At 42.0% G+C, this 144,179-nt stretch overlaps 3 long non-coding RNA genes across 3 annotated transcripts; 1 reads left to right on the top strand and 2 right to left on the bottom strand.

Moving 5' to 3' along the window:
- Positions 1 to 53,475: 53,475 nt before the first annotated feature.
- Positions 53,476 to 79,128, top strand: LOC116271320. Its single transcript, XR_004179841.1, has 2 exons — positions 53,476 to 54,533; positions 78,687 to 79,128. It is a non-coding gene; the product is annotated as an uncharacterized LOC116271320 (long non-coding RNA).
- Positions 72,135 to 110,695, bottom strand: LOC103880332. The gene is made up of 5 exons (XR_004179840.1): positions 110,609 to 110,695; positions 106,855 to 106,917; positions 101,334 to 101,373; positions 84,454 to 84,537; positions 72,135 to 72,268 (listed from the first exon to the last, which is right to left on the bottom strand). It is a non-coding gene; the product is annotated as an uncharacterized LOC103880332 (long non-coding RNA).
- On the bottom strand, positions 110,688 to 118,311 carry LOC110742002. Its single transcript, XR_002519149.2, has 3 exons — positions 118,229 to 118,311; positions 111,820 to 111,902; positions 110,688 to 110,765 (listed from the first exon to the last, which is right to left on the bottom strand). It is a non-coding gene; the product is annotated as an uncharacterized LOC110742002 (long non-coding RNA).
- Positions 118,312 to 144,179: the final 25,868 nt, after the last annotated feature.

Below are 144,179 nucleotides of genomic sequence, written 5' to 3'. Positions count from 1 at the left end.
TTGAAGTCTTAACTCCCTGTGCCTTAGAATGTGAGATTTTTTTGGAAGTAGACTCATTGGAACTGTAATTAGTTAAGATAAGGTCATACTGGAGTATGATGGCTTGACAGCTCATTTCTTTTTAGTTCTAGATAGTAGTCTATTTTTCATGGTAAAAGTGGAAAGCATTCCACTATGTACGTGTATATCAAAACATTATATTGTATACCTTAGATATATACATTTAAAAAAGAAAACGCATTTCATTGTCTGGATGTACCACAATTTATTGATTCACCTACTGAAGGATATAGATCTTTTGTTGAATTAAATTAGGGCCCCAGGGACCACAGCATGGAATCAGCAGGTGGCAGCATTCCAGATCACTTGGAACTCAAACAGTCCCTCTGATTAACCTAGGCTCACAATGATGTACTCCAAAGCATAGGTCTTAGGTCTCCAAAGTCCCAACACCCACTGCATTAAGAGGTTAAAGATTTGCTATGGAGGCTGCGATATGACTGGTGTTGTATAAAAAGGGGAAATTTGTACACAGAAATATGCACAGAGGGAGAACACTGTGTGAAGAAAAAGGCAGAGACCATCTGCTTCTGTTAATATAAACCAAGGAGCACCCAAGACTGCCTGCAAACCACGAGAAGCTAAGATGGAGACATGGAAGAGATTCTCTTACTCACAGCCTTAGAAGAAACCACGTCTGTTGATACCTTGATTTTGGCCCTCCATAACGGGGAGATGATAAATGTCTTGTTTTTAAGCCAACCAGGTCATGGTGCCTTGTTACAGCAGCCCTTGGAAACCGATACAAGGCCCCAGGCTGGGAGAACCAATTCTGCCCACTGATGGGAACCACATGGTGGGTTTCAGGCCTGGGGGAAGGTGGGCCCTGAACCAATCAGCCGTCCCCATTCCAAACCTGCTCCAAACTGATCACACAGATGGTTGCTCCTGACACCCTCCTGCTCACTGTATCCGCTGTCAGGGGGATCAAAATACCCCAAGCGGGGCCAAGTCCATGGGTGTGTGACCTGTGCAGTCACACAGGGCTCACTCCTATTTTAATTCTCCTGCATTGTCATCTTGAAGTTCTTAATTTTTGAACAAGAGCCCAGCTTTTTCACTTCGCATCGGGCCCCAAAAATTGTGTAGCCAGTCCTTTCCCAAAACCTCTCACCAACTTTCCGTCTTTCCATCAGATCCTGTCTACTTTGTCTGAATTTCTTATTGTGTCTGATCCACTGATGTCACCCCCCTTCTTGCTTTCAGTGATGTCTTTATAGATGTTTCCTTTTTAATACTATTGTTTTTGTTATTCGTAGGGATTTGGGGAGGAAGGGCACTGTGTCAGCCACCTGAATTGAATAACCCAAAGCGAACAGGACTCTTGTGCTTATTAGGTTGTTAGTCCTATCAGGGACATTGGCTAGAGGATGGAGGAGAAGTTTATAAAAGACGGCGTGAGCCTTGGCTTAGGTAATATGGCTTTGGGACTCCAGTGACCATGAGTAACTGAGAGTCAGGAGGGAGTGATACACTGCTTAGGACTCTTGAAGGCTTGAAGGTGGCTGGCTGTGTCTGTATCACACTAGCATAGTGTTTTGCTAATCTAATCATTTTATTCACCGCTCCCCTTGAAATCCTGGCATAGGTTTCTATTATCCCTGGGATGCTGTGACAAGTTGGGTCATTGTTCCCATTCTTTACTCTTTCCCTGAATTAGACATATGCACTCAAGCTCTTTGCCACGGTCCTCTACGGCATGTCCCACTGTGGGCAACGTGACCTTCCACCCCATTGACACTGGGTTAGCCATGTGACTTGCCTTGGCGGATGGAACTTGAATGGGATTGTCAATGTGCCAGTTCCCAGCTGAGGCTGCAAGAAGCATTACGTATTTCCACTCACCTTCTTGCATTTCTGCCATCTGCCATGAGAAAAACACATCCCAGATAGAAGCTAGTCCGGAGAGAATGAGGAGACAGTCCCAATGCCCAGCCTGGATTCAAACCTAGCAGATTCCAGCTAAGAGATACAGCCTCTCTACAAACCCACAAGCAGCAGTAATGTGCTTGTTTACAGAGGTCGGTGAGTTTGAGAGGTCTTTGCTATGCAGAATTATGGCCACCAAAGCTGACTGATGCAGAAATAATGGGATTTCCTTAGGTGGGCTTGCATGACCTTTTCTGGCCTGGACCTTTCTATTCGCTCAGTCTTATCTCCTACCCCCCACCCTCTTCTCTCTCCATTCCACACTCAGTTCAAACGTTCTATGTTCTCTCTCAGCTTTGAGCCAATAACACATTCTCTTCCTCCATCTCTGCCCTACTCGGGGGTGACATTCACTGAAACCACAGAGCAGTGTGTCCTGCTGAATACAGTAAGTGAGATCAACCTGCATCCTTGGAAAAAAGATGCTAGAGCCCACATTATTGCTCCTTATATTAAATTGTACTAAATATAAGTCTATTATCTGCTTAAGTCTATTATCTGCTTAACTTAATCTTGATATAATTCACTGTGCTGAATTATATGGAGATTAATTATAATCAATTATAACTTATAATTAATCATAAATATATTAATTATAATGGAGATTCAGCAGCCAAACTGTTAAAAAAATCAAGAGATGCCACGTGCACACCCTGCAATTGCCTGAGATATCTCAGATTGCCTCCTGTGAAAGATACGAGAAGAAACATACAGCCAAGAGAACTCACCTAAGTATTTCTTTTCATCAGCCCATGAAGTCTTCTTTCTCCCAAAGCCTTTACCCTACTCAGGATCCTCTGACTTGGCTTTCTCTTTCTCTCTCTCTAGCTCTCGGTCTAAGTGCCACTTCCACCAGTAAATCTTCCTTAAGGCACAGTAGGAAACGCTAATGGCCCTGCAATGTACTCTCTTTGCACCGTGTTCTTCCATACCATAGCACTTAGGACAGTACTGTGTCACCGCTAATATGGTGGGGGAAATACACTGAGATATTTATTCGTATTTCATTGCTGTGGAAGAATCAGGACAAGTGAGAGACAGCAATGCTTTGCTTTTTATACACTGCCCCTCACTTGCACACAAATGACTCCCAAGGAGTCCATAGGACCTTTCCCTTCCTCTGCCACCGTCATTTTAAAGCAAAAGCAGAATCTGGTGTGTGTGTGTGTGTGTGTGTGTAGGGCATTGGTTTATCTTATGAAATCCTAAGAAATTCTAGTGAAATCCCAGAAGGGGAATGATGAGGAGGAGTGTGGCTTTGCAGTCTGGCTGTGAGATGTGCCTCCAGAAGGATAGTGGACAGAGGTTGGCACGTTCCATGAACATGCAGACCTGTGCTCGCCATAAGAATTTGGAGGGCTGGTGCACCTATGAGGAGCTGAGCCCCAATTTCTGGGCTCTCAGGCATCAAGAATGCCTGTTGCTAGGTGTCACGGAAACAACAGCTTGAGTGAACTTCAGGAACCATGCAGGCTTGGACAATACAGTGCTCAGCAGAAACTGGGGTGGACCAAAGAAAGTTTGCCGATCTAATGGCTTAAAACAACACCAATTTATTATCTCGTGACAGCCCCATAGGGCAGGACTCTGTGCACAGCATAAGTCCTCTGCTCAAGGACTCATAAGGCTGAAACTGAGGTTTTCTTTCTGCAAAGTCCGACATTAAGGGACTGAGCCCTAATGGTGTCTGAGACTGAATGGCTTGACACGCAGAGATGCCAGGCTGGCAATCGAACTTAACTTGGTTTACAAGAGTAAATACCTTTGCTATTTCTTGCATCATCTCATTTAGCTTTTAAATGCGTATCTATTATGCTTTAATGTTCCGTCTTTCCTGGTAGACCATAAGCTCTTGGAAGGTGGGCTGTTTCTGTCTTTCTTATTGTTGTGCCTCCATAACCTAAGACAGTTCTTGGGACGTTGTAGCAAGGGAGTCAATAAATATTTGTCAAATGAGTGCTTGACTTTTAGGTGCTTGATACACACTTATTGAACTAAATGGAACCAATTCTCATAAACGCCATATGGTCTGGGCAGAGTGGGTATCGCTACAGCTGTTTCAAAGAGGAAGAATCAGGTTTGGAGAGTTTAGGTAACATGTTCAGGGTCACCTCAATGGTAGGAGCGGAGCTAGAACTTTTTCATTATATTCAGAAAAAAAAATTAATCTCTTTTTATTTGAAACACGGCCCTGAAATGTAACACTATGACACATTCTAAGTCGCATGACTCATGCTTTTCATCTTCTGTGATCAAGAGAGGGGGAAGATATAATGAATTAGAAGCCTTTATAAGATGTGATTTTATGTGGAGGCCTCAGATACTAACATCACATAGAAGCTCAAACTCTGCAGTACCTGAATCTTCCAAATGGATGAGTCTTCTCTTTTTGTTTGTTTGTTTGTTTGCTTGTTAGTTTGTTTGTTTGGAGACGGAATCTTTACTCTGTCGCCCAGGCTGGAGTGCAGTGGCACCATTTCTGCTCACTGCAAGCTCCGCCTCCTGGGTTTGCGCCATTATCCTGCCTCAGCCTCCCGAGTAGCTGGGACCACAGGCGTCCGCCACCATGCCCGGCTAAATATTTTTTTTTTTTTTTTTTTGTATTTTTAGTGGAGACTGGGTTTCACCATGTTAGCCAGGATGGTCTCGATCTCCTGATCTCGTGATCCACCCACCTTGGCCTCCCAAAGTGCTAGGATTACAGGTGTGAGCCACTGCGCCCAGCAGAGTCTCCTCTTAATAGAAGCACAAACTAAATCAATCTTGGCCGGGTACAATGGCTCATGCCTATAATCCCAGCACTTTGGGAGGCCAAGGCAGGTGGATCACTTGAGGTCAGGAGTTTGAGACCAGCCTGGGCAACATGGTGAAACCCCATCTCTACTAAAAATACAAAAATTAACTGGGCGTGGTGGTGTGCACTTGTAATTCCAGCTACTGAGGAGGCCGAGGCACAAGAATCACTTGAGCTCAGGAGGTGGAGGTTGCAGTGAACTGTGATTACACCACAGTAAGTGAGACACTGTCCTCCACTAGCCAACTCCTCCCCTAACCAAAATTCAATCTTAAGGGCTCATGGCATAACCTGGTTTCTCTCAGACAGACTAGACTCAAATCTTCTTTCAGGTTTATGTTGCCTAAATAGAGTGGTTGTTCAGTGAGCAGAAATCTGGCATGTGGATTGTATTTCTTATTCATCATGTAACCACTCCATTAATTCTTGCTTCAGGGCTTTTGCACATGCTGGGGTGTTTGTTTGAAAAGCTCTTCCCCTTTCTCATGGCTCCCTCCTTCTCATTCTTCAGTTCTTGACTTAAACACCAGTCCTCCTTATGATTTTCCTAATAACATTTTAGTAGAGATGGCATTTTGCCATGTTGGCAAGGCTGGTCTCGAACTCCTGACCTCAAATGATCCACCCACCTTGGCCTCCCGAAGTGCTGGGATTACAGGTGTGAGCCACTGCGACTGGCTGGTGGTCTTCTTAGTCCACTGATTCAAATGCTTATCCCTTCCAGAAATATCCTGTGTTAGTTTGTTCTTGCACTGCTATAAAGAAATACCTGAGACTGGGTAATTGGTAAAGAAATGAGGTTCAACTGGCTCAAAGTTCTGCAGGTTGTACAAGAAGCATGGCAGCATCTGCTTCTGGGGAGGCCTCAGGGAAGCTTCCAATCATGGTGGAAAGCAAAGTGGCAATAGGTTTCTTACCTGGCAGGAGAAAGAGAGTGGGGAGGTGCTAAACACTTTCAAATAACTAGATCTCCTGAGAACTCACTCATCATCGCAACAACAGTACCAAGGGCGATGGTGCTAAACTGTTCAGGAGAAACTGCCTCCATGATGCAATCACCTCCCACCAGGCCCCACCCTCAACATTAGGGATTACAATTCGACGTGAGATTTGGTGGGGACAGAGAGCCAAACCATATCACACCTCCCTAGACGAAAACCCAGGAATAAAGTTTTACCAGTTATCTGGGTTTTTCTTAGCATAGTCAAGTTGATGTATCAAATTAACCACCACATTCCAGAACTGTTAGAAAATAAATTTCGGGGCTGGGTGTGGTGGCTCACGCTCATAATTCCAGCACTTTGGGAGGCTGAGGTGGGTGGATCACGAAATCAGGAGATCGAGACCATCCTGGCTAACACAGTGAAACCCCGTCTCTCGTAAAAATACAAAAAAATTAGCCGTATATAGTGGTGCGCTCCTGTAGTCCCAGCTACTCAGGAGGCTGAAGTAGGAGAATCGCTAGAGGTTGCAGTGAGCTGAGATCGTGCCACTGCACTCCAGCCTGGGCAACAGAGTGAGACTCCATCTAAAAATAAAAAAAAGAAACCAAATAAATTCTTGTTGTAAGCTACCCAGTCTGTTGCATTTTACCATAAATGACTGAGACGACTAATACGGACCCACAGTGCTCCATGAGAATTTCTTGATTCCATTATCAACACTTGCCTGCCCTATGTCTATTTCCTCAGACCCCTGCTGCATGATCAGAAATAAACTAGAAATAAATTTGAACGGCCTTTTAGGACCTAATTTTTCAATAGCTCTTTTATTCCTGATTGTAATCATAAATTGAGTTCAGAGCAGCACTGTACACATGCAGTATATCTTTGTGGAATGAATGAATGGATGGATGAATGGATGAATGGGTGACTCTGGAGGATCAGGACTGAAGAGCATCCCCTGCAGAATGCACTTCAAGTGGCAACCATGCTAATCCCATGTGGAATATTATCCCTGATCTCTATTGGGTTTGACACCTTCAAAACACAGTATTGGAAATGGAGATAGTAATTCAAAAGCAGCACTTAATCATAGCATTAGAGGGTGCGGCAAAGAGTCATCACACTTATGCCTCCACAAGGAAGGAAGCACATTATTAACATGAAATCATCTTCTGAGTAGGTTGTGTAAGGATCTGAGGACAGAGTGATGCCTTTCTAATTCAGGGTCTGAGATGGCACTTTTGAAAAGATGGATGGAGAAATGACAAATGCAATTTTGTAGATGAGCGTTTTGGTACCAGCTGGCTATGGATTCTTGGGCAAGTCACTTTACCTGCATTGGCCTCGGTTTCCTCCCCTAGAAAGGAAGGGGCATAAATGTGGTGGGTCTTCTGATGTTTGGATGGGTCCTCTGATGTTTCTGTGACCGTATAAAGCCAGAGTTTCATGTTTCTTCTCTAAAAACACAAGATATGGCAAGAGCAAATAACTCAACCAAAAGGCACATCTTGTAAATGGTAGAGTCGTGATTCGAACTCAGGCTCTGCTTACCCTAAGCTCATGTCAGGAACTTTCCTCTATTATTTTGTTATTTCTCTATTATTATAATTATGTGATCCCCCACCACCTAAAATTCCCTTCTTCACTCAACAATAACAACAATGGTGTATCTAGGGTATCTGTATGTAGCCAGGCACTTTGCTGAGCACAGGAATAAAATAGACAGCTTCTATGCTCTCACAGAGATTACAGTCTAGTTGAGGAGTTACATGTTAATCTAATAAGCATGCAAAGAAATACAAAAATGAAACAGTGAGAATTTTGAAAGTTTTCAATGTTTTGAAGTCATATATTAGAGAAATTTGGCCTCATCAGGGAAGTAAGTCTCTGAGGAAGGGAAGCCTGAGTTAAGAGATAAAAGATAAGTAGATGTTAACTAGGCCAAGAGAGAAGGGAAGGTAATTCCAGGCAGAGATACAGTGCATGCAAAGGTCCTGTGGTAGGAAGTGAGATTATGGGACAAAGGCTCTGGGTGGCCAGAGCGCAGAGAATGGGAGGGAGGACGTGTTATGAGATGAAGCTGGAGAGATGGGTGGGGATATAGGGACTGCATTCTTGTGAGCTATGCTAGATATTTTTTCTATAGCCTAACACAAATGGAAAAATCACTAAAAGAGATTCTGTAATTGTCTTGAGGGATGACTCTCAAACATCCATTCTATCTCAAGTGGCCAGCCTGAGCCAATAATGTTAAAACTTTTTTCTGTTATAAGTAACTAGTTAGAAATGGACATATGATCTAGCAATGGACATTAAGACAAGAGAGCATCTTCTAGGGTGCTTTTAAGGTAGGTTTCCATGTTCTTAAGAGGGACATCCTGAAAGAGATAGTCTACTTGTCCCTCTGGACACAGTCATAGATGTGATGCCTGGGACTGCTGAATCCATTCAAATATTATCTCCTAGTTATCCTAAGGCAGGAGGAAGACACTGTATCCCTTCAGCTTCCATGGTGGATGGTGGTTACCCGGAATTAACCTCTCATGGAAAAGAGACACATTGGGCAAAGGGTCTTGCCCCTCAAAGAAAATATGGGGATGGCTATAGTGTAGCAAAAGTAGACAAATCTTTATTATCCTATAATTGGTTGGTTTGTCAACAATTGCAATGAAATCTGGATTTAATCATCTAGTCAATTCCATATATGTTATTTTCATGGTGCAAAAGAAGCCCAGTCCTAGTGAAAGGAAGCAGACCCCTTCGTGCCCTTAATTACATGGGACCACAGGGTAGGAGGCTGCCTTGGGAAATCAGATGTGGAAGCGTTTCAGAAGCATTCTGTGCAATGTGCACTCACCCAGAAAATAGAAATATGCTCCCTGGAAAGCAGCTGCTCTGCGAGAGATTTTCTGACAGAAGGAACCCCAGAACCGGAATGACATTTGTTTGTTTGTTTTTTTAACTTTTATTTTAGGTTCAGGGATATATGCGCAGATTTATTACCTAGGTATATCACATGATGCTGAGGTTTTGGATACGGTTGATCCTATCACCCAGGCACTAAGCATGTTAGTTTTTCAACACTTGTCCCCTTCCTCCTCACTCTAGTAGTCCCTAGTGTCTGTTGTTGTCATCTTTATGTCCATGAGTACCTAATGTTTTGCTCCTACTTATAAGCAAGAACATGTAATACTTGGTTTTCTGTTCCTGTATTAATGCACTCAAGATAATGGCCTCCAGCTTCATCCATGTTGCTGCAAAGGACATGAGTTCATCCTTTTTATGGCTGTGTAGTATTCCATGGTGTACACATACCACATTTTCTTTATCTGGTATACCATTGATAGGCATCTAGACTGATTCTATGTCTTTGCTACTGAATATTGACCTTGGCAAAGAAATTATGACAAAGTCTCCAAAAGCAGTTGCAACAAAACAAAAAATAGACAAGTAGGACCTAATTCAAGTAATGAAAAGGGAATTTTCTGCACACCAAAAGAAATTATCAACAGAGTAAATGACAACCTACAGAATGGGAGAAAGTATTTGCAAACTCTGCATCTGACAACACCTTTTTAACAGCTGCCCAGATATGCCACTCTTTGACTTTTTGTGAAAATTCACCAAAAGTTGTGCATTTTCCAAGCATCTTTGGGCAATCAGAAGAGGCAGAGGGTAGGAAACCATGACATTGTGGAGGCTTGTGAGCATAATCTTGTTAATACTTTGTACAAAATCTAATAGCTCATACTCTGTCTCTAAAATCCATTTAATTAACCAAGAATCAGTGCCAATCTTACTCTTAAATTTCCTGTCTTCTCAACCCCATTTTTGGTTCTGAACTCAGGTTCGTGTTATTTGCCTGGCTACCTGGAATAGATTCCCATTTTCAGTTTGACTTTGGGGTCCCCTCTAGGATGTTAATCCCTAAGAAATGTGCTTTCTAGACTCAGATCCAGGGCATCCTATTTTTACCTGCTGCTGTAGGACATTCTACTTTGTACTGTCTTGTAGTCCTTCCTCAGCACTTGACCATGCCCCTCAGACTTCTACAACTTATGAGTATGCATCAGAAACATGTCCCTGCAGGTTGAGAAGGCTGTCACATAGTGTAAGGCATTAATTGGGTTTGGGAGTCCAACACATTAGGATTTTCTGACCTCATCACTTTCTAGGTGTGTGACTTTGGGTATATCATTTTAGATCATTAAGCCTTCACATGTTCATGTACAAAAAGGAGACCACAGACCGGGTCCACTGGCTCATGCCTGTAATCCCAGCACTTTGGGAGGCTGAGGCGGGCGGATCACCTGAGTTCAGGAGTTCGAGACAAGCCTGACCAACATGGAGAAACACCGCCTCTACTAAAAATAAAATTAGCTGGGTGTGGTGGCACACACCTGTAATCCCAGTTACTTGGGAGGCTGAGGCAGGGAAATCACTTGAATCCAGGAGGCAGAGTTTGTGGTGAGCCAAGATCGTGCCATTGCACTCTAGCCTGGGCAACAAGAGTGAAACTCTATCTCAATAAAAAATAAATAAAATAAATAAAAAACTCATGACTTGGGCTACTGTAGTCCATTCATGCTACTACAACAAACTACCATAGACTGGGTGGCTCATAAACAACGGAAATTTATTTCTTAACATTCCTGAAGCCAAGAAGTCCTAGAACAAGGTCCAGGCAGATTCGAGGTCTGTTGTGGATCTGCTTCCTGATTTGTAGACGGCTGCCCTCTGGCTGTATCTGCGTGTGGCAGAGAGAGACAGCTCTGGTCTCTCTCCCGCTTCTTATAAGGAGGCGTAGTGCATTCACATGGTGGAAGAGGCAGGGATCTCTTTAGGGCCTCTTTTTAAGGGCAGGAATCTCATTCATGAGGGCTCTATTCTCATGACCTAATACACGCCAAAATGCCTCACCCCCAAATATCATCACATTGACTGTTAGGATTTAACATGTCTATTTTGAGGGGCACACAACTGTTCAGTTTATAGCTGTGATGCTATTGAGCAGTGAACACTGTTGGTTTCCTAACCAATGATCATTCCTTCTTTTTTGACAGTCGAGCATTTCATTCAGATATTCAGGGTAATGTGTCCTGTCTAAGGGGATGAATTTGTACTGTTACACTGATCATAATAATCCTCCACCCATTTATCAATGACTGCTTTAGGTTAGGCCATGTGACCATTTCTAAACTAGAGATTTAAAAGGACTGTGGAGGGATGTTTTCCTCCCTGATGAAAAAGAGAGACTTGAGAAGAGGAAGCACATCTTACTTTCTTCATAATTGTAGACATTATTGTTTAATTTGATGATATTTGGTGCTACAGCAACCTTCTTGCAACCATGAGGAGAAAGCAAAGAAAATCACAGAGAAGTCATGTAGAGATCTAGATGTCTTATAGATCTAGAGATAGATGTCTTAGTATATGAGAGAGTTAACTCAACGTGTGTACATGGTCAGGGTTCTGGATGGCTTCTCTTTGATTTCTCCCGTTCTGTACGTTGTCTCTTTACTCTGTTGATAATTTCTTTTGTTGTGCAGAAGCTGTTTAGGGTTTCTTGGATGTCTACCTAAGACATCTCTAGATAGAAGTCTTATTATATGAGGAAGAAAAATCTCTATTGTTTAAGTCATTTTTACACATTTGTGGCATATGAAGGTTATATTATGTTATAGACACTTTTTAAGTAAAAGAATACAAAATTAAAATATAAAAGTTGATATAAAAATGAATATTTACTTAGAATAAAAAGGAAAGAAAGCCACGGCAGATTACAAATACTAAAAGCTGATAAATGCCAAACATCACAAAACATTTTTAAATAGCAGTTTTTATTAATAATTGACTAATAAAATAAATACTTTGTCTTTTTTATTCAGGCTGCATGGTCTGTCTTCATATGACAATAATTTTGTAGTATTATTTCGATGGAGAGAATAAAGAATTATTTTTTCTAGTGTGGTTGATAAAATTTTAATATTATCAATGACTCAGAAATTTTTCTCTCAGTTCCACAATTCTTCGTTGTTAATGTTGTATAAATTTTTATGATTGCCATCAAACTTGGGAAAACTCTAACAGGCTTGTGTCATATATGAGTTGTATACTTTAGAAGAATTTCCCACAGCCTAACTTTTGCCTTCATACATTTCAAACCTGTTTTCTCCTCTGTACCTACATTTCTACAGTTCCCATTGCAATACCAGCCCCAGCCCTGCTGTTGGTATCAAGATACCAAGTGAGTAAACAGAGTGGTGGCAGAAGTATTCCTAGAAGCCATCCCTATGATACGGATAGGAGACAGGGAAATACCAGGTAGAAGAGGGAGGTTTCCTGACAAAGGCCCCACCATATGATACCCACGGCCCTAAGTGAGAACAAGCATTCTTGTTTCATGTCCAAAAAGTTGCCTTTTGGCCTGCCACACCCCACTATCCTGTACCCATATAAACCCTGAACCCCAGGCTCCAGAAGCAGGAGATGACCAGATGAGGAGACAAGCAGACAAGTGGTAGAATGGCACGACAGGAAAAGACAGAAGAGAAGGGACATCTGAACACTGAGAGGAGTTTGGCTAGGGGTAGTCAGAGAGGAGTTCAGCCACTGGGCGGCTAAACTCCAGGGGAAGATCATCTTCCTACTCCATCCCCCTTCCAGCTCCCCATCCAACTCACTGAGAGCCACCTCCACCACGCAGTAAAACCCCTGCATTCATCCTTCAAGTCTTTGTGTGCCCCAATTTTTTCAGAATGCTGGACAAGAGCTTGGGATGCAGAAACTTTCTGTTATCTGCCCTTGCAGAAAGGTGGAGGGTCCACTAAGCTGGTGAACACTTAAGCCATCTGTGAACAGCAAGGCTAAAAGAGCCCAGTGTAACACACGCCCACCTGGGCTCCTGAACCTGTCCGTCTGCATGCTTCACCTCCTGTAACGGATTTGATCAGTGGTGGTGACCAAACAGAGGGTCCACACCCCTGTCACACATCCCGTGAGGGGAGTCAGGGAACTCTCCAGTCTCAGCTACACAAGGGCAGCTTATAGTGACTTAACTATACACGGAAATAATTGAGAACCCACATAAACATATCTCACCAACCCTATTCCTAATGTATTGTCTTAGCTGGATCTCAAAATGCTCCCAGCCTCTGCAGCACCAACTACCAGGAGGGAATGTGTAATAAGAGAGAAGTTCAGGTGGAAAGAATTAGCAGCCATACACCATTGCAGTTAAGACATTTTACTTTTGCAAATTTTCAAAAAAATACGTGAGCATGTGAACACCTTGCTAGGGCTTCAGAAAGGGTTGCTGTACCTGAAGGGGCCCCAAAACTTAAACTTTGCAGTAAATACATCTTCTCTGATCATAGGCATATTATGAGAATGGAACGAGCACGTAATATAAGTAAAGTGCTTAGCACAGTGTCCAGCATATAACAAGCCTTGAAAGATGGTAGCAATAATTATATTTTTAGTAGTATTAGTAGCATGGAAGATGGGCTCTCCCATAGAACTTTCCTTTTTTTCTTCTGAATGTGTTTTCATTGCTCCCAGCAAAGGACTGAAACAAGTCTTTGACCCATAGTTTTCTATTCTGGGTGAACAGAGCTTCAAAGTTGATTTTTAATAGGAAATGTGTTCAGGATAGGTCTTTAGTCTTCAGGAGTTAAACATTCTCATGCCTGAAAATGTTTCATATCTCTATAATTGCAGTGAGGAGGACATCAAAGTGACATCTTTCCAATCAATAGTTTTATTAGTATGCTTTAAATTTACAGGCATCTTTGCCCTAAAATCGGCATGCTATATTTAGTCACCATCACCAAGAGACATCTGCCCAATGAAGCAACAGTGCTTTTCATAAATGATACGTCATATATTTATTTCAGCAGCTAAGCACCTTCTGGCACAACAAACAGCCACCTTTGGAAACAAAGATGTCATTTTGGGTGCCTTAACAGATATGGGTTGTCTAAAATTAAAGATGGTGCTAATTAACTGGAACACAGAATTAGAACCTACAGTTTGGAAAATATGCCAAAAAAAAAAAAAAGTGTTTACCAGAAACTTTAGCACTGGAGAGTTAAGTTGGCTCTTTCAAGGACACTAAATTGATTATAAGAATTATATAATGTTGTGAGATCTCAATAAACAAAGCCTGTCAGGTTGTGCCTGAATTAGATCACTTGTTTGCTCAAAGAGCTGGTGTTTAAAGTAAATTCCCTTTCGCTGTTAAAAACTATGAATAAACCTAGTGAAAAAGATACTATCTGTGGGAGGGAGATGGAAATTGACCATAGCCTGATTTAAGTGTAACTAACAATTTTTTCCTCTGTCAAATACACCTTAATTCAAAAGAAGCAATTGGCATTAATATCATTGAATCTAAAACCAGAATGAGTTGCTTGGAGTGTTAAAAAATATTAGGAGAAGCTGGTAGAGTACTGGGTATATGTACCAGTGTTCTTCTAGGAGATTCATACTAATGGAATTGACTAAAAAGGGCAAGGTTTCAAAGTCTAAATACATGGGTTTTCATCCCATATCCATCCCTGATTCAATGGATTATTTTAGCCAATCTCCCAACTTGATGTGGCTGGTAGGGACAATGATGATTCCTGCCTCCTTAAGTGAGATAATGAATTGTGGAACACTTTGAAAGCTAGAAGGCACTACATAAAAGAAAAAATGGGAATGGAAGTTGAGCATGGTGATTAGGAGCCCAAATTTTGTGTGAATCAAAACTAGACTCTGCAAGAAGCTTTGCCACTATCCGGGTGTATGGTCCTGGGCAGAGTAATTAACTTCTCTTCTTTAGCTTCTCTTCAACAGTTGTAGCAATGGCCATATGCAATAATACATGTTAATTTATTCACCTGTGTGTATCAGAAGCACAGGATAATTATGACTTAAACACAAAGAAGATGAACTAGCAGTTCATCTAAAGACTAGCAGTCCGGGCTGGGAGGGCCTGTTTGTTCCATGGGGTCATTCAGTGATCCAGGATCCTTCTTCCTGTTGCTCTGCCATCCTGAGGTTGTTGTTTTCATTTTCATTGGCAAAGATGCCTTGACAATGCTTCTGAATTCCAAGCAACAGAATAAATGAAGGTGAGGTAAGGAGAATCAGGGTATAGCACTTTTCTTTAAGGATACACTTTGTAAGTCACATGAGACCCTTCTGTTTATATTTTATTGGTTAGAACATAGAGAGATGACTGCCCATGTCTCCAAGACAGACTGGAACACAAAGACTTTATTCTAGGTGGCCAGAGCCCAGATAAAACTCAGGGGTTATTTGCTACCAGGAAGAGGAAAAAAATTTACAGGAAGGACACTGAGGTAGGTCCGTCACAGCATCCAAACCTCTTAGCGCTTATGAGAGATCGATAAATTTTAACTATTATTATCTACAATAAAGTCATCAGGTGTGAAAAAAAAAAAACAACTTTGAGACGGGGACGATCCCAGTTCATCTCTGCTATGTCTGGCCTGGCACACCATATTCTTTACCTTTCTGAGTAGTCTCACCCTGAGCATACACAGGGCCTATTCGCGAATGTAAGTGCAGAGAGGGATAAGTTTCTGAGATCCACATGTACATCAAATCATTTTCTGGGTTCTCAACTGCAAAGTCTCTCATTCTCTGCTCAATGAGAAGTGATATCCAACCTGGGGAATGTTTCCAGACTGTCCACAGATGCTAAACTATTTGACCCCTGTGAGGGGTCAGCACCACACGAGTTAAATGGGCTGCAAATTGGGAGGGCTGATTTCGCCGATGAAAATAGGGATGTTAGAGACAGGGGAAGGAATGCTAGTGCTTAGTGTGAACAAACAACAGATGTCCATACCATCTCTTCCATTCTCTTCCTTTCTTCTCTATTCCTTCCCTTTCCCTACATTCTTTCTCCCTTCCTTCCCTCCCCTCCTTCTCTCACTTTCTCTCTCTTGCTAATAACCACTGTGCAAGACACAAAGATGAACCTCTTGTGGTTCCTGACTTCAGGCAGCTCCCTCAGATTCAAAAAGGAGGCCAGGCATGATGGTTCACACCTGTAATCCTGGCACTTCGGGAGGCTTAGGTGGACTGATTGCTTGAGCCCAGGAATTGGAGGCCAGCCTGGCTAACATGGCAAAATCCCATCTCTACTACTAATCCAAAAATTAGCTGGGTGTGGTGGCACACACTGGTAGTCCCAGCTACTTGGGATGCTCGGGTAGGAGGATCGCTGTAGCCCAGGAGCAGAGGTTGCAGTGAGCCTCAGTCACACCACTGTACTCGGTCTGGGTGACAGAGAAAGACCCTGTCCCCCCACCAAAAAAAAAAAAATAACAAAATAAAAACAAACAAACAAAACAAAAAGGAGAAAGTTAAATAACAAACTCCAGTAAAATGTGATATGCTTTGGAAATGCATGCACAAATAAATAAATAAAGGAATGAATGAATAAATAAATAAAATGGTATAACAGAGAATTACACAAAGTGCTCTAAGTGAACAGAAAAAGAAGGAATTAACTCACCCAGATCAGATGAAAACTTGGGGAACTTTTCACAAAGGAAACATTTAATCTGCTCTGAAGGATGAGGAGGCGTTTATAACATTTTCCAACAAAAAGAGACTCTCATAAAACCACCATTAGGGTCTTCGAATTTTCACATGGAACTTGGAGAAAAATTCTATGATCAAATATCAGTGAATTTGAGTAGACACAGCCTGTCACTAAATTTAACCTTCTGTAAGTCATTCGTCTACTCTTTTTATCATTTGTAAGACAAGCAGATGGAGCTACTTCTGAAGCTCCTTCCTGCTCTTAAAAACAAGGAATTTCCATTTGAAAGGATGAAGACCCATGGGCTGTACAGCGAATGGAAGGGTCTTTGATGCTGAGATTCTAGGTAAATGTGCACTGTTGGCCAGGCGCGGTCGCTCACTCCTGTAATCCCAGCACATTGGGAGGCTGAGGCGGGCGGATCACATGAGGTCAAGAGTTCGAGACCAGCATGGCCAACATAGTGAAATCCTGTCTCTACTAAAAATACAAAAATTAGGCGGGCGTGGTGGTGGACGCCTGTAATTCCAGCTACTCAGGGAGGCTGAGGCAGGAAAATTGCTTGAACCCGGAAGGCAAAGGTTGCAGTGAGCCGAGATTGTGCCATTGTACTATAGCCTAGGTGACAGAGCAAGACTTCGTCTCAAAAAAAAAAAAAAAAAAAAAAGATGTGTTGATGTGTTGTTGCTGCATTGGAGAGTTGTGAGTACACATACTGGGAGAAACTGGTTTACCAGATGTCTGAATCGGCTAGTTGCTGCTATGGACACTGAGGAAAAGAAGTAATGAGACTTCTAGGCTAAACCTGGGTCACTTTATTCCACTGACTGAACTCATCCTGCAACCGTAGCAATGGGTGGAACCAATGTCAGTTGCAGAGCCAACAGGCAGTTCCTGTAACCAGATTAATCTTTTTCCTGAGTCTCACCATTTGAGGTTCATCTCGTTAAGTTCTTCCGATGGTCTTACCCCCAGGAGTTGAATTTTGCTTTCTCATAGTTAGGAAATCACACTTGGCCAACAAATGAGATGGAGATAGGTGTACCAAAATACGTGTACAGTTTAAACTTATCACCAGGTTCTTTTTTACTTCTTAATTTAGTAAATGGGAGGAAAGCAAACCCTAGGCCACCGCTCTGTGTTGTAATCTTGCATTGAAAAGTCCTGTTGTGAAAGCAGCATAACCCAGTAAACCCTGACGTTCAAACCACAAAAATTACTACCTCGACCTAATGATTACAATTTGTTATTGGTGCTCAGCTCCAGCAGATGCGTAAGTTCTAGCATACAGGGAGAAAATGGACTTGAAAACAGGATGCAGTAGGAGTTCACAAATGCCCACACAGCATTCCTGGAAGCAAGGGCTTTGAATTCCCTGGGGATATTATTGGCCTCATTTTAAAAGACAAGGAAACAGGCTCACAGAAGTAAAAAGACTGGCAATGCTCAAGTGCTAGCTGGAAGGGATATGTAGGGGCTCAAAGAAAATCTCTTTGTTAATTGCTGTTCTCTTTTTGAGACAGAGTCTTGCTCTTGTTGCCCAGGCTGGAGTGCAGTGGCACAATCTTGAGTCATTGCAACCTCTGCCTCCTGTCTAAACGATTCTCCCTAGTAGCTAGGATTACAGGTTCATGCCACCATATCCAGATAATTTTTTGTATTTTTAGTAGAGACAGGGTTTCACCATGTTAGCCAGGCTGATCTCAAACTCTTGACCTTAGGTGATCCACCTGCCTCAGCCTCCCAAAGTGCTGGGATTATAGGCGTGGAGCCACTGTGCCTGGCCAGGACCAAGATAGGTAGACAGCAAAAGGACAGTGACGTACAGCAAATAGAAGTGAAGCACGGAAACAACTGGATTGGCTATAACTCACTGTCTGCCTTATTTGAACACAATTCGAACAGTTGGCTACATCTGATTGGCCATAACTCAGTGATTGCCACAGCTGTGGGCTATAATTGATTTACACCTTCACTTGTTATAGTTCATGACATACAGAAAAACCTTTAGGCTGAACTTAAATATGTAAGGAGGCAGCTTTAGGCTAAACTTGATTTGACACTGGATAAAGAAAATGTGGTACATATACATCATGGAATACTATGCAGCTATGAAAAAGAAAGAGATCATATCCTTTGCAGAAACACGGATGGAGCTGGAGGCCATTATCCTTAGGAAACTAACACAGAAACAAAAAACCAAATACCACATGTTCTCACTTATAAGTGGGAGCTAAATGATGAGAACACATGGACACATGGAGAGGAACAGCACGCACTGGGCCTTACTGGAGGGTAGAGGGTGGGAGGAGGGAGAGGATCAGGAAAAATAGGTAATGGGGGTATTAGTCTTAATACCTGGGTGAGGAAATAATCTGTGCAACAAACTCCCATCACATAAGTTTACCTATATAACCAACCTGCACACATACTCCTGAACTTAAAAGTTAAATACAAATAAAACAAAACCTAAATCGCATGACAAAAAGGAACAAAAACAACAATGTGGAAGTCTGTTTATGAGCCTAAGATTATGCTAATATCTAGAAAACAGAATGGATTTTCCAGAAAGATTTGAATAGCTATGGATATGATCCTTTTACCTAATCATTTCACTAATATACAAATCTAAAGACTTGATTTCATTGCAAATCTAGTAACCTAACCTTCTTTTGTTAAAAAAAAAAAAGAAGGAAGTCACTTTAATTTGCTTACAAGAGTAAATATTGTATGAAATGAGAAAAAGAGTACATACTGTAAGATTATATTGATATGAAATTCAAAAACAGGTAAAAACCTAATCTTTGGTGTTAGAAGTCAAAATAGCAGTTACCCTTGGGAAGTAGCGACTAGAATGGGACATAAGTGAGGTGCTTTCGTGGCATCGGTGATGTTCTTTTTCTTGATCTGGGCCTGGATATATGACTGTTATTGTTTGTGAAAATTCATCAAACTATACTCGTATAACCTGTGCACCCTTCTGTAGGTATATTCTACATGAAAAGGAAACCCTCAAAACATAAAATATAAAATTCACACAAAGTTAAGAAACAAGCTAACTGAAGGTTTACAGAGAGAATTATAAATGATAACAATAGTAGCTAGCATTTATCATTGGCTTACTGAGAACCTGGCATGTTTATGCATTAATTTATTCAATTCTTTCCACATCACAAAGTAGACACAATTGTTACCCCATTCTTAGAAAGGAAACGAGGCTCAAAATCTTAATTATCTCACTCCTGACCATACAACACATAAGCACTACAGTAGGGATTAATACAGGAGTATCCCACCTCCAGGATCCACATTTTAACCATCATATGACACCAATTCTCCAACACTGGGAGGATGTGGGACACCCAAAGTTGCCTAGATTCACAAGTTTATTCCTGTGGAAACCACTTAGAAACCCAAGAAATTGGTTAGCCAGGCACAATGAGGCCCACCTGTAGTCCTAGCTACTCTAGAAGCTGAGGCAGGAGGATTGCTGGAACCCAGGAGTTCGAGGCTGCACTGAAGTATGGTAACACCACTGCAGTCCAGCCTGGGCAACTGTGTCTCTGAAAAAGAAAAGAAAAGAAAGGAAAGGAAAGGAAAAGAAAAGAAAACTAAAGAAAAGAAAAGAAGGAAGGAAAAGGAAAGGAAAGAAGGGAGGGAGGGAGGGAAAGAAAGAGAAAGAAAGAGGAAGGAAGAAGGGAAGGAAGGAAGGAAGGAATGAAGGAAGGAAGGAAGGAAAGGAGGGAGGGGAGAAGGGGGAGGGAGGGAAAAGAAGGAAGGATGAACAAGCAAGAAAGAAAGGCAGAGAAAGAAAGAAAGAAAAAGGAAGAAAGAATAAAACCTAAGAAATTGGAATAAATTCCTTAAAGTTATCTCTGGAAGAAAAGAAAATGTTTAAATAAAAACTCAGTGTTCACTGAGATGGAGAAAGTCTGTTTATAACAATTTAAGGGGCCACACAGAAAATCACAAGGGCTATAACTTCCTGCTTGCCGAGGGCACCTTTTGGAGGAATTGCTGCTTATATCACTGCATGGCAACAGGAGAAGACGTGGATTGATGCAGTCATTCTGAGGAACTCAGAGGACTATTAACATCAGCACAGGATTCGTGATGATGTGTTGAAAGGTGGTTGGCACTCACAAAAGGAAAGGAGATATGTTTCATATTTTAGGATATGTTTTGTCACTCGAGGGAATTTAGAGGTGGAGGCACTTGATAGTGAGAATGGAAGCCAACTTTCTCTTCTTGTCACTTGCATTATTTGGGATGTTTCGAGTTGGAAAAAAAAAAAAAGCAGAGACTGAATCTGTCCACTAAAGGAGAAGGGAGAACTGGGTTGGAGCCAAGAAACGGGCAGACTGAGAAGCAAGACTGGGAACCAGATACTTGCTCAGTTTATTTGCTTCCTCTCTCTTGTTAGCTTTTGGGTTTTCATTATCGTGTATTCACTTCTTTCTTCAAGTCTTCACTGTCAGTGTCTTGCAACCTGCTGAACACCACTAGATCCCTCATTCCTAAAGCAGAAGTTGCTTGACTGAATGTCATCGTAGTGGGAATCACACACATTGGGCAGACTCCACCATTGCAGGCTATCTCAGTAGATATCGCCTGCAAAGACAGCCTGTGCCTGGATGGGGAGATCTATCCCGGCTCAAGGAACAGCTCCGTAAGTGGAGCTTCCGCAAGTGGAGTGTAGCTTCCCTAAGTGGAGACAATGGGCAGGTTAATGCCAGTGGGCAGAGAAGGAGGGCATGGTGGGTGGTCCTATCGACATGCTTGAATGCTGGCATCAAACAAAGGGTGCTTGAAGCTTTGGTGTGGTGAAGCTGGTGGAACTTTTTGAAATCACTTGGGAAGGTTTATGCCAATGATACCCTACTTAAACCCCATTCCACATTTTCTTCGTTGAAACCATGAGCCTCTTTTCTTCCTCCCTCCTTTTCTTGTTTAAATCCTTCCTTGGCTCCTTCATTTGACAGATACCTGTCATGTTTTGAAGTGGAGGCCCTAGCCTAAAAGAAGCTAGATTATGTTTATTTCTGAGAATATGACTTGTGTAGGCATGTTGGGTTTGTCAATAGAGTGGTTGACCTACGTGTATTTATTATAGGCTCTTTCAAGAAAAAAAAATAGAAAGAAGTGCTCCAATTATTTATTGCTGCATATCAAAATAGCCCCAGACTTAATGGCATGAAAGAACAGCATTTTAATATGCCTATGATTCTGTGGATCAGGAATTTGAAAGCCCATGTCCATGTTCCACAATGTCTAGGGTAATGAAGGCTGGAGATGGTTGGAATGGCTCACCTGGGGCTGTATATCTGGAGCCTCCATTCTTCACCATGTGGCATCTGCTGAAACTGCATATGCAAGAGAACTACTTCGCTCATATGCATGGTGCATGGGCTGAAGTGGCTGGAACACATGGGGTCTGACTGGCACTGCTTGTCCTCCGTATGACCAAATGGACTTCCCCCCAGTATGGAGGTCTTATGTTACTCAACCCGGAGACTCCTGCACAGGCCCATGGAGAGAGCAGAAGCTGCTGGAGCTCTGATGATGTAGGTCAAACTGAGATGTTCTGTGGCCCAGATGGCAAAGCAGCAAAAAGGTGGCATGATTTTATTCACCTCCTGCATGAATTCACAGTTACACAATGTGGCTCTAGCACCATAAGGACTATAGGTAATAATCTGACCTGGAGAGCACAGAAGATAGCATGCCGGTGTGATTGCACTGATACCCTCAGCCAGCTCAAGAGGCAGAAGAAACAACGCGGGCTAGCAGTGCAGGACAAGAAGAGCACAGTGCACCTCCCTTAGTGACCAGAGCTAATAGCCTGATTAATGAGGCACAAATGAAACAACCTTGGGAGATTCCCAGAAATAAACTGGGAACATTCTAAAGGGCCTGGAGGCTCTATGTAAGTAGTTGAAGCAAAACTTGAGTGAAATGTGGATATTTAATCTTATATAAGCCCATGCGTATGAACTGGTTTGTGAAGATGCAAACTACACTTTACAAAACTTTTAGTTCAAACTTTGTATTTAACGACCTCACCCTCCAGGGTTTAGCATCTAATTGGAAAAATAAAATTAATATACATTAAATAATGGCATAAGACAACATAACAGCGGTCACCAGGGAGCCCTGAATAAATGGCTCAAACATTAAGTTTTATAGGGATAACCTCCAAGAAAGAAGACGTTCTAAGAGACAGAATGAACAGCAGGCCTCCCGGAAGATGGAAATTCGATCTGTCCTTTGGAAGTTGGTGCAATTGAATTAGGCAGACAATGAAAGAAATCTCAAAACTAGAAATATGTTTGAATGGCTTTTGGCTTTCTGGGACGAATCTTTCATTTAATAGCTAAATAAAACAACTCCTAAGAACAACTATTTTCTTCTAAGCATTTTTGGTTTTTAAGCCTTAGCCTTTTTTAGTGTGTGATGTCTAGAACTCTGGAGTTTGAAGACACGTGGGAAGACTAAATGTGGTTATAAGAGACGATTGAAAAATCAAAAGTAGAGGAGGTAATTTAGAGTGGCTGTTTACTTACGTCTCTTCCTGAACTTGAAGGGAAATAATCTAGACCAGGGTTGGCCAGATAGTAAGTACTTTTTGACACTGTGTGTAATACAATTTTTATTGCAACTACTCAACTCTGTTGTTGCAGCCAGGAGTAATCGTAAACAAGGCATAAACAAATAAGCATGATTGTAACTGTGTTCCAATAAAACTTTATTTACAAAGCCAGGTGGCAGGCTGGATTTGGCCCATGGATTGTAACTGTGTTCCAATAAAACTTTATTTACAAAGCCAGGTGGCAGGCTGGATTTGGCCCGTGAACCGTATAGCTTGCTGACCTCCACTCTGGATGTTCAATTTATTCCATCAATGTTTAGTGAAATCTACACTATGTTAACCATTTTGAATAACAACCTGGGATTAAAGCTGTTTGCTCAAGCTGGGCACAGTGGCTCATGGCTGTAATCCCAGCCCTTTGGGAGGCCAAGAGGGGCAGATCACCTGAAGTCAGGAGTTCGAGACCAGCCTGGCCAACAACGGCAAAGCCCCGTCTCTACTAAAAATACAGAAATTAGCCAGATGTGGTGGTGGGCGCCTGTAATCCCAGCTACTCTGGATGCTGAGGCAGAAGAATTGCTTGAACCTGGAAGGGGGAGGTTGCAGTGAGCGAAGATCGCACCACTGCACTCCAACCTGGGTAACAGAGGGAGATTCTGTCTCAAAAAAAAAAAAAAAAAAAAAAGTTTTTTGCTCAGAAGGCGTTTACTGTAGGCTGATTGTGTGCTTGGTGCTATGCTGGTCAAGTGAAATCTATATTGAACAGATAAATATGACCCGCCCCTCACAGAAAGCTTCCAACCTAGGAGTAAAATGCCTGGAAGTGGGGACGAAAGTTATTACAGGATCTAACCCAGTCTTGGGAGATGAAGAAACCATAAATGTCTTTCCTGAGGAAGGGATGTTCGGTCTGAGATCGGAAGACGCTTGTTCTTAGCACAGACAGGTTATAAAAGTGCAGAGTGGTGGGTAAGGAAAGGCAAGAGAAATGTTCCATATGGAAGAAACACCCATTTCAAAGCACGGAAGGAAGGGTGTCTTTCATTAAAGAAACAGAAAAGTTCAGGATGGCTGAGGGAGCCTGATTAATGAAGCCAGAATGAGACAACCCTGCAACCCAAGATGGAATTGGAGGGCTGACTGGGAGCCCACCAGCATCCTCAGAAACACACAAATGCCCCTGACCCTCAGCGTGTGCACATTTCTTCCACAGCGTCAGGGCATTTCCTAATCAGCCTTGTTTAGGAACAGCTGAGATTCTGCAGATGACAAACACTGTGAAATCCTCTCACGTAGACATTGATTCCACTCAAGAGATGATGGTTTTACAGCTGCTCCCAGTGAAACAGCTAGATTTTGCTTCAGAGGAAAGCAGTGATCCGACTTGGACGCTTCACACATACCATGCAAGGAGAAAGTCCATTTCCACATCATTTTCAACACTGATGAAACTGGCACCAATTAATGCAAACCTAGGGAGCACTTGAAGTGATCCTTGGCCCTTTCCCTTCAATAAAAATATGTAGTTGGCTAAAAATCTTCATCCCTTGCCCAGGCCAAGTAAGAGAGAATCTGCCACATTCAAATGTCCTAGAGACAGTGTCATTTCTTCTCTGTGTTATTACTGACAACAAGTACTTTCTGCATTCCATGTAATTCCAATATACCATCCTTGGGCTCTATATTAGTCTTTTTCACACTGCTGATAAAGACACATGCAAGACTGGGAAGAAAAAGAGGTTAAATTGGACTTACAGTTCCACATGGCTGAGAAGGCCTCAGAATCATGGCAGGAGGCGAGAGGCACTTCCTACATGGTGGCGGCAAGAGAAAATGAGGAAAATGCAAAAGCAGAAGCCCCTGACAAAACCATCAAATCTTGTGAGACTTATTCACTACCACGAGAACAGTATGGGGAAACTGCCCCCATGATTCAGTTATCTCCCACTGGGTCCCTCCCACAACATGTGGGAATTATGGGAGTACAATTCAAGATGAGATTTAGGTAGGGACACAGAGTCAAACCATACCAGGCTCTAATAAACTGAGATGCAAACTTCATCCAATAGAACAAAGTAAACACTCGGTAAATTTTTATCTATGTTATTTTGTTGTACATAAAAGAACCCAATACAATATTTGACACACAGTGAGTATCAACGAATATTAGTCCTCTTCCCTTCTTCCAGGCCATTCTAGTCTTCACCTCTCTCCTGAGATCTCATAAAACCTCTTCTGTGCCATATTTTCCCAAATGAATCCCATATTGGGGTAAATGCTTCCAGCCACACTAAAGGAAATGTCTGATCGGCAGAATGTGGAGGAGATGCTAACTCCCTGGTGACAAGCACAGGAAACGCTCTTGTGGTGATCTAAGCCCTATGTGGGACTCTTCTGCCTGCATCCTCTAATATAAGTGACTGGTTTTGCAGAACCAGCTTTGAATGCATATACCTAATCACTACACAAGTGGGGCTGGTCAGCTTTTCTTGCCTCTGTGGCCACAGGAGACAGCACTCTCAAAAACACAGGTCACCCGCAAGGACCAACCCACTAGTAAAATGCGCCTAATGTCTGACTGCAAATGCTCCCCCTACAGCCAGCACAGAGGTTCAGTGAGGCTCCAAGGATGTAACTTAGGCTTCCAGGCTAAAGCACAAAGTAGCAAATATGTTCCTGTCCTTGCTACAAGTGTCATGATTTTTTTTTAAGTTATTTCTGAATACATCAACATTCAAAAGTTACTTATTAATGCCATCAACATTCACATAGCCTGGAGAAAACTACATTGGCACTGACTGATATAAGACGATTGAATTAGGCTGGGCATGGTGGCTGACACCTGCAATCCCAGTGCTTTCAGAGGCTGAGGCAGGTGGATCACTTGAGCTCAGGAGTTCAAGACCAGCCTGGCCAAAATGGCAAAACCCCATCTCTACCAAAAATACAAAAATTAGCTGGGCATGGTGGTGCACGCCTGTGGTCCCAGCTACTTGGGAGGCTGAGGCAGGAGAATCGCTTGAACCTGAGAGGCGGAAGTTGTGGTGCACCCAGATCACTCCACTGGATTCCAGCCTGGGTGACAGGGTAAGACTCTGTCTCAAAACAAACAAACAAATACAAATAAACAAAAAACAAACAAAAACCACCACCACCAACAACAAAAAACAATTGGGTTAAAAAGTTAAATGTGAATGTTGATCCTGTAATTTTCATGACCTTGTGAGTGATCTTAGTGAGATTCTGCCCCCAACTTTGTGTCTCCATTTCTTCGTCTTTCTGATGAGAGTCTTATTCCAAGTAGAGCTAAGATTCCTCCTAACTATAAAATGAAAGGATCCTCTTGTATCTTTGGAGAAAGGAGGAAAGAGACCTGGACTCCAAGTTACAGAACTTGGATTCCTGTCCTAATTTTACCACTAATCAGATGTATGGCCTTACATAAATAATGTAGTGTCTCTAAGAATCCAGCTGCCTTACCTTAAAATGAGAGGAACGAGCTTGATCAGCTTGAAGTTTTATGAGTCAGTGACTTGAAGATGGTATTGGTCTGGGCATCTTCTCTGAACAGTAGCATCCAGGAGCTCCAGAGGTCAGATATCTGAATGTTTGCATGAGAAGAGTGAAGGCTTCAATCCTCCAGGCAGTACAGAAATTGTCTACTTACTTTGTAGAGAGACCACCAGCCTCTGGCCATCTGACATCTGCCTTGCATTTACCCTGGAGATTGTTTTCTTTATTTTTGTTTTATTACAAAAGGGAGATAAGTTCAAAGGAAGAGAAAAGCAAAAAGAAGAAATAACCCCTGTAAGCTACCTTATCCCCCAAAGTTACCCAGAGTTCAATTGCATTTTATATCCGCTCTACCTGTTTTCAGTATCTCCTGGAGAGATCCGTTGTTTATCCAAATCAGCCCTAAGTTCTTCAGCTTTCGGGGACTAATCTTTCTTTAATATCCAAATAAAACAACTCATTTCCCCTGTATTGGTTCTCTATTGCTGCATAACAAATTATCACACATTTTGGAGCTTATAACAACACCCGCTCACAGTTCTACATATCTGCGTGCATGGCATTCCTGGGTCCTCTGCTCAGGTCTTACAAGGCTGAAATAGAGGGGTCAGTAAGGCTGTGTTCCAACCTGTAGGCTCTGGAGATAAATCCACTTCCACACTCATTCAGACTGTTGAATTCAGTTCTTTGCAACTGCAGGTCTGAGGTCCTGTTTCCTTTCTAGCTGTCAACCAAAGGCTGCTTTCAGCTCCAAGAGGCCACCTGCATCCTTGCCACATTCTGCCCTCACCCCATTATCAAGCCAGCAAGGATGCATTGAGTTCTCTTCATGCTTCTATCTTTATGTCAGGAAGAGCTCTGTCCCTTTTAAGGACTCGTCTGATTAGGTCAGGTCCACCCAGATAATATCTCTTTTGATGAATTTGAAGTCCATTGATTTGTAAGCAAACCATAGGAGCCATATCCATTCCCATTCACTGGCCCCACACAGACTCAAGGGAGGGGATTCTATATAGGATGTACAGGAAGGGGGCAGGAATTGTGGAGGGTCTCACTCCCATTCTGCATTATTGCAGGAAATTCGGTCCTCTCCTGAATATCTCACTAGGAAGTAGTCTGTTAGTGCTCAGCACATAGCTGGTGTTCAATAAGCAACTGATGCATGAATCAAAGTGGTCCTGAATGTAATGGCCTTGTGGGCCAGCCCCTCTCATGTGCTACTCCGATGTTACTCACTTCTTGGCCTCTTCTGGCCTTATCATCGTATTCCAGGCTTCTCTGCCTGTCTTTTCTGCTCCAAACCCCTAGACCTCAGCCCTCCAAGGCAACACTAGGAGGAGGACAATGCCTGAATGCAATAAGATTGGGAGAGGAAAAGGCCAATGAGGGCAATCACAAAACAGGGAAAAAGGATATCATGTGAAACTGGGTACCAGGCATCACTACTCCTTAGTTCAAATCATGTCCTGTCAGAAATCCCTTACTGGTAATCTCTCACCTTAGACGAGAGTTCAGAAAACTTTTATAAATATGTTAGATTTTGCAGGCCCTAATGTCTCTGTTGCAGCTATTTAACTTTCATCTGTAATGCAAAAGCAGTTGTATATTATATGTAAACAAATCAGCATAGCTATGTTTCAATTAAAATTTATTTATAACATAAGGCATAGACCAGAATCAGCCTTTGATTGCTTCTGGCTTAGACTCTGGCTGCTTTGAGGCTACGACCTACTCTCAGAACAGAGTCTTCAGGAGTCTTTGTTTCTTTACCCTCCTGGATGAAGGAAACTCTTGTCCTGGGCCAGGAGAGGAAAGTGAAATCATCATAACATCCAAATAAACTCTTCATTCAAAGAGAACCACTCTATATATACACCATGGAATACTATGCAGCCATAAAAAGAATGATATCATGTCCTTTGCAGCAACATGGTTGCAGCTGGAGGCCATTATCCTAAGCAAATTAATGCAGGAAAAGAAAATCCAATACCACATGTTCTCACTTATAGGTGAGAGCTAAACAATAGGTATACATGGGCATAAAGTTGAAAACAATAGACATTGGGTATTTCAAAAGCAGGGAGGGGCTGGGTGCGGTGGCTCCCACCTGTAATCCCAACACTTTGGGAGGCCGAGGTGGGAGGATGGCTTGAGGTCAGGAGTTCAAGACCAGCCTTGCCACCATGGCAAAACCCCGTCTCTACTAAAACAAAAATTAGCCAGGCATGGTGGCATGCACCTGTAGTCCTGGCTACTCAGAAGGCTGAGGCAGGAGAATTGCTTGAACCCAGGAGGTGTAGATTGCAGTAAGCTGAGATTGCACAACTGCACTCCAGCCTGGGTGACAGAGCGAGATTCCATCTAAAAAAAAAAAACAAAAACAAACAAAAAAAAAAACTTACTGGGTACTATGTTCATTGCTTGGGTGAGGGGTTTTCCAGAAGCCTCAGCATTATGTAATAAACTCATGAAACAAACCTGCACATGTGCCCTTGATCTAAAATAAAATAAAAATAAATACTTTTTTAAAAAGAAAGAATCAGCCAGGCACGGTGGCTCACGCCTGTAATCCAGCACTTTGGGAGGCCGAGGCGGGCGGATCACAAGGTCAGGAGATCGAGACCATCCTGGCTAACACGATGAAACCCTGTCTGTACTAAAAATACAAAAAATTAGCCGGGCGCGGTGGTGAGCGCCTGTAGTCCCAGCTGCTCAGGAGGCTGAGGCAGGAGAATGGCGTGAACATAAAAAACAGTTAACTTCCCATTGTCCTGAGCTTTGTCATTATGGATTTTGCACTACCGCGGAAAAAACTTATTTGAGAGTTGTTGTTGTTTGCTTGTTTGTTTCTTCCTAGAGAAGGTCCCAAAACCACAGGAAGACCCCAGAAAAACTTTGAAATTGTAGCTGTTATTGTGGCTTTAACTGATCCTGCAGGTCTAGATGGAGTTCTTGGGGGCTGCCCAAGGTCAAGAACTTGTGCTTTGCTTCCTACCAGTCATTCTGTAGGGGAAGGTAATGAACAGGAAAGAGACAACACAGAAGAGTTATCTTCCCTTTCCCGAGCCAACTCTGAAGCTCCCTGCTTGCTTTCTTCTTTTTCCTTCCTGTTGTAATAGGAACTTCACGGTTGAATGGCTTCTGTGGAGCACTTGGCAGGAAATGTAGTTTAAGCTGCAACTTTCTGTAATAATAATAGTTACCATTTATTGGGAGCTTACTACACGTCAGGCACCTCGCCAAGTGTTTTATATGTGTTATCTCATTTGATTCTCACAACAATTTTATGAGATAGGCACTATTCCTTCTTACATTTTATGCACAGAAAACTGTAGTGTCAAGAGGTTAATCAGCTTCGCTAGGTACACGGAGCCAGAAAATGGTGGAGTCTATTCTGAATGCAGATCTCTCTGACTCCAAAACAAGTTCTCCCAAACATGACACCAAAGAGCATCTGCATCTGGGAGATACAGCCCCCCTGGGAGGCACTGTCTGTGCACCTTTCCTTTGCCATCAGGGTGATGGAAGGTTATGGCCCACCTGATAGAGGGCACCTCAGAGAATCTTGACATTCTTTTCAGACCAAGACCACTTAATAAAGTACTTCTATTGATTGTTCCAAGTAAATAAGTTCAAGACAGGCTACAGGGCTTAATTTCAGACAGAACAATACATTAAGAGGAAGCACAGGCCACATAGCTAACTTAATAACGCTTCTTCACTTAGGGCATCTTTCAGACCACATCAAAAAATAATACTGAAATTGAATGGCTGTACGTAAATAAGTCAGAATTGACATCATCCCCACCTCGTGGTCTGATTCATGAATGGTATTGACAGTAATTAAACACTTCTCAGCTGCAAGTATCACCAAGCATTCTATTTACATTATCATACTTAATTTTCACAATAACTCTCTGCATTAGTCAGGACAGTCTAGGCTATGCTGCAGTAACAGACAACCCCCAAGTCCCGGAGGCTTAAAATAGGAGAGGTTTATTTCTCGCTCATGCTGTTTGTCTACTACAGTCAGCTGGAGAGTTTGCTACTCTGGGACCAGGCTAGCAGAATATTCTGGAATGTTTTATCAGGAACGTTCCTAGTTGGTGTCTGAAACATTGTTGGCTGGCATTGTAAGAGGGGAAAGGGAGCTCTGGAGAGCATATGACTTCATCAATTAAATGCTAAGCTTAAAAATGTCACATGTTGCTTATGTACAAACTCATCAGCCAGAGTCACATGTGAAAGAGAAATAAAATATTTGCTCGAAGGCAAATGTCATCCTTATCCTGCCTTTTATAAAAGAGGAAAGAGAAACTAAGGCGTTTACCCAAGGTTATACAGCTAGATGAATGGTTGAGCCAAGATTTGACTTTCTGACTTGACTCTTCAACCTCTCTGTTAGAGATGGAAGTGTAAACAGGTTTCTACAGTACAAAAGAAGATTAAAATGCAACAGCATTTTAAACAAAAATTAAAGCTCAAAAGAACTGTAGGGAATGAGCAATTCTAACTGGGAGGTGAAAGATTTAAAAAAGAAAAAAACAAAGCCTTATGGAAGACATGTGGCTTGAGCTGAATGATAAAAGATGGGAAGGGCATTCCAGGAAAGAGTAGAGGGAAGTAGAGGCATAGAGAGGGAAGAGCAGAGGATAAGTTGGTACACGAATGACAATGTGGCTGGAGAGAGAGAGAGAACTTGAGAGAAAGAGATGAGTAGAGACACAGCAGGAAATAAGGCAAAAAGTGAACTGGCAACAGACAACAGTTTTTATTCTCCTAGCTGTAAGGAGAGGCAAACAGGGTATTATTCCAGAATAACTCATACCCACAGCTAGACAAATGCATTGAAACACAAACCCACTCAATAATGAGTCAAAAGCCTCATCTTTTATAGAATCACAGCAGTCCTAGAGTTCTATAGAGTGCTTGGTATATTGTAGATGTTTGATAAATATTTGGTGCCCATTGAATGATTTCCAGGAGAAGTGTCTACGAGGTTTACAGTTTGCCCCAAGGACAAAACAGAAAGAACTATGAAAAATCTAAGCATAAACGAAGCCCTGCAAAGAATTTCCTAGGTTGAATTTGTCACCGAAGACACAGAACACCAACATACTGGCAAACATCCAAGCCAGTAAGATAGATGCAAACTGTGTGGTCAAGGTTTAACTGGTCCTGTGATGAAAGGGACTGCCATATGGAATAGCTTTTTATTTGATGTGGGTAATTTTCTGTGGAAGAGCATCCTTCTAACCTAGCATAATGAAGCTGATTAATTGTGCTTAGCATAACCAGCAAGACAAAGAAAGAGAGAGAGAGAGAGAGAGAAATTCAGTCATAAAACATTGGAGTTAAGCTACATCCTTGGTAGAATTTCATCAGTGGAGCCCCCCTGGATGGATGACCAAAAAGCTGTCAAGGGCTGGCTTGTCAAATACATTGGCCAAGAGCTCAAAACAATTGGGTTTTATAGACACAAACTCTAAGTGGAGACAGAATTCTGCTCTGGGACCCTGGTGATCTCTAACCTTGAAGATAGTCATAAAACCTCCTGATTGATAGCTTCCTTGGAGTGGGTCATTCTTTTCATTTCATGCCCAAATGAATTCTGCACACTAAGAAGAAACTTAGAAGATCTAAACATTGGATAAATAATGTTCAGGGAAGAGAAGTTATTTTATTAATGAAGAGTCTTGTCTGTTGGGCTGACGATCTTGGAATATATCCTGAGACTAGTGGTGAACATTCCTACAAGGGGACACTCGAATTTTATTTTATTTATTTATTTATTTTTTTTTGAGACAAGAGTCTCACTCTGTTGCCCAGGTTGGAGTGCAGTGGTGTGATCACTCACTGCAACCTCCGCCTCCCAGGTTCAAGTGATTCTCCTGCCTCAGCCTCCCGAGTAGCTGGAATTACAGGTGCATGCCACCAGGCCTAATTTTTGTGTTTTTAGTAGAGGCAGGGTTTTGCTATGCTGATCAGGCTGGTCTCAAACTCCCAGCCTCAAGTTATCTGCCCGCCTCAGCCTCCCAAAGTGCTGGGATTACAGGCATGAGCTACCAAACCCAACCAAATTTTAGAAAGATCACTAGGCAGCTGGGCAGAGGATAGATGGCAGGGGAAGGTTTTGCAATGGCGATGGTGTCAAAGGTTGATAGCAATAGACCAGGTGAGAAATAACAAAGATCTCAATTTTAGTAGTAATGATAGGCATATAGAGAAGCAAACCTATATTAGTTTGATAGGGCTACCATAACAAAATACCACAAACTGGGTGGCTAACATAACAGAAATGTATTGTCAGGCTAGAAGTGCAAGCCAACAGAGTTGGATTTTTCTGAGGGCTGTAAGGGAAAATGTGTTGCATGCCTTCTCTCACAGCAATCTGTGATTTGCTGGCATCCCTTGTCTTCTGCTTCATCACCCTGATCTCTGCCTTCCTCTTCACATGGTGTTTTCCTGGGTGTCTTCACATTGTCTTCCTTCTTTGCGTGCCTATCCCTATGTCCAAATTTCCCCTTTCTATAAGGATACCAGTCATATTGGATTACAGGCCCTCTCTTCTCCAGCATCACTTCTTCTTAACTAATTATATCTGCAAAGGCTCTATTTCCAAATAAGGTCACACTGTGATGGCTGGAGGTTAGGAATTCCACATAGGAATTTGCGGGGGGACATAACTCAAACCATGACAGAACCTATTTCAAAAGTATGTTGGAGTTATAGTTAAAATGACTTGATAACTAATTGAATGTGCTCAGTTATTTATGAATTAAGATAGTTTGCAGGTGCTGTATCAGCATATAAAGATGATATTTGCAATTCACCAAAGAATAAACAATAGCGACAATGTCCTTGTTATGAGCTAAATTGTGTCTCCCCCAAATGTATATGTTGAAGTTCTCACCCCTAGTATCTCAGAATGTGACTATATTAGGAGATAGAGTCTTTAAAGAGATAATTAAGGTTAAATGGGATCATTAATGTAGGTCCCAATACAATGTGATTAACGTCCTTGTAAGGAGGAGAAATTAGAACACAGACACACCCAGAAGAAAGGCCATGTGAAATCAGAGGGAAAGACAGGCATCTGTAAGTCCAGGACAAAGAACTCAGAAAAAATTAACATTGCTGACAGCTTGACCTCAGACTTATAGCCTCTAGAACTGTGAGAAAACAAATTTGTGTTGTTTCAGCCTCCCAGTCTGTGATACTTCGTGAAGGCAGCCCCTAGCTGATGAATACAGTTCTTAATAATCTAATGATAGTCATTTGAGTATTGTGCCAGACCACTGTAGGAGACGAAACTTTGGAAGTGGAAACCATTGTATCTTTCCATATAACTTGATTCTTACCTGTTTAGGAACAAATTTCATGTTGCCTTTTGGAATCTGATGATTTGCAAACTCCAGTGGGCCTGAAGCTCAGAGGAAGAAATATTTATAGGACACTCCACTGTAACAAATCCTGGTATCCTAAACACCACCAAGCTGTTTGCCCCTGGCAACCTTACCCTGTGGGTTTTCAGATGTAACGTCTGCTCAGTGACGAATACTTTATCTTTCATCAAGAGGAAAAAGAAGATGGATAGAAAAGAGGATTAGACAGACCAGGCATGGTGGTTTATTCCTATAATCCCAGCACTTTGGGAGGCTGAGGTAGGAGGACCACTTGAGACCAGCAGTTTGAAAGCAGCCTGGGCAACATAGCCAGACCCCATCTCTAAAAAAAAATTTTTTTTTAATTAGCTGGCTGTGGTGGAACATGTTTGTAGCCCCAGCTACTTGGGAGGTCAAGGTGGGAGGATCTCCTGAGCATAGGAGTTTGAGGCTACGTGAGCTATGATTGTGTCACTGCACTCCATCCTGGGCAACAGAGCTAGACTCTATTTCTTTAAAAAAAAAAAAAAAAAAGAAAATGAAAGATGTTTATTTTGAAAATGGAGGTTGTTGACTGTTCTGACATTGCTAACTACTGCAGAAGCAGGGAAGGTCTCCTCAGGAGATATGGTTGAGCAGAGGCTGTTTGGGAAAGCTCTTCAGGTAGTTGAGGGAAATCTCCTACACATCCTCCAAGACCCATCTCAGAGGACCCTTACTGAGGAAACCTGCCCAGAGAAGCTTCATGGTCCACCCTAAATTCAGCTCCTTGAATTTGACTTCCCCTCATCCCGCACACAAAACCTTTACTGCTTAGGTGCCTTTTTCTACAACTAAATGGTGATGTCTTCTAAAACAGAAACTCGGTTGTTCACCTCCGTAGCCACAGTCCCCGTCATCATGTCTGGGAGTGAGCAAATACTCAGATGGGTCGAATGGGGGAAAAAAATAACTGATGGCCAAAAGCAATTTCTGCTTTGGAGAAGGGGATGAAGTTCATGACCTATAAATTTCTAGTTAAGGAAATGTCCATTGAACTCAAATATGTGATGCTTTCTTGCTTATATTTTTCAACATGCAACTTATTTTTATCAAGGCCTTATCAGGCTGAATGACCGGCATCAAAACAACAGCTTGAAGCAAGAAAGGGAAAAACAAACAAACATTTGGTCCACTGTTTTCTTGTTTTTTTATTTTTTTTCCCAACACAATACCCAGTGGTCCATTTTGTAGTACACACAATTTTTCTCATTGATGGATTAATCTGAGAATCCACTGACCTCAACAATAGCTTCTGGACTGACTCAGCTCCCTGTCTTCTCATAGCGAGTGCTTAGACAAACATCTGCTGGAGAATTAAGACCTGTAAGAAAATATGTATTTAATTTGAATAACAAAATAGGCTGGGCGAGTGGCTCGTGCCTGTAATCCCAGCACTTTGGGAGGCCGAAGTGGGCGGGTCACCTGAGGTCAGGAGTTCGAGACCAGCCTGGCCAACATAGTGAAACCTCATCTCGACTAAAAATACAAAAATTACCCAGATGTGGTGGCACACGCCTGCAATCCCAGCTACTCAGGAAGCTGAGGCAGGAGAATCTCTTAAGCCCGGGAGGCAGAGGTTGCAGTGAGCCGAGATCATGCCGCTGCACTCCAGCCTGGATGACAGAGTGAGCCTTCATTTCAAAACAAACAATAAAGCTTGAATAACAAAATGAAAATAACCTGTCTTCATGTCGTACCCAGACTTGTAAATTCTGTTATCAATTTCTAGGCTATAATCTCTGATAGGTAAAAAGTCATCCAACCAATTGAAAAGGTTGGTAAGTCCACCCTCATTCCTCTTATCTCTACACTTCCAAGTTCAGAAGACGTAGGATATCTGTATTCTTTGTCCTTTTTAGCATAGATGCCTGTTACCCAGGAACACCGGGCAGGTGACTATTTGCAAGCCTGTAAATAAATAAAAGTTGCAAATCTGGAATTGAGGGTGAGAATTATTTTCTAAAAATGACTTGCGGTGATGCATTGAGAGAGAAAGAAGAGAACTGGAGGCCAGTGAGCTGTGAAATGATTCAAATGGAGGGTGACAGTCTAAAGTATTCAAGAATTTGCATTCTAGATAAGGCTCCAGAGTCACAGAACAAAAATTATCCACAAAAATGGACACAACCCAAATTGAACAGTATATTTCTTAGATTTTTGTTAGTTCGTTTTTGCTTTTTTGTGATGGCAGTCATTTCAGTTCAAGTCCACAAACAAACATTGTGGACCTACTATATGCAAAGCACAGGAGTGAGAGGCATATAAGTGATTATGACATAATTTTTGTTTCAAGATGTTATTAACAGAGTAGTATGCAGCCATAAAAAAGAATAAGTTCATGTCCTTTGCAGGGACATGGATGAAGCTGGAGACCATTATCCTTAGCAAACTAACACAGGAACAAAAAACCAAATACTACACATTCTCACTTATAAATGGGAGCTAAATGATGAGAACACATGGACACACTGAAGGTAACGACATACCCTTGGGTCTGTCAGAGGGTGGAGGGTGGGAGGAGGGAGAGGATCAGGAAAAATAACTAATGAGTACTAGACTTAATGCTTAGGTGATGAAATAATCTGTACAACAAACCCCCATGACACAAGTTTACCTATGTAACAAGCCTGCACTTGTACCCTTGAATTTAAAATAAAAGTTTTAAAAAATGCTATATTAAAGCTTGAAAATGAAAAAAATAATTAAAATTGTGTTTATAACAGGAATAGTCATAGTTACAGCTTATTAATGCTTACCATGTTCTTCTAGAAAAATCAGTAGCACAGAGTGGTAAGATAATAAACACAGCATGCAGTAGGCCTCCAATCAAACTTCAGATCCACCATTTAACTCATGGTGTGACTTTGAGGGATTTCCTCAATCTGTCTGCATCTCAGTTGCTCATCTGTGAATCTGAAGTAACCAAAGTATTAAAAGAATTATTGTGAAAATCAAATGGGTTAATATACATAAAGTACTTAGAAAAATGTAGTTAGTGCTGCATGATAATTGCTATTATCTCTATGTGCATGAAATACATCACATACATTGTATTTCGGGGCAAACTGCTATTATCCTTATTTCATGGGTGAAGAAAGAGGTCAGAGAGGTTAATTAATGTGTTCAAGGATACAGAGCAAGTAAGGGTTAAAGCAAGGATGCGAATCTCAACCTGCCTCTAAGATTCATGCTCTTACCACTGCCTGTCACTGCATACAAGGTAACAATAATATAACACAAAAGGAAATATGTGAAAAAGGAGGTATTGGGTAAAAACTCTGGGAATGCAAGGGGAAATGGATAGATTCATAGAGGAGGTAGCATTGGAACTGAGTTTGGAGGAAGGATTTGTCCGCTGACTAACCCTTGTATCCCCAGGATAGACAGCCCTGGTGTGCTTTGGCTTTGACCATCTATTGTCTGATTTTTGTCAGCTTGGTGATATTGTCTGTGTGTGTTAGTCAGGGTTCCCTAGAGGGATAGAACTAATAGAATAGGTGTATATATAAAGGACAGTTTATTAAGGAGTATTGACTCACACAATCACAAGGTAAGGACCCTTCTGCAAGCTGAGTAACAAGGTACCCAGTTTGAGTCCCAAAACCTCAAAAGTAGGGAAGCCGACAGCGCAGCCTTCAGTCTGTGGTCGAAGGTCCAAGAGTCCCAAAGCTGAAGAATCTGGAGTCCAATGTTAAAAAGCAGGAAGCATCCAGCAGGGGAGAAAGATGGAGACCGGAAGACCCAGCCAGTCTAGTCTGTCCACATTCCTCTGCCCGCTTTTATTCTGGCCATGCTGGCAGCTGATTAGATTGTGTCTACCCAGATTGAAGGTAGGCCTTCCTTTCTCAGTCCACTGACTCAGATGTTCATCTCCTGTGGCAGCACCCTTGCAGATGCACCCAGCAACAATACTTTGCATCCTTCAATCCCATCAAGTTGACGCTCAATACTATCATAGGGTGTTAGACAAGCTATGTCTTACACATAAGTACTCAATAATTCTCTTTGGAATGAAGAATAAATGAATGAATAAGTGAATAGGAGAGGATTGGTATTTCAGGTTTTCAGTGGAACTTTAACTAAGCAACTCAGTAGCATTCAACCAGCCCATTAGCCAGTCTTCTGATTACAAAGTAGTTGGAGTCTCTTTTGTTTAGAAAGAGATTGGTGCTTTTCAGAATGCACTGTGAGCAGAGAAAGCCTTTGGGGCTTAATTAATAATCCCTGTTTAAAATGAAAAATACACGAAATCTACAAATGTGCTGTGTGACAAGATTTCAGCCCTGTAGGTAATCTGTTCCTTTCTCAAACATAGTTTCCTCCCTATTTACTGAATCCATTATGTTAATTAAGGAAAACACCAGCTTCCAGAAATATCCCAAGGTTTTATTTTTGATTTTTGTAGTAAAGCCTCTATCATTTTAACCATATTTATTCCCCGAAAGGATAGATGTACCCATTCTTAGAATCATTTTTTTTTTCAGTAAATGTAACTGAGATAACTATGTGTCAGGAGCACTTAGAACTGCAAAGACTTCAAAGACGTTCAGCAAGGACTCACCCCTCAAGGAATCTGAAATGTGGTTGAAAAGATGAGATACATGCACATAACAAAGTTAAGTAAAACATCAGGCAAATGACAGTAAACTATGTCACAAGAAAGGACAGAATGCTGTGTGTGATCGAGCCCACCTTGGTGGAAAATGACACCTGTTCCAATGGGGGTTTTTATTTTTACAACTTTACATTCTTTGGAATATGCCTGGAAAAGGCACTCTTCAATGAGTCAGCTAATACACAAACTATCCCAACCCTTTGAAAATTATTTCTGCCAGGCTCAGCCTTGGCAAAAACCTGAGGGGGAAAAAAAATAGTACATCCTACAGCCTCTGATGTTATCGAGCCAGGTTCATTCTGCCCACACGCCGCAAGCCAATCACTGAGGTGACAGGTTTTGCAAAAGAGTGAAGATTTTATTCACAAGGCTGCTGTGCTAGGAGGCAGAAGAACAAATCTCAAATCCTCCTCCCTGAATACAGGGCTTGGGGGTACTTGTGGGATAGGAAGCAAGGTGGTCTAAAGTGTGAGGAAACTTGATTGTGTGGTAGGAAAGGTGAGGGAATCAGGTTTCTGTGCAAGCATAAGTGAGCTACATGGTTCTTCATAGGACACGCGTGCAGAAAATGGTGGCTTAACCTGAGGGTGGAGTTTTTGGTCTTCTGATGTCAAAAGTCACTGTTGGGGCACCCTCACAGGCCCAGTTGGAGGGTTAGTGATCTGAACTGGCTTGAACCGAACAAGAGCTGCTCCTTAGCGTCAGAGGTGTTAGAACCAGAGTGACTCCATCTTGAATACGGACTGGGTAAAACAAGGCTGAAATGTACTGGGCTGCATTCCCAGGATGTTAGACGTTCTTGGTCAACAGGATGAGACAAGAGGTCAAAAGATACAAGTCAGAAAGACCCTGCTGGTAAAAAAAAAAAAGATGTAGTAAAGAAACCAGCCAAAATGTGCCAAATCCAAGGTGGCAACTAAAAGTGGCCTCTGGCCATTCTCACTGCTCATTATACACCAACCATAATGCATGAGCATGCTAAAAGACCCTTTCACCAGTGCCATGACAGTTTAAAACGCCATGACAGTGTCCATAAATTACCCTATATGGTCTAAAAAGAAGAGGAACCGTCAGTTCTAGGAATCCCCCACCCCTTTCCCAGAAAACTCATCAATAATCCACCCTTTGTGAAGCATATGATCAAGGAATAACCATAAAAATAACCAATCAACAGCTCTCGGGGGCTGCTCTGCCTATGAAGTAGCCATTCTTTTATTCCTTTACCTTCTTAATAAACTTGCTTTTACTTTGCTCTGTGGACTCACCCTGAATTCTGTCTTGCGTGAGATCCAAGAACCCTCTCCTGGGGTCTGGACTGGGATCCGTTTCTGGTAATACTAGTTCCTGAAAACCAGCTCTAAGCACCTGTTACTATAGTGACACACAGTCAGAGATGTTTTCCCCCCAGGAAGCTAGTGGGAGTTGAGTCACATATTGTTTGGCCACGTGATTTGCTAGTGGGAGTTTTTAAGATCAACCAGAAGTAAATGATTGAAAGCAAGCAAGGCAGTTAAGTTTGATGGGCTTAATCACAGTAACCTTTGGTTTCACCGACAGTTCAAAGCAAAGTCTTAAATGGGGGCAGGCAAGAGAACATGTGCAGGGGAACTGCCCTTTAAAAACCATCAGCTCTCATGAGACTTACTCACTTTCATGAGAACAGCACAGGAAAACCCCACCCCATGATTCAGTTACTGCCCACTGGGTCCTTCCCGTGGCACATGGGGATTACGGGAACTACAATTCAGGATGAGATTTGGGTGGGGACACGGACAAACCACATCGTTCCAGAAAAATTAGGGATCTTTGATTCCCAAAAAAGATTTTCAAGTTTTTACTCAAAAAAAATGTCATGGAAACACCTGGGGGGATTGGTTGCCATGGTTACTGTAAGATGATATGGCTTCAAAAAAGATGGACATTAAAAGGCTCCCCTCCCACTCTACCCTGGGGAGAAAAGAGATTTCTATGATGATGATGGTTACTAATTGCTCAGCACTTACCTATTCCAGCCTTAAAATCTAAGCACATTAAACATAATATGCCCAACCACTCAGTAAGGAAGACACTATCGATATTCCAATTTTATGGATGAAAAACTGGAAGTAGAGAGAGGTGAGGCCTTTTGCCCAAGGCTGAGTAAGCAGTCAGTAAGTAGAGAAGCCAGGATGAGAACCTGCCTGGCCCCAGGGCCCCTGTGTTTACCCTCTTCTGCGTTACCTCACAAGCCATAAACAACTCGGTTACTGTGATTCCACTGAGAAGATCCTGATAGCTTGCAATTCCTTCTCCTGTGAACTCCCCCACTGACTCCTGGGGGCTAACAGCATCTCTCAAGTCATTACTGATATCAGCTTTTCCACCAGATGATCCTTGACTCTTGGGGAAAGGGATCCAAGGTCCTATCAGTGAGGACAGCAAAAATAATCAAAGGCTTGGCAATTTCCAAGTGTTGGATCTAAGGGAAAGCAAGTCTAAGTTCCTAGAACTTTTTGTTTGTTTGTTTGTTTGTTTTTTGAGACAGAGTTTCGCTCTTGTTACCCAGGCCGGAGTGTAGTGACGCGATCTCGGCTCACTGCCACCTCCGCCTCCTGGGTTAAAGTGATTTTCCTGTCTCAGCCTCCCAAGTAGCTGGGATTACAGGCATCCGCCACCACGCCCAGCTAATTTTTGTATTTTTAGTAGAGATGGGGTTTCACCATGTTGGCCAGGCTGGTCTCGAACTCCTGACCTCAGGTAATCCACCCACCTTGGCCTCCCAAAGTGCTGGGATTACAGACATGAGCCACCGCACCTGGCCTCAGCACTTTTTCTACCATTTCAATAACTATGAGAATGTCTGCAAAGCGTTCACCTTCTGTGACCCTTAGTTTGCTCATCTGGAAAGTGGCAATGAAATCATTTTCTTAAGATTCTGGGAGGTTTAGAAGAGGTTAAGTATGCACTGGGCACACAGGAGGTGCTCAGATAGTATCAGTTCCCCAATACCCATCATTGTGGTGTTTGTATCACAGAGACCTAACAGCGTCTACCTATTTTCTATCTCTAACAGTAGCTAGCACACTCTTAGATATCTAGTAGTGCTTTGATAGCTATTTGAACAAATCTTAAGTAATCATTTTATTTTGTAGATAAGACATTAAGCTACAAAAATAAAGAAAAGAAGAGAGCATAGCTGACACTTTGGAGGGAAAACGTCCTTACAGAAATATAACTGAAAAATTAGGCATATCACTGTTGTCAGGTATTTCTCAAAAATGTACGGGAGTTTGCTATTGCAACTAGGGGGAAAATAATCATTTCATTATGACCATTGAAAAGTTTTGGCAAACTGTGAAGACTATGTAACCGCTGGAGAAGAACCAGAAGCAAGCAGTGAAAATTCATTAAAAGGTCAGAAAATAAAGGGCCTCTGTGAAAAGGTTAAAAATAATTGGGATTAGTTAGCTCAGAAAGGAAAAGACTAAACGGTAACTTAATTACTGTCTTTATTCCTTTCAAAATGAGGTCCGCTCCATCCCAGCTGTCTCTGCTAATGAGAAAACTAGAAAAAGTGACCCTAAAAGAAAGCAAAGGAAATGTAGGTCATTCTTGGGACATTTTACTGAAGAGAGCAAACATTTAAAATCCTGCCATTCGTGAAAATATGGATGCCCCTGGAGGACATTATGCTAAGCGAAATCAGCCAGACACAAGAAGACAAATAGTGCATGAGCTCACTTACATCTTTAAAAAGTCTTTTAAAAAGTCAAACTCATAGAAGCAGAGAGCTCACATAAGAGTAAGAGATGGACCCTACGTCTCCTCTTTTCCCCTAGACTGATATCAAAACAGTGGGTAGTTTCCAGGGGCCAGGGGAAGAAGGACGTGGGGAGATGTTAATCAAAGGGAACAAACTTTCAATTGTAAGATGATTACATTCCGAAGCTCTAATGCACAGCCTGGTGACTACAGTTAATAATACTCTATTGTATACTTAAAATTTGGTAGAAGAGTAGATCTTAACTGTTCTCACCAAACACACCACACACACACACACACACACACGTAACTATGGGAGGAGATGGATGTGTTAACTTGAATGTGGTAACCATTTCACAACGTATACACGTATCAAAGTGTTGGTTATTTACCTTAAAAATACACAATTTTTGTTTGTCTATTGTACCTTAATACATCTGGGAGGAGGGAAGAGGTTACCTGAAGTGATTCTAGAATTGGATATTCAGGAAAGCCTGTTTTTCAGATGTAATGGCTTGGAAGGGGAACCTGGCGGTTGGTAGAAGAAACCAAAAATGCCCCCCCAAAATGGCGGAAACTGAAGGCAAGAGACATGGCTTCTGGTGGCCTTTCGAGTTCTCAAATCTTCAATACCTTGAACGTGAACCTGAGCCTCCCCCTCATTAAATGCCTCAGCTGCTGCCGGTGTATGAAAACCAATTACAAGGGCCTTCTTGAGAAATGAGGACTTGGTTCTGCCACAGAGCCATAGAGGGAAATAAAAGGTCAGCTCTCAAAAGCCCAGCTGGGAGTCAACTCTGCTCCTTCTGACCTTCCAGACTTTCCATTAGAAGGGCAGTGATCTCAGTGATTTACCAGCCTGGGCAGCTGTGGCTGTGATTAGCTAAAATGCTGTTAAGGGACTGAGTTAACACTCAGGCAGGCGCACCTCAAGAGGACGTGCGTTCTGGGAGGGTCAGAGCCTTCCTATACTCGTTGGTAAGTTTATCTCCTTAATGGTGGAGGGGAGGTCTGGAAAATTATCAGTCTTACTATCACCCAGTCAAACGCCCCCACAGAATCCACGAATTTGAAGGTGGTTTCTTAATGGTATGGGGGTGGGGGTGGAAGGTTCATTCTGAATACTCAGGGGCTCCCTTTCTTTAGAAGGAAGCCTCTCCCCTTTGTATACCCTCTAATTCCCAGTCCTCACCCATGGAACTCTAATTCCTTTCATGCCTTCAGTTTCTGCAATAGAGCCTCATCTGCTTTTCTCTTTGGCTTTAGGGAAGAGTTGTCAGTCATTTGATTCCATCTATTTGGTTTCCTGCTGTGTTGGGAATCAGGGATAGAGTTTAAGCTCCTTTATTGAAGGGGGAGAAGGAAAAAGAAAGCCCCTTGCCATTGACCGGCTTTAAAACCGAGCAGAGACATCCAGATTTCAAAATGTCAAGACTGACGCTCTCTTTGCATATCTCCTAGTTATTCTGTTAACAGAGTCTCTTCTGCTCTGAGCTTTTTTTCTAAATGTCTTTTCTATTAGCCTACAACCTGTGTATGCTTTGATTAAAAAAGGGACATTGGTGGCCGGGTGCAGTGGCTCACGCCTATAATCCCAGCACTTTGGGAGGCCAAAGCAGGCAGATCACGAGGTCAGGAAATCGAGACCATCCTGCCCGACATGGTGAAACCTCTTCTCTACTAAAAATATAAACATTAGCCAGGCCTGGTGGCGTGTGCCTGTAGTCCCAGCTACTCGGGAGGCTGAGGCAGGAGAATCACTTGAACCCGGGAGGCAGCGATTGCAGTGAGCTGAGATCGTGCCACTGCACTCCAGCCTGGCGACAGAGCAAGACTCCGGGGGGTGGAAAAAAAAGTCATTGGTATATTCCAGATCCTGGGAGGGATAATCTGGGAGTGGAGAAAATTAATCCAACTCACATGGCAATAATGAGAGCAAGAGGTGGGGCCTGCGAAGGTAGTGGAGAGGACAGACATAGCAGAGAAGACATAAATTTTATTTCACAGGGACCTGAGGAAAAATAAAAGCATTAGATAAAAGCAAGATGAAAAATAGAGCAAACTGTGCTTAGAACTCCATTTCTGTCTGTTGGGAAGTAGGAAGCTGAATTGTAGAGAAGGAAACGTAAACAACAATGTGGCATCCTTCTAAAATGAAAATGCTTAAACCTGCCAGGTTCAGAGGGACACAAAACTTTCCTCACTGTCAGGAGGTTCCTGGAGTCACCAAATCCCAAGAATGGAAATTTGTGCACCTGCATGGTGGACATACCTGAGAGCAAGAGTTTAACTTAAGCATACCTGAGAATGACCCTATGATCTAAGAAGAATCTGTGTTTGGAGTTCTAACTGAAGAAATCCAAGAGTGGCCAACCTAGAGATCCATTCCCTATCTATGAGGAACACTTGAATCCCCCAGCCTATCCCATGGAACACGGGCCGTGCATGGAGATCAATGCCCTTTGCGTTAGATTAAATGAAGGTTGCTAGGTGTAGGTTGCTAAGGGGAGGGTGCTAAGTGAAAATGCTCTATAGACTGCATGCTTTCTATAAGTGATTGTGGTTCCCCTGTCCAGCCTGCCCCCACTGGACTGCCCTGTATGTAAGTCCTCAATGAACCCTATGTGTCATTCACTAGCTCTGGGTCTCGTTGGCCTCTCAAACCTGGTGCCGTCCCTGTTGAAGCCACCCCAGCTTAAGACTGGGATGACTTAAGCATGACAGCACCCCAACCTCAGAGCGCTGATTTCAGATGTGTTTTGACATGAAACTATGTGTGGGGCTGTAGTCATATAATTCCAAACCCAAAGGTATGTGCTGAAAAGGTAACTCAAGATGACTCAAAACTTTCCCTTCCAAAAAATGCAATTACCTCTACTCTGTATTTGCAAATGCAGACTCAGCAGCCTCCAGAGGCCTGACAGATAATGAAAGTGATGGAGCTTCATAGATCTGAAAAGTGCTTGCCTGCTGGCAAGAGGCAGCCAGTAGTCAGCCTCAATAGTTTCCATGCGGGAGCACATTGCCAGATCTTCCAAGTCTCCAAGAAAGGCCAGAATCTAACTCTTCTGTTAGGCCTCCTAGTTTTGTTGGTGATGTTTCTTTGCTTGTTTTGATTTGGTAAAAGAATGAAAAACAAAATAAATCTTTTTCCAGCTGTAGAAATCTTTCTGGAAGAGACACAGAGACACCTGAATCTTGATGTGTCTGCAAATGTTAACAAGGAAACATTTATTTATTTATTTATTTATTTATTTATTTATTTATTTATTTATTTTGAGATGGTGTCTCACTCTGTTGCCCAGACTGGAGTGTGGTGGCGCGATCTTGTCTCACTGCAACCTCCACCTCTCAGGTACAGTGATTCTCCTGCCTCAGCCTCCCAAGTAGCTGGGATTACAGGTACGCACCACGACACTCGGCTAATTTTTGTATTTTTATTAGAGACGGGGTTTCACCATGTTGGCCAGGCTAATCTCGAACTCCTAACTTCAGGTGATCTGCCCACCTTGCTGGTGGCAAGTGCTGGGATTACAGGCATAAGCCATCTCGCCCAGCCAACAAATTCATTTTTTAAAAAATTGTGCAATAATATTGTACTACAGATTTTCAAGATGTTACTGTTGGGGACTAGGTATGGTGACTCATGCCTATAATCCCAGTATTTCAAGAGGCTGAGGCAGCAGGATCACTTGAGCCCAGGAGTCTAAGACCAACCTGGCCAACATAGTGAGGCTTGGTCTCTACAAAAAAAAAAATAAAAATTTAAAAAAGGATGTTACTGTTGGATGGCTGGAGGAAGGGTACATGGGACTGTGCACTAAGTTTGCAACTTCCAGTGAGTCCATACCTATTTCAAAATTAGTAGTTAAAAGAAAACAAGCTGCTCAAAACAAAATACTTTGCAAACCAAATAAAAGTAGGTTGGCAGCTGACTGTTTCCTACTCTCCTTTAGTTTGAGAGACTTCTTTCCTTCACCAGAGTATAACTCACCGAGAGGCAAAAGCAGACGAGACTCACAGGACGGCCCATAAAAGGACTTTTCATTACACTTCTTTTCTTTTGAGACAACGTACTGTTTCTTCTGGGGAAATTCATTGGAGTAAGTGGAAAACAATGTTTCTGGAATCCAACTATACCAAATATAATGAAAGTCATCTGTGTCGAAGAGATTTTATCGAGGTTGATGGTTAAATGTGACTTGGGACCAGGGAAATGAAGAAATTCTAACTAATGTTCGGAGAACTTTTTCTAGAAGAGGGTGTTTGGGAGAGGATGTCATATAGACCAAATGAATTCATTTTAGAGTCAATGCACTTGAGTTTGATTCCAGTTTGGTTCCTTACTTACTGAAAGACTTTGGGAAATACTTGTCCATTTTATTGTCTGTTATCTATAAAATGGGAATGGTACAATTTCCACTTCCCAGGGCTGAGATAGGATCTCATGAAATAATGCACCGTGGAAGCACTGATAACCTTTAAAGTAGCAATCCAACATAAATGACGGTGATTGTTTTTGTTACTACATGCTGGGCTATACCCCTCTGATCAATTTTATGCCCTTGTAACCAACTCCCCATGTTCCCAAACCCCTATGTTTTTATTTAGTTCATAGGGGCTCATTTCAAACAAGAAAATAAAAGTTTCATTTATTGCCTTGTTCTGTGACTTCTATGACACACCTGGGAAAGATTAACATTAACAAAATGGCACGCATCATAAACCATCCACTAATGCCCCTTTATTATTATTCTTAGGCCTCTCTTCATTCATTTTTCTCCCCCTTGACATTATTTTCTGTCTCTTATGGAATCATCTGGGCATCCATCTTGTTTAAGCACAGTTTCCTTCTTGTACAAAGTAGAAGTCCAGCCTAGAAGTCCAGTAACTTACTTCCAAAGTACTTCTTGGCCTGGCAAGGCAATAATTGTCACGGAATAGCCATCTCCCAGGATCTGTGTTTTACACAACCGTCTTAGAAGGAAGCTCCTCACCCCTCCCCTTCACCAAGACTGCTTTGTTTCCTTTTCATAGCTGTTAAATATTAGGTAGAAAATGTGGCTCACGCCTGTCATCCAAGCACTTTGGGAGGCCAAGGCTGGAGGATCTCTTGAGCCCAAGAGTTCAAGACCAGCCTGGGCAATATGGACAGACCCTGTCTCTACAAAAAATATGAAAATTAGCCAGGCGTGGTGGCATGCACCTATAGTCCCAGCTACTCAGGATGCTGATGTGGGAGGATCGCTTGAGCCTAGAGGGTGGAAGTTGCAGTGAGCTGAGATCACACCACTGAACTCCAGCCTCAGTGACAGAGCAAGACTCTGTGAAAAGAAAGAGAAGAAGGAAATAAGGGAGGAAGGGAGGAAGGAGAAAGTCTTGCATGTTTTATGGAGATATTTTCATTTTTCCAGCACGTTCTATTGTCTGTGTCCTTCATGTTCTCCAACTTTATCTACAATCTTGATTGTCTCTTGCTATGTGTAAGCAACACCAAACTGTTTGTAGAGAGCTGCTCAGGAGGTTGTGGGTCCTCCTCTCTACACCTTTGCAACAGCTGCACCAGTGATCTCCACCTGGTTAGCACTTGTGCATTCTTCAAGATTCAGTGCCGTGTCTCCTCCAGAAAGACATCCAGATCTGAAAAAAGATTTCTCTTTCTTCCCTCCCTCTTCCCTTCCCTCTCTCTTCCCTTCCCTCTCTCTTCCCTTCCCTCTCTTTTCCCTTCCCTTCCCTTCCCTCCTCTTTTCTGCTCTTGATCTGTGACCCACGCTGGAATGCAGTGGTGCAACCTCAGCTCACTGCAACCTCTGCCCCCCTGGGTTCAAGTGATTCTTGTGCCTCAGCCTCCCAGAGAGCTGGGACCACAGGCGCCCACCACCATGCCTAGCTATTTTTTTTTTTTTTTTGTATTTTTGATGGAGACAGGGGGTATTGTCTTGTTGCCCAGGCTGGTCTCGAACTCGTGAACTCAAGCAGTCCACCCACCTCGGCCTCCCAAAGTGCTAGGATTACAGGCGTGAGCCACTGCACCCAGCCCGCAACAAGATTTGTTTTTCATCCTTTTACATTTTAATTCTTGTTATGTGCTTGTCTCTCTGCTATTTATAAGTTCATCAAGGCACCCACAGAGTCTGGTGGATCCATCTTTGCATCTCCAGCACTTAACACAATCTCAGCACAAAGGAGGTTCTCAAGAGATATTTGCTGAAAAACAGTTACCTTTGAATGAATTTAGATGCCAAGCTTTGTGGAGATAAATGTTGTGTCCTTTTCTGTTCATTACTGAAGCCCAATTCCTATAATAGTCCTTGGAACATAGTGGTCAAAAAATATTTGCAGAAAGAATGAAGGAAGGAACAAAGGAATGAGCATATATTGGCTTAAATATTAGTGATAGCAAAAAGAGGCTGTTATTTTTAGGTGAATTTGAAATTATTTTGTTCACTACCCTTTCCTTTGAAATATTTGGTCTTAATTCATAGTGCTATGAGATTATTAGGTAAATTTTAAATTATTTTGTTCACTACCCTTTCCTTTGATTGAAACTTTTGGTTTTAATTCACAGTGCTATGAGATTATTCTGGGGACAATATACTGAAGCAATAGGTTAAATTTATGGGTTCTACTTGAAGCCAGACAACCTAGACTCAAATTCTGACTTTACCACTTACCAACTATGTGACTTTGGGAGGTTATTAAGCCTCCCAAAACAGAGATGAGACTCTGTTTTCTCATCTGTAAAATGGGGGCTAATAACATTACCTCCAAGACTAATATGAAGTTTTGCCCTCACTTGAGTGTTGAAGAGGTATTTAGAATAGTGCCTAGTACTTTTTTTTTTTTGGGACGGAGTCTTACTCTGTCACTAGGCCTAAGTACAGTGACATGATCTCAGCTCACTGCAGCCTCCGACTGACTCCCTGGTTCAAGTGATTCGCCTGCCTCAGCCTCCCAAGTAGCTGGGACTATAGGTGCCCGCCGCCATGCCCAGTTAATTTTTTTCTGTGTTTTTAATAGAGACGGAGTTTCCCATGTTGGCCAGGATGGTCTCGATCTCCTGGCCTCGTGATCCACCCGCCTCAGCCTCCCAAAGTGCTGGGATTACAGGTGTGAGCTGCAGCGCCTGGCCGTACCTAGCGCATTTTAAGAGCTCATTGTATTATTATTATTTATATTAACTAGGAGGCAGGTTTACTGTAACATTCAATATAATGAGAAATATTTACTGAGTCCCTATTATGCATTTGACACTGGGCTATGTCCTAGGGAGGCAAAGATGTTGGCAAGAAAAATTCCTGCCCACAAGTCACTGGTAGTCTATAAGAGAAAAAGTTGAATTTGGTATTATGAGTTCAGTGAGGCCAATAAAGCAGAGTCAGCAGAGGGGAAAGTGATTTGCTTTCAATTGCTGGAGCAAGACAAATAGGGTCTTAGAGCATGAGATTTTGAGCTGAAGGTTAGAGGATTAATAAGAGTTAAGCAAGAGAGCACACGTATGGCAAGGCAACTTGTTGAGACTCTGTATGTATGTGTGTGTGTGTTTCTGGTTGTGGCAGAATCAGAAAGAATAAGATACAGGCCAGGCTTGGTGGCTCATGCCTATAATCTCAGCACTTTGGGAGGCCGAGGAGGATGGATCACTTGAGGTCAGGAGTTGGAGACCAGTCTGGCCAATATGGTGAAACCCTGTCTCTACTAAAATATACAAAAAAAATTAGCCAGGCATGCTGACACGCGCCTGTAGTCCCAGCTGCTTGAGAGGCTGAGGAACGAGAATTGCTTGAACCTGGGAGGTGAACATTGTGGTGAACCGAGATCGCACCACTGTACTGCAGACTGAGTAACAGAGCGAGACTCCATCTCAAAAAAAAAAAAAAAAAAAAAAAGAGAGAGAGAGAAAGAATAAGATCCATCTGTATTTTGTTTTCTGTGTTTTCTCTCCACCCCTGCTTAAAGATGGCATCTTGGCACATGTGAGTCTTTGGCTTGAGTATGTTCACCCAGAAACTGAAGACAGGCCGGACGCGGTGGCTCAAGCCTGTAATCCCAGCACTTTGGGAGGCCGAGACGGGTGGATCACGAGGTCAGGAGATCGAGACCACCCTGGCTAACACGGTGAAACCCCGTCTCTACTAAAAAATACAAAAAACTAGCCGGGCGAGGTGGCGGGCGCCTGTAGTCCCAGCTACTCGGGAGGCTGAGACAGGAGAATGGCGGGAACCCGGGAGGCGGAGCTTGCAGTGAGCTGAGATCCGGCCACAGCACTCCAGCCTGGGCCACAGAGCGAGACTCCGTCTCAAAAAAAAAAAAAAAAAAAAAAAAAAAACTGAAGACAGCGCCCTATCCCTTTCCCATTTTCATTCTGAAAACTCCGTTAAAGAGATTTTGTGAATTTTATCAGTGGGCTGTTTTGAGTCCCAGTAGTCGGAAGCTGCAGGAACAACAGGGGGAGGTTCCTAAGTCTAGCAAGTGGTGGTTTGGGGTTCCCTATGGATTGCGGATTTGCGTTCTACACATTCACAGTGTCCTAAGGAGGTGGCAGGAACTCTGAGAGGAATAAGCGAGAGAGATGGGTGGAAAGGCTGGTCACGTGTTGGCCCATCTCTGGCCGCACAGTGTGACTGAAAGGTGGGGCAGCTAACCCAGCAACGTGGGGCAGACAGGGAAAAGCAGAGCACCTGCCAGACCCACTACAGATGCTGCACATGTGGGCAGATCCAGGCTACCAGGAGCGTCCTGCATCCAGGCATTCGCCTTAGTCTCAGCCTAATCTCCATGGAAGTTGGAATCGTTTTTTTTGGGAGACAGACATGCATTATAATCAGCAAATCATGGAATAAACACAGAGGAACCAAGAATGGCAGGGCTAATGAGACTCGGAGAGCATCAGCTCGTCAGCTGCATGCTGCATATACACACAAAACTTTTTTCTATCCCACATGTTGAAAGATCGTCACAGAAATGTGATTACTATAGTGGATAAACATCACAACACCTAATAAGGTCTTCTGGAAAAAAACACATTCACAACAAAAATTACTGCATGCCCTTCATTTGAATGCATGATGGACTTGAGTAAAGACATACAAAAGTCATTAGGTGAGGGTGGCCATCATGTGCTCCAAAGTAAAGAGAAAACTGAAAAGGAAAACCATTCCAACAAACACAGGCCCAGGGTGTCTATCGTTCGTCACAGAAGCGTTACTTCCAGGGTGGGTTTAGAAATCACCTGTTCACATGAACCTCTTGCTGACAGACACATACACCATTGGACTTACTCCTTTGAGCCTTTTGAAAGTCTGCCAGAGGTGAGTTTTCCCACTTAGTTGGAGAACAATTTTCACTGGAGTGCTTTTCCTGGAAGTAGGTTTGGAGGTGTCCTGTGGAGAGCATGCACATGTACCCTGGTCTTTTATTCCAGTGCGAAAGGCCAGAATTCCGGGTGCTGGGTGGGTAATTTTAGACAGCGGAACACGCCTTCAAAGACCATTATCGAGTCCGACCTAAGCACCAGGTTGGCCCTGATCATTATGCCTCTTAGCTGTGCTCTATGCTGTAATAATCAGTTCTCATGCTGCCTCGATTGTCACAAAGACACCCTCTCAAGCTGCACAAATCAGACTGGGTCTGTCAATTTCTTCCTTCCTGATGCCCAGAATGAGATAAGAGGTGAACGGATCGTACTGCTCTGCAGAAGGTTATGTAACAAGAGGCCATCTGTGACCCTGCTCCAAGGCACAGCGTACATGTTCCTCACGTGCCCTCCCTACTCATTTCTCATTGATGGCTCCAGATGTTGAACTAAAGTGATTTCTGAGGTCACCTATTCAGAACATCCAAACATTACGGAATATCAGAGGAGAATAAGCCAGTATTGTTCTTCAGAGTGAATACCAAACAGAACTTTCAGTTCAAGAGCTTTTCTAAACTTTCCTGGATAGTCTCAAATGTCAAATAAAAATTAGCACTCAATGCTGGTAAGTGTGTGACTCTGTGGGTGCCCTTTGTGTATCCAGGTGATAAGAAGTTCAATCTATATATTTTGGAAAGCTGTTTGGCAATGGGTTTCAAGCGTTTGAAGAATATGTAATTTTTTAGCCCAGTACTTTCACCCCTATTCTAATAAAATGGTCTAAATTCAGACAGAGCTTTACGGAAAAGGTGGTCATTACTGTGACACTTTGGAAACAAACTAAAATAGCCAACATTTAGGGAACCAGTAAGTCCTTTTAGCTGAATTCCTCAATGAAATATTTCAAGCCATGTGAAATGAAGTTTACAAAGAATTTGTACTGGGAAAAATGCTAATGTCCCTAATGATTCACTTAAAAAATAGAGTATAAAATTAAATATACAATATAGTCTCAAGTTAAAATTTTAAAATGTACAACAAAGACAGCAAGAAATAGACCAAAATGTTCAAGGAATAGACCAAAATGTTCAGGCCGTAAGATTATGAGTGATTTAATTTCTTCTCTTCTATCTTTTTGTCATCGTCTAAATTTTCTATGACATGCACGTATTCTTTTTATACATTAGAAAAGTGTTTCTTTAGAAATCTAATATTTGAGGATAAAAGTCAGAAAAACTTCCTGGGGGCAAGGGGAAGTTATTGATTGGAAAGGAGCATGAGGGAACTTCCTGGAGTGATGGGAATATTCTATATCTTGATTTGAGTGGTGGCTAGATGGTTGTATACAGAGAGAAAAATCCATTGGACTGTACCATCAATGTGTGTGTACTCCATTGCAGGTAAATTTTGCTTCCGTTTTTAAAATACAGCATATTTGCCTTTCCATTCCTTTCATTGTGTAAAGCCCCCACTTGCCTTTCTTCCATGGTATTCATGGCAAACCCCATTTCCCATCACTCCTCTCAAAAGTTGCTTCTACCCACATGTCCCACCTTCACCATTAGATTGTAGACATCTTCTGGGAAGAACCTCATTGTCTCTTTCCTACAAACCTCTCTGAAGAGAGGTCCGGGCACTGTGGCTCACGCCTGTAATCCCAGCACTTTGGGAGGCTGAGGTGGGCGGATCACAAGGTCAGGAGATTGAGACTATCCTGGCTAACATGGTGAAACCCCATCTCTACTAAAAAATACAAAAAAATTAGCTGGGCGTGGTGGCACATGCCTGTAGTCCCAGCTACTCAGGAGGCTGAGGCAGGAGAATGGCTTGAACCTGGGAGGTGGAGGTTGCAGTAAGCCAAGAGCGTGCCACTGCACTCCAGCCTGAGTGACAGAGAGAGACTCTGTCTCAAAAAAATTAAATAAAGAAATAAAACACACACACACACAGACAGACACACACACACACACACACAAAGCTCACCAATGGCAATTCCTACTTTTAGTTCATGTTCTACTACTTACTTGATGAATGACCTCAGGTAATTAACTTTTTCTTTAGTTTTTTGCATCTTCAAACTTGAGGGTAGGGTTAAGAACATCTACCTTGTAGGGTTATATTGTGAAGATTGGGAATTGCGTATATAAAGTACTTCCCAACAGGCTCTAAGGCACTGGTGAGCATCTGATAAGTTGAGATGAATATTACTCTTAGCCAAACTGGTCTCCCATCTGCCACTGATCCATGCTAACCCCACTCATTCTTCAAAGCATAACTAACTCTTCTAGAAGCCATTCATGACCACTCCAACTTTCATGGGGCTCATCATTTTGGTAGCCCAATTTAGCCTTTTGTCACCTACTGCCATGTAGAACTTGCTGCTATTTCATGGCAAATAAAAATGATATTTATGGGTCACCTGCGATATGCAGACACAATTATAAACTATATACACTGTCTCCAACCATTTTACAACGGTCCTATGAGGTGGAATTATTACCCCATTTTACAAGGCAGAAAGCTGCAGACTCAGAGAGGGACATGAAATTTGTCTAAGGTCACACAGCTGAATTTGAAGCCGACTCTGTCTGAGCTCAAAATCTGTGTTTTTGTTGTTGTTACTGTTTTCTTCTTTAACATGTGCTAGCGATCTGCCCTATTAGGCTTGAACATTTCTTGAGGATCTGATATGATTGACAGAAGGAGGCACAGGAATCATGCATTCACTCATTTAACAAATACCCACAGGGCACTATGACAGATGCTATCAGTGTCCCCTCTTCTTCCTCTTAGGTCTTGGTACACGTAACCCAACCTCCAGTGGTATCATCCACAACTCTTCACCTAAAGACTTTCTCTGGCCACCAGAGCCTGCTCTGCCCCTGGACATGCCAGAGTGAAAGTGATGGAGAATGTCTGCTTCCCGGGAACAGCCCTCAGCGATGGATGGGAACTGGTGTACAGCCGCCCCAGCCCTATCACTTTTCAGTTGGGGTATGTCTGAGGTACGTATTCCATGCGGGCTCTTGGAGCTCCCCGGGAGGATTATTCTCCAGCTGCCCCCATGGTAACTCACTGGACAACACACCCTTTATGGTCTGCCTTTCCTCACTGCCCTGCCTTCACCCCCCAAATCAACCACTTGTACTTGAATCCCTGACTCAGCGTCTGCTTTGGGAAGAAACCAAGCACAGAGAAGCACACACATCTATCAGGTACCTATCTATGCAACTTGCTCCCTTTTGGGAGAGACTAAGTCATAAATAAGCCAACAGCAAATAAAGATAATTATAGATCCTCAAATTCACCAGGAAAGATCCAAGACGCTGTGATAGAGAATAAGGTGGAGGGATTATTTTTAGATATAATGGGCCTGGTCGTCATGAAAAGGGGCCTTCAAACTGAAGGTCGGAGGACCTGAAGAGCAAGAAGAGCCAACCACATAAAGGGCAAGAGAAAGAGAATTCTAGCAAGAGGAATCACAGAGGAAGAAGATCCCCTAGTTGGGAAAATGCTTTGCACATTTATGCACTCAAAGGAGGGCAGCATGATGATAACAGAGTGAATGAGGAATGTAGAGACATAGGGAGGTGACAGATCCTTTAGGACTGTGGACATGTCAAGAAGTTTGGAATCCTGAGAAGTCACTCGTGATTTAAAGGAGATCTTTGTACATAACTTTGAGCCATGCATGAAGGTTACTGCTTTCATTCTTCTAAGGGCTTGGGCTTCAGATTCATTCACCTGGCTTCAGGGAGAAGGGGAAGGGAGAAGGGGTACAGGGAGACTGCTTTTGCAAAGAATTATGTCAGGAGATGCTGAAGGGACTCTTTGTTTCATCAAGTAAGTTTTTCCCTTTGATTCCCCAATACCTCTAATTCTGCATGTCACCAGGAAATAGGTGTGCTGCAGCTCGGTGACAGCCTTCTCCAGTGTCTATGGCAACCTGGGGCTGGGGCCATTTTTCCTTCAATGAATGGGCTGGCTTCCTGAAGATAAGTAAAGCCCCATTGTTGTTCTCAACTGTTACAGAGGGAGCGTGCACAGGGGTAATAAAGTTACAACTGAATACTGCTAATGATATTGCATAAAATAACATGAATTAAGTAAATCATTTCTCTCCAGCTTAATTATAGATGCTTCAGGGTGAAAATGCAAGAAAGAGCCTCAAACCGAGGCTTTGCTTCTTATTCCAGCCATTATTTCCAGTGTTCTTTTTTTGTGGCCACGGTCCATGTACCTTATTGTCTGACGACTATGAAAAGAGCTGCCTTCCAGGTTTGTGAATTACAACCACTTAGCTGTGCTCCTGAGAGAAACAATAGAGCTAAACAAAGCTGGGTAGGTGGAGGATGGAGCATTATTTGACAACAGAAGTCTCCCAACTAACAGATCAGCTGGGTGTAAGACTCTTGATATTCTTCTTACTACTTTGGGCCAGGGTTACCTTTCCAAAGAAAAGCTGATCACATCATTCAATAGCATAATAATCTTCCGTGGCTTCTGGTAGACTGCAAGATAAAAAACTACGTATTTGGCTCAACCTCTTCAACCTCAGCTCTCATGTTGCCTCTTTGTTCTTACTCCACTGAGCTATTACTAGGTCTTCCAATACACCAAGGTGTCTGGGGCCTCTGAGCTACTGCTTGAGCTGGTTTGCCCTCTTCCCTCTTAAAGAATATACTCTCATCTTCTGAAAGCTGGCTCAAGAATCCCTCACATTGTACAGCTTTTCTTTTCTTTTTTTTTTTTTTCTTTTCTTTTGTTTTCAAGACAGAGTCTCACTCTATCGCCCCGGCTGGAGTGCAATGGCGCGATCTCAGCTCACTGCAACCTCCACCTCCTGGGTTCAAGCAATTCTCCTGCCTCAGCTTCCCATGTAGCTGGGACTATAGGCACGCGCCACCACGACCGCCTAATTTTTGTGTTTTGTGTTTTGTATGTCGGTCAGGCTGGTCTTGAACTCCTGGCCTCATGATCCACCCGCCTCAGCCTCCCAAAGTGCTGGGATTACAGGCATGAGACACCGCACCCAGTCTTGTATAGCTTTTCTAGCATCCCCAGGGAAAACCATTTGTTTTTGCCCTTGCAATATGGGGATATGTGTCCCAGGCTCCTTATCGCAGACTTTGGGATCGAGATATATTGATTGCATTCGTGACCCCAATTAATGGCCTTCCTTTATCCACACCTTTTGCCTGTAATTCTGTAGCTCCCTGGCTTGAAAATGTGACTTGTTTTATAAGATAAGACAGTCACAAAAACTTCATACAAAAGCAGAGGCTTGCAAACCCGTGTGAGTTTTTTCTTGCCTTCTCAGTGCAACTGGGTTTACTCACTCTTGAATCCCTGCCATGGTCATGAGAACAAGCCTGGGCTAGCCTACTGGAGGATGACAGACACATGGAACAAAACCGAATTGTCCCAGACAAGGCCATCCTAAACCAGCCAGCCCCCAGACAGCCCTCTAGCAGCCTGAAGATGCGGGAAGGAGCCCACCTGAATCGGCAGAACTATCCTGATAGTGCATAGACTAGTAAAACATAATAAATGGTTGTTGTTTTAAGCCACTAAGTTTTAAAATACTTTGTTTTACACCCATTGTTAAATGATATAGGGGACCACAGAGGAGAAGGCTTAGGTCTGGTTGGTTGTTGTCCGACAGCTGCTTGGAAGACAGCAGCTCACCTCACTCTCAATCAAGAGTAAGAGGTGAGAGAAAGAGAGATCCACTGTCTTTAGAACATGGATTACATGGATTCTTTCCAGTATAGAGGCTGGTCCAATCTATGTTATAATACCCTCATCTCATACATCAAATGTTATAACACCGTCATCTCATACATCAAATAATACCCTCACTTCACAGGCCATTTAAAGAACTCCTCCTTCTTCGAAGAGTACCAGTGAGGGGTAAGGAGAAGGCAGACATGGCTAGAGGACAGAAATTTCTCTTTTATGGGGCTAGTTATAAGGCGATGAGAGGGAAAGGGCTCCCCCTGCAGGACAAATTTAACCAACCATGCACTGTTATAAAAGGTTGACCTTTTGAGAACCATCGTATACCGTGTTTTCCTATCATATGGGTTTGTTTTGGAACATGAAGCAGATACTATATCAGTGTAAATTATTAAGGAGAAAATGGAGATGAGGATATGGGGAGAAGAAAGAAGAACTGAAAGATGCAGGCAGAGTAGGAGAAGCACTTTACAAAAGTGTTTGCCTTCACTGACACCTCTCCACTTCTCACTCTGACTCACATGCATGGATCCTCTTCTCAACACATTAAATATCATAATAGAAAGTGCTTGATGAGTGCTTGCTACGTGCCAGGAATTGTGCAAATTCACCTATCTCTCACAATACTTCTATAGGTTGGTACCATTGTCGTCATCTTTGTTTTACAGATGAGGGAGGAAGAGTCAGGAAGAAATATGCCTGAAGTCACACAGATAGTAAGTGACGAAATGGATATTCAAATTTAGGCAGACTTGCTCTAACACCTGCATTTCACCTGGCTTCTAGGAAAGAAGCCAGACTGTCCCTGAAGCCCATGATGTGGCATTAGGCTGTGGATGTGGATCAACAGAAATGGACAGAAGGAAGGAGAATCATCTTTTCTATATTCCACCTTAGATCTTCTCTAAAATTGGAGTTACCAGACCTGTGCTACTCTGTCCCTGCTTACTATTTACTTCTAGACATGTGGCTTCCTTCATTACAAACTCATTAGCTGAGGGAAGGGCAGTCTCCTAGCCCGACCATGTGAAGACTTGCCTGAGTGTTCACCCACTCCACTTGGTTGAATGTTACCCGTATCCTTGGCCAATCTCACTATTGCAATCACAAAAGCGTAATCAGCTACCTTCTTCTTTTTTTTTTTTTTAATCATATCCTGTGAGTCATTTTCTAATTCTACTATTTTAGTTTATTCAATTTCTACACCAGAATATGTCCAAATATACATAACCACATAATTATACCTTTATACACCATGTATCCAAAATTCATTTTATATACAGACCTTAGCGTTTTTCCTTTTCCAGAATGAGATTCCCCTTCTATTCCCTATTTCACATCGTCCCCTGCCTCAGCCTTTGTCTGAGGTTATTTCCCAGCAAATGAAGCGGCCCTACCTCTGCATTGTCCCAAGTCATTCTCTGCCAGTTCCACCATCCCACAGGATGTATCTCTTATTTCCTCCACAGAAAGCAAAGTCAAATTTCATTTTGTCCTCCACTCCCAATTATATTGGCTTCAAGTGCACCTTCAGTGTTTTGCATTCACCAGGGATTTATGTAGAAACCAGTAGAAAGAAGTCCAAAGAAAAAAGTGACACAAATGTGCACATGGTAGATGAGAGAAGAGAGTAGATGTGCTCATTGTCATTGCTGACAGCCTGTGTTTAGGAAGCATTTGCCTGGCCCCAGATGAATCCTAATATGCATGTGGAAATTGATAATTATGTTCGTTCAACCCTTTACAAAGTGCCTTCATGTGTTAAGATGCAAGAACATGAAGCTAAGTGTCCAATTCTTTATTAACTCAGTGTGGAGTTTTGCAGTTAGCGGTGCCAGGTTTGCATCTGCAATTACCCGTCAGCTTTTTAGTGGATCCAGAAGGGCAAATGAACTACCTAACCACAGCCTCCCTCCCCCAATACAATGCATCATTCTCCTGTTTGAAGAAATGAAGGGGAGTTGATACGGAACTAGACACTCTGTTGGTGACTGTGTTTTTCTCTAAGATTTAGTTGGAGAAACCTAAGCCCCGTAAGCTCCTCCCTCATTTATAAAACAAAAGAGATATTTCTTGTGGCCTGGAATTGGAATCAAACTCACTTAATGAGAGGATAAAATGTGGCTACCTTGGGCTAAGGACTCTCAGGACCTGGCAGGTGTCTTGAGAAGGACAAACAAATGCTGTTCCCCATTGTCCTAGGAGAGGCAAACACTAAACAAACAAACAAGTAAACAAAATCATTTTAGATGTAAGGACTCCTAAGAAGAAAATCAAATGGAATCAAAATCTGGCTAGTGACTCCTCTTTGCCAATTTCCTGTGAATGTGAATGACTTCGTCACTATGCTCTAGACACATGATGGGATTTTCTCACCTCATCCTTTTGAAATAAGAAGTGGAAGCCGTTAGACTGTGCACTTCAACCTGTTTCTCACTTGAATGCTAGCCTATCTAGCTAGCTAGACCACCTCCATCTCCCACCTGCTGTATTTCCCCATTATTGCTGACATCTGAGTCAGCTTAATAATCATGTTTTCTCCACCACCGTTTATTTTCCTTACAATACCTAGTACAATATTTCAGACAGAGAAATGAATGAATGAATGGTTCACTGGGGCAATTCTTGGATGCCAATGTCCATTCTTTAATGCCACTGCGTCATGAAGAATTAATCATATCCAAAGTGAGGTCCAGTCTTTGCCCTTGGCTACTGGGATGTGATTTCTAAACCCCTGGAATGTCATGCCTGATAGAGTGTCTTTGTTTGCCTGAGGGTCTTGGCCACTGGACAGTTTAACAATGTGATTTATGATGGAGGCTTTGGGCCACACGTTATCAATTCTACCTCCAGAAAAGCTGAAGACTAATGATCGGCACCATGTTGTCAACTGTAACTCTGAAGAAGCTGCCATTCAGGCAGTGTGCGACCAAGCCCCAGTAAAAACTCTGGACACCAAGTCCCAGGTAACTGTCCAAAGCTGGGGATACTCCATGCTTATCGTCACACGTTGATGACAGAAAAGTAACACCATCCGCGACTCCATGGGGAAAGGATAACACAAAAGCTTCGTGTTTGGAACTTTTCCGGGACTCTGCCCACGGGCCTATTCCCTTGACTAATTTTAATCTATATTCTTTCTCTGTAATAAACTGTAACTGTAACAGCTTTTGGTGGCCAGGCACAGTGGCTCATGCCTATAATCCCAGCACTTTGGGAGGCCAAGGCGGGCGGATCACCTGAGGCCAGGAGTATGAGACCAGCCTGACCAACATGGAGAAATCCTGTCTCTACTACAAATACAGAATTAGCCGGGTGTGGTGGCACATGCCTGTAATCCCAGCTACTTGGGAGGCTGAGGCAGGAAAATCACTTGAAGCCAGGAGGCAGAGGTGGCAGTGAGCCAAGATCGCGCCATTGCACTCCAGCCTGGGCAACAAGAGTGGAAACTCTGTCTAAAAACAAACAAACAAACAAACAAAAAAACAACTTTTGGTGAGTTCTGTGAGTCCTTCTAGGTAATTATCAAAACTGAGGGTGGTTTTGCTCCCCTCCCTTGAACTTGCAGTTGGTGCCAGAAGTGAGAGGAGTCTTGTCTGGACTGTGTTCCCTCTAACTGTACAGTCATCAGACTCTCACGGCCACAAGTGCCCCATAGCACCACCTAGAAAGGGAAATCCCACACGTACTTGCAGCTCACAGCCTAAGTTTTGAATGACTCCCTTTTGGCTGATTCTTCATGTGGACGCCACCTCTGTGTAGCCTTTGACCATTCCACCTTCTGCTTGTTCTCTGTTGTTCTTTCTATATTACCTAGAACCATTTTACCATCGGTAAGATTAATCCCACTTGCACTGAGTTTCTTTGCACTGGCTGCTCAGTCACCAACAAACACAATCCCTAAAACTTTCTGTTGCCACCCTTTATGCTTAGGAGCATCCTCAAACAGGAACTAGAGGTTCAGGTAATTTACCTGAGAAATAAGAAGAAAATTAAATGAATAATTGCATATGAGAAACAGGAAATATGGCTAGGACCTCTCTAGGCAAGACCTTAAAAATAATTCTTCCATAGTAAAATATTTTTCCTTCCTTCTTTCCTTTCTTCTTTCCTTCCTTCCTTCCTTCCTTCCTCCCTTCCTTCCTCCCTCCCTTCGTTTTTTCTTTCCTTCCTTCCTTCCTTCTTTCCTTCCTTCCTTCCTTCTTTCCTTCCTTCCTTCCTTCTTTTCCTTCCTTCCTTCTTTCCTTCCTTCCTTCCTTCCTTCTTTCCCTTCCCTTCCCTTCCCTTCCTTCTTTCCCTTTCTTTCCCTTCGCTTCCTTCTTTCCCTTTCCTTCCCTTCCTTCTTTCCTTCTTCCTTCCTTCCTTCCTTCCTTCCTTCCTTCCTTCCTTCCTTCCTTCCTCCTTCAGTTATCTCAATGACAACATCTGACTGGACTAGAAGCTCTGCAAATATTTGCAATATTGTTCAATGAGTGGATGAACTAACCTATCCTGAGTACCCACCATACTGTATACACCATGCTAGGCAATGGGAATACAGTGAAGGATGACATAGACATTCCAAGTTTGATGTACCAACCTATCAAACCAAGCAGTATCTGGAGGAAACACAAACGAGGATAAGAATTACCTCTTATGGACACTGACTCTGTCATGCGTCACCTTCCCCTTCCAACAACTGTGGCTCTCTGGGGATCATGGGAGATCATAAAAATGATTGAGACACCACAGGATGAGTCTCATGATCATTCATTTGGACCAATGTCTGTATCAGCAAAAGGAAGCAATCTTTATGATGCTGTAAGGATGGGAGTAGGGTCAAGCATTATTGAAAACCTTCAGTCTCCGATAAAGCTAAGGGAAGGGGAAATTACTCATTTACAGCTAGATATTGTCAATCTAGAAGAAACTCTATCAATAATGGCTGAAGAACTAGTAAAATTAATAAATCAAAATGATGAACTTGAAGAGATGAAAGAGATACCCAGACTTAGAATCCAGCTAACAGATTTGGATCAAAGATACAACACTATTCTGTGGACGTATGGAGAAGAAGCAGAAGAAGCAGAGTAACCTTGATTAGATCTTGAGGATGTAAAAAAAATGTATAAAATTCAAATAGATGAACTTTCACGACAGAGGCTCAGTCAACTTGTGAAAATTGAATTCTCATCAAACTGTAAACATTTAATATCTGAACATTTATTGTGGACTTCCAATCATATTCTTTTTTTTTTTTTTTTTTTTTTTTTTTTCAGATGGAGATTCGCTCTTGTTGCCCAGGCTGGAGTGCAATGACCCAATCTTGGCTCACCGCAACCTCCGCCTCCTGGGTTCAAGAGATTCTCCTGCCTCAGCCTCCCAAGGCCTGCACCACCACACCCAGCTAATTTTTGTAATTTTAGTAGAGATGGGGTTTCTCCATGTTGGGTCAGGCTGGTCTCAAACTGCCGACCTCAGATGACCTGCCAGCCTCGGCCTCCCAAAGTGCTGGGATTGCAGATGTGAGCCAATGTGCCAGGCCAAATTCTTTTATAGAATTAGAAAGAAATTATTGAGACTCCACATGAAGATTCCTAGATATTCGTAACATGTGCCCTTACCTTACAAGTCACGTGCAGCCCTGGTGTAGCCTTGACTTAGTGAAGAGGATTTTGACAAAATCTTTATAAAGCAAACATCCACTCTCCCTCTGGTGACATGGGGGAAGGAGGGTAGTATAGAGATATCTCAATACCACCTTCCTCCCCCCACGTCACCATGCACAGGACAAGGGTAGAAGGATACAAAGGGAGTGGTATCAGTAGAAACAAGATACAGTAGTGAATAACTATTACCTTTTGCCTGGAATGTTCTAGCCTATTTATTTTTAATGCTTTTATTTTTCAGGGGGGCCTTATCACCTTTGTTATTCCAAATAAGCCTTAGTCAAATTATTGGGCACTCTAGGACCCACCTCAAAAACAGATATCACTGGAGATTATTTACCGGATGGGTAAAGTATACATATCACAGAAGGGGAACTGTGCATTTCTCTTCACCTTTTCCAGCCTGGCTCTTGCTAACAGGAGGCTGTAATTGACCCTGCATATCATGTCTGGAGACCTTAATGGAAGGGTTGTAACACAATTAACTTAGAAGCAAAGGGCAAAAGAAAAGGCATCGCGCTGTTATCAGGCCATTAGAAGCTACTCTGCCTTGAGATAAAGGGTACGGGGAAAGAAACAAGTGTGCATGAGTCCTTAGATATTTTTGTAGTCAGCATCAAGCTTTATATGGTTATGAATATTTTTTTGAGAGGAGCTCTCACACTGTTGCCCAGGCTAGAGTGCAGTGGCATGATCTCAGCTCACTGCAACCTCTGCCTCCCAGGCTCAAGTGATCCTCCCACCTCAGCCTCCCAAAGTGCTGGGATTACAGACATGAGCCACCATGCCCAGCCTATATGGTTATTAATATTATCCCTAAACATATCAATTTCCACATTTAATGGACATACCTATTTCCATATTTAATTTAATGATTGAGTGTCTACTGCATACCCATCAATCCTGGGTTCATGGCAAATACCAGAAGAACAAATATCGTCCCTGTCCTCTGGGAGATGGGGGTCTATATAATATACAAAGAACACACACACATGCAACCTCAAAATGAGTCTGTTCCATGAACACCTCAAGGAGAAGAATGGTATCATCGGGGTCACGTCATAATGGTATCAAGACTCAGTACGTATCAGTCACTTACTGTGTGCTGAAAACTTTATGCTTATTTCTCTGATCTTCACAACAAGCCCCCGAGATCCATCATATTAGCCCCAGTTTACAGATGAGGAACCCCAAGATCAGAAGTTTTGTGAGTTGACAAACGTCCCACAGTTGGTAAATGCGAGGATCAGGCATGGCACTCAAGAATGTCTAATTCCTCCAAAGTCCATGAGTTTTCTAGTAGTTTGTGTTTTTAGGGGCAACCACAGTGCCTATCACATATGGATAGGTTCAAGTAGAACTTGTTTGGTGCTTAAAAGGATATGATAGAGCTTATCGGTAGGATATCTTAGAACAAGGGTGCTCATGAGGACCCGTGGATCTAACTGTAAAACAGCCCAAGGTTAGTGAGATCCATATTATGGGCAGAATCTACCTGCCTTCTCTCTGGTGTGACTTGTGCTAGGCCGACTGCAGCTGCTCTGGACTTGTAATGATGCAGAATACTATGGCTAGGTCTTGTGGCAAATCCTGCCCCACATCCAGAGACACTGGACTTGCCTTCCAGAATCTTCACCTTCTCCTAACCAGCTGCTCATTATGGCATGAGCACACCCATCCTTGTCCTTCATTGCTCCTTGTTAAAACCACTTTCAGCTTTCTACTTGCGTCTTTTGCTCTCTCAGGCAGTAATCCATTTCTCAACATGTCATTTATCCAATAGACAACAGAGCAACAAGACAGTTCTGATTTGCCCAAACATCTTTGGCAAATGAAGGCAGCACCCTTGCTGAGGTGGCAATAATGTTAACAGAAACTCAAGCCTAAAGTTCTGACAGCTCCCCCAACCTGTGCACACTCGCCCCTCTTGGGCAACTCTTAGTGTCCTCAAAGACTGGCTGAGGCACTGTCCTAGTGGCTGAACCCAAGACATCTAGCCCTTCAGGTTTAGTGGTTCTCTAAAGAGTTATAGACTTACAGCCAGGCGCAGTGGCTTGCACCTGTAATCCCAGCACTTTGAGAGGCCAAGGCAGGTGGATCACCTGAGGTCAGGAGTTCGAGACCTGATCAACATGATGAAACCCTGTTTCTACTAAAAATACAAAAAAATTAGCCGGATGTGGTGGCACACGCCTGTAATCCCAGCTACTCTGGAGGCTGAGGCTGGGGAATCGTTTGAACCCTGGAGGCAGAAGTTGTATTGAGCCGAGATTGTGCCATTGTACTCCAGCCTGGGCAACAAGAGAGAAACTCCAACTCAAAAAAAAAAAAAAAAAGTTATAGACTTACTTTCTTAAGGAAGTAGTCACCCACTCAACAAAGAAGAATTGTTGCATACCTACTATTTTCCAGTCTTATTAATCTATTCATGTAGCACTTTGGGAGGCTGAGCCAGGAGGATCACTTAAGGACAGGAGTTCAAGACCAGGCTGAGCAACATCGTGAGTGAGACCCACATCTCTGCTTAAAGAAAAAAAAAAATAGCTGGGTATGGTGGCATCCACCTGTAGTCCCAGGTACTCAGGAACCTGAGGTGGGAGGATTGTTCAAGCCCAGGAGTTCAAAATGAACCTGGGCAACATAGCGAGACTCCCAGCTCTACCAAAAAAACTTCTTTAAAAAAAGAGAAAGAAATAGAGTCAAACCACTTACTCAATCTCATTCAGCTTGGAGAAGGAAGCAAAAGTAATTCAGACAAAAGAAACAGCATGTATAAAGGTATAAAAGAGTTCAGGAAACTGACAGATCACTCAATACGGAGGCCTGAAGAAAACAGGTGTGAGAGATGAGGGTGAAGGATTAGGCGAGGCTCAGATTTCAGAGGATATTAGGTCTTGTTAATGAGCTTAATTTCATCCTATTGTACTGGGACCATCTAAGGCACAGGCAAAACTGCAATGTAGGCCAGGTGCTGTGGCTCACACCTGTAATCCCAGCACTTTGGGAGGCAGAGGCAGGCAGATGGCTTTGAGGTCACAAGTTGGAGACCAGCTTGGCCAACATGGTAAAACCCTGTCTCTACTAAAAATACAAAAAAGTTGGCCGGGCGCAGTTGCTCACACCTGTAAACCTAGCACTCTAGGAGGCTGAGGCGGGTGGATCACCTGAGTTCAGAAGTTTGAGACCAGCCCAGCCAACATGGTGAAACCGCGTCTCTACTAAAAATACAAAAATTAGCCAGGTGTGGTGGCGGGTGCCTATAATCCCAGCTACTCCAGAGGCCGAGGCAGGAGAATCGCTTGAACCCGGGAGGCAGAGGTTGCAGTGAGCTGAGATCGCGCCATTGCACTCCAGCCTGGGTGACAGAGGGAGACTCTGTCTTAAAAACTAAATAAATAAATAAAAATAAAAAATAAAAATGCAAAAATGTTACCTGGGTGTAGTGGCACATGCCTGTGGTCCCAGCTACTAGGGAGGCTGAGGTGGGAGGATCACTTGCACCTGGGGGGCGAAGGTTGCAGTGAGCTGTGATAGTGCCATTGTACTCTGTTTTGACTGGGTGATAGAGTGAGAACCTGTCTCAAAAAACAAACAAACAAAACAGTGTAGAAAGTTCACTATAGTTTTCGTGTAAAGGATAGATTGGGAAGAATGAGCATGGCATGTCCCGTGAGGAAGCTAATGCAGTAGTTCAGTCCTGAGGAAAGTGAGGATGGGAACTAACTAGCAGGTGTGGAGAGGGAGAGGACCATGTGGGCAGGAGAGGGAGCATGCAGGTGGAATCAACAGTACTTAGAGGAGAAAGAGTCCTTGAAAGTTGTGGAACACAGAGAGGAGTCCGGAAAGATTCCTGGGACTGTTGTGGCTGGAGGGCCTCACCTACTCTTTGAACAGTTGCTGGGGAGCTCTATTGCCTTCTCAGTTGCAGAAGTGAAGGAATTAAATGTCACCTATTGAGAGTGATGATCTTGATCTTGGCTTGGTGCTTCTGGCAGCCAAGTTCTAAAAGAAGGAAAAGATAGCATTTGTAAGTCGTAGATAGGTACAAACCAGGAAGCTCTGTTTCCTTAAAGAAAGAGCTTCGTTAGCAGATTCTTTATTTCATCAGTTCCAGTTGGCAGCATCCTCATGATTATGGCTGGGACAGGACTGTTGGCTGCTCAGGAAATATTGAACAAATGGGTTAATCAGCTGGCAAAGAATCGATTCCCGTGTCATATCCCTTCCCCTTAGGCCACAAGTCTACAAAATTGCTAAGTGGCAGAGGCTTCTGAATCCCTGCCATTGGCTCCCTGGAATTGCAGAAGCTTGTTAATATTGACTTTCATCTAATTACTTCACTATTTAGTTGGCAGGGTTGTTCTTTAAAACATTTTTTTCCTAGTTACCTTATGCCCAAAGGGAATGCTGATTAATAGAAAGATCCAGGCTCTCTCAAACTCAAACTACGTCCTCCTTTCTCCTCATTCCATTAGTTGTGTGTCATGAGAATTACACAGAAGGTTCATCTCTTAAGCTTTCCATGCCTCAGTTACCTTATCTTTAAAATGGGCATAATTAGATTAACTCTGTGACTTTATAGAGTAATTGTGAGGATTGGAGGAAACTTTTCAGTTTAGTGTGTTACCTAGCATTTAGGATTTAACTAAGGGTAGCTTTAAAGAATAATCACCTCATCTGCAGGGAGATGTTGCCAAGGCCTCTCTGACCTGTTGGAGGAGTTTGAGAATCACACTTGGTCGATGCCACCATTCTTTCATTGGCCTGTCTTACCATGGGTATCTCATGGATGGCTGCTAAGCTTTGTCCAAAATCAGTGCAAAACTTACAATCTTGCAGCCCCACAATTGGTGCTATTTCCCCCAGCTCTGGTTCTCCCTATCAGCCTAAGTGCTCAGATGCTTTGAATGTGTATTTTGATTTTGCATCTTGAGCCTGAACCAGACCTTCCTTGTCTAAAGCTAAAGCCCCCTTCTTGGAATTTCATCTTGATTTTGTTTTGGTCCAAGCTGAAATTGCCTCCCTCTTTCCCAAAACCACTGATTTGTTTTCCCTAAATAGAGCAACTGGAAAATTTCCCCGTTTACTACTACTACTACCTCTACGACAACTATACAGTAAAATAATAATAGTGGCTGAAGTTGAGTGCTTATTAAATACTGGGCACTCTGCTAAGGGATTCGCATAACTAATAGCCTTTGGTCCTCATAAAATTCCTAAGGTATGTTCTATTTCTATCCCCTGCCCCCTTTTACAGTTCAGAAAAATAAAGACATGAGTAATTCATTAAATCCTACATCTAGATAGACTTCCATAACCCTGAAACAGATAGATAGCTTTTTCTAATGTTGGTATTTAGGGGCCTAGTGGATTAAAGATTTTCTTATGAAGGATAATGGAGACCTCATCGTAAAACATACCTTTTATCAAAGAAAAGGCTACTATTTGCCATGAACCTTACGGCAGGGCTTCTATGCCTCAGTCTTATTAACATTTTGGAACAAATAATGATCTATTCTGGGGGTAGGGGGCTGGGTAGGTGGAGGAAGGAGCATTGCAGAGCTGAGGCATTGCTTCTGTGCATTGCAGAGCATTTAGCAACATCCTCAGCCTCTACTTGTTAGATGCCAGCAGCCCTCTGCCCAAACTCTGACAACCAAAAATGCCTCCAGGCATTGCCAGATGTCTTTTGGGGACACAGTCACCCCTAGTTGAGGACTGCTGCTTTGAAGCACAGAAAAACCCTAGAAATCATCCTTCAAGTGAAGTTGAACATGGGGCAGGTTCATTTTGGCAGACCTGGAGGTCAAAGGAAAAGTCCAACAAAATTTCGTCCACCAGGGTAGGATCTCTAGTAGGTTTAGAGCATGGAGATGAAAAGGCATCACCTTAAGCCAGGTTGATTGGGGAGAAACAATATCCATAAGGGCATGAGAATCACAGGACTGGGCATAAGGAGAAGTTGAACTGCAACATAGAACAAAGATATCAAATGGTACCATAGGAGACTGTGGAGCCAGAACACCCCATCAGACTGGTTTCAGGGTGACACACGGGAATGAGGCATCTTCACGCCTCTGTTGATCAGTTATTCAATGTGGGTTGCTCCTGGAGGAGGTGTACACAAGGGTGAGGACTGAGCTCTGCGTCTTCAGCAGTCAAAACCCTCAACAGCTTAAGAAATAAGTGCTTTGCGGTGAAACCCCGTCTCTACTAAAAAATACAAAAAAACTAGCCGGGCGAGGTGGCGGGCGCCTGTAGTCCCAGCTACTCGGGAGGCTGAGGCAGGAGAATGGCATGAACCTGGGAGGCGGAGCTTACAGTGAGCTGAGATCCAGCCACCGCACTCCAGCCTGGTCGACAGAGAGAGACTCCATCTCAAAAAAAAAAAAAAAAAAGAAAGAAAAGAAATAAGTGCTTCTATCCTAAAAATGAGATCTCATGGCAAACCACAGCAGTCACTACAGACACTCAGCTGTGTGTTATCCTCTGTGATAAATGCTTTACATACCGTTTCTCATGTATTCCTCAGGAGAACACACTGCAGCGTGTAGGCATCATTCCTCCCATTTTACAGATGAGGAAACTACGTCTCTATGGATTAGGATATTTTTGGAGACAAATGACTAAAAGCCCAATTCAAACTGTTGTAAGCAAAAGAAATTAGTTTATTAGTCTTTGAAACTGAAAACTCCACTCATAGATTTGACTTGAAGGACAGCTGTCACCAGGGCTCAGATGGTGACATCGGGCCTTGGTTTTTTTTTTTTTTTTTTCTCCTCTCTCTCTCTTTTGGCTCTGCTGGGCCCTGTGTTGGCCTCAGTTATAGATCCCAAGCGTTGCTCTTAAGCGTTCTAGACCTGGTTACTTCAGCATGCTTCCCTTCAAACTCAAACAAAGACTTTAGAATACATCCCTTTGGTCCTGAATAGCTTGATTTTGCCATGGGTCCATCTTGAGCCAATTTCTGAAGCCAGGGGCATGGTGTGAAGTAGACGTCATGGCCCAGGTCACATGATCTGTCTCTGGATTCAGGAATGGAGCTCCCGTCACTAGAACCACCTAGGATGAGAGTGGGAGAAAAGTAGATTGCCCCCCCTCCAAAAAAAAAACCTGTTGTCTTGCTACCTCAGGGAAGGATGCTAGGGCAAAAAGCCAAGAAATCTCCACAGAGCCTCATTTATCTCAAGGTGATATACCTTTGAAGGCAGATCCAGGTTCAAGCTCCCATCTGTCTGACTCCATGGACCTTTCTCTCTCTCCCCTGTGCCTCTCCAGAAAGAAAAAGCTGCAGCAATGACTTAGTGTAGGGGCCGGCCAACTACAGCCCATGGGTCAAATGTGGTCCACTGCCTGTTTTGATAAGTAGCTTCATTATAACACAGGCAAATCAATGTAGGTACATATTACTTACGACTGCCTTCATGGTATAGCCACAGAGTTGGCTAGTAGCAACAGAGACTACATGGCCTGAAAGGCCCACATGATTTGCAAGCTGCTGCTTTACGGAAAAGGTTTGTGTGATGGCTAATTGTAGGCACTGGCTTGAGTGGATTGGGAGACGTGCACCACTCACCATTACCCCTAGTGACCAAGTAGCAAAATATGTGCTTCTTGTTCCCATAATGTTATGTTCTGCTGGCGTAGAGGTCTTAGTTCCAGAGGAAGAAATGCTTCTACTAGGAAACACTACAATGATCCCATTGAACTGGGAGTTAAGACTGCCACGTGGCCACTTTGGGCTCCTGTGCTTCTGAGTCAACAGGCTAAGAAGACCGTGATGGTGCTGGCTGGGAAGATTGATCTGGACGATCGAGGGGAAATTAAATACTGCTCCACAATGGCAGTAAGGAAGAGTGTGTGTGGAATACAGGAGATCCATTAGGGCATCTCTTAAAATTACCATGCCCTGTGATTAGGGTCAGTGAAAAACTACAACATCTCAATCCAAGTGCGACGACAAATGACCCAGACTCTTTAGGAATGAAGGTTTGGGTCATCCCACCAAGTAACAAGCCGTGACCAACTGAGTTGCTTATTGAAGGCAAAGGCAATATAGAATGGGTAGTTAAAAAAAAAAAAAAAAAGGTAATTATAAATGTCAGCTACAACCACATAACCAGTTTCAAAAACGAGGATTGTAACTGTCATGAGTATTCCCCCCTCTTTTGTTAAAAATACGTTTGTGCATATATCACATATATTAAGCAAATATCTTTGTTTTCTTCTCTTATTCCTTTATCATGTAACATAATGTTGATTAACTTTGTATCAGCATTTAAGCATTGTTAATTTTACATTATAGTATTTAGGTTTACTGACTTTGTATCTGCACTTAAGCATTGTTAATTTTACATCATGCTATTTAACTTATAGGATAGCAGGAGAAATGAAAATGTCACTCAGGAACTTTACCTCCTCTTCTGGGAATGGGATTAGTGCGGTTTTGGTTGTACTCAGGATAGTTGTATCATCTTAAGTGGAATTATGACCTTGTTTTGATCTTTATTTGGAAATTCAGCATGGTTTAATGAGATGCATATGGCTGCCACATTGACAAAGGGTGGGCTTGTGCTGATTAATTTTTTATGTATCGACTTGACTGGATTGAAGGGTGCCTAGATGGCCGGTGAAGCATTGTTTCTGGGTGTGTCTATGAGTGTGTTGTCAGAAGAAATTGATCTGTGAGTTAGTGCAATGAGAGAGGAAGACTCGCCCTCTATGTATGGGGGCAGCATCCAATCTCCTGGGAGCCCAGTTGGGACAACCTGGCAGAACAAGGAGGAATCTCCCTTTTTTTTCCTCTCTTTTTCCCACTGCCCCAGAGCAGAACACTTTTCTCCTCCTGCCTTAAACATCAGAGTCTGGGTTCTTCAGCTTTTGAATTCTGAGGCTGGCACTAGCCACCTCCTGGGAATTCTAGGGCCTTCAGACTCAGGCCAGGGACTACACCATTGGCTTCCCTGATTTTGAGGCTTCAGGGCTTGGACTGAGCCACACTATTGGCTTCTCTGGTTCTCCAACTTGCACGTGGCCTATCATGGGATTTCTTCAACTCCGTGATCCTGTGATGCACTTCCCCTAATAGATCCCCTTTCATATATCTGATTGTTTCCATCTCTCTGAAGAACCCTGATACTCACAGTTTGCTCATCCATGATTTAGAGAATGAATCTCTACTGATATTCTCCAGAGTTGCCTGTTGGATGGAGCCAAGGGGCAGTGAGATGTTGAGCTTGCCTCATTTCACTCCTTCGCCCCCTCCCACGTGGGATCTTGGGCCACCAGCAGTGTTTCTTGCTTTCTCTCCTATTCACCTAACACCAGGTTCATTTGTCTCCACTAGAAGAAGCCTGTAGTTAAAAAGTGGAAACAATTCAGGAAGGAATACTTGCAACACAAATTTCATGTGTGAGTGCTCCTGAAATTTACCCATTGTACGTATCGCTATCCTTCATGGTGTTTTATCTCCTTTAGAAAGAACTGAAAAACTTAACAACAACGGATATTACAACAAAACTCATCTCAGTCCTGCCATTAGACTGAGAGGATTTTATTCTTCCTGTTCTTCTGTCAGATTTTAAATGGATATAGTTTTATTCCCCTTCTCATCTAATATTGGAACCTATCAATCTGCAGCAAGATCTCATTTTAAAAGATGTTCTTGTATTTCAAGAGGCCTTTTAAAGGGGGAAAAATAGATCCACTCCACAGAAAGCTTGTGGCTGGAAACCAAATATATTTATCTCCATTGATTCAATGACTATTGGCTGAGTTCTGGACCCGGATTATTGGTGCCCAGGGAGAGGGGCAGGGAGATGAGTTTCAGAGAGGAGACCTGACTTGCTCAGACTCATACAGCCAAGTGGGAGTCAGGGTATCTGTGCTTTTTCTTCCTTCTCATATGTTTATAACCAATAACCATAGATATAAATGTGATGCATAGACTTATCCATCCATTTAACCAAGCATCCATCTACCTCCAAATTTTTAAACGTAATACATTCATACTTTCATTTCTTCCTCTAATTCTATCCTATGTTTCTCTTTTATTTGCTTTTACCCTTTTATCCTAAATATCTTGCTCTACTCAGAACTAGTAGGAGGCCCATTCCTGCACCAAGTAGTAAGAGAACTCTAGGAGGTGAATCTGTAGACTGATTCTCAAAGAAGTCCTACCAGAAATAAGAGTCCAGGTGTATGGCTCACACCTGCAATCTCGGCACTTTGGGAGGCAGAGGTGGGAGGATTGCTTGAGATGAGGAAATTGAGACCAGCCTGGGAAATATAGAGAGACCCTGGCTCTACAAAAAATAAAATAAAATATATATGTATTCTTTTTTGTTATATAATATATAATATTGCTTTTTATATGTGTGTATATAAAACTATATATGTGTTTTATATACACAAAACAACAGCAACAAAAAAGAGGCCGGGCACTGTGGCTCACACCTGTAATCCCAGCACTTTGGGAGGCTGAGGCGGGTGGATCACTTGAGCTCAGGAGTTCGAGACCAGCCTGACTAACATGGTGAAATCCCATCTCTATTAAAAATATAAAAATTAGCCAGGCGTGATGGCGGGTGTCTGTAATCCCAGCTATTCAGGAAGCTGAGGCAGGAGAATAGCTTGAAACCTGGAGGTGGAGGTTGCAGTGAGCTGAGATCATGCTACTGCACTCCAACCTGGGCAACAGAGCAAGACTCTGCCAAGAAAAAAAAAAGAGGAAAGTAAGGTAAAGTAAGAGAGAGAGAGAGAGAAAGAGAGAGAGAGAGAGAAAGGAAGAGAGAGAGAGAGACAGAGAGAGAGAAAGAAAGAAGAAAAGAAAGGAAGAAAGAGAGAGAGAAAGAAAGAAAGAGAAAAAAGAGAGAGAGAGAGAGAAAGAGAGAGAAAGAGAAACAGAAAGAAATGGAACTCTGCAAATACATAAAGATATGTGGGGTGGGCACACCCTGGCCTTTGAACCTCGACCTGTGCAGATTGCCTATCATCTCATCTTCTTCTGTCCTATAAAATCCAGTTCTGTGTTCACCCAAATGACTCTGTCTCTTGTTCTCAAACCTTCTCCCACCCATGCTTCTTTGCCCCTTGGAGACAGAGGCAGTCACTCATTCACCACATCCCACCTGTGCATCCAGAACATCTTCCTCCTTGGGGTAATCACAGGGTAAGATTAATTATGCTAATCAGCCTCTACAGGCTGACACAATTAACGAGAGTATGAGATAACTTCAGAAATCTATATAGGAGGTATCTACCTGCTGGGTTTAATTTCACCATTCAGCACAGTAATTAAGGGGAGGGATGGGTGGGAAGTTTGCTCTTTTCAACTAAAGAGTACATGGTACCATCCTCCAGTAGAAGCTGTATGAAGTTTTTCAGGAAATGTTTGGCCACTTCTTGTCACCTCTTGGAATCTGCTACTGAACATCTCCTTCTTGAGGCTAGGCACAAATATTGTAGCCAGTTCTCTCTTCTTGAAACCAAATGAGGTGCTTGTATTTTTATGCATTTTTAAATCCTTTTCTTCCCCCTACTTACTCTTCTACACCTTTAAAATTTTTTAATATTTTTATTTATTCAAAAATAAGAAAAGTTGCTTCTCAGAATAGGAGATTTGAAAAAAAAATCAGAAAAGTTATAAAAACTTTAGATTAGGCATCCCTCATATGTGTGTTATGAGGTGTTAATTCTAAAAGTTGCTTCGGGGAATAAAAGTTTACAATCCAAGATAGAGAAAGTCTAATTTTGATATTCTTCTTTTGAATTTAATATCTATAGAATTTAATGTATGAGGAGTGTGTTAGTCTGTTCTCTTGCTGCTAGACATACCCGAGACTGGGTAGTTTATAAAGGAAAGAGGTTTAATGGACTCACAGTTCCACATAGCTGGAGAGGCCTCATAATCATGGTGGAAGGCAAAGGAGAAGCAAAGACACGTCTTACATGGCAGCAGGTAAGAGAGCTTATGCAGAGGAACTGCTCTTCATAAAACCATCAGATCTCTTGAGACTTATTCACTACCACGAGAACAATATGAGGGAAACCACCACCATTATTCAGTTGTCTCCATCTGGCCCCATCCTTGACACATGGGGATTATTACAATTCAGGGTGATATTTGGGTGGGGACACAGCCAAAGCATATCAGAGAGTCGTACATTAAAGACTCTGAAAATTCTGTAACAAAGAAAACATATTAACCAAACACAGTTAACCCAATATTTTTCACATTTATTTTACCACGCATTGAACTGTGCTAAAGTCCTTGTGTTAAGATCTCATTTCAGGGGCAAGAAAACACCATAAATCTTAGCTTTCTTGCCCCGAAAATGAGACCCTAACACAAGGACTTCAGCACAGTTAGTTCACTGAGAGAAGATTTCAGGAAAGAGAAGTGAGGAAGTGGGAAAAGTGAGGCAGGATAGGAGGACAGCCAATCAAAGTGTATTAATGAACCAGTTACCGCTATGGACAACTGGGGTTCAGTCTTGCTGGAACCCTAAAGACGCATCTAGAATGCATCACAGAATTGTCCTTTTGGAGGATAGAAAGGCTGAGGCATTTATCCACGGACTCACATCACTTATTGTTTGTTTTTCTGCATATTTCTAAGTTGATCAGCTGATGGAGAGAAAACGCAACGCACCCTTAATAGGGGGCTGACAATGGAGCATGGAACTGTCAGCCACGGCAGTGCTGAAATAGGGAGGACTGAAGGTACGCGGTGTGGCCATCACAAGTTCTTGCTACATTGTATAACATTTTTTAAATGTTTTAAAATGCTAATTTATTAACATCCAAACAAACTTGCAATCTATGTACATAATTTAGGAAACACCGTTCTTCTAAATTATTCATGTTTTTCTAGATCCGATTTTCCCCTTTTTCCTCATGGGAATATAAGCATTGACAAATGCTGGAAAGTAGATGAGTGTGTGTTCCTTCCAAGGTGAAGTGGAAAAAGTCTCTGCACAACTCTCCCTCTCTGCTTCCCCTGCAGTGACCACCCTGGAACGCATCAATTGAGGCAACCACAGGAAGAAAGCAGATCAGATCCCTGAGCAAACTTGAAAGGGACTGCCCCAGTGAGGTACCTGGCCTGCAATGGACTTTGAGTGCGCAAGAAATCAGCTTGCATGTGTCAATCCACTGGAATTTAGGGTTTTTGCTTAACCACAGCAAAGCCTAGCCCACCCTGAGTAACACAACAGCCTTAGAGAACACAGCCACAGATAAGCAAAAGTCACGGTGATCTAAGATATTCCTTACACAGAATATCTGATACAGGTCAGCTAGTGTCATAGCAAGAAAAACAAGGAGAGGACAAAGAAACACTGACCATTGCCTGTTCTTCTTAGTGTAACTCACAGAGAATCACAAAGACAAGGCAAGGAAGGGTCAGTGAGTGACCCAAGCTCTGCATGAAAGTGTCCTGTTTCTGAAGAATGAGATGGTCTAGAGGAGGGTGTTCCATTTTATGGGAGCAGATATGCACAAACTCTTCTTGAAAAGAAAAGGAGAGCTTAGTGCTGTGTTTTCATGCCCTACTTCTGACTGTTTAAGTGGGCTCATTGATCTGGAAAACATACACTTGCTGGCCCACAGATGTGAAAAATTGAAGCGATGTCACCTACCCTTGCTTATTCTAATTTGCTTTCACTACAATTTCCTATCTAAACTAGCTCTGAAATTTTGGCTCTGGCAACTCTTGTTCAAATATTTTCTCCTCTGTCCCCTCGTTTGGGGAATCTAATTAAGCATATATTTGCCTGTTTGAATTCATCCCTTCATTTAGAGCTTATTAACGTTCTGCTAAATTTTTTTTTTTTTTTGAGATGGAGTCTCGCTCTGTTGCCCAGGCTGGAGTGCAGTGGCTCGATCTTGGCTCACTGCAAGCTCCGCCTCCTGGGTTCACACCATTCTCCTGCCTCAGCCTCCTGAGTAGCTGGGACTACAGGTGCCCACCACCATGCCTGGCTAATTTTTTTGTATTTTTAATAGAGACAGGGTTTCACCGTGTTAGCAGGAGGCCACCTCGGCCTCTCAAAGTGCTGGAATTACAGGCGCCCACCACCACGTCCAACTATTTTTTCTTTTTCTTTTCTTTTTTTTTTTTTTTTTTTGTATTTTTAGTAGATACAGGTTTCACTGTGTTAGCAGGATGATCTCAATCTCCTGACCTCGTGATCCGCCCACCTCGGCCTCCCAAAGTGCTGGGATTACAGGTGTGAGCCACTACGCCCGGCCTCTGCTAAAATTTTTGAATGATCTTTTCTCTTTTAATTTCATTTTTGATAGTTTCTCTTGCTATGTCTTCAAGTCTTTTCTTCTATCATATTTAATCTCCCATTAATTCCATCTACTGTTTTTAAAATCTCATACATTGTAGTTTTCATCTCGAATGTCTTTGTCTTTTTACTATTTCCCATGTATCTATTCAAAGTTTTGGTATCTTGAATACAGTGATAATAACTATTTTAATGTTCTTGCACGTTAATTCTAACATCTAGGCCAGTGCTGGATCAGTTTCGATTATTTAATTATTCTCCTCAGTGTGGGTCATATTTTTCTGCTTCTTTATATGCCTGTTAATTTTTGATTAGATGCCAGTCATTGTAAATTATGCCTTGTTGGATTCTGAATATCTTTCTATTTCTAAGTATTCTTGAGTTTTGTTATGGGGCACAGTTAAATGACTTGGAAAAGTTTTATTCTATCAGATTTTGCTTTTAATATTTATTAGGCAGGACTAGAACAGTGGTCAGTCTTGGGCTAATTTGGGCTATTTTCCACTGCTGAGGCAAGATACTTCTCTTTAAAGTCATTACTTCACATGTCTGATACGGTTTACTTTCTTTGTTCTTTTCATTCCTTTTACTTCTTTTCTTTTTTTTTTTTTAATTTTTTGAGGGGGGTTGTTTCAGGTGAGAAAGTAAATCTAGTCCCTGTTAATCCATGTTGACTGGAAGCAGAACTGTGACTGATTTTAATTCTTATCAAAGTTCCCTTTGGAATTTGTGATTAAACATGCCTTCTTGGGTTTCCCACTGAGTTGAATAACTGATTTTTCCTTTTTCTGACCTTTCCCAGAGTCCCTGAAATATCCACCCTTCCTCAGTTTCTTTTGTCACACCAACACTCTTCATTAAGCTGTCAACTATCTAATGCAGTCTTTCTCTTGAAGACATTGCCAATTGCCTACCTAACAGTTATCCCTCCCACTTGTTTGCTAGGTAATAAAACTTGATATTGTTCAGGGAAGCAGTTTTCCTCAGCTAAGTCTTACCTCTCTGGACTTCATTAAATCTAGCAGTAGCCACAGGAAAGTTGTTTGTGAGTGTGTGTGTGTGTGTGTGTGTGTGTGTGTGTGTGTTTTAAATAACAGAGCTATTCTTGCATCTGATTTTTTACTGTTTGGAATTTGGGTGCAACGCCTGGAGATGCAACATCAATCTTGCAACCAGAAATACATATATGACATATATTGTATAATACCAGATAATGCTATTTATATACAGTAAGAAGTGAATGGTGCCACTGCCTGACGCTGTGCAATGTGCAGTATATGTGGCCATACTCAGAAGCCCTAAAAAGAAGGATGAAGATGCAGGAAGACAGAAGGGCTCTGGGTATAAGCCCTAGACTGACTTCTTGCTGTGTGAGAAAAAAATACCCCTTGCCTGTTTAAATCATCTTTTCTTGGTTTCTGTTATTTGCAGTTGAGCATAATCCTGACTTACATCCCTCTTCTTCTTTCCTCTACAGGTAGCAAAATATTGGCGTGTAGCGCTACTCAAAACATAGAAAGCAGAAATAAATCAATTCTGCCTGGAGGACCTCCTCCATCTCAACACCCAGTGGTTTTGACAGAATTGATATAGAAATAGAAACTTCAAGGTGAGAACTTTTTATTTAATGCAAAGTAATAAATGATTTAAGAAACTACATTTGTTGCATGTTATGTACGTGTCAGATAGTGGGTTAAGAAGTGCTTTACGTGAATTATACCATTTAATCTTCAAAACTACATTAAGATGCAGGGATTTACATATTTATCCAACCAATATTTATAAATTATTAGAACTGTTCTAGGTACTGTGGACCTAGCCATGAATTACAAGGTACTTTCTATCCATGGAGTTACAGCCTGGTGAGGGAGACCAGGAACATCAAACAAATAAATAAAATAAAAATAGAAGACTGTGAACAAATCTCTGAAGATTATTAAATCATCTGATGTGATAAAGATAGTGACTATTTTAGAGCAGCTCACTGGGGAAGGCCTCTCTGAGGAGGTGCCTTTTAAGGTAAGAAGTCTGAATGACAAGAATAAGACAATCATGTGAAAATCAGGGCATTTCAGGCAGAGGTTACAGCGAGTGCAAAAGGCCTTGAATTGAGAAGGCCGTGGTGAGTTGAAGAAACAGCAAAAAGGTCCTGTGTGTTTAGGAATTGAAGATGAAAGGGGATGCAGCTGTAGGTACCGACAGGAGGACAGTCATGAAGGACTGGGTAAACCAAGGTCGGGAGTTTTATTCCATTCTAAGAGGAGTGCTGTGATTTGTTTTATATTTTACAAAATCAATGTGGCTCTTCTTTAGTGAATACATAGATTATGGGTAGCGGAAAAGAATGAAAGCAAGAAAATGAATTAGGAAGCTTTGCAACCATTCAGAAGATGAAAGGACTTGGCTGGGATGGGGTGATAGGAAAGAAGAAGGGATGGAGATGAATTTGGACTGTTTTGGAGGTGGAGTTCTCAGAGCTTATTTAGAGATTGGCTTACAGGCGATGAGAAAAAGGAATCAAGGATTGCTGTTAGGGTTTTGACTAAGGAATTATCATCCCCATGTCATAAATGAGGAAGCATATACATGTATGTTTAATATATATTAATATATATGTTTCACATATATATATGAAACAATTATATATGAAAGAGATTACGAAGTTTGCCAAAGGTCACACAGGTAGCCCATGACATTCATTTATTATGTATTTATTTATTCATTTGACAAATATGTATCAGGCACAGCAGAAATAGGAGTGATCAAGACAGTCACAGTCCCTCATGGAATTGAAACCAACTCAATAGTCACATAGACCAATAGTCCCCAACGTTTTTGACACCAGGAACCGATTTCATGGAAGACAATTTTTCCACAAACTGGGGTTGTTGGGGGATGATTTGGGATGATTCAAGCACATTACATTTCTTGTGCATTTTATTTCTATTATGATTACATTGTAATATATAATGAAATAATTATACAACTCACCACAGTGTAGAATCAGTGGTAACCCTGACCTTGTTTTCCTGCAACTAGACAATCCCAAATGGGCATGATGGGAGACAGTGACAGATCATCAGGTATTAGATTCTCATAAGGAACAGGCAACCTAGATCCCTCTTATGTGCAGTTCACAATAGGGTTTGTGCTCCTATGAGAATCGAATACTGCTGCTGATCTGGCTGGAAGCAGAACTCAGGTGGTAATGCCAGCTATGGGGAGCGGCTGTAAATACAGATGAAGCTTTGCTTGCTCACCACTCACCTCCTGTTGTGTGGCCCGGTTCCTAACAGGCTACAGACCACCACCCATCTGTGGCCTGAGGGTTGGGGGAGACGCCTGACATCGACATTTTTTTTCCCCAGTAAACATATAAATTGACCCTTCTGGTCTTAAAGCTTGAAGCTTACATTTGTTTTATCTGAGTTCCTTCCTCAGGAAAGGATCCCTGCTTCCCCTGCCCCAGCCTCTCAAAAACTATCAAAGAGCTGAAACTCACCAGATCATCACATCCAGGCAATGAGAAGCCAGACCACTTATTCATCCTGATTGCTTTCTTACCCCTCCCAAGTTACATTTCTTTCCTGCTATATAACCCCTAATTTTAGTCAGTCAGGGAGATGGATTTGAGACTGACCTCCCATTCCTCAGCAGCAGCACCCAATTAAAGCCTTCTTCCTTGGCAATAATCAATGTCTCAGTGGTTGGCTTTCTGTACAGAGAATAACAGGACCTAGACTGAACCCCTGGTGTTTCAGAGGATATTTTACTGCATTGTTAAAGTGATTAGGAGGATTTGAAATTCAAAGTCAGTCATGGTAAGTCAAAGTTCATACTTTGGCTTATGTGATGTCTGATGGAATTTCCTGGTGTTTGAAAGGGGACACCCAGGGATCAGGACTGTACAGACCCTCCCGCCCATCCCACTTAGCCCATCTTGTTCTTTGCTTGAATTTTGTCACTCAGCCTCAAGCACTCCTAGTTTTGTTCTTGTTTTTGTTTTTGTTTTTCCTTTTGAACACTCTTCCCATATGAGTTCACTGGTGATTACTGCAGGAGTCTTGGTAAACACTTATTGCATCCCTACAATGTGTCAGGCACTGCACTTGTCACTGGAGAAATAAAAAATGAGTAATAGATCTCCCTGTCTACAAGGAGCCCACTGTCTAGTTGGAAAATATAATCATAAACAATTATTTCAATGCAGTAGAATTAGGGCCATGATAGAGGCACAGGACATTGTTGGGTCACACAGGAAGGTACCTTACACAGACTGGGCAAAAGTTATTAGAAAAGCTCTCAGAGGAAGTGACAGAGAAAAAGGAAAAGGAAGTGGATTTTGCCATGCAAAAGGAAAGAAAAAAAAAATTCTAAGGCAGACAAAGCAATCCAAGTAAAATCACAGAGGCTTGAAACAACATGGCAAGTGCAGGGAACTATGATGTGCTTGGACCATAAAGTGAAAAAGGGGGTGGGAGGAGGTGAGCCTGGAGAAAGAGATCCCAGCCTGGCCCCAAAGGCAAGTCATTTCAAAACCTCTTTGCACTACACTTTTTCTCTCTCCTTTCATTCTTCCAAAAACGAAACAAAAATATTTCCCAATGCAGACTGCCAACTGAAATCTGCACCTTAAAAGGCTAGGTTGGGCCAGGCGCGGTGGCTCACGCCTGTAATCCCAATACTGGGAGGCCAAGGCAATTGGATCACTTGAGGTCAGGAGTTCGAGACCAGCCTGACCAACTTGGTGAAACCCTGTCTCTATTAAAAACACAAAAATTAGGTAGGCACGGTGGCAGGCACCTATAATCCCAGCTACTTGGGAGGCTGAGGAAGGGGAATGGCCTGAACCCGTGAGGCGGAGGTTGCAGTGAGCTGAGATCATGCCATTGCACTCCAGCCTGGGCAACAGGGCAAGACTTCATCTCAGAAAATAAATAAAGTGAACAAAAGGCTAGGTTGTGTTGGTTTTCTCCCCGCTCTTATTTTCTGGGGACCTGCTACGTTCTGATCATGGATCCTCTTTTGTCTGAACAACATCACGTTTTCCTCTGAAATCCTTTCTGTCTCTCTTCCATCCAGTTGCTTCTTTAACTGAAAAAGGAAGCTGCCAGGGGAAACATGTCGGGGTCTTGACAGCATCTGCTGTCTGTGTATATTTCAAAACACTTAAAAGAGATCCTGAGTCACTGAGGGGCATCCTCCTGTTTCTCATGTTTTCTGTTTCAAATATTGTCTCCAAAGCTCACCTCTCAGTGCTGAGAGTTTGGGGGCTTCTTCGTGGAGTTATAGAGTCATGTTTAGGAAACTCTACTGGATTAGGCCCTTGAAAACTTTTGCCTTGTAGAGAAAAAAAATTTTAATTATTCTTCTGAGTGCTCTCATTATCCTTTTGTATCTCCAACGCACACTTGCACGCACACACATGCACACACACGCACATACACATTCCCAAGTTCTTTTTTTTTTTTCCACATAAATGCAAACTCTTGTAGGAATCTCTGAGAACAGTGCCCCATTTTAGAGTTTTGGTCTACCAGGGTTTGAGCTGTAAACCTTGAGAAACCTGTCTTCTCCCAGATCCTACTGCAGGAGCAGTTCAGGGAGGACTCCCTATAGTCATTTTATGCTCAAGGTTTATTTTAATGCCTTTATCCCATATTTTAAGAGACTGCTCTGAGAATTTTAAAAATACACCCCTCTTTTCATTCCCAAGATGACCTATAAGAATTTATAAAATGTAACAATAGAGCCCTTTTTTTAAAGCCAGAGAAATGAAAGAAATAAGAGAGAGGGAGAAGGAGAGGGAGAGGGGGAGAGAGAGCTAGAAAGAGAGAGAGAATGAGGGAGGAAGAGAAGAGGAAGATGAGACCAAGAGAAAAGATAAGATGTAAATGTACAGTCAATAAGATGACATGCCAGCATGAAAACAGGATTTTTAATTTGGCTCTGAGCTGTCTGGAATCCTAAGAAAAAAATATGTACTTGCAAATCAGTGGTGTCTTCACAAAGCAAAAGATTACACCCTAAGAACCAGGCTTTCCCTGTTGTTTAAGTCAAATCCCTTTTGACCTAATTCTTAGGGTCCTATAGCTCTGGACTCCTTTGGGCCAGACTTGAACTCTATAGTTTATCCACTAGAAACCCTGGAATTCCTTGTGCATCAGTTCCTGCAGCTGTAAAATGCAAGCATTGAACTAGATCATCCTCGAAGGTCTGTTCCACTCTAATAGTCTAGGATTTTGTAAATAATTTATTTATGATTTAGTTGGTACTTCTGCCTAACATATTCTATAAACCTTCACCCAGCTTTTGAAAAACGACAGATCTTTCTAGATTTCATCTCCTTACATGAGTATTAGCCTTTCTACATCGGTACAACCTAGATAATTGGAAAAGGAAGGATGTTAAGAATGCAGGCTCGATGGCTGGACTTGGATCTAATGAATCCTAATATCTGGGGGTAGTACTTGGGGACGTGTAGTCAATAAGCCACCTGGGCGATTCGCATCCACCATTAGTGCATCTGATGTTTCTGTAGGTAACACATTGTATTAGTGTCCTATTGCTGCTGTAAAATATTACCAGAAACTCTTTGTCTTAAAACAACACAAGTCTGTCATGTTTACGGGTCTGTAAGTGTTTGGAAGTTCCAAATTAGTTTCAGGGGGTGAAAATAAAGGTGCCAGCAGGGCCTCCTACTGGAAGAATCCCATTCCTTGCCTTTTCCAGCTTCTAGCAGCTACTCATATTCCTTGGCTTATGGTCCTGCACGGCTCCTATCTGTTTCCTCTGTCTCATTCCTCTCACTGACTCTAAATCTAACTCTCCTGCTTCCTTCTTTTAAGGGCCCCTGTGATTACTGTGAGCCCTCTTGGATAATCCAGGATAATCTCCCTGTCTCAAGATTCTTAACTCCATCATGTCTGCAAACCCACTTTTGCCATATAGGTAACATATTCATAGGTCTGGGTACTAAGGTAAAGACATCCTTTGGATGTTCTTATTCAGCCTGTATCACATACTGCCTTGATTTTGCTGAGGCTGATACAAGGGGCCCTAGAATTTGTTGCTACAAATTTTCTCTACAAAATCCAATAAACTGACTCTCGGAGATGTCACTGAAGCACTTGCTAAAAATATTCTATATTCCACGAGGTAACCTGCAATCACCTGTATCATTTAGAACCCTCCATTTCATCATGCAATTACTTTTTTAATATATATATACTTTCATTATTCACCTGTTAACTCCATAATATGCCAATCACGAGCTAGTTTGCAGCAGTCACATTCCCTTGATCACAGTTGCATGAGGATGTAATTAACTGGAAAACAAAGACCAGAGACGTGATCAGAAATGACGTCATGCAGCCCATGCCATCGCAGTACAATTGTCAGGTTTGCTGGTGGTTTGGTAAAGCTGGTTCAGTTCTATTCCCTTTGCCAGGGATTCCCACGTGTGTGAAAACTGGACCAACAGTGGTGGAGTTCCATTTCCTGGTTCCATTTCCTATGTTCTTCTCCAAAGATAGAATAGTGTCTATTAAGACAAGATGGCTTAGGAGGCAGACTGACCTGAATTACCATTCTGCCTTAGCCACTTACTAGCTGCATTGGGTTTGGCACACTACTTAACCTCTCTGTGCCTCAGTTATGTAATCTGAAAAATGGGATCTCATAGCTATTAACTAGCAGCAAAGACTGAGCCCTCCCTCTTCTGGACCCCATGTTTTGCTTGGTGTGAGGTGTAGTGGGCTTTTTTATTCTCTAAAATGCCTTAATTTTTGTTTTGGGCCTCAATTCTAACACGCAGAGAAAACAAGGCTTGGGCTGTTTAGGGTTTTTATCCTCTCTGTTTTCAAGGGGTTGAGGCTAAGTTCTGGGGCATGTGGACTGACATCATACTGAAGACGTCATTAGCAGTCGGGGGCAGCTCCTCCTGAGAACTGCTCTATTTCATCTGGTCAAAGCCAGGACCACTCCATGCCTCAGTCACTCTCAGCCTCTCTTGAATATAGGAAATACTTGGCTGCGCTTTCTCTAGGCTTGAGGAACAGGGAGAGAATGCATTCCCCACTGTGTCAGCGTGCACCTTGCTGGTCACTCAGAACCTTGAGATTCTTGGCGCATCTATCTCAGAAAAATTGGTCAGGGCAACCCCACTTCCATTTTTCCTCTGCCATTCCCTGATGACACAGGAATAGGGAATAGCATGCCCCATTCTAGGGTCTTGCCATTTGTCACCTGTGCTTTTTCTACCACACCATGCTCTGCACCCTCTGGAGCAAACCATATCAGCCTCTCATCTAAGCTGCTCTGGAAGCTTTCGTTCATAGGCAGCCAGAGATAAGGGGCTGAGAATGGTGCAAGAAAACCATCAAGAGTAGAGCTCCTAAAACTAGTGACCCCTTTGCTAGAAGACAAGTTATATGTGCGTCCATCCCCGACAAATCACTCCTTGGCAGAAGGAATTCAGAAGGCGGTGGAGGGGTTGTAGACAGGATAAAACACTCATGCTTAATTGCCTTGGGAGGGTCAGAAACAAGTCTCTGTTCAGTTTAGTCAAGCTAATTAGTTAGAAAAGAATGTGCTCAGCATATAAACAAAAGCCTTTTTTCTATAAGCAATTAGGAACCACCCTAATCTTACTCATTTAAACACACACCCAACCACAAAGCTGGAAAGACACCAAAGAGTTGGAAAGACACCAGAGTTGGGGCTGAACAACAGCTTTTGCTAAGTTTCAAACCTTCACAATTAAAGACTTATCTTCCTTTCTGAAAAGCTTCTACTCTTGGCGAACCCCTGGGCGTTCATTTCCAATTTGTTTTTGACCAGGCAGCATTATCTGTGTACTTTATTTACATTATTTAGAATTTTCATGACATTCTTGCATTTTTTTCTCATCACCGAAGTATTTATCATATTTATCATGTCTATATGTTGGGTACATTGAAGGTCTTCTAGCTATTTGGAAAAAGTGCAACCCATTTTGTTAACTATAGTCACTGTACTATGCTAGCAAACATTACAACATACTCCTTCCATCAGACTGTATGTTTTACTCATTCACTCTTAAGTTTAGCAGTGATGGTGGCAGGCTGTCCTTAACCATGCTGTAGAGGCGCATCCTCTCTGCTTCCACTACAGCCTTCTGTCCTTTCTCCGTCTCACATTCATACGCTGTTTTGTAATTGACGGCTTATGTGTCTCTGTCCAGTAAACAATGTGAGACCAGTCTTATGTCTACCACTGTGTCCTTGGTGTCTTGTACCATGCCCAGCACATAGACGCTACTGGATAAATTATTGTTGAGTGAGTGAATGAATGAATGAATGAATGAATACCTTCTCTGGGAGGAAAGGTCAAAGGTGTCAGAGGTCATTGCCAGGGTGATGAGGATCTGCAAATCTGCAAAGCAAATAACACTGAGAATGGAAGCTATCTTTCCCCCAAATTTCTATGCAATTGAGTGTCAAAACTGAAGTGGAAATGAATCACAAGATGGTAGATCTCTCACTGTACACACTTTGATTGAATTATCAGGGCCAATATTTTTTGAACACTTATCACATGCCAACCACTGACACAGCACTCTTTACATGCATTCCTTCCTCTATCGGGTACTTGGACTGAATGTCTTCCACTGACCCTTCCAGATCCACATCTGTGCTTTTCCATCCCTGCCCTGGTGCTGGAATGCTAACCTGTACAGACTGCATAGTTCCTCTTGCTCTCCAGCTTCTAGATGGATTCAGCCACTGGGAGGCATCAGCAGAAGTCAGAGAAGAGGGTAAAATGCAGTCCGGGTGTTTAGTCTGCTAACTCCCTGCCAAGTCACCGTGGGTGAGTGAACTATATCTACTGAGACCATAGTGCCTGTCTTGCAGCCTTCTTCATACAGTTGCCTTTTCTGGATGCCAGTAACCCCCTCTTTCTCTTGCCCTTATAGGCTTAGAGACGTATCAGCTGCCTTCTGTTATTACCCCAGGGGCATTCACCATGCCATGTGGGTTTCCTTAAGCCCTATCACCCTTTTCTCATAACAATAGTTATGTCATTAATAGCTCTGTTTTAAAGAAAGGACACTAAGTCTTAAAGAGATTAAGAGACATTTCGAGGCCAGGTGTGGTGGCTCATGACTGTAATCCTAGCAGTTTGGGAGGCTGAGGCAGGAGGATCACTGGAGCCCAGGAGTTCAAGACCAGCCTGAGCAACATGGCAAGACCCATCTCTACAGAAAAGTAAAAAATTTAGCTGGTCATGATGGCACATGCTTGTAGTCCCAGCTACTCAGAAGGCTGAGGCAGGAGAACCACTTGAGCCCGGGAAGTCAAGGCTGCAGTGAGCCCTGTTCATGCCACTGCACTCCAGCCTTGGCAACAGAACAAGATCCTGTCACTAAAAAAAAAAAAAGGGGAAACAGAGAGACGTGTCCAAGGTCACAGAGTCCGTAGGAGCAGATCCTCCAACCTAGATCCATCTAACTCTACTGCTAATGCTTCCCTTATGCGATATTCAAGGGGAGAGAGTGGCCGGTGCCCCAACGCTGAGCTGTAACTCAGAGAAAAACGATCTGGAGCAATGTTTACTGGGAGCCAAGAGCAGAGTTCTCATTTCAGACCTCCGCTTCCACAGATGGGCACTTAGAGTTTGGCTCCGGGGGATGGTGGTGGTTCACTGAGAGTTCAAACCCCATCGCAGACACATGTGGGTGAATAAAGTGGCAGGGTCTTTGCTTCTTCCAAGTGCCTGATACAGGCTTGCAGATGCGTGGGGGTGTGAACGAGAGAGCCTCAAGTGGATTTCACTCTTGGATGTAGCCTATAAATATGTATGTTGGGTACCATGAATCATTTAGGGCTGGATTGGTTGCAGTTTTTCATTTTTTAAGGGATGGTTTCATGACTCAGAGATACTGGCATGCACCCCCGGGGCCAGAGTGGAACCAAACACTTTACAGAAATTGGAAGGAAACAAAATATTTGCCGCCTAGCTTTACTCTGAGAACTTTTTCTAAGTTTGAAAAGATACAAGGGCGCAGAGAACAGGTCACAAATAAGCTTCACTCAGGGTTGTGGTATTTTGATATGTATTTTACTCGTTTTTGACCACAATCCCTGGCTCATAGCTTCCATAGCCTTTGTTCCAGTCTTTTGTTAGAATGTCAGGTGTGCCAGGCATCAGGAAACAGAAGCTCTCTGACTTTCCCAGCCCTCCTCTCACTCTAATCCTTCTCCAGTCTTTCTGACTGTGGGTCTTAAGACCAACACTCCCCAGAGAAAGTCCTGCTTTATACCCTGGGAAAAGGAAGACTGAGGTCATGAATCTCCCCTAAAAACACAAGAGAACTGGGTCCAGGGATCTTTTGGATAACTGAACATGCAGAGGTTTCTGAAGGGTGGCCCCCAGGGAGAGCGTGGAAGCTCTGTGTCCCTTCTCCCATACCTCATCCTACACGTCTCTTCCTCTGGATCCTTTGCAATATCCTTTACAATAAACTGAGTTCTGTGAGATGCTCCAGTAAATTAACAAAAAAACAAATAAACAAACAAAAACAAAAAAAAAGAGAGAGAGAGAGAGAAAGAAGGTATAGAGAGGATTATTGCAGATCCCCACTGAGCATTTGCTATGCCAGGCTGTAGAGATTTTTATATGCATTCTACTAAAAAAAAAGAATGGTTGGTTCCAGAAAATATTTCTTTCCATTTTATAAGTGGGCAAAATCAAATCAGAAATGATATGGAGTAAAAATGAGTTGGCAGCAAGTCTAAAATTATTTCAAAATAATAAGTTAAACCAAGTTGATAGATGCTACTCTGCCACCAGGATGCTGACTCTTGGTTGCAAGTGATAGAAACCCAAGGAGGGATTCATGGAAACCCCAGTTTGAAGCTGGTCAGAATTGTTTTTCTGTTTTTGAGATGGAGTTTTGCTCTTGTTGCCCAGGCTGGAGTGCAATGGCATGATCTCAGCTCACTGCAACCTCCGTCTCCCAGGTTCAAGTGATTCTCCTGCCTCAGCCTCATGAGTACCTGGGATTACAGGCATGCACCAGCTAATTTTGTATTTTTACACCCAGCTAATTTTGTATTTTTAGTAGAGACAGGGTTTCTCTATGTTGGTCTGGCTGGTCATGAACTCCCGACCTCAGGTGATCCACCCGCCTCGGCCTCCCAAAGTGCTGGGATTACAGGCGTGAACCACCGCACCCAGCCCACTTCTTTCTCTTGAAGTTATTTGCTTCTTGGTTCTGCACCGGGCTAGGCTAAGTAGTTGCCAGCCCATTTTTCAGGTTCCTTTCCTGAATGAATGATTTCCACCTCTTTCTTCATTGCTTCTACAGTCATCCCTTGGTATCTGAGAGGGATTTGTTCCAGGACCCTGGGAGATACCAAAATCTGCAGATGCTCAAGTCGCATATATGAAATGGCATAATATTTGCATATAACCTATACATATCTCTGTGTGTTAGGCCGTTCTTGCATTGCTACAAAGAAATACCTGAGACTAGGTAATTTATAAAGAAAAGAGATTTCATTGGCTCACAGTTCTGTAGCGTGTACAGGAAGCATCACATAGGCATCTGCTTCTGGCGAGGCCTCAGGAAGCTTACAATCATGGCAGAAAATGAAGGGGGAGCAGGTGTCTCACATGGTGAGAGCAGCAAGGAGGTGGGGTTGCCACACACTTTTAAACGACCAGATCTTGCAACAACTCAGACAGAGAGCTCACTTATCACCAAGGGGATGGCACAAGTCATTCATGACAGATCTGTCCCCAAGATCCAAAAAGCTGCCACCAGATCCCACCTCCAGCATTTGGGATTACAACTCAACATAAGATTTGGATGGGACATCCAAACTTTATCACTCCATATACTTTAAATAATCTCTAGATTACTTATAATACTAATATAATGTAAATGCTATGTAAATAGTTACTATACTGCATTGTTTTTAAGTTTGCATTATTTTCATTGTTATATTGTTGTTTTTCCCGGATATTTCCTACTGTGGTTGGTTGAATCTGCAACATGTAACCCTTGGATACAGAGGACTGGCTCCATGTGCATTTAGGCCAAGATAGTTTGGGTTGGGCCAATGCAATTATTTGGGAAAGTGCTGGATGGCAGGGACACTTTGGAATCAGAAAGGAGAATCTCTTTTAAAGCAAGGAATCTCACTCAATGAGACCAAAGAGAACTTTTAACAAGGTCAATACCTGAACTTGACTCACACCCAAAGTAATAAATGCTAGTGCTCATTCAAACCCTTTAATCTGATGTTTCAAGAAGATAATGGACCACCAGGGAGGTTTGTTAGCCAGTGAACTCGGCCTCCACAGTCATCCTTCCCTGCTCTTCCCACCTGAGCCCCTAATGGCTTTACCTCCCGATCATTCTTTCCTCCAAATTAAATATATATGGTAAAGGATATCAAAATTCCTCAAAATTGCAAAAAAAAGGAATTAGTTATAATTTTATGTCAAAGAATGTCAAATGTCTATTTAAGGACAATGTTTTAGTTATAAATTTTCAACTGTTATTGCCCCTCTGTCACACTTCAACATAAATGCTGCATTTTTCTCTATCATCTGGGAAGCTTTCATATGAAGGTTTCTTTATTCTCATGACTAATAGCTGATTCTATAAGTACCCTCTTACATATACGTTACTGTTGCATGTACAATAGTCCATAAGATTATAATACTCTCTTTTTACTGTACTTTTCTATGTTTAGATATGTCTAGATACACAAATACTTACCATTGTTACAGTTGCCTACAGGATTTCATATGGTCACATGCTGTGCAGCTTTGTAGACTAGGAGAAATAGGCTGTAACATACAGCCTGAATATGTAGTACGCTATATCGTCTAAGTTTGCGTACGTAAAAGTTTCAATGTTTGCCCAATGATCCAATAACCCAAAAATGCATTCCTTTTTTTTTTTCACTCTTATCACCTAAGCTGGAGTATAATGGCACGATCTCTGCTCACTGCAACCTCCACCTCCTGGGTTCAAGCAATTCTCCTGCCTCAGCCTCCTGAAGTAGCTGGGATCACAAGTGTGTGCCACCACATCCGGCTAATTTTTTTGTATTTTTAGTTTAGGAGGGGTTTCACCATGTTGTCCAGCTTGGACTTGAACTCCTGACCTCAGGTGATCCTTGGCCTCCCAAAGTGCTGGGATTACAGGTATGAGCCACCGCACCCAGCCTAACAATGCATTCTTTAGACTGTATCTCTGTTGTTAAGTGATGTATAACTGTATGTGTATATATTTTTTTCTCACTTGACCCCTGATATGGTTTGGCTGTGTCCCCACCCAAATCTCATCTTGAATTGTAGCTCCCATAATTCCCACATCTTGTGGGAGGGACCCAGTGGGAGACAATTAAATCATGGGTGCAGTTTCCCCCATACTGTTCTTGTGGTAGTGAGTAAGTCTCATGAAATTTGATGATTTTATAAGTGGTTTCCCCTTTCACTGGCTCTCATTCATTCCTTGCCTTCCACCATGATTGTGAGGCCTCCCAAGCCATGCAGAACTGTGAGTGAATTAAATCTCTTTCCTTTATAAATTACCCACTCTCAGGTATGTCTTTATTAGCAGTGTGAGAACAAACAACTACAATCCCCTATGAATGCTATGAGATAGATTCTATTATCTTCATTACACAAATGGGGAAACTGAGGCACAGAGTAGTTAAGTAACATTCCCAAGGTCACAATGCAGATAAGTGGCAGACCTGGGATTGGACTGAGGAAGTCAGACTCCGGAGCCTATCTCTGTACGCCATTGCCTGTGTTGCCTCTGCAGTGCGCAGTGTAAAAGAAGCATGCATGGGATACTAGGGATCTGGTTAAATCGAACGAAATTGGCAATATTCAGCCACTTTAACCTAAAAGATGTCAATTTCATATGGGAGGAATATAGTAATCACACAAGATAGTAAGTCAAAAAGGGCATCCCTGGGAGACGTTGGGCTACAGCTGAGTTTGTGAAGATAAAGAGGCAAAGAAAGTTTAGGAACAGATGATGTTGGCAGAAGCCATAGCAGGAGCAGTTACTGAGGCATGGAAGAGCACAACACAATATGCTGGCTGGGACGTTGGGTGTTTGTCGAACAACGGTGGGAAATGAGGGCCAGGGACAGTGACGCACACCTGTAATCCCAGCACTTTGGGAGGTTGAGGTGGGTGGATTGCCTGAGACCAGCCTAAGTGACATGGAGAGACCCTATCTCTACAAAAAAAAAAAAAAAAAAATTAGCCAAGCGTGGTAGTGTGCACCTGTAGTCTCAACTCCTTGGGGGGATGAGGTGGGAAGATCACTTGAGCCCATGAGGTCAAGGCTGCAGTGAGCCATGATTGTGCAACTGCACTCCAGCCTGGGCAACACAGTGAGAGCCTGTCAAAAAAAAAAAAAAAAAAAAAAAGCAAATGAGGACAGAATCTGAAGGCCCTTTGGGTAAACTGAGTCTGAGTCTTTCATCTGGAAACTACAGGCTAGGCTCTCTGATTCTCTGCCCAATTTTCTTCTTGGTGCCATGTATGTATTGATCCACTCAAACTCTCTGGGACCTTCTGCGTCTTCTTCCCTTCCATAGTGTGCCAGGCAAAGCACTTAGCACTTAGAAGGTGCTTAACAAATGTCTGCTGATTGGCCAACTGACTGCCCAACACTATCCCGTGGTGATGACAATATTACATGCCAGATAAACCAATCGAAGGTTAACTTGATTTCAAACAGGTTGTAATATATTCTCTGCTTTCTACTCTTTGGGAGAGGGAAATGTTCTTATTTTTTTCTTTAATTATAAAGGCCCTTTCAAGTTTTAGCAGAGGAAGCAGCCCCAGAATCAAAGGCCATATTGCTGCAAGATGTATATTGAAATTCAGGTTCAACTAATTTGTGTTAAGCACTTATAATATACCCAATACTTTCATGTAACTATGTTCACTGAATCTTAAAAACACTGAAAAATAGACTCTATTGTCTCCATTCTTTACATAAAGAAACTGAGAAAGATGCATTAACAGGCTTGCTCATAAACAGTGAAGTCAGAATTTGAACTTTGTTCTTTGCCATGGCTTTTCCCTCTACAAAGATGCGACTGGGAATCCATTGGTGATAAATAGTGATAATGACGATGACGATGATGGGAACGAGGATGATGGTGCCAGTAGCCACAAAACTAGAAAACACTGATTACCTTGTTGTATAACAGATATTGTCATAAGCACTTCAAGGAATAAGTTTATTTACTTTCAGAGCCTTTTTTTTTTTTTTAAACTTTTCAGAGACTTTCCTGATGGGGAAACTCAGGCTAACAAGTGTTAAGTAACCTGTTGAGATTACCTAGCTTACTCATAACAGGACTGGATTTGTTGTTGTTGTTGAGACTGAATCTCACTCTGTCACTGAGGCTGGAGTGAAGTGCCACCATCTGGGTTCCTGCAACCTCTGCCTCCAGGGTTCAAGCAATTATCCTGCCTCAGCTTCCCAAGTAGCTAGGATTACAGGTGCACGCCACCAGGCCTGGTTTATTTTTTTGTATTTTTAGTAGAGACAGGGTTTCACCACATTGGCCAGGCTAGTCTCAAACTCCTGATCTCAAGTGATCTGCCCGCCTCAGCCTCCCAAAGTGCTGGGATTATAAGCATGAGCCACTGCACCTAGCCTGGGATTTTAAAATATTTATGTATTTACTTTTTTTTTTTTTTTGTAGAGAGAGGGTTCTCTCTGTGTTGCCCAGGCTTGTCTTGAACTCCTGGGCTCAAGCAATCCTCCTGCCTCAGCCTCCCAAAGTGCTGAGATAACAAGCATGAGCCACCAAGCCCAGCTAAGAGCTGGGATTTTAAACCAGAGGTAGTGGCCTTTTGAATAGAGGTATCTGCCTGTTTTAGATTCCAGAACCCACCTTTGTCCCTACCCACCTCACTCCTCCTGCACCAAGAAGGAAGAACAAAGAAAAGCTTCCCTTGGAGCATCAGGCAAGGCTCTCTGCTTCCGGTGTCACCGTGATAACCAGCCCTAGTCAACTTCCTCACAAGGAAGGGAAAAGCAAACGTCAAACAGAGCTTCCCCAGCAACATTCTGCGGGCCAGCACCGGGGACAATGTGCTGGAGCCTCTGTGTTCTCACTTAAATAAGGTGAATCACTCCTGGAATTGGAGCTGGGAGGCGGGCCATGTTCCTAAATAGGTAAGGTTAATGGTGTTCTTGGAGAGCCTCTAGGTCACTTCGAAAATTAATCCTTGTTACTTCAGAATCTGAGCTCCTAAAGGAGCAGATTAGAAATCAAAGGGGGGAAGCAAACGGGTGTTCTTGGCAAGGGATTTTTAGAGCATTAGAGCACCCTTATTAGGCTGACATCATCTTATCTCAGCTCTACTGCCCACCTTTTGCTGAGGTCTTGTCTGTTTGAAGACTGTCGGCTGCCAAAAGCATGTAGACCCCAAGAAGCCGGGGCCATGTAAGCCATTCACCACTGTATCCACAGTATCTAACATAGCATCTGACTCAGAGTGGGAAACTTACTCATTGTTGATCAACTAATGGACTGATTGCAGCTATCACAAACAATGCTTTAGTTGGGGCAGAATGCTTTTGTTTCCAGTATTTGATCATTTAAAGCACAATGTTTTGACCTTTCTGGCAGGAGACATTTAAGCTGAGATTTGAATGACAAGAAACATGAAAAATGACAAGAAATATGAAAAAAGAGCATTGCTGGGTAAAGGAACAGCAGGTTCTGTGGTTGGAAGGAGTTTAGTATGTTCGAGAAACAGCCTCTGTGGCTAGAGAGAAGTGGAGAATGAACAGAGTGTGCAGAGATGAGATTGGAGAGCTAGAAAGGGCCAGCTCCTGCTGCAAGAGGATGGATCTGAATTATTATTCTAAGCATTATGTAAAGCTATTGGAGAGTTCTAAGGGGGAAAAGTGGGGGAGAGGAGAATGTGTCATTCACTCTGTGTCCCTATTGCTTGGCACATAACAGGTGCTCAGAAACTGGATGAATGAGCTGAGATAATGCATATAAAGTGCTTTTTAAACAATGAAGTGTTTCAGAGATGACACTCGTCATCAGTTGGAGAAGAATAAGACACTGCCCCCAATACCATTCTTTTAGATCACAAAGCTATTACATATTTCTGGGTAATGAGGGTGGAAATCTAGAGGCACCTGATTTTTTACAGTGCCTTATTTCTGTTAAAATAATTTCAAACCACACCAAGATGCAGGATTGCAATAGCACTGGCTAGACTCCAGACAAAATTCCTGTGAAGAATTCACTCTTGGCTACCTGAGGCAGAAGAGCAAGCCCAGGAAGGGAAAAGGTAATGGTTTTTCATGACCCCTGATACCTGAGACACATGGGACTCTGATAGGTAGGAGGTACATTCTAATGAGGTCATGGCTCTTTTATTGACTCAATGCCCCAAATCCTCTCTTTCTTACTACTTTTCACTTGGAGACTGTGACAGCTAAAGTTGTGACATGGTGGAGGATGCAACAGAAAGAGTAAACAGTGGATGCTTATTGCAACCTGTGATGCAAGATGTGAGAAATGCAGTGGGAGGAACGACGTAGAGAGAAAGAGTGGTAGAAACAGTATTCCCTAGGTAAAATTTAATGTATCTCTATGTGTTAAGTCCTTTGCCTGGCACTTTCTGGAAGGCAAGAAGACACAGAGGGTCTCAAAGCATGTGAGTGGATCAATACATATATTACACCAGGAAAATAATTGGGCAGAGATTCAGAGGAGACCATAGATCCCAGATGAAAGTTCCAGACTCAGTTTACCCCAAGGGCCTTCAGGTTCTGGTCTCTGGTCTGCAGATTTTGATGGCTGGAGTTGTGACATGGTGGAGGATGCAACAGGAAGAGTGAACAGTGAATGCTTATTGCAACCTGAGATGCAAGATGTGAGAACTGAAGTGGGAAGAAAGAAGGATAGAGAAATAGTAGTAGGAACAGTGTATGCTGGGTAAGATTTAATGCACTGGTGCTACTGAGATGAGAGCTAGACACATATTAAATAATCCATGAATAAATTCGCACTGTATCATCAGTGGGGCAACTGTTTCTCCCCTGCCCACACTCCATATATAGCCACCAGGCTTCAGAAGTCTGGCTAACAGCAGAATAGATTCATCAGCCTTTCATCAAAGGTCTGAGGGATGAGGATGCAATAGGATACAGGTGAACAATTAGGGATGCTAAAAAAAAACCCCAAAAACCCAAAACTCCACCCAATGTGTTGATAGACAAACACCAAGACTGCCTAAATGTTTTCTTACTTTTAAAAAGAAGGAAAAATAAAATAAAAAACCAACAACCTGGAATCTGAGAAACAACTTCCAATCATAAATGAAAGGGAACATTGCACACAAAATGCACAGAAAGTACACACATTTTAAAGAATTCATTATGAGAAAGAGAAGAAAATTCTACAAAGCATCTGGTATGCTGCCAATAAAATTAAACAAAACATGAACTTATAGGGCAATGGTTAAATAAATTGAGATACGTCCATATGGCAGAATATTTTACAGCCATTATAAACCACATTTTCAGAAACTAAATAATGGTATAGAAACATGCTTACAACAGAATGCTATATTTAAAAAGGAGGATTTAAAACCAGTGAATACTAGAAAATCCCTGTCTGTGCATGAATGTTCATAGAAGCTTTATTCACAATAGCAAAACCTGAAAACAACCCAAATGTCCTTTAACACGTCAATGGTTATATAAACTCCGTTCTATCTATACATTGATACATGCAACCACCTGCATGAATGTCCAGGACATTGCGCCTTGCAAAATAAGTCAATCTGACAAGATTACATCCTGTATGATTCCATATATGTGACATTCTTGAAATGACAAAGCTGTACAGAGGAGACATATTATTAGCTCTTGCCAAGGTATAAAGACAGGGTGGAAATATAAAGGGGTAACATGGGGTACCTCTATGATGATGAAATACCACTGTATTTTGAGTGTAGTCATGATTCCATGAATCTCTATATGGAATAAAATTGCACAGGATGATACACATATACACACATGTGGTAAAACACACATGTAAAAAATTGGTGAAAACTGAATAAGATCTGTAGTATAGGAAATAGTATTTTACCAGTGGTCAATTTCCTAGTTTTGATATTCTGCTAGTTACACGAGATGGTACCTGAGGAAGCTAGGTGAAATGCACATGGAACTCTATGTCGTATTTTCACAATTTCTTATAATTATTTCCAAATAAAAATTAAGAAAGATAATATATACCAAAGAATCCCAATTTCATTTAAGAACTATAAAGAAAGAAATCCAAATTTTGACTAGAAGAAAATACTCCATTGTATTGGCGGTGATTTTTCTTTTCTGGTTAACAGGATAATGGTCATTTTTATATTCTTTTATGTATTTTTCTGTACTTCCAAAACTTTCTGCAGTAATATATGTTACTTTTGTAATCTGAAAAGAACTTATAAGTTCTGATTTTATATACTTGGTGAATGAAAAAAGTAAACATTTAAACGAAAAAGTACATAATAATATTATAAAAGGGAATTAAGAAAAAGAAGGGCAAAAAATAAAATGACCTGATAAGATATGAAAACATGGCAAGGAAATACAAAATGTAATAGACAAGTTAAATCATACATTGAAACAGTACAAAACACTTTAGAAACTAAACCAATGGTATGTAGGACAAACACACAAACCCTGCCCAGAATGCAGAGTCAAAGATCAAAGACATGAAATAGAGACTAAATAAAAGATGTGGAGAACCAAACATACAGATCCAGCATACCACTAGCTGGCGTTTCTAAAAAAGCTATCCTAAAAAATAGGACAAAAGCAATAATCACAGAGACAAAATAGCAAAACACTGTCCAGATTTATGGATGACCTGAATTTGTAATTCAAATAGATACACTAAATGCCACTGTCTGGAAATATACATGATAAGGTTTCAGAATTTCAAAGATCAACTTTTTATAGTCTGCATGTAGCCAGGCAGAAAACAAAACAAAACAACTCAAAAAATGTTTTACCAAGAAAGATGAAAACATCAAACTGGTCTCATTTTTTTCCTCCATAACATCAAGTTTTGAGACGGAAAGATTATGACTCAATCATCTCCACCAAATTTCCAAGTTGTTATAATAATAATAAGGTAATGAGGTAATCATAAGTGACAATAAGGCACTTGATAACTCAACAGTCATTACTAATGAAAACTTAGTACAACTAGAATAAGATGAAAGTGCCTCAATATAATTATTTAACCATCTCAAGTCAATGGTCAACATCATATAAGGAGATTTTTCATTTATTAATAAGATAAGGAAACCACTATTATTTATTCCCATTATGGATTTTCTAGTAAATCCAATAGGTCATGAGAAAAAAAAAAAAATAAAGAACTTCATCACTACTTCCATAAGATATGATTGTTTACTTAGAAAAGAAGGAGCTGCGAAAAAATTGGAAATAATAATTATGGTCTGGAGGTGACTGATGAGTTACAAAATCAGTATGTCTACATTTTTCCTATGTAGTATTTGACATAAAGCAATTGGAAAATAGAGAAAAAAATCCATTCACCGTAGAAATAATAGAAATAAAAACAAAACATCCAGAACTGAAGGGCAAAATACACACACATGATATTGGCCAAGGGATGAAGATACATCAACATCTATCTATCTATCTATAAAGATTTGAAGAGCTCAATATGCCATTTTCCTAAATAGGTAAATTTAGTATTATTAAAATGTCACTTCTTCCGAAGTTAATTAATGCATTTAATTAACTATGCTAACAATGCTAACCAGAATTCTAAAAAGGATTGTTTCAAAGCTTAATATAATTATTCTGAAGTTTATTTGAAAATATAAGTAGATGAGACTGATCAAGAGATACGACGAAAAACAGGACAAGGTAAAGGAACAGCCTGTCCTGCCAGATATTACAATTTTTTATTCATTTATTTTTATTTTTAATTGATATAATAATAATTGTATGTATTTATGGGGTACAGTGTGATACTTTGATACATGTTTACAATGTGGAATGATTATATCTGGCTAACAAATATGGAAGCAACCCAGGCATCCATCATCATAGGAATCAACAAAGAAAAGGAGAAGGGCTGGGCGCAGTGGCTAATACCTGGAATCCCAGCACTCTGGGAGGCCAAGGCAGGAAGATCATGAGGTCAGGAGTTCGAGACCAGCCTGGCCAACATGGTGAAACCCTGTCTCTAGCAAAAATACAAAAAATGAGCCAGGCATGGTGGCACATGCCTGTAGTCCCAGCTACTCAGGAGGCGGAGGCAGGACAATTGCTTGAACCCGGCAGGCGGAGGTTGCAGTGAGCCAAGATCGCACCACTGCACTCCAGCCTGGGTGACAGAGTGTGACACTCCGTCTCAAAAAAAAGAAAAAAAGAAAAGAAAAGGAAAATTAAAATTTTAATAAGATACTACATATAATATTGTAGCAGACAAGTTGACAGATACATGAAACATAAAAGATGCACCAGTTACCAGTGAAAGAAAACATAAATGAGGCTGGACAATTAATTATCTATTTGTTACAGGAGAAATCAAGCTTTAATCTTATAACACACACCAAAATAAATTCCAATCAGATTAAAATAAGTGCAAATACATGAATAAAATTTTAAAACATTAAAGATTTTGCATCTGAAGAGGAAGAAATTTGTAAGCAATAGAAAAAAATCACAAAGCAAACACTCAACAAATTTGACAATATCAGATCTATTTAAATTACAAACAAAATAAAACAACAAATTAAAAAATATCAGATAAAAGTTTAATGTATTTAGCGTATGAATCCGTGGGAAAATATTAACATTCAGCAGAAAGAAATGGACAAAGGTGCAGAGCAAAAGGGCCCTAAATTACAAATTGATACAAAAAAAGAAAATCAGTTTCATTATTATTCAGATAAACAAAAATTTTTAAAAAAAAGAAAAAGCTGCCTTTAAAAATCAGACAAATAGAAGAAAAGCCTTAAAGTGTTACCCCTCAATGCTGGTGTAAAGACAGTGACATGGTCAACTGCATACATTGCAGCTGGAGTAAACTTTGTAGTAAACAAGTTGGAACTAAGTTTCAAAAGTCTTAAAAATATTCAATTTCCTTTATACAGTAATTCTTCCAGAAATTTACCTTAAGAAAGTAGTCACGGCCGGGTGCGGTGGCTCACACCTGTAATCCCAGCACTTTGGGAGGCTGAGGTGGGAGGATCACCTCAGGTCAGGAGATCGAGACCAACGTGACTGACATGGTAAAACCCCATCTCTACTGAAAATACAAAAATTCGCCGGGTGTGGTGGCGGGCACCTGTAATCTCAGCTACTTGGGAGGGTGAGGCAGGAGAATCACTTGAACCTGGGAGGTAGAGGTTGCAGTGAGTCAAGATCATGCCACTGCACTCCAGCCTGGGTGACAGACCAAGACTCTATCTCAAAAAAAAAAGAAAAAAGAAAGAAAAGAAAAGAAAAAAGAAAAGAGTCGTGGATTTGTTTTCAAAGATGTCCAACATAGTAAGATGGAAGACATCCACTAGGGTATATTACTCCTTGGTTGTGCCAAGGAAAGGGGAGAGGTCAGTCTGGTTTGTGAATTTAGCAGACACTGATCTGGCCTGTCCTGCCTTCCTTTTGCACCTCCTTTTGGAAAGAATCTGACTTCTTGCTGAGAGGATATCTACGGGTCTGTTCTCCAGACATAACATGAGAGGTCTGCCCCTAAGCAGGAGGCCTGAGGTTTGGCAGCAGTGCTCATGCCTGCCCTGGATAAGCCTGTCCAGTTCTGGGTTACAGTATCATAGAATTCTGTTTCTCCACCTAGGCAGCATCCTCTAAACTAGAAACCAATCAGTAACCAATCAGTAACTGAGATGACAGTTTGATCCCCACCTATCTGAATTTCCTGTGTCTAAACCTCATTGTGCTCTGAAGTTGGGCAGGAACAAGAAAAGTGTTACTTTATCACCACCCACCAAAAATAGGAAAATGACATAGTTTTGGCAAAGAAAGAGATTGATTAAATCGACAGTAGCTTACCTATAAGGTGGAGTAGTATGCAGATTCTAAAAGCAGTGCTCTGTAAGAATACATAAAGGAAAATGAGTGTTATTTATGATTAAATGAGAGAAAGCATGTAACAAAAATAGTATGTAAATAAATACCTCTACAAATTGTGAGTACATAGAGAGAAAATATCAGAAGAAAGTACTTCAAAAAGCCAGCATTTGTCTCTGGGTTCTGGGGTTATGGGTGATTCTTATTTTCTTCTTAATGCCTTTTTGTATTATATAAATTCTCTATAATACATTTGTACTGTTTTATAACAACAACAAAAAAAACATGTTATTTTTGAAGAAAGCAGAATCTCCAAGGTCACAGTGACTTTGTACTGTTTGTCCTCTGCACATCAGGAAGAATAAACTCTTTGATTTTGGCCCAGGGCACTTTGAGCATAGGAGTGCAAACCCACGAAAGGTTTATTCTGAGACAGTTCAGCACAATTTCTGTCAGTCATAGAGGAGAATGAATCTCCGACCTTTTGTCCTTGCGCAGGGGCAGTGCATCTATCCATCTCCTTACCCCAGCAAAGAACAATGGCTGAGCAGGAACTGTGTGCCCGGTCCCGTTGTCACACATGCAGCCCTCAGAGGCTTGATCCTCACCCCAAAGGAGTGCTGCATGGCAGGGACACAGATGACCAAGCAAATATAGCAGCGTGGTGTGATAGATGCTTGATATGGCTTGGCTGTGTCCCCACCCAAATCTCATCTTGAATTGTAATCCCCAGGTGTTGAAGGAGAGACCTCGTGAGAGGTGATTGGGTCATGGTGTCGGTTTCCCCCATGCTGTTTTTGTGATAGTGAGTGAGTTCTAACAAGAGCTGATGGTTTTACCAGGGGCTCTTCCCCCTTTACTCCTCACTTTTCTCTCTCTTGCCGCCATGTGAGAAGATCCAAACTTGCTTTCCCTTCACCTTCTGCCGTGATTGTAAGTTTCCTGAAGCCTCCCCAGACATGCAGAACTGCAAGTCAATTTAACCTCTTTCCTTTATAAATTACCCAGTGTCAGCTATGTCTTCATAGCAGTGTGAGAACAGACTAAAACGGTGCTGCTCTCAAAGAATGTACACAGTCCCCCAGGGAAAATAGAAGAACCAGTGTAAAGTTTCTGGAATATTAATGGAAGGAAATAGCAATTAATCTGGGTCTTGAAGGATGATGAGCCAGGTGAATGGCAGGATTTTCCAGACACAGCAGTGGAAGTGAGAGAAAGAGCAATAGAGAAGGAAGAAGACAGAATGAGAGAGAGAGAGGGAGGGGGAGGCAGCAGGAGAGGGAGAGAAGGAGGGGCAAGGGGTCAGGGGAGAGAGACAGACACAAAGACAGAGAATATGTAACTACTGGTATCCTAAAAAATTGTTAAGTATGTAGGAGGATGTGCCAGATAGTTATTCTTTGGTCATAAATCATAGAAACTGACTCTAAGGGAGAAAGGAAGCTTACTGGATTAATATAGGGCAGTTTTAAGAAGCACCAAGACAGGTGAACTAGAACTCAAAACGTGCAGTTTCAGGAAACTTTAAGTAGCTAGATTCCTCTGGAAGCAGCAGGAGGATGGATCACCTGTTTTCAATCCAATGTTTTACCTAAGAATAAATTCCAGAGAGGAAGTACTTTAGGAGCCTAATGTCAGTCATGCAGCCACCCCTTGGCTGGAGGACGGGTGCACTTTGATTGACAGTAGAGAGTGCTCAACAAGGACAGGATAACCTTCCCAATGCCACACCCCATACTCTTAACCTAGAACTGTAGTTTTCAACCAACGGTGCGTTTGCCTCCCAGAAAACATTTGGAAATTTCTGCAGATATTTTTGCTTGTCACAAATTGACGGTAGGGGGAAGTGCAACTGGCATCTAGCGGGTAGAGGAAAGGAGACTGCAAACATTCTACAATGCTCAGGACATCTCCTACAACAAAGAATTACGTAGCCCTGGGGTTGAAAAACTCTGATCTAGAAGTGAAAATATGTGTGAAAACAGAAACAACAGAAGTCATTTAGGAAAGAGAGGGGAAAAGGGAGGATGGAGCCATGAAAGGACTATAAGAAAGATGAATTTTATGTCAAGGGCAAATAGGAGGGTCTTTGAAAGGCATTTAAGACAGAAAGAGGTGTGATATATTCATGGCAAGCGTGACCATGTCAGTACATATGACAGCGCCCTCTTCACTAATTTTACAGCAATGTTCTCCATTTGTAATTACATACTTTTAACATTTTTGTTTGTCTTTTCATGGCCAGCCACTCATCAGTAATCTTCATTAGGGACAGGACCACATCTGCTTTATTGACTATTGTATGCTTGCGTCTAGAATGGTGCCTGGCACATAAAAGAGGCTCAATAAATATTTGCTGAAACAGGGTGGGTGCAGTGGCTCACGCCTGTAATCCCAGCACTTTGGAAGGCTGAGGAGGGTGGATCACCTGAGGTCAGGAGTTTGAAACCAGCCTGGCGAAAGTGGTGAAACCTCGTCTCTACTAAAAATACAAAAATTAGCCGGGCGTGGTGGCACATGCTTGTAATCCCAGCTATTCTGGAGGCTGAGGCAGGAGAATCGCCTTAACCCGGGAGGTGGAGGTTGCAGTGAGCCAAGATCACACCATTGCACTGCAGCCTGGGTAACAAAGCAAAACTCTGTTAAAAAAAAAAATGCTGAGAGAATGAACAAATAAATGAATAGATGGATGAATGGATAGATGGAAGGATGGATATATATAGATAAATGAATGGGTGGATAAAATAAAGGAATATATTTTAAAATACTTTGTACAGCAGAGAGCATAATATTTTTAGGTTACATTTATAGAGATTGCCTATGTAGCTGTCAGATTCCCACCTACAAAATAAACCAAAGCACGCAAGTATTTGGACAAAAAGAAAGGAACCCAGATGATTCACACCCAATGATCTCTGCATTTCACAAGTTCTGGCTGAGTTTCTATCATGCAGGATCCCACCTAACATCTGCCTAATGTGCAAAGGGAGAAAAATGTCCACGTGCCAGACGTAGCCTTTGCGTAGAAAGGCAGAGATAGAGTCCTAGCATAACTTTAAGGCAACCTATTAACAGGGGCTGGAATGCATGGCATACCAATCATTTATTTATTCAACAAATATATTTATTGTATACCTACCATGTGTCTGGGCACGGTACTAGATACAAAATATCCACTGTTTAAAAAGGCAGAGCTGGTCTTTACCATTGTGTTATTTAAAATCTATTGGGAAAGACAGGCCTGGCACGGTGGCTCACACCTGTAATCCCAACACTTTGGGAGGCTGAGGGAGATGGATCATTTGAGGTCAGGAGTTCGAGACCAGCCTGGTCAACATGGTGAAACCCCATCTCTACTAAAAATACAACAAAATTAGCCGGGCGTGGTGGTATGCACCTATAATCCCAGCTACTCGGGAGCCTGAGACACAAGAGTCGCTTGAACCCAGGAGGCAGAGGTTGTAGTGAGCCAAGATCATGCCACCTCACTCCAGCCTGGGTGACAGGAGTGAGATCTGTCTCGAAAAAAATAAGTAAATAAAACATAAAATAAAGTAAATCTATTGGGAAAGACATAATGAGTCAACAGAGAAATATGCAATTGCAAATTATAACAGTGGAAGTAATAAAACAATCAGAACATAGTGATAAATTAAAAAACAGGGTTGGGTGACTCACTAAATAGGGAAGACATGTCGGTTCTCAAAAAGAAGGATATTTAAGCCAGAAGGATGACTAGAAGCCTGCCATGCTAAGAATAAAGAAAATAATGTCGGCCGGGCGCGGTGGCTCAAGCCTGTAATCCCAGCACTTTGGGAGGCCTAGACGGGCGGATCACGAGGTCAGGAGATCGAGACCATCCTGACTAACACGGTGAAACCTCGTCTCTACTAAAAAAAATACAAAAAAACTAGCCGGGCGAGGTGGCGGGCACCTGTAGTCCCAGCTACTCCGGAGGCTGAGGCAGGAGAATGGCGTGAACCCGGGAGGCGGAGCTTGCAGTGAGCTGAGATCGCGCCACTGCACTCCAGCCTGGGCGACAGAGCGAGACTCCGTCTCAAAAAAAAAAAAAGAAAAAGAAAAAGAAAATAATGTCCCAGGTAGTTGGAATGATAAAGCAAAAGTCTTGAATCAAGAAAGGGTTGATGTGTTTAAGAATCTCTAAGAAGCCCAGTTTACTGGGAGCATAGTGAGTAATATGGAAAATGGCTTGATACTAGTAAAGCGAATCAGCCGGTGCTCAGGTCATGCAGGGTCTTGAAGGCCATGATAAGCTTTTGGATTTGGTTTTGGTTTTCTATTGCTGAGTAACAGATCACACCAAAACTTAAGGGCTTAAAACAATAATAATTTATAATTTTTTTCATGATTCTATGAATTGCTTAGGTGATTCTTTTGTTAGCATTCCCTGGGCTCTGTCATGCTGATGCATTCACCTGGATATTGGATGGAGTTGGAATGTTTAAGACACGGCTAGCTTGGGCTTCCTCCCAGCATGGCAGCTGGATTCTAAGAAGGAACATTCCAAAGAAGCAAAACTGAGAGCTGCAGGTCTCTTAAGGCCCAGCTTTAGATGGGCCACTACCACTTTTTTTGGGCTACATTATACTGATCGAAATAAGTCACAGGGCCAGCATTCTTGACGGAAGGAGTGACAAAAAAAATTGTAACTATATTTAATCCACTACAGATTCCTCCTACAAGAAATGGAAAGTCATTGACGATTTTAAGGCGTGGATGTAATATAATGAGATTTCTGTTTTCCAGATGTTCACAGTAAAGCTGCTACGGGGATAATGAATTGCAGAGGGGCAAGAATGGAATAAGGGATGTAGCTTTACATGTTGGAAAGAGCCCACGATAGAATAAACAGGGAAGGTAAGTGAGAATAAACCTTGAAAGCCAAGCACAATATAAATTATCAAAAAGAAGGAAGCCTCCCCTTCAGGTGGCATATTTACCTTAATCAAATACCCTCAAAGTAGATATTAAAAATCATCAGAGCAAATTTGCAGAAGCAGCCTAGTTTGTCAAAATGAGCATTGGCTTTAGAGTGCAACATGCTCAGGTTTGAATCCTGGTCTTGCTACTTACTAGTTAGTTTCCTGATTTGTAAAGCGAAGACCTTGACCTTTAGCCCTTGGAGTTTTGATGAGAAGTTGCATAATCCACATAAAGCATTATATTGCAATACCCAAGTTGCAGTAAGCTCAACACGTAAGGTTTCATGAAGATATACAAGAGAGAATTTGCAAGCAGAAAGCATACACCATTTATGTGTCATTTAACTGAAATGACCACAGCTAACTGATTCTCTTTTCGGAGATTTCCAAAACCCATACGATCCCTGTAAAGAAAGTTGGCCTCACTTGGAAAACGCGGGCCAGCACCGCTCAAGCTCCTGGGAAAACTGCTCCAAGCCAAAGCCAAAAATAATCCCATTAGTCACATTCGAAGTGCTAAGCAGAAACAAAAAGAAATCAAAATTAATTTCAATACTTACAGTGACAGCAGCAATTAAGGTGACAAGATTATGGAAATCATCACCATCACCGGAGATCTTTGCCTAAGGGAGAAAAATAACCAGTAATATAAAGGACTAAGAAACAGAGGAGTTCTGTTCACAACAAATGAACCACCAGCCCTCAGAGGATTTCAAATGGGCATTGCTCCATGCAGTAATAATGTAATCTGTACTCATTATGTATCAACATCTTTAAGCAATTACCTCTAGTACTCACATCATCTCTATAAGAAGTATTATTGTTCTCGTCTGTGATTCAAGAAACTGAGTCACAGAAAGGTTAAACGAATTATTCAAGTTCACGTTGATGAAAAGTATCAGAACCTTGATCTAAGGTCTTCCTCAATTGGGACCCCACTTCCATCCCACTGCCCTATCTTTGTAGATAACAGCCTCAGGCTCCAAAGGAGATGTGATTCTTTCAGCTCCCTCTTATCTGTGACTGCGTGCCAGGAATTGGAGAAAGGCTGCTTGGTGTGGTTTGAATACTCCATGGGTCATCCATTTTTTCCTTTTTCTGCTTTCCGGTTTGTCTCACTGCAAGTGATTGCTAAAGAATTCCAGCGTGGTTATCTGAAAAAAACCCAAGCACGAGAGGGGAGCACCCTGTTCTGAAATATCAGAAAAGATAGATTGCACCTTGCTGTGCAGAATGACAAAAACAATCATTAAAGTCAAGTGGGTCTGGCATAAAGAAGTCCAAGCAGTGCAAAGAAACTTTTTGTGACTCTGCCCTCTGGCGCTCTCTCCTGGGAATGGTGCCCTTCTGGGGGCTTCGCATATTCTTATTGATCACCTCCACGGAGACCTGGGGTAATGGAGAAAGAAAGCTGGTCTTTTATCCGGATTAACAAGTGGCTGATGTGGGCTAATCGTATCACTCAGTCCAATTTGGAGCAAATTGGAAGGTCTTCAGAGCAAAGAAGTAGCAACAGTTACTGAGATCTTCAAGTGTATTGGTGAGGACAAATAATAGCAATAGCAGTCATTAAAATGCCAGCAACACCCACTGCTGAGATGTGGCGAGTTTCACAGTCTACAATACTTCCCCTTTATTCACATTTTTATTTCTAAGTCAGTAGTTCTGTTTTCTGAGGGTCCTTCAGGGGGACTTGGAAAGGGCAGAGAGTCAGACACGGTTTTACTTACTTGGGAAATTTTATTAACCTCATGAGGTCAAGAGGCTTCTTGGGTGGGACGACTGTGATTGTTCAAGCTTGTCTCAACAGAACAAATCATGGCCTCCTGGGTCTGGGTAGGTTGCAGAACGCTTTCTCCCCCCATGTCTTTGGGAAGGGAGGTGTTGACCCATCTTTTTCGGAGCCATTTGATTGTTGTTGTTTTTCGTAAACAATATTCATGGCAAAATCGTTGCCCATTGGCCCGCCGTTGAACAGTCATCTGTACCTATGTCTGTACCTATCTCTGTCATCTGTACCTATATCTAGGTCCCTCTCAGAGATGCAAAGCCTTTTTTGACAAGAAGAATAGGGGAGATTAATAGGGATTTCTGAGAAATTAGCCCAACCCCAGATAAAACAAGAGGCAAATAAGTAAATCCCTGAACATTCAAGTCATTCTGCCTTAAGTTACTATCAATCTCCCTGGTAAATGAGGGAGTGGAGGAGATTTTTCAAGTTCTTTTTTCATTCCTTCACCTGGGCATTTATCTGACAACTATATCCTGAGTATGTGCCACATGCCAGGCACAGTTCAAGGGGCCTGGGGACATGAGAGAACAACAACAAAAAGACAACAACTCCTAGATTTGTGTGGTTTCCATCCCAACAGAGATGTGTGGGAGGTGGGGACAGCAACAATAAGGATGATACAGTGGTAATTATATAGCATATTAGCAGGCGAAAGTGCAACAGAAAATGAAGAAAAGCAGGGGAGGAAGACTAGAAGTATGATCATGAGGAAGGGGTTGAAATTTCAAAGAGGATGGTGGCATGGAAAAGATAACTTGAGCAAAAGAGGTGATGGAGTTAGACATGCGGATATCCAGGCAGAGGGAGCAGTCAATTCAAGTGCCTTATGTTGAGAGTGTGCCTGGCATGTTTAAGAAAAACGAAGAGGATGGAGTCCCTGAATGAAGTGAGAGAAAGGGGAGTAGAAGATGGTGTCAGAGAGCTTATGGGAAAAGAGAGAGTGGGTCATAGAGGATCTGCACACCATCTTAAAGATCTGGCTTGAGACACTGGGCATGGTGCTATAATCCTAGCACTTTGGGAGGCTGAGATGGGAGGAACCCTTAAGGCCAGGAGTTTGAGACCAGCCTGGGCAACATAGTAAGACCCTGTCTCTATTGAAAATTGTATTAATAAAAAATTAGCTGGGCATGGTGGTGTGTGTCTGTAGTCCCAGCTACTTGGGAGGCTAAAGCAGGAGGATCACTTGAGACTGGAAGGTTGATGCTGCAGTGAGCTATGATTGCACCACTGCACTCCCTGCTGGGTAACAGAACAACATCCTGTCTCAAAACAACAACAGCAACAACCATATATATATATATGTGTGTGTGTGTGTGTGTGTGTATATATGTATAAGTCTGACTTGAGGACTCATTGATCACTGCACACTTACATTTCAGGCAAGAGTAACTTTGGCTTTTGTTCTATAGGGTAGATCCAGCCATAATAATACTTATTATATTACTATTATTGTTATTACTCCCATTTCAGAGATAAGAACAATGAGACTCAGAGAGTGAGAGTAATTTCCCAAAGTAAAGGTCATCCCAAATGGCGAGGAACAGAGTCAGGATATTAGTAGGAAGTTGCTGACCTGATGTGATTAGAAGCGTTTTCTGCCCCCAGATATCTGCCCTATAGAACTTCTCACTGGGTTAAGCATTGGCTTCTTTCTTTTCTTTCTTTTAGTGGTAGAGTCCCCTGGAGCAGTGATTGTCTAACATTAGTGTACACAAGAATCACCTGGACCTCTTGTTCCAGATGCAGACTTCCCATCCTCATCTTGTTTCAGGAGGTCTGAAAGGCCTAAGGATGGATGGTATTAAGAAGGAACCCAGGTGATTCCAATGTTGGGGGTTGCTGGACCATGCTTTTAAGAAATGCTGCAGTTAGTGCCAAAACTCTGAGTGTGGCTGAATTTACCACATGCTTTGTTTGGCAACAGGAAATGAAATGCAGTGAGAGGAGACAGCTGTGCAGAGACTGCCAGCCCTGATTCAGGTCGGGCATATCTGTGTCTGAACTACCTCTACCCAGAGGCCAGAGCAGCCAAGCAAGATTGTGCTCAAGTTTGCTTGTTTGAAGGCTGGAACTGGGGTAGTAAATCCTGCTTCATGCAGCCCAGCTCAAAAAAAAAAGTTCTTGGCCGGGCGCGGTGGCTCAAGCCTGTAATCCCAGCACTTTGGGAGGCCGAGGCGGGTGGATCACAAGGTCAGGAGATCGAGACTATCCTGGCTAACATGGTGAAACCCCGTCTCTACTAAAAATACAAAAAACTAGCCGGGCGCGGTAGTGGGCGCCTGTAGTCCCAGCTACTTGGGAGGCTGAGGCGGGAGAATGGCGTGAACCCGGGGGGCGGAGCTTGCAGTGAGCCGAGATCGCGCCACTGCACTCCAGCCTGGGAGACACAGTGAGACTCCGTCTCAAAAAAAAAAAAAAAAAAAAAAAAAGTTCTTTTCCAAAGCCATCCGTGCCTTAGGTGCACAGACTATTTTAATGGTATTTATTCTTTTCTGATTCCAACGGTAATGCATACTTACGGTGGAGACGACCACCATGCATAAAGAACACGATTGTATCTGGTTCCCACTTCTCCATGGTAACCACCAATACATTTTGTGTCTTTCCATCGAGCATTTTTTCCTTTCTCTTGGTCTCTATCTCTCATCTAAATTCTCTGAGCCTTTGTTTCCTTTTCTGCAATACGGGAATAAAAACACCTACATTTCAGAGTTACATAATGGATAATTAACAAATTACATTACACTTATTATTCAACTATGATTGTGTTTATTTTTTCCACTTGACATTCTATAATGAACATTTTCCATGTGTCATTAACTACTCTTCAAAAACATAACTTTTAATAGCTGCATAATGCACCATCATTTAATGAACCATAATTTATTTAACTATTCTCCTATTATTGAGCTTTAAAGTGTTTTCTAATATTTTGCTATTGGAAATAACACTGAGTACTTAAATCTTTTTTTTTTAATGTCTGAATTTTTTCTTAGGATAGATTTCCAAAAGAGAAATGACGAGGACAAAGAGTTTAAACATTTTAAGGCTTTTATGCATGTTGTGAAATTACCTTTCCAGAGTGGGATGGGAAGTGTATACTTCCAATACCATCGCCAGCATTAAAAATTACTTAGACTTTAACACATGTCAGAGACGTACACGTGTCAGCATATAAATTAATGGGAATAGTGAAAAGTTAAAACTCATTGTAGATTTCGAAATCCATTAAGCCTTTTCGGTATATACAATGCATTAAACTCTTTAAGGGAAGAGACTCAGAAATGTGGATGTATTTTCTAACCACTGTTCACTTGCTAAGAAACTTTCATGAAGAGAAAGACATGATTTCTCATTGGCAGGTTTCTAATATTACCCCATGTCTTGAAAAACCTAACACTCTTCTGGTTCCTATTTCTAAATTCCAATCATCCTGAAGGGGATTGATAATTGTGGCAATTGCACAAAATGATTGCTACCTGCAGAGGCAATCACTTCCACCTCCTGTGGAATTGATGAGCAATTCAGTATCAAGGATTTAATTGCTATAAACCTGTGAGGAAAAGGAATTTCTCATATGATTTCCAGGATTTTGTGCATCCGACCCTCCTTGGCTCCAAATTAGCTTTCGTGAACAGGAATTTGAAATCAGGCTGTGGCAGGAGGGTAATCACACAATGGAGGTGCTGTGGAAATATTTGCATAACCTGTCTTGAACTTGTGGTATTACCTTTAAATAGGATGCTGCACCCATGAGTGGGGTAGCATCTTCTTGAATAATTATGACAATTCCGGCAGCAAGCCCACAGCTGGCTTCAGTCAGAAATGCAAAAAAAAAAAAAAAAAAAAAAAGAAATAGTTAAAAATAAGGCATATTAAGAGCTGTGATGAGCCTTAATGGCTTAGTGGTTAGAGCCAGAACTCTGGACTCAGACTGCCTGGATTTAAAGACTGCCTCCATTTCCCAGCCCTTACTAGATGAACCTGAATGAGGCAGACATGTCCTGCACAATTCTCGGTGGGAATGGTGCTGATGACGGTGCCCGCCTCTCATAATTGCTGCAAAGATTATCTTAGAATACCCATGTAAAGCCTCAGGCAAGGAACCCACATAAAGTAATATTATTCCTAAGGTATCTTAAAAGTTTCCTGCATTTTCTGAATTTGAATTTGCCCATGGATCTCAAGTATTTTCTCCAGTAAAAACTATATTTTTAAAATTATCAGGTCTCTGTGCACGGACTCCTTAAGAGATTGCACTGAGAAAATGGGGAATATCACTTATTAATGACCCACTATGTGTCAGAAACAATATATTATGACATTTAATTTTTACTGACTACTTTTTAAGATAGGTATCATTTTGTCTATTTTTATGTGATACTGTTGTGAGCCATGCTTCCAATCCTGGTTCCCTATTGATTATCCATGTGATTTAGGGCAAGTGACCTCTCTAAGCCTCATTTTCCTCATCTGTGAAATGGGAGTAATAGTAGCCTTCACCTCACCTTACAGTGGTGGCTGGCACACAGTAAGTGCTGAGATGATGCCAGATCTTATTATTATTTATTGGTAAAAAACTAGGACCAGGCTCAGGGGCTCACACCTGTAATCCTAGCACTTTGGGAGGCCTAGGTGGGCAGATTACCAAAGGTCAGGAGTTCGAGACCAGGCTGGCTAACATGGTGAAACCCCGTCTCTACTAAAAATAAAAAAAAATTAGCCGGGCACAGTGGCAGGCACCTGTAATCCCAGCTATACGGGAGGCTAAGGAAGGATAATCACTTGAACCCGGGAGGCAGAGGTTGCGGTGACCCGAGATCGTGCCATTATACACCAGCCTGGGCGATAAGAATGAGACTCTGGCTCAAAAAACAAACAAACTGAGGCTCATTCAGATAAGTGAAGTAATATTCCCAAGATCACAAAACTAATTAGTGGCTGAGCCAAGATTTGAATCCACATCTGTCTGATCCCAAAATGATCTAGTTTACTGTATCACATTAACAAACTCTACTGTGGTAGAGAAACATCTATAATAAGTAATAATTCATTCATTCTCATAATCTTAACATCAAGTAAAATTGTAACTGCCAAACATTTTCTTACTGGTTCATGACAACCAGTGTTTTCACACTGTGCTGAGAACAGTGACTCACTTTTCTCACTTGAAAAGAGTAGATAATAATGCTTTCCTTGCAGTTTTTTCCAGGCTTAGAAGTGAATATTAAAAAATAATATTTTCTTACTAACTAGTAGCCATTATTTTTGTTTTAGAATTCCAGCCCATAGAAATAATGATAAATGACACTTTAGTTATTCTGTGTAGTTTATTGTTGATAAATGTGAATTTTCTGGGTTTGTGTGTGTGTGTGTATAAAATAAAGATAATAGATTAAGAATTGTCATCTCTGCACTCAAGGACCCTTGTCATCTATGTACTTTATCTTGGGAACCACTGTAGTAGAACCTGTTAGTAACTGTGTAGAACTATGCCTGCAATTTGTGTATTTGCCACTAGGTGACAAATGTCTCTTCCTGCATAGGCCAATTACGATTTCTCCAACAACAGATAACCAGAGAAAGCAAAATTTAGCACATGGTCCAATTTGGACGTTTATCACTACATTAGCCATGTATCTTGGTTAAAGATCAAATATGATTTATAAATCAAGAGTAACTACTAACAAATCAATTAATTAAGCCAGATTGTAGTTGGACCCAAATAAAGTCATTCATAAGCAGAAATAAGACCTTTGTACTTCTCTATAAATTATTTTGGGAAATTAGTCACTGAGATGAGACTGTATTGGTAGACATAGGGAATTCACACACAGTTGTGATATTCAAAGCATTATTTCAAACAAAGAAGCGAAAATACCCAGAATAAATACAGACCTCGGCTTAAGATCACAAACACAACATAAGGAGAAGTAAATGAATATTGTTTACGTATTTCCTGGCTGCACTGGGCATTTTTCACACACATATTTTAAATTTAACTCTCGTAACAGAGACTGTTGCTTGAAACCAAGATGAAATAACAGGGACTAGATTTACTCCTCTACCTGAAACTACTTAAAAATGGGGTACAATAAAGGTAACATGTGTTTTCCAATATTGGACATCAGGGAGTACAAGTCAGTGATCACTGAAAGAAAGAAGCAAAATCAGATAAGCCCCACAAATTGCCTCTACTTACTACTGGAAGAGTTTTCAATTTACAACATATGGAGGGAGGGGGGGTTCAGGCAAAGTCCAGTAATTTCTCTGAATTGAGATAGAATTGGAAGTTCAGAGAGACCAAGATAACTAGAGTTCACAGGGAAGAGTACCAAAAAGGAGAAGGTGAGGGTGGGGACAGGGAGAGATAAATCTGAAGAAATCCCTCTCAGGCCCTAGACTGAATACTGACTACCACATTAATGTGAAAAAACTATCCAAGTCTAGGACTTTTCCTAGACACCTGAGAGTGGCAGAAGGAACAATCCCAAGAGTTCAAAACAGCCAGGAAAAGTTCCTATTCCTGCGAGCCAGAGCAAAACACTTCATAAAACACAGGGCACTGGGGAGAGTACTTAGAAGGGAATTGCCTGGAGAGTGGTGCAAAATTAGCCCTAGACTAAAGCCTGCTCTGGTCTCCATAAAAAAACAGAAAAGCAAGCCTCAAAAGATGAAAATGTTTCCAAGTAACCTAATTGCATCTTAGAACAAAGCTCAAGAATATTTATAGAAATACAAAATTATCCAACACCCAACAAGCTAAAATCACAATGTCTGATACCTAAACAAAACTTACCAGGAATGCAAATCCCTGGCAACTGCTGCAAAAACATTAAAATACCTAGGAATACAGCTAACAAGGGACATGAAGGACCTCTTCAAGGAGAACTACAAACCACTGCTCAAGGAACTAAGAGAGGACACAAATGGAAAAACATTCCATCCTCATAGATAGAAAGAATCAATATATGAAAATCGCCATACTGCCCAAAGTAATTTATAGATTCAATGCTATTCCCATCAAACTACCATTGACATTCTTCACAGAATTAGAAAAAACTAGTTAAAATTTCATATGGAACCAAAAAAAGAACCTGTATAGCCAGGAAAATCCTAAGCAAAAAGAACAAAGCTGGAGGCATCATGCTACCTGACTTCAAGCTATACTACAAGGCAACAGTAACCGAAACAGCATGGTACTGGTACTGAAACAGACATATAGACCAATGGAATAGAACAGAGACCTCAGAAATAACACCACACATCTACAACCATCGGATCTTTGACAAATCTGATGAAAACAAGCAATGGGAAAAGGATTTCCTATTTAATAAATGGTGTTGGGAAAACTGGCTAGCCATATGCAGAAAATTGAAACTGGACCCCTTCGTTACACCTGATACAAAAATTAACTCAAGATGTATTAAAAACTTAAATGAAAAACCCAAAACCATAAAAACCCTGGAAGAAAACCTAGGCAATACCATTCAGGACAGAGGCATGGGCAAAGACTTCAAAATGAAAACACCAAAAGCAATTGCAACAAATGCCAAAATTGACAAATGAGACCTAATTAAACAAAAGAGCTGCTGCACAGCAAAAGAAACTAGCGTCAGAGTGAACAGGCAGCCTACAGAATGGGAGAAATATTTGCAATATACCCATCTGACAAAGATCTAATATTCAGAATCTACAAGGAACTTAAACAAATTTACAAGAAATAACCAAACAATCCCATCAAAAGTGGGCAAAGGATATGAACAGACACTTCTCAAAAGAAGACATTTATGCAGCCAACAAACATACGAGAAAAAGCTCAACATCACTGATCATTAGAGAAATGCAAATCAAAAACACAATGAGATACCATCTCATGTCAGTCAGAATGACAATTATTAAAAAGTCAAGAAACAATCAATGCTGGTGAGGCTGTGGAGAAATAGGAATGTTTTTACACTGTTGGTGGGAATGTAAATTAGTTCAACCATCGTCAAAGACAGTGCAGCAATTCCTCAAGAATCTAGAACCAGAAATACCATTTGACCCAGCAATCCCATTATTGGGTATATACCCCAAAAATATAAATCATTCTGCTATAAAGACATATGCACACGTATGTTTATTGCAGCACTATTTACAATAGCAAAGACATGGAACCAACCCATATGCCCATCAGTGATAGACTGGATAAAGAAAATGTGGTACATACACACCATGGAATACTATGCAGCCATAACAAACAATGAGATCATGTCCTTTGCAAGGACATGGATGAAGGTAGAAGCCATCATCCTTAGCAAACTGACACAGGAACAGAAAACCAAACACCGCATGTTCTCGCTCATAAGTGGGAGTTGAACAATGGGAACACATGGACACAGGGAGGGGTACAACACACACCAGGGCCTGTTGGGGCAAAGGAAGAGAGCATTAGGACAAATAACTAATGCATGCAGGGCTTAAAACTTAGATGACAGGTTGATAGGTGCAGCAAACCACCATTGTACATGTTTACCTATGTAGCATACCTGCATGTTCTGCACATACATACCAGAATGTAAAGTAAAATAAAATAAAATAATTTTTTTAAACAAAGTCATGCTCTGTTGCCCAGGCTGGAGTGCAGTGGCATGATCACGGCTCACTGCAATCTCCGCCTCCCGGGTTCAAGCAATTCTCCTGCCTCAGCCTCCTGAGTAGCTGGAATTACAGGCAGGTGCCACCACATCTGGCTAATTTTTGTATTTGTAGTAGAGATGGGGTTTCACCATGTTGGTCAGGCTGGTCTTGAACTCCTGACCTCGTGATCTGCCCGCCTCGGCCTCCCAAAGTGCTGGGATTACAGGTTTGAGCCACAGCACCCAGCCAATTAAATTAAATTTTCAAAAAGAGAAAAGTTAACCGGAATGCAAAGAATCAGGAAAATATAATCAATAAGAGAATAATAAGAGAATAAACAATCATTCAAAGTAGACCCAGAAATGACACATATGGTAGAATTATTTAGACAAGGATATTAAAAGAATATTATAAGTGTATCTAATTTTTTCAGGAATGTGGAGGGAAAGTTGAGTACATTAAGTAGAGACATGGAAGATACATAAAAGACCTAACCTGAACTTTCAGAGGTTAAAATTACACTGGAGGGGATCAACAGAAGATGAGACATTACAGAAGATTAGCAAATTTGATGACAGCAATAGAAATTTTTCATAGAGGCAGAAAAGAAAGAATAAAAGCAAAAGAGCATCAGTGAGTTGTGGCCAACTTTAATTGGCCTAATACATGTGTGATTAGAGGACCCAGAGAATGGGTAACAGAAAAATATTTAATGACCAAAAATTTTATAAATGTTATGCTAACTATAAACCCATTGATCCAAGAAACATGAAGAAAACTGCACCAATACACGTCATAAATAAATTGCTTAAAACCAGTGATAAAGAGGAAATTACAGAAGCAGCTGGAGGAAAAAAATACACATTACGTAAAAAGGAGCAAAAACAAGAATGACAAAGACAATTTTTTTAAAAATCTGATGATGATCAGGTATGGGGAAAATTTTTTAAATAATTATAGCAATCTTGTGAGAAACAATGCAAGCAAAAAGATGAGTAGAGTAGCATTTTTAAAGTACTAAAGAAAAAAAGTCTGTCAACTTAGAATTCTATACTCAGTGAGAATATCTTTCAAAAGTGAAGGTGATGGAGCAAGGAGGATATGGGAAATGTCCGTATCCCCTGCTCAATATTGTTGTGAACCTACAACTACTCTAAAAAAATAAAGTCTGGTAATAAGAAAAGGGTGAAATAAAGAACTTTCCAGACATACAAATGTAAATAATTCATCAGAAGTAGAATGGCACTAAAATAAATTTTAGAGGAATTTCTTCAGGCAGAAGAAAAATGGCCTCAGAAACTTAAGGCTACCTGAAAGAATGAAGAGAAGTAGAAGTGCCGGAAATGGTAACTACATGGGTGTATATACATGATTTTTTCTTATATTTTAAATTTACGTAAAATATAATTGACATTTTAAAGCAAAATTAACACTGCTCACAAAGATCTGTTATGTAGGTACCATTATCCTCATTTTAGAGCTAAGAAAACTAAGACTCATACAAGTGTTGTACTTACCCAGGGTCACAGACATGTCTGACAGCAAAGTCCTTGCCTCTCAAACAAGTTACATATGACTGTAACAGTGAAATTTGTCAGCTTTCCCCATTATACACCAAGGTCTTATAGATAAGAAGCCTTGTCTTATCTATTTTTAAATCTTCTTCCCTGTAGTACTTAATAAAGAAACACACCATAATAAATATTTGTTTAATAAGTTAATTAGGAAGAAAATATTAGTCTCTAGGGAAGAATTTACCATCTTATCCTGGAAACATGACACAAGAAACAATTCGAGAAAAATCCAAGCTTAGGAATAATAAAAACAGCTACAATATACTGAGAGACCGTCAAATGTCAGGCACTGAACTTAGCATGTTTCACACATTGTCATTTAATCCTCACAAGAACTCTGTGAGAAGAGAAGGTACACCATAGATTAGATACACAAGGCCTTTAACGGACTGAATAACCTATGTCTTTCCATTTTCCGTCAGTTGCCTGTGACTTATCTTACCTCCCAATTGCATGGTAGGCAGCTCAAAAACCTTTCAAAGTTCTGCATGTTCTGCATGGAGACATCCCCTTCTGCAGAGGAAGTGTCTTGTCCAAGCTAATCTTCAACCCAGAAAAACCACAGAGCTAACGGAGAGTCAGTAGGTGTGAACAGGGCTTTGGCTTCTTACAGTGATGCAAGATGGAAAATAAATGTCCTCCATGTTTGCACACAGGCAGGATTCCTCTCTTCCTCAACAAATACAAGGGGAGGCAGAATGAAGGCTCATAATCACCCTGGTCCTAGAAGCAGAAAGAACACATTTTTAAATATTTTTCATAAGATTGAAACCATGTTTTTGGAGAAAACCCCCACAGAAGAAGGAAAGAAGTTGGAGATTAAGGTCCTTGGTAATCAGGACCAAAGAGAGTATTTCGGTCCAAGATGAACTGAAAAGGTATTTGTGGGATGAGTGGAAGAATTATAGGGTAGGTGGCTGGGAGCAGTGGCTCATGCCTGTAATCCCAACACTTTGGGAGGCTGAGGCGGGTGGATTGCCTGAGGTCAGGAGTTTGAGACCAGCCTGGCCAACGTGGTGAAACCCCATCTCTACTAAAACTACAAAAATTAGCTGGGCGTGGTAGCAGACACCTGTAATCCCAGCTACTCAGGAGGCTGAGGCAGGAGACTCGCTTGAACCTGAGGCAGAGGTTGCAGTGAGCCAAGATTGCGCCACTGCACTCCAGCCTGGGAAACAGAGTGAGACTCCATCTCAAAAAAAAATTACAGGGAAGGAGACAAAGTCATAACTGATCACACACATCCATTCTTTTGTGGGGAAAAGAAAGAGAGATCAGACTGCTACTGTGTCTGTATAGAAAGAAGTAGACATAAGAGACTCCATTTTGTTCTGTATTTGAGATGTTGTTAATCTGTGACCCTACCCCCAACCCTGTCCTTACAAGAGACATGTGCTGTGGTGACTCAAGGTTTAAAGGATTTTGGGCTGTGCAGGGTGTGCTTTGTTAAACAAGTGCCTGAAGGCAGCATGCTTGTTAAAAGTCATCACCATTCTCTTAATCTCAAGTACCCAGGGACACGTACACTGCGGAAGGTCGCAGGGACTTCTGCCTAGGAAAGCTAGGTATTGTCCAAGGTTTCTCCCCATGTGATAGTCTGAAATACGGCCTCGTGGCATGGGAAAGACCTGATCGTCCCCCAGCCTGACATCCTTGGAGGGTCTGTGCTGAGGAGGACTAGTACTAGAGGAAAGAAGGCCTCTTGGCAGTTGAGATAGAGAAAAGCATCTGTCTCCTGCCCATCCCTGGGCAATGGAATATCTCAGTGTAAAACCTGATTGTATGTTCTAGTTACTTAGAAAGGAGAAAACTGCCTTAGGGCTGGAGGTGGGACGTGCTATGCTGCTCTTTATGCACTAAAAAGGTTTATGGAGATGTTTGCATATGCATATCAAGGCACAGCACTTTTCCTTAAACTTATTCATGTCACAGAGATCTTTATTCATATGTCTTACTGCTGACCTTCTCCCTACCATGATCCTATTATCCTGCCACTTCCCCTTTTCCAAGATGGTCAAGATAATGATCAATAAATACTGAGGGAACTCAGAGACCAGTGCTGGTGCGGGTCCTCTGTATGCTGAGTGCCGGTCCCCTGGGCCCACTTTTTCTTTCTCTATACTGTGTCTCTTTGTCTCATTTCTTTTCTCAAGTCTCTCGTTCCACCTGAGACACGCCCACAGGTGTGGAGGGGCAGGCCACCCCCTTCATTCTTTCATTTAGTCAATAAATACATGCTAGTGTGAGTTTCAAATATAGTCAGTAAAACTGACCTGTTCACTGTCCTCATAGAATTTACAGGGTAATGAGTAGGAAATAAATATGTATTACTGATGTGGTGAATTGATGGTGTCCCCCACGTAGTCACGTCTGTCCACAAATTTAGAATGTCTGCAGGTATAATTAGTTCAGTTGAGGTCATGCTGGTGAGCCTTAAATCCAGTAGCTGGTATCTTTCTAAGAAGAGAAGAGGACATGCAGAGACACACATAGAGAAGAAGGCCACAAAGACAAAAGCAGAGAGTGGAGTGATGCATCTACAAGCCCAGGGTCACACAGGATTGCTGGTAACCATCGGAAGCTAAGAGACAGGCACGAAATTGAGTCTCCTTCAGTGGGTCCAAAAGGAATCACCCTGAAGATACCTTGATTTCAGACTTCTGGCCTCCTAAACCATGAGAGAACAAATCATTATTCTAAGCCGTCCAATTTGTGGTGATTTCTGGTGGCCATCTTAGGAAACGAATATGGTTAGGTCACAAATGTGCACATTATAACCAGGTTTCAAAGAAAGCGCACCACTTGTATTTTTTGAATTAACCTGAAAATCCTCACAAATCCTTGTCCTGAGGAGTAGTGGTGAAAATTCAAATTTTGTTTAATCTAGTTAACTCAGTATGATCCAATACTGTAAGCCATCTCTGAAGGCAATTCAGTTTCTTTCCAGTGTTCCCAGTTTTCTCCCCCTCTCCTTATACGTCCTGTTCATTGAGTATCTGGATGGGGATCTGGAGGTGGAAGTACATGGCATTATGGTGGCAGAAAAGAGAAGGATCTCAGATTCTATATTACCTCCCAATTACATGGCAGGCTGCTCAAAAACCTTTCAAAGTTTTGCATGGAGACATCCCCTTCTGCAGAGCAGGTGTCTTGCCTAAGCTAATCCTCAGCCCACAGAAACAACAGAGCTAATGGAGGGTTAGTGAGTGTGAACAGGGCTTTGGCCTCTTCCCACCATGCAAGGTGGAGAATAAATGTCCTTCATGTTTCTACCCAGGCAGGCACCATTTACAGAATCCCTGCTCTTCTGGTCTCCATGGCAATGCCCCTTATTGCCGGGTTGCTGAGCACCTGCTGGCAGTCAAAGAGGAAGCCAGTGTCTGGTGAATTGCGCTCTGTGCTCTCCCAGGCCAGTCAGGACCTGTGATGCATCTCTCCCCGCTTCTCCCTAAACTGTATATCCCTCTGAGGCTGACCACTCCCGCTTATCTCCTAGGCCAGGGGAGCTGCCCCGCAACACACTACCATAGATCGCTTTGCCTCTGGTGTAGCAACCCCTAAGGCAAACTTCCTAACCATTCTCAGCTAACCTCCAAATGCTCTCCGTGTTTCAGAAAAATTCTGGCTCTTTCCATTCCCACAGGAGCCAAAGGAGGCTAGTCTAGCTCATCTCAGACTAGCTAGACTTTACCACAGTGTGCTGCCGACCTGGTTCTGAGGCAGTCACCCCATGTTGACATGGGAGACACCGTTTACAAATCCCTCTCCTCTCAGATGCCAAATAGGAAACAGGACTAGAAAAACCTCTTTTTTTGCTATCATCTTTTTCCTCAATCTATCTTGCTGATTTCCCCTCCCTGCACTTCAGCCCAGAGAGTTTGATTAAGACGCATGTGCTTTATTACCTGCTCCATCGAGCTCCTAACTTACTCCTTCCCAACCCACCTGAAATGACAGAAATGAGACTTCAGCTGCTTTTTCCTCTCTCTCCCCAGGATGATCCCCATTCTACACTCTTCTGTTTCCCAAGGTAGCATCTGTCTTTCCTCTTCCTCTAAAGATGTATCGAAATAACACTCTTGGTCCAGTTTATATTGCTATAACAGAAGACAACAGACTGCGCAATTTATAACAAACAGAAATTAATTTCTCACAGTTCAAGGTTAGGAAGTCCAAGATCAAAGGGCAAGCCTGTGGCAAAGGCCTTCTTGCTGCATCATTCCAAGGTGGGAGGTGGAAGGGCAAGAGAGGATAAGAGAGAGAAAAAAAGGGGCTGAACTTTCACAGGAAACCCACTTCCACAATAATCCCTTCACGAACGCAGAGCACTCATGGGCTAATCACCTCTCATTAGGCCCTACCTCCCAAAACTGTTACACTAGGGATTACGTTTCCAATATATGCTTTTGTGGAGACAAATTCACATTATAGCAATTAGTATTTATCACAAAAAAGAGAAAGAAAAAAACCTTTAAATTTTTCAAAATATTCTAGTTACATGAGTAAACAAAGATGCAAGTAAAACATGATAAGTATGAAGAATAATACTCATCAAATAAAATAGAGTATAAACGGCAGAAAATAATCAAAGATTTCTCATAATAGTTGATATATTGAAGGTATAGTAAGCCTCAATAATTTCCTTTAATTATTGTAGTTGTAGCATTGTTATGGGTAATTCCACTATGAACCGTAGCAATTGATGAGATGTGAATTGATGAATAAGTCTGTCACAACTCAGCTGGTGATGGGTAGATGGCTTCACTGGTGCTTCAAGAAGTGTTTCCAAACATAAATGCCATTGTCAAAATGCCCACCACATCTTCAAAATTCGCACCAAGCACCACGTCTTTATAAATTGTATTTCAGTAGCTACAGCTCTAGCTATCTTTGTTTTTATTAGTTGTAACATAGGTATGAGTCCGTCCTCACGCTGCTATGAAGAAATATTCAAGACTGTGTAATTTATAAAGGAAGGAGGTTTAATTGACTCACAGTTCCACAGGGCTGGGGCAGCCTCAGAAAACTTACAATCATGACAGAAGAGAAAGAAAACATGTCCTTCTTCACATGGTGGCAGGAGAGAAAAGTGACATGCAAAAAGGGGAAGAGTCTCTTAGGAAACATCAGATTTTCTGAGAAATCACTCACTATCATGAGAACAGCATGAGGGTAAGTGACCCCATGATTCAATTACCTTCTACTGGGTCCCCACCCCCCAAGACACTTGGGGATTATGTGAACTACAATTCCAGATGAGATTTGGGTGGGGACACAGTCAAACCATATCAACACCGCTTCATGAAAATTTACTGCAACCTAAAAAACAGTAAGCTCTCTTTCTGATCTCAGTCCATGGCACCCATCCAGACAGAAGAAGGCCCAGAAACTCCAGGGCCATGAGAACCACAGCAACAGCCATGTCTCCAAGAACCAGGAGTAACTGGATGCTGGGATAATGCTGGTGACAGGCATCTCAACAAATGTCACCCACGTGATGTGGGAAGGTTGGTATGAAGCAACCCACATCAAAAGGAAACAGCTTCTGCCCTACTGCTAATCTTACAAACCTTGGTCAGTGAGCACACAGATCAATGGTACCAAAACAAAAGCTAGAGCTGCCATCATTGATGGTGATTGGGCAACTAAAAAGTTCTAGGGGAGGGAAAGCCCCTAAAGCAGTCCATCATCACAAAGACAAAATTCTTCAGCAGAAGAGCCAAGGAGAAGAGTAAAGGCATATGTATGTGGAGGGGAAGGGGTCTGTGTCCTGCTGGCTTGAAGCCACGAGAAGTTGATTAGGTGATAATAAATGCTTTGAAAGATATTACCAGTGCAAGAGATTAGCTGTTTTCCAATGCCCTGTCACATCCTGTTTTTTACTGACATATAATAATTGTACATATTTATGGGGTACAGTTTGATGTTCTGACACATGCTTACATTGTGCAATGATCAAATCATGGTAATTAGCACATTCATTACCTTAAACATTTATCATTTCGTTGTCGTGAGAACACTCAGAACACTCTCCTGTTAACCTGGGAAGGGCATCTCTGTGCATGTTCTGCCCTCCACCTCTCAGTTTCAATTCTCTGGGCTCCATTTGTTAGCCACTGATGTCTCATCAGTGAAGAGCAGCTTCCAGGTTAGGTGTGATCATTCTGTACAAACTGTTCCACACCTGATCATTACTGGGTGGAAAATTTCCAACATCTTCCTGATCTTTCTCTAATTAGGTGCAGAGCATGTGAGCTTTCTTCTCCCTTGAATCTTCTTCCCTGCTCACCATGTTGGTAAAATCCTATATCTTCTACAAAATTATTCTGACATCATCTCTTCCCTGAAACATTTTCTCATCCTCCCAAGGAAAATTAGTCATTTTGTTTTCTCCAAAACCCCTATACCTTATACAGTACACATTACCATCTGCATCTGATGCCCTGTATCACACACACGTATTTATTTACACAATTGACTCTGCTTGTTTTCTTGAGGGAGCCAATTTTATCCTACTGAACTCTGTCACTTTAGGTCAGTGATTCTCCACCCTGAATTCACAATGAAATCACCTGGGGAAATTTACGAAATGTGGATGCCTTGAAGAAACCCCAGGGGTTCTGGCTTCATTAGTCAAGGGTTTGGCATTAGAGTGGGTTTTTAAAAGCAGATTGTTTTTGAATGTGACAGATAATCCTAATACATAACCAAGGTTGAGAGTCACTGTCCTTTTTCCTAGCACAGGACTTGATGTATTAGATTATTTGCCATGTAACTGTTTCATGTGTCTTACGTTCAATGCTCTTAACCTTTAGCAAATTTTCCCCTACAACTGTTATTAGGATGAGTCACCAAAATATCACTTGTCCCTGAAAAATTTAACAAACCTCTGAAATGAAAGTCACCATCCATCAGTGCTGTCCTTGTAGGGTAGCTCATAACAACACTTAAGAAATAGCTCCTCCTGAAGTTAACTTCATTATTTAACAGTTCACTTTATTATTTTTGCCTGAAGCCCACACATACCCTGAAAGATCCTCTGTGGTCCAGAAACAGAACTCTAAAACAACAACAATGAAACTGACAGGCACGTCCTGGAAAGTTCGAATTCCCCACACTCTGTCCCCACCAGCCATGGAATCTGAAGACTGTTCAAACTGCTTTCCTGTAATCCCATGTAAGAGGAGACCATTGTTAGCAAGAGTGCTGCATTGGTATCTGTGTGAGATTTCCCCTTTTGTTTGGTTTTAACTTGGAGAAGATTTTCCACTGTGATGCTCAGATGTAAAGGCAGACAGAAGCTTTTTACATCAGGTAGAGGATGGTATAAGCTGGAAGCCTGTTGGGAGACCTTTGGCATATTTCTGAGTTACCATGAAAGCCAAAGAACTTTGAACTGTTTTCATCCTAATGACATGTTCAGAGTTCCCCCCATCAGCCCCTCCCCCTCAGTGGTTTGATCATCTGGAAACAAACTGGGGATGCTTTGCTATTAATGATGTTGACCTCATTTGCTTCCTCGACCGTCAGTGAGGACTCCCACCCTGATTTCCTTTTCCCTAGTTTGACCTGGAGGCCAGCTGTCATTCCACCTGTGCCTATTTCTACTTATTTTAATATTCAGGCAAGGGTTAGACTTAATAAGAGCAGACAGATTCTGATTCTCCCTCTTTATTATTTTGAAAGCCATATTAACCTGGTCTAGGCTGACCTTATAAAAGCTGCAGTGAAAGCCTTATAATGTAGGCCACAGCCATCCCTTCCTTGAAAGTGTCTTCCCTGATGCTAATAACCCATCACCTTAAATTAGTTCTTTAGGATTTAGGGCAGCTAGTTTACAGCCAGACACCTGCCTCATCCCCATTGGTAATAGCAGCCACCTTCCAGGGTCAGACTGAAATCCTAGAAACAGGGGGAATATGATGCAATTCATTACTTGTTATATTACAGGTATGGAGAGAGAAAAGGCTAATTATAGTTAAGCAACATGGACTATCAGCTTTGGGGAGGAATGAGGAGATCAGTGCTCCCCAAAGAACTGGGTATCAAGGGTTCTTTTTGAGCATTAAGAAGATATATTTGTCATTTAAAAAAATGGAAGACTCAGGCCAGGCTCGGTAGCTCACACCTGTAATCCCAGCACTGTGGGAGGCCAAGGCGGGCAGATCACCTGAAGCCAGGAGTTTGAGACCAGCCTGGCCAACATGGTGAAACCCGATCTCTACTAAAAAATACAAAAATTAGCCAGGCATGGTTGCAGGCACCTGTAGTCCCAGCTACTCACGAGGCTGAGGCACAAGGAACGCTTGAACCTGTGAGGTAGAGGTTGCAGTGAGCCAAGATCTTGCCACTGCATTCCAGCCTGGGCAACAGAGCAAGACTCCATCTCAAATAAATAAAATAAAATAAAATAAAAGATGGAAGACCCAAAGAGACAGTACAGAGTACTAATAGCGTATTTGGCCATTTTTGCTTTGCTATAAAGAAATACCTGAGACTAGGTAGCTTATAAGAAAAGACTCTTAACTGGCTCATGGTTCTGCAGGGTGTATAGGAAGCATAGCAGCATCTGCTTCTGGGGAGGAGCACGCATGTCACATGGAAAAGCAGGAGCAAAAGAGAGTGAGGGGGGAGGTACTACGCACTTTTGAATGATCAGATCTCATAAGAACTCACTCACTATTGTGAGGACTGCACCAAGGGGGATAGTGCTAAACCATTTATGAGAAACCACCCTCATGATCCATGATCCAGTCACCTCCCACCAGGACCCACCTCCAACACTGGGGATTAGAATTCAATATGAGATCTAGGTGGGGACGCACATCCAAACCATATCAAATAGTAATTAAAAGTAGCAGATGGCAAGCATTTTCCATAGTTCTTGGACTGTTTTAGGAGCTCTGTATGCATTGTCCTCTTTGATCCTCATAACAGTATTAAAAGGAAAGTACTACTATTATTATCACCCTGATTTACAGATGGGGAAACTGAGGCTCAAGAAAGTGCAGAATTTACCTAGAGTCACACAGTCTAGAAATGGTGAAGTTGGGATTTGATGCCAAGGAATATGACCCCCTCCCACATCAAATGATGCTGTTGACCATTATGCTATACTGCCTTATTAACTGGGACCTGGTTATGCATTCTTTTCTTGAAAGGTGGAATCTTACATCCAGGACACAGTTTGAAGTTTCAAGTGCCAAGAGAGGTAAGGTAGGTTGCAACAAACACAAGTCTCACACATTGCCCCTGGCTGTCCCGGTTTCTTGGGCTGGACTCCACCATCAACTCTGACCATAATTTGATACCCATTTTAGGAATCATAAATATGGCCAAGAGTAGACTGGAGAAGATGTTTGCCCACTGGCCATATATATCTGAGCACTGATAAATAAAAAGTATGCAACCCAGTCAATCAGAGGCAAAAGTAAGCAGTGATTTCAAGACTGCTTTGGCCTCTTGAAGATAGCTCCATTGGCTGAACCACAATGCTAATCAAGCCAAGATTAATTAGTTTGGTATAGTGTTTCTCAACCTCAAGACAATCGACATTTTGGGCTGGGTCAAAAATTTTGTTGAAACAGTCTTGCTTTGTCACCCAGGATGGAGTGTAGTGGTGTGAGCATAGCTCACTACGGCCTCAAACTCCTGGGCTCAAGCAATCCTCCTACCTCAGCTCCCTGAGTAGAAGGGACTATAGGTGAGTACCACCATGCCCAGCTAATTTTTTAATTTTTTGTTTTTAGAGATAGGGTCTTGCTATGTTGCTGGTTTCGAACTCCTGGCCTCAACCAATTCTCCTACCTTGGCCTCCCAAAGTGGATGGGATAATTCTTTATTACACAGAGTTGTCCTGTGCCTTTCCAGATGCTCAGCAGCATCCCTGGCCTCCAATCACTAAATGCCCATAGCACCCTCTGCCCCAGTTGGGACAACCCAAAATGTTTCCAGACGTTGCTAAATGTCTCCCGGGTGGGGTGGTAGGGTATCAACGCCTCACTGAGAACCACAATATAGTTCTCAAACTATCTCAAACTTTAGTGTGCATCAGAATTATACCAGGGGTTGATAAAACAGAGGTTTCTGGCCCTATCCCCATAGTTTCCAAGACATTGGTTTTAGGGCAGTTCTAAGAATTTGCATTTCTAGTAAGTTGCATGTGGTGCTGATGATGCTAGCCTGGGAACCACCCTTTGAGAACCACTGAGTTAATCCCTTTTGTTATGGAGTCAGAGCTACACATATTATTAATCCTGGAAAGGGGCAGTAGAGACAGTGCAAATGACTCGGACGCCGTCTCTCACTTGCTAGGAAAAGAAAGGCTCTGTCTTAGACTTTCTGTCGAAGAGTCTGGGAGTGGAAAAAAGCCTGCAGTTACATTAAAAAGACATGAATTTAAGCCCATAACAAAAAACTGGATGACTTATTTAAAATCTCGGACCCTCAATTTCCTAACCTATGAAATAGCGCTAAGAACAAGTGACATTTTATTTACGCTGGATTGTTGGTGACTCAAAGAAATAATGAAATAACAATCCCAAAGTTTGATCATCCTCAAAACACATTATAATTACTTACCACATCCACCCACCACTTGAAATTAATACTTCTTTAAACCAATTCACTAAAAATAAGTGGGAAAAAAATCTTAATTATCTACTTTATCATAAGAAATTATCTGTAAAAATCATCATTTTTACTTGCTAATTATGTTTTCCATAATATGCATTAAAATAACTATTAAAAATCTCCGGGTATCAGCTAAAATTATCTATATCTCCTGTGGTTCACATTCTACACTTTGGAGGACACTGAGATATTTACGAGGGAGATTCAGGTACTGCAAAGTGTTGTACAAATTCAAGGTGTGGTTGTCAACCTTGCCTGGGCAGGACAGATGTAATTGTCTAGAAAGTGAGCAAATGGTGACATCGAGGTGGCCCTCCCTGGTGTAAACCAGTACAGCAAGTCTATGTTCTCCTTCTGCTCTTGACGTTTGGCTGTATATCAGAATCAGCCACTTGAACCTGTTATCCTATCACTTTTGGTCTTCGAGAGCTCTTCCTAATACACTTTGATACCATTTCAAATGGGAGACTGTGAATTAAAAGAGGAGAGCAAACTGAAGCCAGTAGGAGTGTACTTAACACTAACAAGATCCACCTGAGTTTCAGTTATTTCTCTTGTAGTTATCAAAACAGGTCTTCATCCAGAAGAGAACCATCAAAGACTTTAGCACAATACCTCCTGAGGACATCACCCCGGAGTCTTGTCATTGTTGGCAAACTAAGCCTTCTCTGTCTGCCTGTGATCATGTGGCTTTTTAGTCTCTTGTCTTCTCGGAATTGGCTCAGGTCCTCAGCCAATTGCTTCTCATTTTATTTTTTACTTTCTGGAACAGAGTCTCACTCTGTCGCCCAGGCTAGAGTACAGTGGCATGATCTCAGCTCACTGCATCTCTGTCTCCCGGGTTCAAGTGATTCTCCTGCTTCAGCCTCCTGAGTAGCTGGGATTACAGGTGTGCACCACTACATCTGGCTAATTTTTGTATTTTTAGTAGAGACGGGGTTTCACCACGTTGGCCAGGCTGGTCTCGAACTCCTGACCTCAAGTGATCTGCCTGCCTCAGCCTCCCAAAGTGCTGGCATTACAGGCATGAACTACCAGGCCCAGCCTGCTTCTCATTTTAAATCAGTGGTTCCCCTCTCTGCACATATCAGACTCACCTTAGAATATTTTTGAAAAATTAATGCATGGGCCCTACTCCAGACCGATTAATGCATGGGCTCCACCCCGAGGAGGAAACCTAAATGTTATGTATTTTTAAAGCACCTCAGGTGATCCAAACACACATCCATGGTGAAGGACACTGTTTTAAAGAAAGTAGAAAAAGTCCCCAGATAGTTGAGCTTCCCATAACCGAATGACTTCTTTTTTTAGAGACAAGCACCAGTTTTAGTTCTAAGAAGAAGGAAATGCCCTTTCCCCTTTGACCTCATACAAGGACTTTTTCTCCGCCCCAAATGGCAACCCATTCTTTTCCACATCTAGGCGCAAAGAAAGGAACAAATGAAGCTTGTTGATTACCTAATACTATAACCTGCTCCAGGTTATGAAGTGTTTACTTCAACAAACACTGTTCTAAGGGTTTTACATGAAATTCGCTGGATCCTCATCATGAATAAATGCAAATTTTCTTATAAAGGAGAGCTATTAGGTTGTCCATCAGCACAACCACAACTTCTGGAATCTCCCTCACCGTTTTCGGAGAACGCCTTCCTCCTTCCATCTACAAGGTTCTAGTGGGAGCCGCCATTTTGGTACAGCACCACTCCCAGTCTTTAGACGCAGATAATTGGGCTAGAAATAAATGCACAAGATTTAGTCAGGCTAATTAACTTCTTCCCTGGGAGCCCAGAGTTGAGAGGGGCAGAGAGAGAAAACGAGAAAGAGATAGGAGAAACTGAGAGACGAAAGATTTTCTACATAGTCATGTGACTAGTGTAGTTAAATGTAAATATAAGGTAGAGGTGTCAGCAGTATTTTTCTTGTGTGTGTAGGTAGTAAAGGAAGCTAGTCTGCAGTGAGCAAGAAGAATGAAGCAAATACACTCAGAGAAGTTCATGTAACAGAAAAAGTCCACATAAAATTTGAGTTCCTGGTTATCTCTGTTTGCCCCTGACACTCAGATCTGCTCTTGGGCTCAGTGAGAAACCTCAGTATCTTTTAATAAATTCCCCCTTTTTGCTTAAACAAGTCTAAATGGGTTTCTGTTACTGGCAACCAAAGGAACTTAAATTAATATGACCATATGTAGGATATGGGGAAGGAGTTCAAAAAAGTATAAGACTTTGGCAGGTGCTCTATAGGAATGGAATTTACAATTCAGGAAACATGATAGAAAAATCTAAGATTTGGAGTCAGACAGAGGGCAGCTCCAAACTCTCACTCAACAGGCTGTGTCATCTTGGATATTTGTTTTACCTCTGCGAACCACAAGTTTTTCATTTGCACACAGGATACCAATATTTTATGTGACTGTTGGGAAAATTAAACACTAGTATACTGCCTGGCACTTCAGTGGGGCCTCAGTTAATCAGAATTATTTTCCCTGTCTTAAAACTAGATCCCCAGGAACAAAGAGAAGAGGCTTCTGAGAGCTTGCCCAGCAAGATCATAGACCCAAGCATGAATGGGTTTTATGTGATCATAATCCCCTCTCCTTTCCCCTTGCTTTGGGAAAGAGTAGACACATCATCGTATAACCTAAAGAGCCCATTTCCACACTTCTGACTCCCTGCAACCCAAAAAGCATTAGAGCAGCCAATTAAGATATTTTATTTTAAAAGTTCTCAGTGAAGGAAAGTGCAAAGAAGAGGTCACAGAACTTGGAGTTCAAAAAAAAAAAAAAAAGAAAAAAGTTCATTGGAGCATGTACTCTGAACGTGTCTTATTCTAAAATAAAAATTATTTTAAAAACTGGGTTACTGAATTGAAATTAGTCAGGATCCTCATTAAAAGTATGACTTTTCCTCATATGCATCCCAAAAAGAAAGAATGGCTTTTTTTGTGTGTGTGTGGAGGTCATAGAAAAAAACTGGGGCTTTGGAGCCACACAGATCAGGGTTTAAATTTTGGCTTTGCCTTCTCGTTAGATGAGTGGCCTGCAACAAGCCATGTCCCCTGTCCCAGCCCCAGTTAATCCCCCCACTATAACATAGACCTAAAATGCCTAATTAATTGAGTTGATTAAGGAATTAAATAAGATTCTTGTAATGTGCCTACGTACTATCTAGCACTTAGCATGTGCTCAGTAAAAGGGGTGGTCATAGCTCCTTTCCATACCCCATAAAGCTTTAGTATGGCCCTAAAGAACATGCACGTTATGATCAGACACAGTCAGGGGCAAATTCTACTTTTGATTTGACGACCCTGTGAAATTACTTAACTTTTTAGACTCCCAGTTTTGTAAATAAAAAATAAAATCCTAACTCCCCAACTGCCTGAACAGACTCCTTCTTGGCCAAGGGGACCCCAGAGAAAACCTGAAAAACTGAGTCCCCACCATGACAGAACAGGAGGTCAAACATGCCTCATGACAGTCCCTCTGTTTTGCAGTTTAGACACAACAATTAACCAGAGTGAATGTTCAAATAGCAATCATAAGACTGACAGAATGGATTATTCATGGCAATAGATATTGAATGATAAACAGGACCTAAATCCATGCCAGGCAAAAGTTAAGTCACGCACCCCAACAGGTCAGTCTGGATTGTACTGTGTCTTACTCTTGCAACCCAACCCTGGCATAGCATGCCATGACGATTAGCAGACTTCATCTTAACTTAAACATTCCTTTCTGCTGACTCCAAGTTTTTAGACAAAGCTTTGCTCCTTTCATCATTTGCAAATTAAAGGATCTCCAAACCCACCTATGACCTGTAAGCCTCCACTTCAAGATATCCCACCATTCTGGGACCAATGCATAATCTCCATGCCTTGATGTATGATTTTGCTTGTAATTTCTGCTTCCCTGAAATGTATAACACAAAGTTACAATACAACTGCCTTGGGACCACTTACTCAAGGGTACTTTGGTTTGTGTTTTCCCTGGGCTACAATCACTCATATTGGCTCAGAATAAACCTCCTTGCAATATGTGACAGAGTTAGTTTTTTTTCCACCAACAATTTCCTTCTTCGTTAAACAGAAAAAACACCACCGACCTATAGGGCATCCTGTGTTTGCCCCCCCCCCCCCCCGCCCCGCCCCGCCCCTGGATCCACTTCCCTTTCTTTCTTCCTCACAGAAGCATGATTTTCTTCAGGCAGTGCCGTTCCCAGGTAGGCAGATGCCTGTAGGAGGCCAAACCCACACTCAGCTCCAGGTACCCTGAGTGAGCAGGAGGAAATCCCATTCTCTTGATTGGTTCAGGAACGGGCATGAGACATAACTGCAGCCAATGAGACAAGAGCAGAAGCTTGCTACAGACTTCTGGAAGTCTAGTGCTTGGCTGCCTGGGTTTAAATATTATCTTCCAACTGGGTGAAGTGGCTCACGCCTGTTATCCCAACACTTCAGGAGGCCAAGGTGGGCGGACCACTTGAGGTCAGGAGTTCGAGACCAGCGTGGCCAACATGGTAAAATCCCGTCTCCACTAAAAGGACAACAAAATTAGCCAGGCATGGTGGTGCACAGCTGTAGTCCCAGCTACTCAGGAGGCTGAAGCAGGAGAATCACCTGAACCCGGGAGGCAGAGGTTGCAGTGAGCCGAGATCACGCCACTGCGCTCCAGCCTGGGCGACACAGTGAGACTCCGTCTGAAAAAAAAAAAAAAAAATAGGCCGGGCGCGGTGGCTCAAGCCTGTAATCCCAGCACTTTGGGAGGCCGAGGCGGGCGGATCAAAAGGTCAGGAGATCGACACCATCCTGGCTAACCCGGTAAAACCCCGTCTCTACTAAAAAATACAAAAAACTAGCCGGGCGAGGTGGCGGGCGCCTGTAGTCCCAGCTACTCGGGAGGCTGAGGCAGGAGAATGGCGTGAACCCGGGAGGCGGAGCTTGCAGTGAGCTGAGATCCGGCCACTGCACTCCAGCCTGGGCGACAGAGCGAGACTCCGTCTCAAAAAATATATATACATACAGAGATAGATAGATAGATAGATAGATAGATAGATAGATAGATAGATAGATAGATAGATATCATCTACCAGCTCTGTGTCCTTAGGGAGATTACTTGATCTCCCTGAATTTCATTTTCCCGATATGTAAGATTGGGATGATTATAACTTCTGTTTTATGGGATTATTGTGAGGATTAAATAGTGGCTGCTGTTGCTTCTATTATTGTTGGTAGTGATGCCAATGTGTATGATGGCATCCGTGATAAGAGCTAATGATTTTTTTGTGCCCTTACTGGGGTACTTGGGTTGACTGTGACACCACCACCTACCTATAGTGCACCCTAACCACCTTGTTTTTGCCCGCCCAGAACCACTTCCCTTTTTTCCTTCCTTACAGAAGAAGCGTGATTTCCTTCAGACAGCACCATTACCAGGTCGGCAGACGCTTGCGGGAGGCCAACCCGACCCTCAGCTCCAAGGGTGACCTGATTGGGCTGGAGAAAATCCGTTTCCCTCCATTGGTTCAGGAATGGGCATGTAACACAACTTTAGCCAATGAGACAAGAACGGGCGCTTGCTAGAGACTTCTGGGAAAAGTTTTCTCCAGGAGTCTCTTTTCCATTTCTGAATGGTGTCTGATCTCCACATGATGCCTCAGACTATTTCACCCACTTCATGACCAGCCTATGGGTAAAGCCAACACTGAGTAAAGCAGAGAAGAAAGATAAAAAGAGCTTCCTGGAGCCCTGTAACATCACTGATGCCCTGAAGCAACCTCCATTGAAACTTGCCTTACCTGTGAGTTTCCAGTCGAAGGCAGTAATGAATAACTTCTCATTTAAGTCAGCTGAGGTTGCAATTTCAATTATTGTATCCAAAAGTATCCTAATTGATGAGAGTTAATTAAGTTACCACATGTAAATCGCTTGTGCCAGTCAAACCTGGAACCCCAGTAAGGGCAGCAAAAATGATTAGCTTTTAACACAAATGCCATCATACTCATTGCCATCACTACTAACAATAATAAAAACAACAGCAGCCACAATAAAAGCAACAGCCAACACTTCCTATGTGCCAGACACAATCTTAAGTGCTTACCATATTTAAATTATTTAATTCTCACAATAACTCCCCCAATCTTACAGATGGGGAAAACGCAGTTCAGAGAGGTCAAGTAATCTTCCTGAGGTCACACAGCTGGTAGGTGATATTCAAACGCAGGCAGCCAAGTACTAGAGCCCATGATAAGAAAAAGAGGAAGATCCCGAAGAAATTTGGTTTGACTTTCTGATTTGGCCTCCCTTTCTCCCTCTAGCTGCTAAACAAAGTCAAGGCAATTTAGCAGGTTCCCCGAGGAGCGATCACCATGAGGTGGAGAGGGGGCTGATTTTAGAGTCAGAGATGTATGAGCAATCTCAAGTAAGATGGGTAATCCCACCGGAACTAAATTGTATAGCTGTGAAATGGTGGGGGGCAGGGAATACTCACCTCTGAAAATTATTATTTTTAGGATTTAGAACAATTCATGTTCAGTATGTGGCACAGAGCCTAAATGAAAGCTATTAAAGATGAATTATCACAGTACTCGAGCACTTTCTTACCTTTCTCCCATTTACCAGCTGCCTGCTTTGTCTCATTTAGTGATGACACGAAGAAGAAGAAAGCCTTAAGGAGATTGAATGCCAACCAAATCGGCAGTTACCACTTGAATTTTAATCCCCTTTTCTGCTCTCCCCTCTAAGGAGTCTACTGATAACTCCCTTCCAGGGCTTCATTTCATAACCTGGGCCAATTTGACTCATTATCTCCCTGTCGGCACGAAGAGAACGAAAACCAGCTGTCATTACCAACTTATCCCTGCTTTGAATAGAATATGGGATGGAGGAGAAGTCAAGGGTGAATCCCCTGTGTAGGTTGTTAACGCCCAAGAACAAATTCAAAGATTCTGGGACAAGCCCAACCCTGGATCAGGCTGCAAATGTCCAGAGCTTCCGGGTAACCTCAGGTGATAACCTTGGAAGGAGGGGGATACAGGGCTAAGAGCAGAGGAAACAGCTGGAGGAAGTAAACTTTGGCAAAACTGAATGGAGCATGGTGTTCAGAGCCACAAATCACACCAAACCAGAGCAGAGGTTCCAGACTCAGACTGACCTGGGCTTGAATCCAAGCTGCTGCCCCATGGCCGTGGGCAGGTTGCCTACTCTCACTAAGCCTCAGTTTTCTTGCCAGTATAATGAAATAATACTACGTGTGTGTGTGTGTGTGTGTGTGTGTGTGTATGCTAACTAAAATGTGACTATCCTCTGAGAACAATTATTGTTTTTTCCTCATGTGCCAAAAGTTGGGAAAGTGTCCCTGTTGCTTCATGTGGCTGCCTCCTGACCATTTCTTTTCCTTCCTGCTTCCAAAATTTCAGTTTCTTTCAAGGCCATGCCAAACCTTCACCATCCACAGATCCTTCTTTCGAAGTCTCCTGCTGATCTGCCAGACACTCACTCTTTGATTCCCTGAAGATTCCAGCACTTGGATCGCTGTCTTCCTGTCCAGTGCTATTCCTGTCTTCCATCCTCGTGACTCTAAATCCACATAAATTATCCATCCAGTCCCCTCGCTTCTCAGGTCTTTTCCCCCCTACCTCCAAAAGTCTGGTTTTCTGCCCCATCTCAGCCCCTTACTTACCTCGTTACTCTGTAGGACTTTGAGTGCACCAGACCCAAGATCTCAAACCTAAACATTTCATTCTCCAATTACACCCTCTTATTTTTCCAGCTCACCCTGGTGAAGCCCCTTCATCTGATAATTCTTCTCCACCAATGAGACATCTAATCCGTGGTCCCCCATGACTACCTCATTACTCATCATCTCTTGTCTGCTCTTACTTTCTTCCCCTCACAGTTTAGATTCGGAGTCAAGCACTCTATCATCTTACTTGGGGATACCTTTAACGCTCTTATCTCCTCTCCATTTTGTTTCCCCAGCCAAGCTACATCTAGATTAAAACCAGAACTTCACCTATTCTGTGCCTGAATCCTAGGCAGCTCAGAATGATTGGAGAAAACATACACCAAGCTTATTGACCTCTCCTTACCCTTATGACCACAGTCCTGCTAAAAGTTCCGCTGTTGCCCTAGAAAGTTTGCCTTTCTATTTTTCCAACATGACTACTTGGTGTCTTCTCTCCCAACCTCCAATACTTCTCCAATCCTTAGAAAATTGATGACCATCCTCTCGTATAAGGACCTCTTCATCACCCCACCCCCACCACCAAATACACAAGCCTCTGTGGGGACTAATTCTGACCTTCCCGGTTACATTGGCTGGACTGTCTATCTAAGGCCAACCCCTCCACTTATGCAAAGCCCCTTGCTTTGCATTCAATGAAATTGAAGGATTTCACTGCTTCAATTGTCCCCCATCTCTTCTGCATCAATTTTACCTTCTTTGTGGATTATTTCTGTAAGTGCATATGCATGCTACAGTAACTCTCATTTTTAAGAACACTTCCCTTAATACCACATCTCCCTCCAACCACCATCCCATTTCTTTTTACCATTTACAACACAATGCCCCACATTCTAGCGTATTCTATCTGCGTATGTCTCTTATCCACACCATTTCACATATATATATATATATATATTTTTTTTTTTTTTTTTTTTTTTTTTGAGACAGAGTCTCGCTCTGTTGGCCTGAACTGGCGTGCAGCGGTGTGATCTCAGCTCACTGCAACCTCTACCTTCTGGGTTTAAGTGATTCTCATGTCTCAGCCTCCCAAGTAGCTGGGACTATATGTGTGTGCAACCACACCTGGCTAATTTTTGTATTTTTAGTAGAGATGGAGTTTCACCATGTCGGCCAGGCTGGTCTCAAACTCCTGACCTCAGGTGATCCGCCTGCCTTGGCCTCCCAAAGTGTTGGGATTACAGGCGTGAGCCACTGCACCTGGCCTGCATTTGTTTTTCTGTCTGCCTAAATAACTTTTCCCCTACATATCCCTGTGGCTACTTCTTTTCATTATTTAGATGTCTGCTGCAGCGTCCTCTCCTCCCCAGTGAGAATGGCATTTCTCCTTTGACAGGAATTTTGTCTTTCTCATTGGCTGCCATGTCTATAGTACCCAGAACATTGTAGACTCTCAATATATCATTGTGGAGTATAAGAACAAACGAATGAGCCCTAACATAGAGATAAACGTAAAGAACTGTGAACACACAAAGCAAGGACACCCAGCACATCTCGGCATTGCAGAAAATGGTTAAAAAGACTAACAAAGAAGAAGACACTGGAAGGGAAAGAAGGTGTTTCAGAAAGAAGAACAAAAATGTACAAAGACAGGGACCATGAAGGAAGCTTGCACCATGTGCAAGTACAAGGCACATAGAATATACCATAGATATAGCTACAGCTATAGATCGGGGGTGGAAATAGGCATAGTCAGATAATAAAAGCCTTTTTTTTTTTTTTTTTGAGACGGAGTCTCACTCTGTCGCCCAGGCTGGAGTGCAGTGGCGCGATCTTGGCTCACTGTGAGCTCTGCCTCCCAGGTTCACGCCATTCTCCTGCCTCAGCCTCCCAAATAGCTGGGACTACAGGTGCCCACCACTGCGCCCAGCTAATTTTTTGTATTTTTAGTAGAGACAGGGTTTCACCGTGTTGGCCAGGATGGTCTCGATCTCCTGACCTTGTGATCCACCCGCCTTGGCCTCCCAAAGTGCAGGGATTACAGGCATGAGCCAACGTGCCCGGCCAATAAAAGATTTTAACTGTCAAACAGTTACATCTTTTCTGGGGTCATTGAGAAGGTATTAACGGCTAAACAGAATAGCGGCATGATCAGAAATGCTGGGATCCAACACTAATGTTGTCCTATAACTCCAAATTCCAGTCTTTCTCCTGTACTGGTTTCTCTGGACTTTCAGCATCAAGGATCTTAATTTGGTGTCTGGTTCTTGACTCAAGCTTAATATGTTTCATAACTCTGCCATACCATCTCCACTTCTGGAATCCCATAATAAGGTAATGACCTAAAATCCTGGAAAACATATATGCACAAAAATGTTTAATGCAGTATAATTTATACCAGAAAAGAAAATTTAAGGGCCAGGTGCGGTGGCTCACGCCTGTAATCCCAGCACTTTGGGAGGCCTAGTGGGGGCAAATCACTTGAGGTCAGGAATTGAAGACCAGCCTGGCCAATATGGTGAAACTCCATCTCTACTAAAAATACAAAAATTAGCCGGGCATGGTGGTGGGTGCCTGTAATCCCAGCTACTCAGAAGTCTGAGGCAGAAGAATCACTTAAACTTGGGAGGCGGAGGTTGCAGTGAGCCAAGATCACACCATTGCACTCCAGCCTAGGTGACAAGAATGAAACTTCACCTCAAAAAAAAAAAAAGAAAAGAAAAAAAGAAAAAGGAAAAGAAAAAGAAAAACATATTTTTTAAAAATTAGAATAAATGAAATATTTTATAGGGGTGTAATGATTTGGAAAATTACAGTATAACTACTTATTGTTGCACTATGCAGTCATTAACTGATGTATTCCTAGAGGAACGGAAGAAAGATTTGTGGTTACCATGCACTGAGGATGAAGATGAGAGTTAATCACAAAGGTTTACGTGGGAATTTTTGGTGGCAGTGGAACTATTCTGTATCTTAATTATGGTCCACATTTGTCAAAATTCATAAAACTATGCACCAAAAAGGATGAATTTTACCATATGTAAATTATATCTCAGAAACCTCAAGAAAACTTTAAACCTATGTTTCTGATTATTTTGAGTGCCATGGGGAAATTATAAAATTATGCAATATGAAACAATATTAAGTAACGTAAAAATTATGCAGAGAAAAAATACTAGAAAAAACTATGTCAAATATTGTATTAATAGTAAATTATCTGTTGGACAGAGGAGAAAAATGGTGTTTTCTACTTTTTTCGTCTTTTCTGTGTTTAATTTTGATGATGATAAAATAAGTAAATTTTGTTTTAAAAATATATTAGACTGTTGAAGTCTCTCTAAACTTTCTTTCCATTGTTTTTGAGTTTAGGGATCCTCAAACACCACAAACTACTTTGCTTGTTATCTGTGATCTACTAGAAACAGTCGTGAAAACCAAGGATAGCTCCTCAGTTTACTGGGGTAGCTTTAGCATGGGCTTGGAATGGGACTAAAAAGCTATCCCCTGTCGTGATCCCATGGCCTCAAAGCAGTAGCTCAGGTCAGGAGACAGCTTTTCTCTCAAATTGCTCTGTAATTGCGTGTCCTCTGCTGGCAAAATACACATTCTAGTCCCTGCCTCCTTTCTCAGGCTTTTATAAATATGAGACACACAGAATACTTGGTAACAGTAAAAGAAAAATGGCATTATTATCCAAACACTTGAGGTAGACAATCTCTTCAAAGCCATTTCATAAATCACATCTTAGAGCTTGTCATAAAATACATACAGCACAGAAAAATAACAATTGTGTCCTTTGGAAAATGAATTTTAAACTTTCAACTAAGTTCATCAGAACCTTTTTTTCCAAAGGCAATGTATGTTTTTGCTTCCTAGTCTAAATAGTTATGATGGACCGAAGTGGTGGTGAGGAGACAACATTCTAATGAGGACAAGCAGAGAAACCAAGAAACAAGATGAAAAGCTATAATAAATTATGGATTTTGATAAATTGCCCCACACTGTAGCATTTCAATTACAGAAACACATAGTTTACACAAGTAATTACTGAAGAAATTACCACAGAAGCACATCTATTCATTGAATTATGAGGCATCAATTCTCTCCCCTGATTGCATCTTCAGTTCCAAGAATGGCAATCACAGCTCCACACAAAACTTTAATAACACAATCTTTTTTGGATTAAAAAGATACACTATTGGATGAGAAATACGTAAAGAGATGATAAGAAAAGGATGTAGATTCACATTGAGAAACAGAATGCCTTCAATGAGTTCATTGCAAAGCCAGAACTTTGACGATTAGAAGGTGATCACTTGAGGAGCCTGTTCTGAACATGAGTCCCAATGTTCTGTGAGGGTCTTCGGCATCATGGTGAGGGTCAGAAGAGATTATCTAGTGAGGATAAGGTCCAGCAACAAATGCATTATTTTTCTATTTTTTTGAAATAAGAGTCTCACTCTGGCACCCAGGCTGGAGTGCAGTGGCATGATCACAGCTCACTGTAGCCTTGACTTCCCAAGCTCAAGAGATCCTCTTACCTCAGCCTCCCGAGTAGCGGGGACCACAGGCATGTACCACAACGCCTGGCTAAATTTTATATATATATATATAAAGACAGGATCTCACCGTGTTGTCCAAGCTGGTCTTGAACTCCTGGCCTCAAGCAAGCCTCCTGCTTTGGCCCTCCCAAAGTTCTGGGATTACAGGTGTGAACCACCATGCTTGGCCCTAACCAATGCATTCTATTCACGTTAGCATGTCATGTGATAAGTCTCACTGGAAATTTCAGGGCTTTTAATCTAATACTTTTTGCCGTTATTTTGAATAAAATCATGATTTGGTTTGATTTGACTTTCATTTTAGGTTCAAGGAGTACACGTGCAATCTACATGGGTAAATCACATATCACAGGGGCTTCATGTACAGATAATTTTGTCACCCAGGTAATAAGCATAGAACCCAATAGATGGTTTTTGAATCCTCATGCTCCGCCGACCTTCCACCCTCAAGATGGCCCTGGTGTCTATCATTCCCTTCTTTGTGTCCATGTGTGTACTCAGTGTTTAGGCACTTATAAATGAGAACATGCCATGTTTGGTTTTCAGTTCTTTTGTTAATTCGCTCAGGATAATGGCCACCAGCTTCATCCATGTTGCTGCAAAGAACATGATCCTACTCTTTTTTATGGCTGCATAGTATTCCATGGTGTATATGTACCATATTTTCTTTATCCAGTCCACTATTGATAGATGTTTTAGGTGTGTTCCATGTCTTTGTTATTATGAATAGAATACTGTGATGAACATACACTTGCATATGTCTGCCTTCATGACAAAGACTCCAAAAGCAACAGTCTTACTTTCAATCCAGTGCTTAAATCCTTTCAACTCAGTGTCCAGTGTATATTTATACACACTATGTATATGTATACACAGATATATGCATGGGCATACGTGCGTACACACAGTCACACACGTGAACCTCCTATAGCAGACCATTCTTGGTGCTCCCTCATGCTCCCTCAGTCTTATAACTTCAATGCAGACCAACCTAACTTGCAACTCCAAATTCAATGCCTGAGGACTTTCTTTGGCACCAAAGCAGTTTGTCCACCCATTTGGCAGGCTAGAAGTGCAGCCCTCAGCCAAGGACTATCGGGAGTTGGTATATAAATACCCCAACTCCCTTTCCCATCACAGGGATAGCTCCAAGGTTAAGGGCCTACACTGTTTCTCAGAAATTTTCCCAGTGGAATTAAGCTTCAGGTGCCCTCAACTGCAATGAGTTTCAACATATACGCTTTATTTCTGCCTCCTCTTTACTGTCTCATTCTCCACTCCCCTACTGATTTTTCCTGGGATCGTCTCTAAAATACCTGACTTGAATCCTTATCTTAGGATTTTCTTCAGAACCTAAGTTTGGGGAATCCAAAGTAAGACATTCCTCATCCCTAAATTTAGGGTAATGATGCTCCCATAGTGAGCATTAAGTGAGCAAATTGCATGTAAAGTGTAAATCACAGTGCCTGGTTCAAGTAGGTGATTATTAATATTTATTATTATTACTGCTATCCCCATTTTTGTTAAAGTGTATTTCCTCACTATCTTCTGCTCTTTCCAGGTTCTCGCCATCTCATTTGCAGTCTCTTTCCAACACTGTGGCTTTCATCCCCGACCACGAAAATGCAGGCTGACCAAAGGAGGACAGTAGCCCCGTATTCACTGGCATCAGTCACTTGTGGCTTCTCAACAGACCTTCTACCCAGGTGTCCAGATTCCTCAGGAATCTTTGGGAAGCAAAATCAACGGGGAACTCAGTGGCAACAAGCTGTGTGTTATTTTTCTGTATTGTAACTTTGCATCTGTGTTTCCCCTCCTGGCTGGAGCGGAAGCAGGAGCCGCTTCATGCTGTTGGGTGCAGGCTCTGGTGATGACGATCAAAGAGTAAAGGTTATTGGTCCGAGACATGACAGTTTCATCTCCAGGGGCCATAAACAGTAGTGGCTCCGGAATCCAAGCAAAAAGGTGAATGAGAAAAACAGAGTAATGTAGTACATGATGAGTTGGAGAATGGGAACCCAGCCTAAAGAATTTTAAATTAAGATATTTAAAAACTGTGTGAGAGCCAAGAAATCCACATATAGCCCCACAAAATGTGCACCCCCGCCTTTGCCCGAACCCAGCCTTAACAGTTTACAAAGTTTTGTTGCAGTCTACAAACCATTTACGAAGCATTTGGTCCTCTTTACAGTCTGGTGTGGTCAGCCGGAATTTATTATCAGAATCTCCATTTTAGAGTGCAAGGAATTGAGGACCTCAACATTTAAATGCCTCTTCTAAGAAAAGAGCACACAGTTAAAACCCATGAAATATCTGATTCTAAACACTGTGTCGTTTCTATGAACACACTCAGAGGTGGGGTTTTGGGGACAGAATCTCCTTCACAAGGTTGTGGAGGGTTGAATCACCGATGAACTAAACCCTCGTTGAAAAGGTAGAGTCCTCAAAAGAGTGAGTATGATTCATGGCAACTCATCCATGTCAGCAGATCAGTCACTCAGAGAGGATAATAAACTCACAGAATAAAGGACAAAAGGATATTCGACATAACGGCAGGACTTTTCATTCATGCGGTATACTGGATCTAATGTTGCCCCTCAAATTCCTGTCCACCCAGGACCTCAGAAAATGTCCTCATTTGAAAAGAGGGTCTTTGCTAACATGACTAAGGTAAAGAGTGAGGTGAGATCATATTGGAATTTGGACCCTGAACCCAGTGAATATCCTTGTAACATGATGTTATCTGTCCTATAGGAGCTTCCTGATGATTCCATGTCAAGATGGTTGTGAAAGTTCAGTGCCTGGTGCGTGGTGAGTCCTCAACCCCTTGCACCTAGGCCATCATTTCATGGTATAGTTTTCTGGGACTGCTGTGACAAATGACTATAAGCTCAGTGGCTTAGGACAGTGAAAATATATTATCTCACGGTTCTGGAGGCCAGAAGTCAGAAACCAAGGCATCAGCAGGGCCACGCTCCCTCTTAAGGCTCAAGGGCAGAATTCTTGCCTCCTCCAGCTTCTGGTG

Source organism: Papio anubis, chromosome 18 (assembly GCF_008728515.1).
Source record: "Papio anubis isolate 15944 chromosome 18, Panubis1.0, whole genome shotgun sequence".
NCBI lineage: Eukaryota > Metazoa > Chordata > Mammalia > Primates > Cercopithecidae > Papio > Papio anubis.
Note: the sequence above shows the minus strand (reverse complement) of the source record. Positions and strands in the feature narration are given on the sequence as shown.